The 130,234-nt window shown below is 48.9% G+C and overlaps 5 protein-coding genes across 13 annotated transcripts; 3 read left to right on the plus strand and 2 right to left on the minus strand.

Annotated features, from left to right (window-relative positions):
• Positions 1-6,379: 6,379 nt before the first annotated feature.
• Positions 6,380-12,599, minus strand: Ubald1 (UBA like domain containing 1). The gene is made up of 3 exons (XM_041676326.1): positions 11,773-12,599; positions 7,950-8,009; positions 6,380-7,457 (listed from the first exon to the last, which is right to left on the minus strand). The coding sequence occupies exons 1-3, from the start codon at positions 11,890-11,892 to the stop codon at positions 7,107-7,109; spliced, it is 531 nt and encodes a 176-aa protein (XP_041532260.1). The 5' UTR covers positions 11,893-12,599; the 3' UTR covers positions 6,380-7,106.
• A 5,325-nt stretch (positions 12,600-17,924) lies between these two features.
• Positions 17,925-70,932, plus strand: Mgrn1 (mahogunin ring finger 1). 5 transcript variants are annotated; one of them, XM_041675828.1, is made up of 18 exons: positions 17,926-18,200; positions 40,255-40,373; positions 41,410-41,498; positions 42,410-42,556; positions 44,800-44,917; positions 49,487-49,553; positions 49,882-49,931; positions 52,562-52,609; positions 53,887-53,955; positions 55,500-55,659; positions 57,929-58,038; positions 59,695-59,760; positions 61,184-61,410; positions 63,126-63,249; positions 63,522-63,564; positions 64,838-64,936; positions 67,091-67,135; positions 69,573-70,932. In XM_041675828.1, exons 1-17 carry the CDS (start codon positions 18,113-18,115, stop codon positions 67,129-67,131), a joined length of 1,665 nt encoding a protein of 554 aa, XP_041531762.1. In that variant the 5' UTR covers positions 17,926-18,112; the 3' UTR covers positions 67,132-67,135; positions 69,573-70,932. The 5 variants fall into 5 exon arrangements, with proteins under 5 accessions (XP_041531760.1, XP_041531764.1, XP_041531762.1 ...); XM_041675826.1 differs by lacking the exon at positions 67,091-67,135 and having other exon boundaries at positions 17,925-18,200; XM_041675829.1 differs by lacking the exon at positions 59,695-59,760 and having other exon boundaries at positions 17,927-18,200.
• Positions 70,933-71,311: 379 nt separating this feature from the next.
• On the plus strand, positions 71,312-73,472 carry Nudt16l1 (nudix hydrolase 16 like 1). Its single transcript, XM_041675832.1, has 3 exons — positions 71,312-71,834; positions 71,918-72,178; positions 72,660-73,472. The coding sequence occupies exons 1-3, from the start codon at positions 71,604-71,606 to the stop codon at positions 72,879-72,881; spliced, it is 714 nt and encodes a 237-aa protein (XP_041531766.1). The 5' UTR covers positions 71,312-71,603; the 3' UTR covers positions 72,882-73,472.
• Positions 73,473-73,879: 407 nt separating this feature from the next.
• Anks3 (ankyrin repeat and sterile alpha motif domain containing 3) lies at positions 73,880-98,313 on the minus strand. Of its 4 annotated transcripts, XM_041676218.1 has the most exons (17): positions 98,235-98,313; positions 94,984-95,155; positions 92,346-92,544; positions 92,025-92,146; positions 89,975-90,056; positions 86,668-86,803; positions 81,975-82,130; positions 80,201-80,341; positions 79,687-79,796; positions 79,301-79,468; positions 78,042-78,166; positions 75,946-76,087; positions 75,453-75,625; positions 75,066-75,151; positions 74,617-74,700; positions 74,332-74,420; positions 73,880-74,224 (listed from the first exon to the last, which is right to left on the minus strand). In XM_041676218.1, the coding sequence occupies exons 2-16, from the start codon at positions 95,151-95,153 to the stop codon at positions 74,344-74,346; spliced, it is 1,971 nt and encodes a 656-aa protein (XP_041532152.1). In that variant the 5' UTR covers positions 95,154-95,155; positions 98,235-98,313; the 3' UTR covers positions 73,880-74,224; positions 74,332-74,343. The 4 variants fall into 4 exon arrangements, with proteins under 4 accessions (XP_041532152.1, XP_041532153.1, XP_041532154.1 ...); XM_041676219.1 differs by lacking the exon at positions 74,332-74,420; XM_041676220.1 differs by lacking the exon at positions 98,235-98,313 and having other exon boundaries at positions 92,346-92,813; positions 94,984-95,068.
• Positions 98,314-98,453: 140 nt separating this feature from the next.
• Dnaaf8 (dynein axonemal assembly factor 8) lies at positions 98,454-114,668 on the plus strand. 2 transcript variants are annotated; one of them, XM_041676469.1, is made up of 10 exons: positions 98,454-98,558; positions 100,463-100,622; positions 101,973-102,110; positions 103,701-104,168; positions 106,488-106,605; positions 108,750-108,891; positions 110,247-110,393; positions 110,627-110,710; positions 113,083-113,347; positions 113,765-114,668. In XM_041676469.1, exons 2-10 carry the CDS (start codon positions 100,515-100,517, stop codon positions 113,780-113,782), a joined length of 1,488 nt encoding a protein of 495 aa, XP_041532403.1. In that variant the 5' UTR covers positions 98,454-98,558; positions 100,463-100,514; the 3' UTR covers positions 113,783-114,668. The 2 variants fall into 2 exon arrangements, with proteins under 2 accessions (XP_041532403.1, XP_041532402.1); XM_041676468.1 differs by having other exon boundaries at positions 98,462-98,839.
• The last annotated feature ends 15,566 nt before the right edge of the window (positions 114,669-130,234 follow it).

The following is a 130,234-nucleotide window of genomic DNA, read 5'->3' on the forward strand; positions in this document are numbered from 1 at the left end:
TGGGGTTACAGATATGTGCAAGGCCACACCCAGCTTTTTACATGGGCTCTAGGGATTTGAACTCAGGTCCTCATGCTTATGCAGCAAACACTCTTGTTGAGCATCTCTTCGATCTGTTTATTTTTGAGACAGGGTCTCACGTATCCTAGGCCGGCTTTGCCTTTACTCTGTAGCTGAGGATGACCTTGATCTTCTGAGCCTCTACCACCTGAGTGTTGGATTACAGGAATGTGCTACTACCCAGTTTCTGCAGTACTGGGAATCAAACCAAGGACTTTGGCATGTACTCTAGCAACTGAGCTACATCTCCAGCCCTTGAATTAATTAACTATTTACTTACTTTTTTTTTTTTTTGAGACAGGGTTTCTCTGTGTAGCCCATGCCCAGCTCACTTATATTTTTTAACTAATCCACAGAGACTGGAATACCACCCTTGGAGTAGTCCAGGACTGTGAAGTACCTTCCAAGGCTGGAGTACTGCAAACCTATTCTGAGCCTAGCAGGTTCACAGCCCATGTACTTGGTGGAAGAACAGCATACCCTGAGGTCCCATCTTCCTGTGGCGATAGTGACAAGTCTTGGGGCATAAAGTGTAGGGTGCAAGTGCAGGCCCCCCCCCCCCCACTCTCAAACTGGGTTATTCCTTCTACCGTTTCTCTCTTCAGGGCCTTGTGTCCTTTCTCTGTTCTACTGCTGAGAGTTCCACCTCACTTCACAGAGGCAGACAACTTTCCTGAACACATGGGGGCAGGCTCCTCCCCTATGAGGGCACCAGTCGGTGGGTTGAGTGGGGAGCCGAGTGGGGAGCCGGGACAAGCTGGGAGGGCACATTTTCCAGGAGAGCTGGGGGAGGGGACCTGGAAAGGAGAGCTCCAAATGCTGCCTAGGGCTGGCTGGTGTGCTAGAAGAAACCCTTGGTTTAGGCCATTGGTATGTGGGGGTGTTGTGTGCTTGTCTGTTTCCCATGCTCCCTGAGGCCAGTTTGTGGCCCCAGGTCACCCATAGCCAACTCCTTTTCTTTTTGGAAAGATGTCCAAATGAGGCTGGGGCAGTCCTAACCTAGGTAACCCACTTATCTATTCCTCCCTGGAGACCCCACCCCCATGACATAGATAGGTATTTTGGCCATTTTCTGCCCAGAATAAAATCTTACTCTACCAAGCAGTGGTGGTGGCCACCTTTAATCCCAGCATTTGGGAGGCAGAGGCAAGCAGATCTCTGAGTTTGAGCCAGCCTGCTCTACAGAGTGAGTTCCAGGACAGCCAAGGCTACATAGAGAAAGCCTGTCTCAAAAAAAAAAAAAAAGAAAGAAAAAGATAAAAGAAAGACGGGGAGACTGGAAGGGGGAGAAAGACAGACTTAATCCTTTCAACTGGTAGATGTGGAACTAGGTCTGGAGCCCTCTGTAGTCAGCAGCCTTGTCAATTTTCCTCATGGGTGGGCCTTGCTGGCCCCTTCTGGCCACTGAGGCTAGCCTTCAGTGTCTCTATCCAGAATACTCGAGGTCTGCAGAGACTCAAGCTGTTGAGCACCATGGCAGCACATCCCCTGAGCCGCTTCAATCGTGGGATGGACATGTTATGTGGCTCACAGACACAGGGTTACACAGCTCTCTGACTCATCTAGGAGGTACCACCCCCTCCTCCGCTGCAGGTTGTTGCTGGGGAAGTGGGATCTGGGCTGTGCCAACGCATGTGTCCCTGGCAAGTGGACACTTTGGAGCTTCACCTGGTCCTCAAAGAGGGCACTACTTCCCCTCACAAACTCATGTCTAGCCCAGCTGGTCATTTCAAAGTGGCCTTCTGAGACTCTCCTGAAGGTTTAGACCCTTAGTGGTCAGAAGTCGAGCTCGTTCCTGCAGTCTTGGAGAGAGGGCAAGTCCTCAATTCTGCAGGTCAGTGGCCATCCTTTTACTTTGGAACATGTTGTTGGGAACTCAACTTCAAAGACAAGCTTGACCCTAGAGTGGAGGACTTGTAGCTTGGAGACTGGGCATAGGTAGTTGCCAGGAATGTGGTCGACTCCACAACAGGGGAAGGCACTCAGAGCAGAGCCCCATCTCAAGCCTGTCTCAGCCTTTTCCTCCACATGGGGCTCACCATACCTGGACTGGGAGTGCTGTAAGACCAGACTGAATGGAGGGGTGGGGACCAACTGTCTCGGTTTGTCCGATTGGCGTAGGGCATCTCAGGATGTCAGCCTTTGAGCTTTAAGAATGAGGCGACGGCTGTGCACACCTTCATCACTGGCATTCAGGAGGTAGAGGCAGAGATGCAAGGTCAAGGCCATCCTCAGCTACTTAGAATTCAAGGTCAGCCTGGGCTGACCAACTCAAAAAAACAACAAACAAGGGACTGGAGAAGTGCTCAGTGGCTGAGAGCACTGGCTGTTCCAAATGATTCAGGTTTGATTCCCAGAATCCACATGGTGGTTCGCAGCCATCTGTAACTCCAGTTCCGGGGGATCTGAAGCCCTCTGCTAGCCTCAAGGCCTGCATGTGGTGTACATGCAGGCAAAACATGCAACCAAAAAAATAAATATTTTTTTTTTAAAGGCTGAGGCGGCTGGCATGGTGAGGGAGGGTATGCAGCTGCAGGGGGCCAGGCAGCACAAAGCGGGAGGTGTCTGCAGAGAACAGGGCCACCTGGATGTGCTGGTGAAGGGCAGGTGTTGCTCGGTGTTCCACACTGCTGGTAATGGTCACAAATATTTTCTCCATGTCAAAGATCACAAACTCATTAACCTAAGGCATAAACTACTGACAAGGTAAAAGTCTATCCTGGGGAGAGCCAGTGTTTACTAAGGCTAAGCTCTGGTGCTGGACAGAAGAGCCTTTCCAGCCCAACTCCTAGCACACAGGCTCCGCAGTGACTCCCCCAGTTCACCATACCCTAGAGGCTTTTCCTCTTCTCAACAACCTTGCCTTATCCGGTCTGTACAAGGATGACTGCAGCAGGGGTGCAGCTCTGGTGAGCAAAGCAGGACTTTTGCCACTGGTCCTCCAGCACCTTGCTTGGGGTCAGACATGGCTCTGCCATCCTGAGCCAGCTCCACCCCTCAAAAGAGCTGTTGAGATATACATTGTACCTAAACCTATGCAATAGCTACAAACGGAGGCCTTTCCAGATACAGGAACTGGAAATGGCATCCCAGTAAAAGAGCTTTGTGTTAGTCAACCAAGGAGGCCTCACCACACGAGGAGACCCCACTCAAAGGGCTCATCTGTCCTCTGCTGGGCAGGGACTGCTGTGAAAAGCCCCTTAGAGACCTCTAGGACCATAGCCAGCATTGGGTTGTTGGTGGTGTATACTCAGAGAACTGGACAGACTCTGGGGACGCTGAGCAGCCCTGGGTGCGGCCCCACCTTCAGACTCCCCGAGAAGAACAAGTCCGCTCTTCAAGGCTGTCTGAAGTCACCATGACAGCTACAGACAGCAGCGTAGACCAGCGTTCACAGCCAGTGCCCTTTGCCTCTCAGTGTCGGCTTTTCCTTCTGCAGTTGCTCTGAGTGAAAAGCAAGGTCCCTGTCAGAGGCTGGCTGATTTCAAAACAACAGCTGGAAATGGAGTTCACAGCTACTTGTGTAGCCAATGAAATGGAGGGGACCAATCCAGCAGATGTGGGCCAGGCTGTGTTCCTAGAGTGATGGCCAGTTCCCGCCACTTGTGGCCTTGAAGTAATCTAGGCCACAAATTCCAGTTTTCCAAGGTAAGTCAGAAGTGAGGCTTTTTACATGAAACCTCTTGACTTTAAAATGTTGGCATGGTTAACAAAACAGGCAACAGTGCGAGTCCATCACAAGGTTTATAAGCCGGAGATAACTGTCCTCCAGTCTCACACAAAGAGGACAGCACCTGGCAAAGCTGAGTTTTCCATCATTCCTGTGTGTTGAAGTGTCTTCTGGGAATCACACATACAGAGCTTGAAACACACTCTGTAAATGGCTTTTTGCTTTGTTTTGTTTTGAAGACAGTCTATGTAGCCCTGGCTGTCCTGGGTCTACAGAACTCACTCTGTAGACCAGGCTGGCCTCGAATTCACAGCGAGCCACCTGCCTCTGCCACCCGAGTGTTGGGATTAAAGGCGTGCGCCAGCACCCCCTACCTGCAAATGTCATCTTTAAAGAGTGGAAGAGAACTCCAATCATGGGCAAGCGGGACACGATCAGCTTTAACAGGGGCTTTTGTGGCTATTGTGAGATAGGGTCTCCTGCATACCAGGCTTGCTTTCAGAGTTTCTGACCCTCCTGTTATGCATCCTAGAGCTGGAAGATTACAGGCGTGTGCTATCACACTTGAGAGTTTAGGCAGTGTCAGGGACCACCAGCAGGGCTTCATGTGTGCCAGGCAAGGGTAAGCCCACAGCTGGTGCTCAGGCTGCTCCTAGGAAGGCTTGAGGAAGCACTGCCAAGGACGGCTTAAACCTCTGAACACACAGATTGTTGTTGTTCTTCTTCTGCCTCTCAGCTTCCTGGTGAGGGTCCTGGGGTTGTGTTAGGAGGTATCATCAGCCACACCTGGCTCTCTCAGGTTAGTGGTAACCACTGTGAGTTTTCATCAGCACTAGGAAATGAATTCCTAGGTCCCACCTGCAGGAGGGCTCCAGCATACAAATTCAAGTAGCAGTCTAGGACCCTCATCCAGGGCAGTTCTAGGAAGCCTGGAACCTAGGCTGTTTAGCAAACACTTAAAATGGATTTTTAAAAAAATGGTTCACATCTGTAATATCAGCATTTAGGTGAATTTGAGGCTAGCTTGAACCACACAATAAGACCCTCTCTCAAAACAAAACGACACGCAAGTTCTCAAAAAATTCAAGCACTCAAACTACCCTCATCCTTCAAGTTTGGAGCTCAGGAGTCAGATGGCTGTGTGCTTTAGCTGCTGCATCAGAACCACCTGGTAGAGGGAGCTGTGTATTTTTAGTAACAGCTTTGAAGTATAGCTAGCACACCAGAGAGCTCACCTTTTCCAAGTGTAAACTAAATGGCTTTAAGTGTAAGCAGAGGGATGGATCACTGTCTGCCTGCTACTCTTTCTCCCCAGCACTGATGCAGATGGGTGGGGAAAGCTGGGGTCTGTCTAGGCAGCCAGGCATGTGAACCATGTGACCAGCAGCCGCCATCCCCGGAGAGGGCACCAGCGGTGTCTACAGAGGGCTTTGATCACAACAGTTGGGATGGGCGCTACTCTATCTAGTGGGCAGGCTTCCAGAATGCTGGGCATCGTGGGGACACTGTCTGCCCAGACGCTAACAGTGCTGAGGCTAGAAAATCCCTTCTGCTTTAGTGGGTGTAACCACTTGAGATGCCCAGCTCCAACTCTCAGCAGCCTCCCCAAACTGCTAGACCATGTCAGCTTCAGGTCCAGTTTATTGGATGTCTTATGGGGTACTTCTTAAAACTTCAGCGTCAGCCAGGTGGTGGCGGCGGCATACACCTTGGTGGAGTTTGAGGTCTGGTCCACATACAGAGTGAGCTCCAGGACAGCCAGGGCTACAGAGAAACCCTGTCTTGAAAAGCAAAACCAAACCGAACTACTTCTCAGGGTCTATTTAGTAACAGGAGGACCTGTTAGAATCTGACTTGGGGTGTGGGCTGGACACTAAGGCCCTATGTAGCCAACAAGATCCAGGGTGATACTGCTGCCCACTTTGCATGAAACACTATTTTAAGCAGGGTGGGTATGGTCCATCGCAAGCCACCCAGGGGCGGCTGAGCATTAAAAAACTGACACTAGGCTGGGCGATGCGCCTTTAATCCCAGCACTCAGGAGGCAGAGGCAGGTAGATCTCGGAGTTTGAGGCCAGCATGGTCTACAATCGCTAGTTAGTTCCAGGACAAGCTCAAAAAGAAAAACCCACAAAACAAAAACCTCACACTAGACCATACATGACAGGTGACCCCCAAAGAGATCCTCTAGAAACAATCACCCACCATCCCTGGATGGAGGAACTGTAGAGTAAAACTCACTTTCCTTTCCCTCCCGCTTCAATTCTCTCCCTCCAGATAAGCATCCAGGTTGGGATGGAAGACCCACCAAGCCCTGGAGTTGGCAGCTAGGCTAAAGGTCCAAGAAGATCCATGTGAAGCCCCAGCAGACAGGTATAAATAAGCCCTGCTCAAAGCAGAGCTGAGATCCACCATTTCATCAGGAAAAGGGATACAGAAGAGGTGAGAGTCTGGGAATAAAGGCTAAGAAACTTAACAGAGTTAGCCTCTGATAGGCTAGATGACTTCTGAACATGTAGACAGGACAGCAAGATCCAACAGCGTGGAGCTAGGCGAGAATGGGTGGCTTTTGTTCACCATAGCATCTCTTTTCAGAGGCAGTCAGCAACACCCAGGATACACATGAGGCAAGACTACAGAGCCTTGTAATAGGTTGAAATTCTTTTCTCTTTTGTTAAAAGGGGGATAGGAAATGGGGATCAGGTACCCCTGGGCTCTGGGGAAGGGGCATGCAGGGAACCCCAGCAGGCAGCCGCTGAGGGATGGGCAGAAGAGTCCTGGAGTTTCCCATAATCCTTTGCAGGAAACAGCAATGCTGGCAGATGAGGTGGAGCATGGCAGGGCCCTTGGGAAGAAGGGGTGGTGGGCCAAGGGACTTGGGGCTCACTCTAACATGCAAAGTCCAGCTGCCCCGTAACTAGGTTGCTTTTGAAGAGCGACACACATATAAATACACAGACACAGCTACACGCACACATGCGGAGAAGGCTCTGCATTCCCAAGGGTGGGGATCTAGGCCTCAAGACAGGAGTCAGCCACATCTCCGCCACCAAGTGGTTCTCTGAAACACTCCAGGTGGTGGGGCCAGGCAGGTGAGTCTTCGTTGGGATGGCTGCTTGGTCTCCAAGGCGCTGCCCACCAGGCACCCAAGCCACTTTTGAGTCAAATCCATGCGAGCTGGGGGTTCCTGTGCTGTGAACTTGCGTGTGTGCAGCTGTGCATGCTGGCACAAGACTGCCTGGCTAGAGTCCAGTCTCTCCCCTCCAGGGCTCTGGGGTATGTGGGTACAGACAGAGGAGGGGTGAAGGGGCCCACAGAGACATCCTCTCCCCCACCCCACGGGGCCCTGGCCTCCGGGAGGGGGGAGGGGCCTCCCTTATCTCTCTGCCTCCATGGCAGGGTGGGCCCTTGGTTCTGAGGTGGCCTGTTGGGGGGCCAGAGGAGGCCAGTCTGAAGCTGGGGAAGGGGGTGCCGGAGTCCACAGGGGCGGCTGCGACTGGTGGTGCTGTGGGCCTCCTGGGGGCGAGGCTGCAGTTGGCCAGCTGGGTGTTGCAAAGCTGCCAGTGGCATGGGGGAAGTGCGGTGGGGGTGACGTGGCCGACGTGGCCATTGGGCTGCCGCTGCTGCCACCACTATGGAAGCTTTCAGAGGCCTTGAGACGGGAGAACATGGTGAGGGCATCAGGGAAGTTGGGGGGCGTGGCAGGGGTGTTGGCGGGAGTGCACATCTGTGGGGGAATAAAGGACAGACGGAGGACTGAGCATCCCTATCTAATAGGGCCTCTGCTGCCTCTAAAAAGGAGACACATACCCAGGAGTTATTGGGAGTCACATGAGCTGCTTGCAGCCCCAGCTGGCCCACCACCCAGGGAATAGATCACAGGAAAAGGCATCAAGATGGGTTGGCCTGGCTTCATGGAGATCATACCACCTGGCACAATGCCTCCTGCCTTGGGCATGAGGCTTTCCAGCTTGTGGTCAGCACGGCAGCCCTGGGAGACTGCCTGGCAGGAGCTGAGCTCCAAGGGCCAGTGTTCTTGGGTTCTGAAGGGCCCAGGCTGTCCACACTCCTGTAGACACACCTCATGCAAGGCCTACCCTCCCAGTGCACCACCCTCCTCCACCTAAGGTCTCCCTAGGTGGAGCCAGTAAGTTCACCCCCCCCCCCCAGACTAGGAGTCGCCAGGGTGGCCATTTTTGTGTCTCCAGGGGACACTTACCATCTGGTGGTGGTGGCTGTAAGGGATGTTGGTCTCCTGGAAAAAGGCGCTGAGAGCTGTCTGCAGGGAGAAAGACTGTGTTTACCCTTCAACCATACCAGCGGGACAGGGTGAGCTAATATCCAGCAGTGTGCCTGTGACTACCACCTGGAGAGGTGTCATGGAACTCACAGCAGGCTGGACAGATAGTGAAGACCTGTATAACATCTTTTTGCCACCAGTCAGGTGTCTGTGGCTTACTGAAGCCCTGTCCCCTACCCCAGCACTGTCTGGACTCTATCATGGCCTGGGTCTGTCACCAATGGGTGGCAAATCCTCATTTGAGCCTCTGTTTCCTCATATGTGAGCCAGGGACTCTTTTCACTTTTTAAAAATTATTTTATTATTATTATTTGTTGTTTCTTTGAGGGCGGGATTAGACAGGGTTTCTCTGTGTAGCTTTGGAGCCTGTCCTGGAACTTGCTCTGTAGACCAGGCTAGCCCCGAACTCAGAGATCCACCTGCCTGTCTACTGAGTGATGGGATTAAAGGTGTACACCATGACCGTCTGGTTTAAATGATTTTATTTTTATTTTATGTACTACACTGGTGTTTTGCCTGCACATGTGTCTGTTGGGTCCCTTGGAACTAGAGTTACAGACAGTTGTGAGCCGTGGTTTGGTTGCTGGGATCTGAACCTGGGTCCTCTGGAAGGGCAACCACAGCTCTTAACCATCTCTCCAGTCTGAGGCATGGGACCCTTAAGGAATTAGTCTTAGCCTACAGGGTAGAGACCTGCTTCTCTCCAGAGGGATGGCCCTCACGTGGAAAGCTAGACAGTGACCCAGAAACTGAACCCACCACAAACTGAAAACAACTCCACAGCCACCTGTAGTTGGCTGGTTCCAAGCAACAGCCTCTCCCATCAGGGCTCTATCAAAACAGGAACACTTTTGGCGGACTGTGGTGTACACCTTTTATACCAGCACTCAGGAGGCAGACGCAGGCAGATTTCTGAGTTCAAGGCCAGCCTGGTCTACAATGTGAGTTCCGGGACAGCCTAGTCTACAGCACAAAAAACAAAAACAACCTGCCTCAAAATAAATAAAATAAAATAAAAATATAGGGACGCATCAACCCCAGAGGCCAGAAATGATAGCATCCATTTTACAGACAGGAAAACTGAAGGTAAAGTAACTTTTTTTTTTTAAAGCTCTTGGCTGGCATGAGGTAGTGATGGGGGCAGAATCCTGGACTGAGATTCTAGGCAAACTCTCAAAACTGGCCAGAGTGCAGTGAAAAAGGGATCCGGGAAAGGGAACTCCAAAGTGGCTTCAGGAAACCTAAAGGGTGATGTTTGTATTGACCATGCCCTGTTTGGGCCCCTTCAGGAAAAGAGGGAACTGGCTGCTCTTGTGCTGGGTTAGGAAGGCTGTCAGTGGGTAAGGAGTCCTGAGGAGCCTGCCAAGTCCCAGTCTTTTTTTTTTTTAAACATTTTATTTTTTATTTATTTATTTAACTTTATTATGTTCGTTGGTGTGAAGGTGTCAGATCTCGTGGAACTACATTTTCAGACAGTTGTGAGCTGCCATGTGGGTGCTGGGAATCGAACCCGGGTCCTCTGGAAGAGCAGTCAGTGCTCTTAACCGCTGAGCCATCTCTCCAGCCCCCAAGTCCCAGTCTTGAAGCATTATTACTCCTCAGACGGGCAAGCCAGCCCAAAGCCAGCGGGACTCCAGGCCTCAGGCCTCACCAACACATCCAGAAACCCAGTCTGACTCCCAGGGCTCGCTCTTTTTCCGCCCCAAATATATTCAAATATATTCAAATGAACTATCCTGGGCATCTCCTGCTGGAGACACCCTACACCAGGGTTCCCAAGCATTGAGTGGGGATGAACCTGGTGACACCCAAGACTCCATGGCAGGGTCAGCTGCTCCCCCACGCACCCATCCACCCAGGACTCCAACATGACAAACCTGGTACTGTCCTCTAAAGGCCACTGAGAAACTGCTCAGCTACACAGAGGTCCCCTCCCCCACAGCCTCTGCCCCCATTAGCACCTGAGTCTGAGAATGTGACCCAGAAACACTGCCTGGAGTATATTGTCAATCAAGAGAGAGAGGGAGGGCTAACCATGATGAACCCCTCATTCCTAGGCAGATGCCTCAGGTCAGGGGTGGTGGTGGTCCACAGCCTACTCTTAAATTATCTATGGTGACAGGGGTGGGGGGATGGACTGTGCAAAGCCAATAGCACAGAGACCCTAGCTGTGTCAGTCAGACTGTTTCCGGGCTGCAGGAAGCCCCTAATCTTCATGGGGACAGTTTTCCCTAAACTTTACAGCCATATTTTTCAGTCCATTCCTTCAAGCCTGAGGGACACACTGTCCCAAACTGACGGGTGGGCTGAGAGTCCTCCCCACAGCCGGCTTCCCGTGGGACACCTGCCTGCCCAGCCTCAGGCAAGGAGGGAGCCTGCGAGCACAGCCACTGGGCTCCAGCGACTGCCATGAATGTGGTTTTACAAGTTTTACCACATCCAGCCCCAGAGACTGGGCAGATTAGGATTGTGGCAGAGGTGGGGAGTAGGGCACTTCCCTGGGGTGGGGCTGCAGGGGGGAGGGGAGATGGCGACCATTCAGGTCTTAGAGGATGATTCAAACCCTGCTACCCCCAGGGGTGTGGAAACTGAGGCTGAAGAATGAAGCCTCCCCTCCTGTCTCCTGCACAGGCCCAATGGCCTGAAAGTTTGGTGGGAAGGAGGGAAGCAGAGCAAAGGCTTGGTTTACAGAGGTGGGACGGAGGGCACGTTTTTGATCCCACCCCTGCACCAGAAAGCTAAGCCTAAATCTCTTCCCAGAGACTTCTGTGGGATGGCTCCCACTGGGAAACCACGTTCTGGGGTTCCCAACTGGACACACACTACTAGACTGGCTCTCGCTGTGACCTCACACCTGTGAGGAACACGGCTTCAAGCCCTCTGGCCTCATCTCTAGATGCTAACAAGGAGAGAAGCTGGGGATTTGAGTTAGAGGATAAGAGGCATCTCAGTAACGCAAAAGACTGAGCACAGTACTTTACAGGCCAAGAGAAACCTGGGAGTAGCTGGGAGCCAGACTGCCATTACCCGCTCCTGTCTAGAATGACCTAAAATTAGTGAACCGTGTGCAGTACACTATCCCAAGGTACAGGTTCGTCTGTCAGGCCTGAGGACACCCGGGCCTTCATAAGGATCCCGCCCCAGTCACACCTTCGTCCTGGGGTACACATATACACATCCTAACAATTTAGTTTGAGGATCCTGCACACCACTTATACACTCCATGCCGTATGTGTGTACACACACCGCACCGTACCCAGCAAGGCCACCATTCGCAAACCGCCACCTACGTACGCGCTGCACACACACCGAACATGACACACGTTATCCCTACATCAGACACGGTCTCGGGCTGGACTTCGTGTCCACACAAGCGCCCACATGCTCACAACCTTCGCTCTGCCCTGCTGACGCCCAAGCGCGGTGCGTGCGTAAATACAAATGCACATGTACGTGTGCGCACACGCCGCAAGACGCCCACCGGGCACACCGACCCTGGGACCGTTCGCTCGGAGCGACTCCGCCTCCGGTCCGGCCCTGGGCGTCCTCCAGGCGGCCGTCTGTTTCGCCCTCGGCCGTTACCGGGACAAAGGTGGGGGGGGGGGGGGAATCCCTGTCCTGATCGCCGGGTCCCGGGGCAGCCCCGATTTCGGGGCTCGGGCCTGGCCGTCGGTGAAGCCCGCAGTCCGCACCCCGGCACGTGCCCACACCGCCCGCGCCTGCCGCCGGTCCCCCTACGCACCTCGAACTGCCAGTGGGCCGCCTGCAGCAGTTGCTTCGCCTGGTCGGCCGCACAGCCCGCCGTCAGCACGAACTGGTTGATCATCACCTGGTGTTTGAGCTCGTCCATGTTCACGGACATGGCGCCGCCGCGCAGCCCGCTCCGGCCTCCCTGCGCGCTCGCGCCTCGCCTCACGCGTCCACCATTAGCGAGCCGGCCCCGGCTAATACAAATATTTACTGTGCGCTCTGACTCACAGCGCCTCGCTGCCCGGCGGCCGGCGGAGCATGCTGGGATGTGTAGTCCGCGACGCCCCCGCCGAACGGACCGGGGAGGAGAGGGGACGCCCTTTCCCTAGTGGATCTCCGTAGGGCGCGCAGCTCCCGCTCCAGGCTGTGATGCCAAGTCTGGGACCCGGACCACAACACAGGCTTGTCACGTCCTGCAGCCTGCCATGCTTAGCATCACAGCGTTAGCAGGCACTCTCTTTGGAGGCTCTCCGAAAGCTATGACCAAACTCCACTGCCTTAGGCTGCAAGGCTCCGAAAGTCCCGAGACTTAGAAGACACTCGGTGAACCACAGCATCTGCCTTTTCCAGGCGCTGCTTGAAGTCACCACCTCCACGAAGCCTTCCTGCGCAAGCAAGGCATCGTCGCCTAAGTCTCGGCCAGTTGCGCAGGAGGAGCGTCCACAGAAAAGAAAGCTCCTGTGAAACTCTGGCCAGGCCAGTGGTCTCTGGAACCTTGGAGTCCCTGTCCCTTCAGTTCCCACTTTCCCACGCAAAAGCAGAAAAGCCTCCGCAATCTTGCGGGCGCCAGGACCGCGCGGAGCTCTTACGAGAGCGGCCACGAACTGCCATTCCCAGAATGCCACGGTTTATTTGCATCTTTCTGTGTCGGGTGACGTCACCTGAGTGAGGCCGCGACTGTACCAATGGGCGGCCGCGGGGTGTTAGGACCTGGCCATATAAGGTAAACAAAGCTGGCCGTCCAATCAGGCGGCGGCGGGGGCGGGCGCGTCACGTGGCGTGGAGGCGGGGTCGGGATCGGAGGGGTGGGGTGTTGCAAACCGTGTTTACAGCCCCGCACATGCCGTTTCCGGTTGGTGTTGTGGGTGGGAGAGCGGCGAGCCGGAAGCGGGGACCGCCACCGGTGGCTGGGGGCGAGAGCTGGCGTTGTTCCCTGGCCTTAGTGACGGTGGCTGGGTTCTTTGCTCTCCCTGGCCCCCTGCCACAGTAGAACCGACCCGGATGGGGGCGTTAGGTCAGACACCCCGTGAACAAATGGGCACTCATAACACGGACACTGCCCCAAGGAAGTAAGCGCAGACCCTGGGAGCAGACTATGGGTTTCTGAGGCGTTTTAATACACCTGATCCTTTGTTTCCTAGTAGGACTGCCGTGGCCGTGAAGGAGTGGAACCCGGTTGATAGCTGGGGAAGTCTCTGTGCTCTTCCTGGTTCCTCACTCCTAGGGACTCTCCGATTGGGTGGTTAGAGGAAGGTGGGCAGGGACAGAAAGGTCTCTAGGCTCTGCAATACTGAAGGGAGGCTGGGAGGACTCCTGGGATTTAGAGCTGGGAGATTAGTTTATGAGTAGGTGCGGGACAAGCGAGTGTCTCCTTTTCTTAGTCATCTTTTCCATCTGTCCACAGGAAGTAGGATTTCAGCTTTTTTCTGCCTTTTGGGGGGTCACTCAGAGCACTGTTCTTTGCAAAGCAATAGTATCAAAATAGTTTTGCTTTTGCTGAGAGCATGCCTTCGTCTCTAGGAAGCATCTCGCATGTGCATTACCGTAGTCAAAGCCAGCATACTAGGAAATCACACAAGAAGCAGCACTGGCGCTGCTTCCTTTGTTTCCATGGAGACTGCAACAAAGCCTGAAGGAAGGTGGGCAGGTTGGTTGCTAGACAGACCTGGATGGCATTTTTGACTGCTGTTTCCTCAAGTTCCTCTTGTGTGGGAGGGCTCCTAGCTGTGCTGTGTGGGATGATTATGATGGGCCTAGCACAGGGCCGGGTACTCTGTGTACCAGCTCTGTCCTTGGTCATTCTAGGAAGTGCCCCTCCCATTTTTATAGATAAGCAAGCTTAAGACTAGTTCAACCTTACACTTGTGACATTTAGAGCTAGAAGAAAAGAGCAGCATCCATTGGACCAGCAGGATCTTTCTGGCAAAAGAGGGGATCTTTTCCATTTAGGAATGTCGCTCACGCGTGCGTGAACACACACCTACTCTTATGTAGTCATCTCAGTGACTTGATCAGACACCCCCCCCCACACACACACACACCTCTACCCTATCTTGGCACGTGATGACTTGCTTAGCCCAGAAAGATCTACTCCGTGTGGGCCTTATACTTGCAGAACAGAAAGGGCTGACAAGGGGGAAGGTCACCCTACTCCTGAGTTCCGAGTTCCCTCAGCTAGCTTGTTTTTCCCAGGGATGGCAGGGAAAGAAAGCAACACTGTATTCTGCCAGCATTCACCTGGCTGGAGGGGGAACTTTGGATTTTTTAGCAGGCTGGGGTGGGACCTGAGAGCAGGGCCAGAAGAGTATGAGATGAAGAATATGGCATTTGCAGTACCAGCCTTCTCTTACCAGAGGTCAGTTAAGTTGAGAACCTTCTGGGTTCACAGAGCTAGTCAATAAAGGGCGTGTTACTTCCTCAATAGTCCTCTGGTGTTCTACCCTTTGATCTCTGTTGCCTGACTCATCACCTGACACATGGTAGCAAATAAATATTTGTTGAATAAAATTAGTCATTTAATATGTTGATAGTGGAGCTTATATTCCAGCAGCATGTGGATAAACTGCTGGAGGGGCTTTGAAGCACCTGAATTCCAATTCTAAGAATGATGTTTAATAAGCTGGCTACTTGGTGAAATACCTGCCTTGCCCAGGATCTTCATTTCAGCGAGAATATCAGAGCCCTCAGGATTTTCCTTGTCTCTGATCAAAGCAGGCAGTAACCAAATGCAGTATGTGTGCACCACACATGCACATAACATGCAACACATATGAGATTTGCATGCACCTGTTAGGAGATTCACCAGAAGGAACTTTTGTTTTTTGAAGACTACACCAGATTGTCTGTCTTAATCTCACTGATCTAAGAGCTCAAGATATTTAAAGTAGAAAGAGTTTATCCCACCTCACAGTGGCAGGGGATGGTTCACTGTGGCAGAGAAGTCGGGGTGGGAGCTTGAGACAGTTGGTCACATCACATCCACAGTCCAGAAAACATTATCCAGGCTCCCTTCGCCTCCATTTTATTTTATAGTTATTTATTGTGTGATGTGGGACGTCCTTCTGTATATGTGTTGCTTTTATCGGCTAATGAATAAAACCATTTAGCCAATGGCTTAGCAGAGTAAAGCCAGGCAGGAAATCTGAACAGAGATAGAGAGAGTAGGCAGAGTCAAAAGAAACGCGTGTAGTTTCTGAAGGATAAAGACAATAGAATCTTTCTGGTAAACTGTAGCCTCGTGGTGATACACAGATGAATAGAAGCGGGTTAATTTAAGATGTAAGAGCTAACCAGGAATACTCCAAACTACTGGCCAAAACAGCTTTATTCGTTAGCCAATAAAAGTCACACATATACAGAAGGACATCCCACTTCAGTTGTGTGTTTGTGTGGGTGTATGAATGCCATGCTGTAAGTGTGGAGTTCAAAGAAAACTTTGTGGAGTCAGTTCTTGTCTTCTGTGATATGGGATCAGAGTCAGGCCCAGTGGCAAGTACCTTTCCCAGTGGAGCTATCTCAGTGGCCCAGGCTTTTCTATTTTATACAGTCTGGGATCCCACTATCAGCATCTCAAATGATTGATACCGTTTAGGAAATGCTGCCACTCACGGTTAAGATGTGTCGTCCCACATCAGTTAATATAATCAAGACAAACACACAGTCACGTTAGAGGACCGTCTCCTAGGTGATTGGAGATTCCGTTAGACTGACAACACTAGCTATCACTCTATCTCCTGTGTGACTGGAGTAGAGGATTTTACTTGCCTGAGCCTTACTTTTTCCTCTTGGGTAAATTGAGAATGAAAATAGAACTCATGCCAGAGAACTAAAGGAGAGAATATGTGTAGATCCCTCAGGCAAGATGGCAGCGTATAAACAGTGTTTGGTCCTGGAGTTGGGTGTGGTTGTGCATACTTATACTCCCAACACTTAGAATCATGACTTGGAGACCTGCCCTGGATACAGACAGGCACTGTCTGGAAAAAAAGAAGTTTAGCCTGTGTGGATCTCATAGGGTACGCAATGTGCTCAGGCTCCATTAAACACCTGGATTCTCTTCATTGTCATATATGGGGTCATTTCATTTTGGTGTTCAAGATTCCTGGTGAAATTGAAATCCTGAGTAATTGAACTACCCTGGTGCAGTTGCAAATGCGAGCACAGGGACTCGAGTTGTCCGTGAATTCTGGTTCTGCCATGGACGGAATGGGATGCCCGTCAAGAGCGTGTCGCTATGAGCTTTGTGCCTGTGGCACTTGAGCCAGGCAGTCATGGTTCCTCTGCAGCTTAAGGTGGTTGCAGTAGGTGCTGGTCACAGAGAGGGTGGTGGGATGTCGAGGAGCTATGTAGTTCTCAGTGACTGTCTTCAATACAGCCTGTGAGGTAGATGTATTGAAATTGCATCGTTGGTTCAGTTGAATAATCAGGCCTTGCCTCGATTGGGCCAGACACATCTCCACTGTAGTCATTAGTGTGTTAAGCCTTGTGATTCTAAGTGTGTTTACAAAGGTATTGTGGTTTTCTTTCTTTACCGGTCGATAGTGCTAATTTGCTGGTGTATGTTGAGTTTGAAGAAATTTGGAGAGCTCCCATACAATTAATGACTCTGGAGCAGCCTTAGCTGAAGGATAACCAGAAGCGTGACTCTTTGGGGATGGAGGAGGTTGCTGGGGTGGGAGGCAGTCACTTCAGACTATGGAACTTCGGTTCCCACGTGAGAAGAAAAAGAGCTTCCCAGCCAGGAAATGTAGCTTCTTCGGATGCTCATACACACTCCTTAGTTGAAAGGCCCTGGAGGGTCTCTGCTATCTCAACAGCATGGCCTTGAGGGAAATCTCTGGTGAATGGCAACCTTGAGCAAGCCCTCTGGTTGGACAGCCACTCTTCCTCAGCACTGCTTCCAGGGCTAGCCCTTTGTCCTTTGAATGTTATTCAATTATATATATTATATCTGTTATTCCATCGCCCAGCCATTTCGGTCATCTCCTCGGCCTGCTCTCAGTCTGTCTGCTCATAGTATCTGAGTGCTTCGGCTGCATCCCTCCTCTCGCTACAGCTCCCTACCTTCTCCCCCACTTGAGGGTCTCTTGCCTTCACTCCGCTTCCCTGTGCAGCTGACCTTCTCTGCACCCTTGCAGACCCCTTCGTGGGAGGAGCCTAGAGGACTTTGTTCAGGTGTAGTCCATTCTACTTTGGACTATGGTGAATTTGCCATCTGACGCTTCACCTGCTGCTATCCCAAGCTGCTCTGGCACAGCAGGTTCAAGTTGGGAAGCATGTTTAAGAAACTCAGTCCCTTATCTAAAAATCATAAAAACAGATTTCTTGGCATCCTTACTGAAGTGTGAGAGTCAAAGCCAGGGTATAGTTGCAGTGGGTATCCTGATTCTTCTGAACTTTTTTACTTACAGTCTGCCCTGCTTTGTGCCTCAGATTCCCTATGTGTGAAATGGGGAGAAGTCTGTGTTCAGTGGGTGCTCTAAAATTACGTACCCATTGCAAATGTCTTGACCGACAAAGGTGGGTTTCGGCCAAGACCCAACCAAGTTCTGCATTCCTCTAAGAGCTTGGAGGCCACCCAGTTCCAGACAGGTAAAAGGTGTTCCCTTTGCGGCTGGGGGACGGGAGAATAGCTCGGGAAGTGGGGAGAGCCGCTGTGGTATGCAGAGATTTTCAGACTGGGTTGATGTGGGAGACGCTGGAGCTTCCACAAGTGTCTAACTGTGGATAGAAAATGAAGGGACTGAGGCATTCTGGGGTCAACATCCATCTTGGCCTCAGAGGTTAGCATCGTCTGAGGGCGGTACCCCCCTCGCAGCATGGACTTCTTGGTTTGTCCTGTCGTGGCAGCTCACGTGAGGGTCATCTGGGAAGCACAGTGCGCACGCGCTCCGCGGTCCTGCGCGCAGAGCCGGAGCGGACTCCATTTCCCCTGGAGCTGCGGGACGGGGCGGGGCGCCAGGCTAGGCCAGGGCGGCCGGGGGCGGGGGTTGTGGGGAGGTGCTGCCGCGGCGGTGGACGCGCGTCTCTGCGGCCTGCTCTGGGCTATGTCGGTGTGAGGACGCCGCAGCCGTCACCCCTTCCTCTCCGACCGGCCAGCCGAACCGCACAACATGGGCTCCATCCTGAGTCGCCGCATCGCGGGCGTGGAGGACATCGACATTCAGGCCAACTCAGCCTACCGCTATCCCCCGAAGTCGGGTGAGCTTCCGGGGATGCGGGTTGGAGCGGGGGCTGGGGACACCAGGAGGCTTGGGGACCAGACGAGCGAGCGCCCTGTCCTGCGGCGGACCGTCCTCCTGTGCCCCTTCCTGGTACCTGTGGAGTCTGAGGCGTGGCTGCGGCCCTGGCTATCCCAACTGGCCGCTGTCGCACCCTGTGCGGCCCCTTCCTAACTGGTGACCTTGGGCCAGTTACTTTGCACAGCCCTTCACATCCGAGCTTGGCATCTCTGGGTTCAGAGTGCGGTGAGAACTGCCTCACCTCCGGGGTTCGCAGGCTTTGGAGGCATGAAAACCGGCCCCGGATCGTGACAACTCTTTCGGATTTGGACCCAGGCTTTTCTTCCTAGCGTTCGGGTGCGGGACACTAGTATTTGACTCAGAGAGATGATCGATGGGGAGCTACTGGGGTTCCCCTGGAGGACTGGATAGTAGTTGGAGAGGACTATCGAACTCTGCCTTCTTGTTCAGGGCAGACACACTGATAGATTATGGGATCTGGGACCAGCATCAAATATGGGCTCCCAGAGGAGGCTTGCTCCTATCCTATCTGTTTCCTCTTGTGTTTTAATAAATAAATAATAAATAAACAATTATAAGGACAGATCTTCTTATGTAGCCCAGGCTAGTTCAACTCATTATATAGCTGAGAGTAATGTTGAACATCTGGTCCACCTGCCTCTACCCTACAGTCCTGGGGTTACAAGTGTGTACTATTTTGCTCAGTTTTATGAGATGCTGGAGACTTGAATTTAGGGCATTGTGCATGCTAGTCAAGTACTCTATCAACTTAGTCACATTCCTAGACCTGCCTTGTTGTTGTTTTGTTTTGTTGTTATGTAGCTCTGGCTGGCCTGGTACTCACTGTGTAGCTGATCTCAAACTCGAGGTAGTTCTCCAGCCTTAAGCTTCTGGTGCTGAGATTGCTGGTGTGCCCCACCATACCCAGCAATGGGTGTTGCCCTGATAATGGATGCGTGTGGCTGTACAGAACTTTAGCTACATTTATTTCTATACAGTTTCCTGGGGTGGGTGGGTGGGTAGAACACTGAACCTATCGCAGGCCTCCAAACGGGCCTTTAGGTCCAGTCTTTTGGGTGTCCAATGTGATGTTTGCTTTTCAGATGTTTTCAGACCAACTAGACCAGATTTCTTGTGTGGTCCAAAAGTATCTGCCTCCTTCAAACATTTTGGGTGAAACTTCAAGACTTGTTTTGGCCTAGGGCAATGCATTTAAGCCCATTTTTCTCTGGTATGTCTGATGTCCTCTCAAGTTTGAGAGAATACTCTGTTCATGTGAGGTTCTGGGATCTGTCAGGATGTCCTTCGTGAGTCTCCAGTACAGGCTGTGTCTCCAGAGGTTCCCTTAGAGACTTCAAGGACTGATATCTGCATATCAGTTTCCCCTTCTGTAAAATGGGTTGCTAATTTATAGTGCTAGGCACTTAAGGATTCTTCTGCAAATGTTAGCTACTATAACTGCTTCAAAGGTAACTAGATGACTGACCAGACCCTAACAGTATTTGGCAGTGGTGTAACAGATACTGGAAACCTAGCTTACTATGGCACGCCCCCTCACCTGACACCTGAGTAGTCTTAATTTCTCTTTCTCAGGCAGTAGGATAAACAACAATGTGTGGCATATGCGTGCACTACAGATCCACTGTATCAGGCATTCTGATTGCTTACGGTACTCGGCCAACAACCCCAGAATATCTTAGCCAGCTGTGGCACAGCAGCTGAAATCCATTGGCCACCTGGGCTTGACTGGGCTGCCATTCATATCTCTGAGTTCTGGGCCTTGCCCAGTTCAGAGGTTTTCATTTGGTGTACGTTTGGTGCTGGGGCCGGCACCTCGGAGTGCTGGTTTGTTCCATAGCCTTCTAGACAACTATGTAGACATTGTGTCTTTCATTGTTATTCATTTAACATGGGAACCTCAGGATCTTGGTGCATGAACTGGGAATGACAGAAATGTTGAAGAACGTTTGAGGGGTGCTCCTATGAACCAATCGTTCAACTTTATGAAACTGCCTTTTCAGGCTTCTGCTGGTTTCTTGATTATTTTGAGGAGAAGGTGATAGTTTTTGTTTTCTTCCTTCTTCCTTTCCTTTCCTTTTCCTTTTCCTTTTCCTTTCCTTTTTGTTTTTTCGAGACGGGGTTTCTCTGTAGCCCTGACTGTCCTAGTACTCGCTCTGTAGACCAGGCTGGTCTCAAACTCAGAGAGATCCACCTGCCTCTGCTTCTTGCGTGCTGGGACTAAGATGTGTGTCACACCTCCTTGAGTCTTTGTTTTCTTTAAAGCTGTTTAAGTGGTGCAAACTTTTAGTCATAGCTCTATGAGACAGAGGCAGTAGGATCTCTATGTAGACTAGGCCAGCCTGATCTATACGGCAAGTTCCAGGCCAGCCAAGGATACACAGTGAGACCCTGTCTCAAAAACAGTATCGTTTTTATTTTATGTGTGTCTGTGTGCTAAGTGCATGCAGTGTCGGTGAAATTGGCTCCTCTGGACAGATAGTTGCTGTCTACCATGTTGGTCCTGGGAACTGAACTTGGGTCAGTTACCAGAGCAACAAGTACCTCCCCCACTCCATCCCCTCAAGGTAGGGTTTCTCTGTGTGGTCTTTCTTGACTGCCTTCCCACTCACAGAGCTCCTCTGCCTCTGTCTCCTGAGTGCTGGGATTAAAGGCGTGCACCACCACTGCAACAAGTACTCTTAACTGCTGAGCCATCATTTGAGCTCAAGCAATAAAAAAAAAAATTTTTTTTAGATGTATTCATTTTTGATTTTATGTGTGAATGTTTTGTCTGCACCATGTGAATGCATGGTGCCCGAGGAGGCTAAAAGAGAGTGTTGGATATCTTGGAACTGGAGTAAACCACCATGCGGTCCTGGGAATTGAACCCAGATCCTCTGGAAGAGCAACAAGTGTCCATAACCACTCAGCATCTCTGCAACTCCCCAAGTAATGCTTAACATCTCATGTGGTCCAGTTTTTTTCCTTAGGGAGTTTTTCATGTGCTGTCAACAATGCAGAACTTGAATTCAAATATATCTGCTTTGTTTTCATCCTGTTTGTTTCACCCTGAGCAGCTTTGTTGAGGTATAACTTGCGTACCATATAACTGATCCATTGTAAGCATGATAGGATTTCTTTCTTTTTTTTTTTTTTTTTTTTTTTTTTTTTTTTTTCGAGACAAGGGTTCTTTGTAGCTTTGGTTCCTGTCCTGGAACTAGCTCATGTAGACCAGGTTGGCCTCAAACTCACAGAGATCCTCCTGCCTCTGCCTCCCGAGTGCTGGGATTAAAGGCGTGTGCCACCACCGCCACCCGGCCGCATGAAAGGATTTCTAGTAAGTAGGTAGATTGTGCAGCCACCATAACCCATTGTGGCCTTTCCCTCCCCGCAGTTAGTCTGCACCTGTTTGTAGTCAGTCTTAACAGCAGAGTCAGAATTTAGTTTTCTGCCTTTGCATTTTTTCTTTTCTGGACATTTCACATAAATAGAATCATATAATCTAGAGGTATTGTATCTTTGTAACATAATGATGATATCTTCTGGAGACTACCGTTCATTAGGTTGGCTTGGAATTTTCTGTGTAACCTGTGCTGACTAGAACTCAGGATCCTCCTGCCTCAGTTCCAAGTTCTGGAATCCCTTCCCTTGAAGGAACAACTCTGTGTGCTTAACATTCCAGGTTCCCCTAGAGCGTATCTGTGAGCACAAAGATGTCTGTGCCACCCCTATATCCCTCACAGCCTGGAGTTCTCTATGTAGGCCAGGCCTTGGAACTCATGAAGATCTTTACATCCTAGTTGCTGGGATTAATTTAGTTTTATGTTTATTGGTGTTTTGTCTACGTGCATTTTGTTGTTGTTTTGTTTTTTTGAGACAGGTTCTCTGTGGAACAGTCTTGGCTGTCCTGGAACTCACTTTTGTAGACCAGGCTGGTCTCTAATTCACTGAGAGCTGCCTGCTTATGCCTCCCAAGTGCTGGGATTAAAGGTGTGTGCCCCCACTGCATGGCCTACATGCATGTTTGTGTACCACATGCCTGCCTGGTGTCCATGGAGGCCAGAAGAGGGTGGCTGATCTCCTGGAACTGGAGTTATGGACGGTTGTGAGCTACCATAGGAGTGCTAGGGATCCAGGCCAGGTCTTCTAGAAAAGCAGCCAGCTCTTACCTACTTAATTTAAGATTGAGTCATTTATGTTAATGTTTTGCCTATATGTATGTGTGTGTACCACATGTGTGCCTGTGCCCCTGGAAGTCAGAAGATGTGATCGTTTGGAACTGGAGTTAGAGACTGTCATGAGTCATCATTTGGTCCTCTGTAAGAGCAGCAAGTGCTCTTAGCCACTGAGATCTCTAGCTCTTTGGTTTGTTTGATAGATATTTTATTTTTATTTTCTGATAGAGTTTTATTTTGTAGGCCATCTGGCCTGGAACTTAATACATCGCCCATGAGGGCCCCCCCCCCTCTCTCTCTCATGGATATCCTCCTTTTCCAGCTCCTTTCCTACTGGGATTACAGCTAGGATGGCTCAGTTTAGCAGTTTTTAAAAGTGAATAATGCTTTTGGATTAAGTTTCACAGATTCTCTTTATCTTGGTGGAGGGTGGCAGGGAGTTTGTGCATGTCATATGCACGCCTTTAAATGTGTGTGTGGGTTTCTTTCTTTTTTGCTCTCTGCCCTCTATATTGAGGCAGGATCTCTCACTCGAACCCAGAACTGGCCAAATTTGGCTATTCTAGCTGTTCACGTTGCTCTGGGCATACCCAACTCTGCTCCTGTGTTCACCCAGCCTTTACGTGGACACTGATCCAAACTCTGGCCTTCACATTTGCCATGCACCCCCTTGACCCACCGGATTGTTTTCTCAGTCCTCCTAATTTTTTCTAGTTTAAGAAAGAGTGACATCAGAGAATAACTTGCTGGAGTTGGTTCTTATACTACGTGGGACCTGGGGATTGAACTCAGGTCGTCAAACACGGAAGTAAGTTGAGCCATGCTGCCGTGTCTTCATTTCATGTAAAGACCGTCCTCTTTCTGTCAGAGTGCCTCTGCATCTCTGTCCAAACTCGGTTTACTGTAATGCGAAAGGGTTTATTTCTGGACAACATTCTCTCCCTTTCCTTTGTAATTCTTTCCCAGTGTTTCTCAACTGAGACAGTTTTGTCAAGCCCCCTTCCCCAATTCCTGAGGCTTGCCTTTGGCAGTGCATAGAGATAGTTTGGCACAGCCCAGGGTGTGTATGTGTTACTGGCATCTAGTAGGTACAGGCCACAGGACAGCCCTCAGAATAAAGAATTTGGGGGTCCAAAGAGCCCACAGTGGGAAAGCCTGGTCTGCATAATGCTAGTAGCAGCACATGGCTGATTAATGGAGGCCAGCTACAAGAACAAGTTCTCTATAGTGGTTCTTTCTTAAAATGACTTGGGATTCTATATGTGTCCGTAGGAATTGTATAGTTTGTCAATGTCTACAAAAACAATTGAATTGGGTAGAGATTATGCATCCATTTGGGGAGAATGGCCATCCTTTTGCTGACTATTTATACCCATAAGCATAATAAATCATCTCTTGTGTATGTCTTTATAGTTTTATTTTGCCCCTGAGTAGGCCTCTAACACAGGCTGGCCTCAAATTCATTATCCTCCTACCTTAGCCTTCTGGGGGTATAGGTGTATCATGCCATGTCTGGCTCTACGTCTATTTAAATCTTTAAAAATCTTAGTGGCCAGGCGGTGGTGGCACATGCCGTTAATTCCAGCACTTGGGAGGCAGAGGCAGATTCTCTCTGCTTTGGCATTTTATATATATGGAGTTGATCAAGCCACATTTGCAGATCTGTGATCTCACTGAAGAGTCCTGTGTGCCCTGTCTGCCATGGGGTGGAAAGGACAGAGTGACCCAACAGTCCTGCTATGTGTCCCTGAGGGTTTCTTCTCAGGAAGTGAGTCAGACAGGAACTCAGGTGAGGGCACCCAAGTCTGGGAATCTTTATGCTTAAATGAAAAGTGTGAGGTCCTTGGGACACAGGGATGTGGTTCTAACACAGGTTTCCCCTCTGACTTCTGTGAAGTCCCAGTACTCAGGTCAGCATGGTAGCAGCACCTGGAGGACTCTGCAACGAGGTTGTACGCCTGCCTACTTGGAGCTCGCTAGTCAGCTATGTCCTTGAAAATGCAGAGGCTGAGGCACGCCCGTTTCCTCACACAGCTGGAAGGCCTCCAAGCTGAGGACCAAAGCAGGTGTGGTCACTAGAGCCAAACACTTAAATGGCCAGCTTGTGGTGCCCTCTGCCTTGCCCTACTATTTGAAGAAATCACAACATACCAGGTCACTGAAAAGTAGCAATGGAGGAGAGGTGGGGGGCTCAGACCTGTGACCTACCTTCGGGTGGTATGTGAGTTCCATTCATTGCAGTAGCTGAGTAACCTTCCATGGTCTTGGGTAGCCCACATTTCTTTCCCTGTCATCAGCCTGCAGACACTGGGGCAGTTTCTGCAACAGTGTCTCTATTTACCCAGAGGTATTTCTCTTTCCTTAGATGTGTGGCACAGGCCAAGTCCCCTTGCCTTGGGTGGGGCTGAAGCCTCTGTTAGAGGCAAAGTTCCAGGACTCTACCTCATGGACTGGAGGTGTGTACAGTGCAGTGGGAGACCTTTGTCTAGCTCATATGAGGCCCTGGGTTTTAGCCCCAGTTTTTCATATACACCCCCAAAAGTATAAAAGCTGAGGCAAAGTGTAGCCCAGTCCCTTAAGTGGCTGAGGGAGGAGACTTGAGCCTTTAAGTTTGAGACCAGCTTGGGCACCATAACGGGTTAGTTGTGGAGGTGTGCCCTTCTCGCAGTTTGGGAGCCTCTTTGTTTTCAATGCTCCCTGCAACAGATATGCCAAGGAGAGTTGCTGGTCAGTTGTATCTTACTGGGGCTCTGTTCCAATCTCACTTGGTGGGAGCCGCCAGCCAAACTGTCAGGAGAACACTGGGTTAGACATCTGGGAACAGAGGTTTTTATACCTGTGCCCACAACTTACTCTGGTCCTTGAAAGGCTGCTTGCCTCCTGTGGCCCAGCTCCCTGATGGAAACCAGGTGTAGCCTCTAGACCTCATGCCTTGAAAGCCAGCTCTCTTCAAGAGACTAGCCCTGGGCCAGCCAGAGTTTGTTTGGTATGGGTCTTGGAAGTCTTCTGGATGACTCTGAGCATTGCTGGCTCCTGCCTATGCCACCTTCAAATCAAGGGTGGCTGCTGTGTGGGCCTGCCTGGTGTTACTTCAGTCTGGATCCCAAGCACCTGTCTACCTGCTTGCTGGATGAAAGCAAGGACATGATTGCTTCTAGGCAGGGTTGAGGAGCAGGTTTGTATTGTAGACATGAGGGAAAGTACAGACTGAACATGGCCCTGCAGAATAGACTGAGGTGGGAGAGGATGAGAAGAGAGGGACAAGAGAGGGGACCAGGAGTCAAGAGAAGAGGACCAAGAGGGCAACAAGAATGAGTGACTGAGGTGGCCGGTTTTTATAGGAAAGTAAAGCAGGGAGAAGGGAATAGGTTTTCTGCCACCACCACCCCCAAAAGTTTCTTGCCTACACAGTAACAGTAAACCAAATCAAGATGAATTGAAAAAAATACAAGTTTATTTGAGCAGAGCAACTCCCAGGTGGGTTCTCCAGTCACAGAGATTGAGGCCAGTGAAGTTGCACCCCTGAACTAAATAAAGCAGGGAGACTTTATAAGTTGTGGGTGAGGGGTGATGATGTGCCCACCACAGGTGTGGTCAAAAGCTGAACACTTAGCGGGGACTTGGGCTGCCCGTGGCAACAATGGAGGAAGTTGTAACAGTCGCCAAGAATGTGGATCTGAACTTTTTGGTGCCTTGTCTTTGTTCAGAGTCTCTGAGGGGGCGGGGCTTTTTGGATGTGCAGCGGTTGCTGGAGGTTCCAGCTGAACAGAAGGGAAGCGAGCTCGGAGATTGAGGGTTGGGAGTGGGATGAGGAGTGCTGAGAGGACTTAGGCACCGTGCTGCCGAGAGAGCCTGGCCAGCACGTGCTTTGCTGTGTTAAACAGGCATGGCCGTTAGTATTTGTTCTCTGTTGCCTTGGGACCTGAAATCCCAGCCTTTTTGTTGATGAGAAAGGGCAACTTTGTCTCTTCTATAATTGCTTCTCAGCTGAAATTAGAGCTTTGTTGTCAGGGTGCAGGAAGGCTGCAGTGTTGGCCAATGGCTGGGAAGGGAGATGGGAATGCTGTTAGAGGGTCCTGGAGATGTCCCACAAAAGACCACCATCCACGTATGCAATCAGCAAGAGCATTTATTATTTCAAGGTACCAGCATGCCGGGACAGCACATCCAACACAAAGGCAAAAATGGCGAATAGTGACCCCCAAGAAAAGCGTGCATACTCTTTTATACATAATAAAGGAATTCTAAAAGCAGTGTGATTGTTCTGCTTAGGATTGGTTTGTGCAAGACGGCATATTAGTACACTTCTAATTGGTTAGGGCTAGTATGCATGGGCAAATCTGGACAAGTCCCAGGCTTTGTCCTTATTTGGCTATTGCTTTGAGGTACCTGGTGTGTGTATGTGTGTGTGTGGGTGGAGGGGGATTGGCTCTGCCTTAGTGCTTGACATTACCCTTGCACTTACCGTCGGGGCAGTTGGTGATCGATTGCCCCTTACTGTCGGGGCAGTTGGTGATCGATGGCCCTTTGTTGGGTCTTCCTCAGGAACTGACTTGTTCAGTTCCAGGAGGTGGGAACTGAGGCCTAATTCTTAACTGAGTTATTAGGGGCCTGTCATGATATTTGCCTGATCCTCTCAAGTGCGGGCTGGGGGACATCTATTTTACTCACTGCCCAGGTTCTCAAGAACCACCTGGGCTTAGTGAAGTGCAGGCTGCTTTGGAGCAAGCTGGGATGCAGCTTCTGAAGGAACCCTTGGGGCTGCCATGTTGTAGGAGCATTTCACACTCTTCATTTGATTGCAGATCTGTTGAGACGGATATAGACTAGGGACAGAAGATAAAGTTAAGGGGCTGGGAGGAAAATATTTGTCTTGGATGTACAGCTGAAACTTCAGGCCCATGGTCTCCATAGTTAGGGGAGGAGAGGATTTCCAAGACCAGTGAAAGGAGAAGCCCACTCTCAGGACAGGCAGTAGAGGGGAAGCTTAGGCTGTTGATTGATAGGAATACTTATTTGGAGTCAATTTGACCCATGACAGGTGAATCCAAGTCGCAACTTGCTGAACCTTACATGATTTTTTTGTTGTTGTTTGTTTGGGTGGGGTTTTTGTTATTCTTTGCTTTGTTTTGAGACAGAATCTTGCTGTGTACCCCCTGTGATCATAGGTGTGCTCCACCACTGCCTGGTTTGCTTATAAGAATTTTTTAAGTTTACAGAAAAAGATAAAAGTTTTAGATATATTAGCATCACTACTGTTTGTTCTCTGTACGGAATCCACATTGTAGAAAAAGCAGTAGACTCACCCCTTTGAGTCATAGCAAAAGCTATGGTTTTGGGTTTAAAGCATGTCTACTCTCTCCTGTCCACATATAATATAAATTATATATTATATTGTAAATATAGATTGGGTGTGTGGTTTTCAGTGTGTTGAAACACACCTTAAGTCTATACTTAAAAAACAACTGAAGGAAACTTAGAATTTTGAACTTGTGGCTTAGGGCTAGATTAATAGGTTATCAGAACTCCATTGATTTTTGTTTGTTTATTTTTGTTTTTCGAGACAGGGTTTCTCTGTGTAACAGTCCTGGCTGTCCTGGAACTCACTGTAGACAAAATTGGCCTCAAACTCACAAGAGATCCACCTGCATCTGCCTACCGAGTGCTGGGATTAAAGATGCGCCACTACCGTCTGGCTATTTATTATATATATAGTGTTCTGCCTGTATGTCTACTTATAGGCCAGAAGAGCACACCAGATCTCATTATGGATAGTTGTGAGCCATCATATGGTTGCTGGGAATTGAACTCAGGTCCTATGGAAGAGCAGTCAGTGCTCTTACCTGCTGAGCCATCTCTCCAGCCCCTCCTCTTACAGATATTACAGATTTTTTAACCATATCCAATGAATTTACAAATCCTAATAGTTTACAGCATAGTCTTAAGAGATTTTTGGAGAGCAGAGAACAAAGAAATCTTAGAAATAAAAGATTTTTAAGATTGGAAAGTAGAGAAACCTTAGCGATAAGAAGCTTTAAGAAGTATAGAACAGAGAAAGTTGAGATGTCAGTGATTTGGGGATCATTTGTTTATTCAGTGGCAGGAATTGTCACTATATGAGAGAATTTGAAAATTGAGTATGCTAAGTTTTGGCCATTGAGCTGTACTGAGGTCAAGCTGTTTTTAGACAATGAGGCTTTCTAATCTCTGAGTCAGAAGAGGAAGAGAGAAAGGTCATATATAAGGCCCAGGAGGGTGTAGGGATTCAGTGGGACTTCTAGGACAGGAGTTCCATCTGGGGAGGGTTCTGGTGTCTTAGAGGACTTACAGAAGCTATGGGACTGCTGCTCCTGAGGAGGTGAATGTTAATCCAAGTCATCCCCAAGGGGACCAAGAGATTTGTCGAAGGAGAGGTGTCCGTTTTCACATGACAGGCCCAGTAGGCTGAGCGGAGCCTTCTGGCACAGCAGTGTGGCAGAGAGCAGTAGCTCCTCCCAGTAGAGGAGGAAAAGGTGGGGCAGAAAACATCCAAAGGGCTGGAGTGGGGCAGGCTTTGGGGGAAAGGGAGGTTTCCAGCAGTGGGGAGGAGTAAGTATCTTAGAGACATGCCCATGGGGAGAGATCAGGTGATGGGCTCCCAAGGAGGGCATAGCAGGCTTCAGGACCAGAGAAACACTTCCCGAGTAGACAACAAGAGATGGTTGATTAGAACAGGTGGAGGGAAGAAGTGGCTGAAGAGGCAGACACTAGAATTTGGAGTGGATTTGGTGATGGCAGAAACCAGCAGAAACAAATGATCCATACATACCTTGGGAGAGTCAGGTTAGTAGCTTTGTTTAGTTAGGAGAGAGACTAAGCTCCTGGGAATGAAGCTCTTATATGCTTCTCCTGGGTTTCAGCATCAGATAAAGGAAATGAGGGCAGTATGTCTCCAAGGTAGAGTGAGAAAGCTTGTATTGTAGATGTAGGGAGAATTCAGCCAGGGCATCTGGACTGGACTGAGCTGTGAGGGAGGACCAGGAATCAAGAGTGAAGGAGCTAAAGAACCAAGAGATTGTGTGGCCAGAATGGCTGGGTTCTATAGGAATCAGAAGCTGGGTGAAAGGAAACGAAGCTGAGGTGCTGGAGAGGTTTTAGGTTGGAGGTGGGGGTGAGAACCATTTGTTCTCGATTTCTTTGGGACCTGACACTTGTTTCTGGGTTGTTTTGTTACTTGGGAACATTTGGTGTATCCTACTGACTGCTTTTCATAAAGGGCTGTAGAATTATTCCATCTGCCCTGCACGCAGCCACCTCCTGTGGCCAGCAGCTGGGGCCATCCTGGAGGTTGTGGAAACGTACAGAAAATGGCTATAAAGGCTAAGCTTGTGGAGACAGAGGAGCTAGAATCTTTTGTACTCAGTGCTGTGCTTGACTTGATTTGCCATTGTTATCCCTCCTTCATGCTCGGAGTTGGGGAGCCACAGGTATCCTTCAGGCAGAGTGTGGGTAATATTACTAGAAGCGTCTTCACTTGCCAGAGTACCTCTGCATGCTCACTCCTGCCTGTCCTCAGGGTGTCCTGAGTGAGGTAAGGTGATGACTGGGCCTCTTGTCTCTAGTCTGCAGATAAGTCAAGATTCCTTCTAGGGGTGACTTCCCTCGCCTTCCTGTCCTGTCAGCATCTCGTCCCGTGTTAGGTTACATAAAGGTTTGAGCCCTAGAGAGGAGTAGACTGGGAGCTCCTTCTAGAGCAAAGAGAAGTCCTGGTCTTTGTGCACTTATGGATTCAACCCCGGGGCCAGTGAACAGTTCACTGTAGCGGGGTGGATTTGCCCTTGACAACTGGCAATCTGTGGGTCTGCTGCCCTCACTGCCTCCCACTTAGCAGGAGGCCTGGAGCCTGGGTGTGGGGTGGCTTTCCTGACAGCACTGTTCTTCTAGGACCTATGATGTTCTGATCTTGCAGGTTGCCCCAGTTGCATCATGGAGCTGGGTTTAGGGGCAGTGTGTCAGCACTTTGTGAACTGGCAACACCTGTCCTGTGAGGGGTCAAGAAGAATTTTCATCAGGTACAATTAGTATACTTTCTCATGCGTGGCAATGGTCTTTTTTTCTGCCTTTCTTGCTCCCTTACAGGGGTGATGATCAAAACCATCCAGCAAGCTGATGCTTCCTCATTGGGCCCAGGAACTGCTGGGTTTCTTAGAGTATGCACACTAAGAGGCTTTGTCTTGTCACTTTGCTTGAAGGACAAGGGCACAGGGGGACAGTAAGCACATCTCATTGGCTGTATGACCTAAACTCATGACCTCTCTGTGCCTTAGTCTCCTCTGTTGTCAAACATTGATCACAACATCCTCTGCCTTCCCTCATTTGGGGTGTGTTGAACTCTAATTGCATAGGCCATCATAGCAGAGGCATGCTGTAATTCAGGGTTGTTCAGGGAAGATTGGACAGTGAGCAGCCTCTAGGTGGTTGAGGTTGACTTCAGAGTTCAAGGCAGGCACAACCTGTTGGGCTAGAGGGCAGGAGGAAGGCTCAGTAAATAGATGGGAAGGGAGCATAGGGCCTGTGCAGTGACATTTATTCCACTGGGGGTGCCTGGAATATGAGGGGAAGGGACTAAACTGACTGGAACCTTTGGAACCTATGGATCAGGAGTCCACATTCCTGGGATGTGAAGGTCTCAGGCAAGGTGAGAAGCACCCACATCCAGATGCAGAGCCTCTGCCCTCATGTTCAGGGGAGGGTGTGGGATGTTGAGATGCTGATTGAAGGCCTTTCAGAGCAAGTTGCCTTCAGCCCAGGTCTGAGTCAAAGGCTTAGTGGATTTGGTTGCAAATGTTTAAGTAAGGATCTAGCACAACCTGTGGGTCGCAACCCTCTGGGGTCAAAAGACCCTTTCACATGAGTCGCACATCAGATATTTACAGTTCAGTTCATAACAGTAGGAAAATTACAGTTATGAAATAACAAAAATAATTTTATGTTTTGTTTTGGTTCTTTTTGGTGTTTTTTTTTTTTTTTTTTTGAGTCAGGGTTTCCCTGTGTAACAGTCCTAGCTGTCCTGGAACTAGCTCTTGTAGACCAGGCTGGTCTCGAACTCACAGAGATCCACCTGCCTCTGCCTCCCAAGTGCTGGGATTAAAGGCGTGCACCACCACTGCCCGGCGACCAAGAACCTCTTACCTAGTCCCAGATTCTCTCTGATAAATGGGATTAAAACAGCAACAAGAACCTGAATGAATGGGTGAGAATTAGCATTGCTGTTGGTTTTGCAAAGTGTAGTGAAGTTGTTTCCCACTTCCATGTTCTTGTGACTTCCTCTGAGATTTGTCAACAGGGTTTCCTGTGGCTCTTTCCAGATCTTTTTCCTTAGCTCTCTCCAGGTTGCTCTGTGCTTTTCCTTTTTTGTTTTGGAGTTGATGTGTCCCAGATTGCCCTAAATTTCTGGTTGGGATTCCAGGACATGCTTTGTCTTTTCATTCTCTCTTTTTTTCCTTTTAAAAATTTTCATTTTATTAACACATTGCTCTTTCGTTTCCTGGCCACTCGAACCTGCGTAATCACACAGAAACTATGGTCAATGGCTTAAGCATATTTCTAGATAGCTCTTATATCTTAAATTAACATTTCTATTATTTTGTGTATTGCCACGAGGCTGTGGCTTACCGGGTGAAGTTCTGGCACGTCCTCCTTTACCGTCCCTCCTGTACTGTTCTGCCCGTATACCATGGGATGGTTCTCAAGGGGCCTGAGATTGAAACATACCCCCACACAGACAGACATGAGTCATTCTTAAGTAGGAATGTCCCCTTCATTGTGTTCCAGGGCAGCTTATATAGGGCTCCTTGACTAATGGCCACACCCTAGCTCTCAGGATTTTTCAGCTGCAAGCCCACCAGAAACCACTCCCCTGCCATCAGGAACTCATGAGGGTCTTGTGCCCAGAGCAGCTGCAGGCACAGGAAAACAAGTTGTTTACACTGGCAGGCAAGGGGTCACAGAAAATTCAGGGTCTCAGTGTCTGTAGTCTACAACATCCTTATCCTTCGGCAACTACATGGCGCCTTCTTACTCCGCCTACTCTCTCTCTATCTCTGTTCTGATTTCCCACCTGGCTTTACTCTGTTAAGCCATTGGCCAAAAAAACTTTACTCATCAACCAATAAAAGCAACACATATACGGAAGGAAATCCCACATCATCTTCCCTTTTCTGTCTAACCCAAAAGGAATATTTTTAACTTTAACATAATAAAATTACATATACAAAACAGTTGTCAAATAAGAATTATAGTTACAGTATTTAGTCCATTTACATTTGGCAAATTAAGGAAAATACTCTATCATCTAGCCTATCTTTGTGAGTCTTAAGTTTTATATCTAATTTATTCTTTATTATAACTAAGGAAAACTATAACATCTGTCTTCAACTCTTCAAAGACCCCAGAAGGCTATAATATTGACTAAGTAAACAGGAAGTGCATTGTAAGTAACCTCCAAAACTATATAATTTACAAAAGACATCTTGCTGTCTGGACAATCAACCAAAGTTCTTCTGTAATGTTGGGGCATCCATCGTCAGCCTACAGGCCCATAATGTCTGGCAGACTTTTCATGAAGCCGGAAATTTGAAGATCTATGCTGCCTACATTGTAAGTAAACTCACAGAAAGAGTAATGATCTGCAGTCTTCTGCATGTGCAGGGAACTGGAACCGAATCCAGCAGCCAATAGCCCCCCCCCCCCGCACTTTTATGTCTACATTTATAGTACATGAGACCACGCCCAAAGTAGCCCAGTATTTTAAAGGCTATTGGTTGAATAAGTCCTTCAGCAAGTGTGTGTGGTGGCAAGTGGCGTTATCCATTGAGCCATCTTCCCAGTGTCAGGTTCCAAGGAAACTCCTATTTTCCTAAATTCCAAAAGGCAGAAAGGACAAATGGCTATGTGGAATCTATTATCATATTAAAGCTCACACTAGCCTCCAGGCTCCCTCAGTATCTCATTACCTGTTACACATTTCCCAGTACATGCTAGCGTCCTAGCCCCTCTCATCTCCTCCCCTACCTGAAAGTCCCCAGCTCATTGGCTTCCCTCCTCCTCTTTAGAACCCTGTTATTTTGGCTGTGCTCACCCCCTTACTCTCCCCCAGCTCTGTCACACCCCCTCTCTCTATGTCCCTTTTTCTTTCTCTTCTGCTCCTGCTTCTCTCCTGTTCAGGTCCAGTCTGCTGACCATGTTCAGTCTACTTTTTCGGCTCCAGACTTCCTGATGCTTCTAGCTGTTCTCTCTCTCATATCTACAATAAAAACCACAGAACAGTCATTTCCTCAGTTTTGTGTGCATGCACATGCGCATGTGTGTATGTATGTATGTGTGCATATGTATGTGTGTTGGTGCAAAAGATGAGGACATAAACACCGCCCCCCTTGAGTGTGCTAGGCACACAGATTGCTGCTGAGCTTACTGTGCAGCCCAAGAGATAGCATCTATTGCTAGTTACTGTCTTTTTTTTTTAAGTTATTGTCTTCTTAATGGTTTTATTAGGACATTATTCACATACCAAGTTCCTAAATTTAGTTGGTGGTTTCTAGTATATTTAGTTGTATGGTCATCACTATTATCTCACTCTAGATAGGACTTGGGTCATTCTGGGATATTATTATTATTACAGAGTTAGGGTTTCTGTCCTGGAACTCACTCTGTAGACCAGGTTGGCTTCAAACTCAGAGATCCGCCTATCTCTGCCTCCCGAGTACTGGGATTAAAGGCATGCGCCACTACTGCCTGACATTCTGGGACATTATAATCACTGCTGTGACAGATATGTTTTTCCGTATCTTATACCATTTGAAATTTTTGTTTTATAAGTTAGTTACATGTTATTTGTAGAACAGCGATAGAGTATAAATAAAGCAAACTGTTTACTTTATTACCTCTTATCTTTTATTCTTCTTCTTTTTTTTTTTTCAATCCAGGGTTTCTCTGTAGCTTTGGAGCCTGTCCTGGAACTCACTCTGTCGACCAGACTGGCTTTGAATTTAGAGAATCACCTGTCTCTGCTTCACTAGTGCTGGGATTAAAGATGGGCACCACCACTGTCTGGCTAATGTGGTTGTTTCTTAAAGGACCTCTGGAGGAGGTTGGGGCAGATTTCCCAACCAGATACCTATATCCTGCTTGGGGCTCTGAGGCATCTCAGCTTCTGTGTTCATTGTGCCTTCTCTCAAGCCTTCCTTTCAGACCAAGGCTATCCTTGCTGTGGAATGTACCCCAAAGGAATAGATATTCCAAGTGTATTTAAGTGTTGGGCCATAGGTCACGTGTGGTATCAGTGGGCTTCCTTGTGTCTTTCTTGCATCTTCCAGTTGCATCTCTTGCTGCCCACTAGTGCAGTACCAGCCCATCCAAAGGATCTTAGCACAGGTGAGCTTCCTAGCAGCCATTCATTTGATGTGCTGTGTATGTGAGGACAGACATACACAGACTGTTTTACAGCTGCTCCATGGTTCAGATGCACGATTAGGTGTATAGAGGTCAGCCAGAATTGAAGCCAAGGCCAGACATGATCAGACACCGCCTTGAGATTCTCTCCCCAGAGATGCTATTTACCAGCACTTTTTGTTTTTGTTTTTGTTTTTGTTTTTCGAGACAGGGTTTCTCTGTAGCTTTAGAACCTGTCCAAGCCTGTCCTGGAACGAACTCACAGAGATCCCCATGCCTCTGCCTCCTGAGTGCTGGGATTAAAGGCGTGCATCACCACCTGGCTTTACCAGAACTTTTATGGTAGCAGAGCTGTGTGTGGCTGCAGGTGATTTGGAAATATGTTCTTATACTTGCCTTTGTTGCAGTCATTCTCTTTATTGGCAAAGCCACCATGTGAAATGTTTAATGCAAAGATCCATTGCAAAACAGAAAACCTGGGCTTTGGCCCTTTTCTTGGACTCCACATGGCTTTGTCTGGTAGCCTTTCAGCATATCTTGTGAGACCATTCTGTTTATTCTCACAGTTTATGTGTTGTCTGTTGTAATAAGATTGGCGGGCTGGGCTGCGTCCCGCCACCCGGCTAGCTTTACCCGAAATAATTACACGGAAACTGTATTCTTTTAAACATTGCCTGGCCCATTAGTTCCAGCCTCTTATTGGCTAGCTCTTACATATTGACCTAACCCATTTCTAATAATCTGTGTAGCCCACGAGGTAGCTGTGTCGGGAGTGAGAATCATGGCGACTGCCTGACTCAGCTTCTTTCTCCCAGCATTTTGTTCTGTTTACTCCGCCTACCTAATTTTCTGTTCTATTAAAGGGCTAAGGCAGTCTCTTTATTTAACCAATGAAATCAACACAAAACAGAAGACTCCCACATCATTTCCCCTTTTTCTGTTTAAACAAAAAAGAAAGGCTTTAACTTTAACATAGCAAGATTACATATAACAAAACAGTTATCAAGCAAGAATTGCAGTTACAATATTTATATCTACTTTATCTTTTATCATAACTAAGGAAAACTATAACTATCCATTCTTCAACTCCATCAAAGACTCCAGAAGGATATATTACCTAAGCAACCAAGAAATCCAAAACTCTAGAAATGACAGAGACATCTCGCTGCCTGGACAGTCACCCAAAGTTCCTCTGTACCGTTGGGACATCCATCTTCAGCCTTCAGGCCCATAGTATCCAACAGACATTTCCATGAAGCAGGAAATTTCAAAGACAGTTCAGTCACTTTCTTCTGTGTCCTGCAGAATGTCTCGCAGACTCTCATGAATCAGGAACCCTGAAAGACCATCTCACCTTTAGGCAAGTTCAGCAGTCCTCTCTCTGCGGGTTCTCTGTGTCCAGTTTATGCAACAGTCCAGGCAAGAACAGTTTCTTGCCCAAATGGCTATCAAACTCCATAAGGAGCCTCTTCAATGCCCATCTTCCTCTTGAAGTAGCTGGGGCTGCCAGGAGCAGACATGTCTCATTGCCATGAAAAACCATAAGTTATTAAAATATTTTAAATGCCATATTCTGCAGTCTTTGAGAGATATGAAGAATGTCTATCTAACTGAAATATATCTATATATCTAGAAAATCTAACTAACATGACTACAAGCTTTACTATTATCGATGATTATCCATTAACAACCTATATTTCTTATACAGTACATTTTTAATTGAACTACACAATCACAATACCTTAATCAAGATCAAGAAATACATATACATATAACAAAATTGACCTTAAAATCCATACCAATGCAAATTATTCATATCTATATCATATCAATGCAAATTATTCATATCTATATCATATCCCCCTTTAAATGTAAAAGCACATTTATAAACAATATTTGGTAACATGGGCGCAGTTTTTTCTCTTCAAACTGCTTCCTGCTGAATGGGGTCACTGTTATTCAGGTCTTTTATGGGATAACCTGTCTGCTAGGTTCATCTCAGTCGGCAGTTGAGCAAAGTAATTTTTTGAGGGTGTTCACAGCAACCTTTCAGGAGGGCAAGGTCTATCATACCATATTGGAATAGAAGAAATCCACAGGGTCTCATCCTCTGTGAAAACAAAAGAAGACCCTTTCCAAAGCATCATATCCTTAGACCCAAATTCTGAAGTCATACCCTCATGATATCCATTCTGGTTCCACTTGGCAGCCCATATAATGAAATGTCTCTCTGTACTTAGCTCCTTTACAGTCAAAAATTTTAAAGAAAACACAATTTACATAATCCAGACTCTTTGTGAATTTTCCATTTTTACGTGGCTTATTTTTCTTTATTTCTTTTAATCTCTTAACTATCTGTACTCTGTCTCTTTAAAGACTTTCCCCCCTTTTTTTTAAGACATTAACTTTATTCTTTATATTCTTTTTCTTCTCTCTCCCAAGCCTACATACATTCATCCAACAGTGTCTGAATCTGTTCCATTGTGAATCTGTAATTTTTTTTTTTTTTACTATCCAGGAGCATTTCTTTTTTTTTTAATATGTATTTATTTATTATGTATACAATATTCTGTCTGTGCCCAAAAGAGGGCACCAGACCTCATTACAGATGGTTGTGAGCCACCATGTGGTTGCTGGGAATTGAACTCAGGACCTTTGGAAGAGCAGGCAATGCTCTTAACCACTGAGCCATCTCTCCAGCCCTCCAGGAGCATTTCTTAAAATGTTAAGCAGTTCTTAAAAACTTAAGTTGCACCATGTACAGGTAATACAGTACCGCCTGTGTCCTGCCCAGTTGAAACCTTAACTGCGCTGTTTTTACGGTAATTACTGTAGTTCCTGCCTGAGACAAGCACAGTTGAGCATGGCAGAGCTGAGCTGAGCCGCTCCTGCCTCAGAGCCATTTGGTGCCCCTGAGCCAAACACAGTTCCAGGCACACAGCAGTCCACATTGCCATCAAGCAAGCCATAGAGCTTTACTCCAAATGCTCCATTCAAAAGCCCTGTCTCCCGCAGGAGCCAGACAGAGATCACAATGGCGGCACAGCCCAGAAAGCCGGCATTTTAAAACAGCCAGATTTTTCCTGCTGCTGAGTCAGGACAATTTCTTTGCGGCACGCAACCCAGAAACAGCAGAAGGCTGTCTTAAATTCTCTCTTTCTCCTTTTTAAGCCCTCTCAGGTTTTACGTGGAGTTCATTAGCACGTTGGGTGCCACTCTGTTGTAATAAGATTGGCCGGCTGTGTTGCGTCCGCCACCCGGCTAGCTTTACCCGAAATAATTACACGGAAACTGTATTCTTTTAAACACTGCCTGGCCCATTAGTTCCAGCCTCTTATTGGCTAGCTCTTACATATTGACCTAACCCATTTCTAATAATCTGTGTAGCCCTCGAGGTGGCTTACCAGGGAAGATCTTAACCTGTGGCTGTGTCGGGAGTGAGAATCATGGCGACTGCCTGACTCAGCTTCTTTCTCCCAGCATTTTGTTCTGTTTACTCCGCCTACCTAATTTTCTGTTCTATTAAAGGGCTAAGGACCCAGGAGTACATCCAGCTCTTCTGACCTTACTAGCGCACATCATTGTACACGTGTGTGAGTCGTTCTACTCTGTGCCGGGTGTGCAGGTCTTTCATGGAGCGCTGTGAGACAGTCTATAGAACCCAGGCCTTAAGTTTTGAACTAGTTGTCACCTTGTTCTTTTTTGTTCGGCTGCAGTTGACTGCCCAGTACACCTGGTAAGCAAGCACTAGAGTTGAGGTTAGGTCCTGCCTGCTGCTCCCATAGTCAGGGACAGCTGAACTGACTTCATAACTCTGGGCTCCTACCCTGGGTAAGAGCTGCCTGGCCTTATCTCCTGGGCCCTGATCTATGTTATGGCCTTGTCTGTTCCTACAATAGCTGGGATTGTGATTCTTCTTCTTCTTCTTCTTCTTCTTCTTCTTCTTCTTCTTCTTCTTCTTCTTCTTCTTTTTCTTTTGAGACTGGGTTTCTCTGTGTAACAGTGCTAGCTGTGCTGGAACTCGCTCTGAAGACCAGGCTGGCCTCGAACTCACCGAGATCCGCCTGCCTTTGCCTCCTAAGTGCTGGAATTAAAGGCATGTGTCATCATTGCTTACTTGGAGCTGTGGTTCTTAAGTCACAGGCCTGTGTTAGCTGTTCCTGGTTGCCTGAGAGGCCCAGAATTCCCACTGGGACCCTAAGAACTCTCATGGATTTAGGGATCCAGAAGTTCCCGATGTTTGTGAAGTTGAGGAATAATACAGTCTGGACAGCCCTAACATCCATGGGCACACGGTCACCTAGGCTTCTGCTTAGGTCGTCTGTGCTGGAGAGTACTGGAGTAGTGGGCCAGTCTCAGGCTGGATGTTTGGGAGAGGCCTGGCTTCTGGTTTTCTTCAGGGGTATATGTACTCAATTCTTTCAACATCTGAAGCTCTTCATCTTTTTCCTCAGGAGAGAAATGCAAGTTTAACGTTTTTTAAGATATATTTATTCTCTATTATGTATATGAGTATTTTTCCTACATGTATGTATTGCATCATATGCATGCCTGGTTCATACAGGGGTGGTTGTGAGTACTGGAAACCAAACCCACACCTCTTCAAAAGCAGCAAGTGTTCTTAACCACTGTGCCCTGTAAGTTTTAAGTGCTCCAGGGTCTAGGTGGAGCTTCTTAAAGTTTCAGTACTTGTGAGAAAGAATCCAGATCAACATCAAATTTTAAACTTTGATCATCGCTGGGTATTAAGTTCTTGGCGCTCAGATTTGGGAGGCAGGGTACAGACAGTGTGAGGGTAAGAATTACGTGGGATTTCTGGAGAAGCTATGAGAAGCAGGCATCAACACTGCTGTGTGTCCCCTCACAACTCTAGAGGCCAGGAATCAGGAATCAATTTCTTCCAGTGAAGACTTGAAGGAGAATCCTTCCTTGCTCCTCTCTTGGCTTCTGGAGGACCCATTCTACCCCTGAGTGGTAGCTGCTTCCCTTCGGTCTCTGCCCGTATCTTCACCCACTTCCTTCCCTCTGTGTACACGTGTCCAGATCTCCCTCTTTCATACTTTTGTCGACACTGGGTGAGAGTTTTCCTAGTCCACTGGGGTTTCATTGTGACTAGCACACCAACAGCAACCCCACCTGTTTCCAAGGCCGGGGTATGGGGTAGAGCTTGAATGTGCCTTTGCAGTTAGGGTATGACTTACCGGACTCCTGAGGACAGTGATGTTCAAATTCAGAACTTGCTGACATCTGTGAGCAGGGAGAGGCAGGTTGTAGCGGCCAGCTGTTTACAGAAAGCAGAACCAGAACTTGAGCCTCTCAGAATGAAGCCCTGGGGCTTCTTGGTTATTCCCACAGGGTTGTGCTGAACGCCTTGTTCTAGGGACAAACATGTTCCCTTTTTTTAAGCAGGAAACTACTTTGCTTCGCACTTTTTCATGGGAGGCGAGAAATTTGACACCCCGCATCCTGAAGGCTACCTCTTTGGAGAGAACATGGATCTGAACTTCCTGGGCAGTCGTCCAGTCCAGGTGGGTCTCCACAGGGCTGGTGCTCCTGGCTGGGGTGAGTACTGGGACCATTTCAGTTGCGAGGATGAGTAGGCACCAAGTATCCCCAGATGGGGCAGGGCTGGAAGGGAGCATGTGACTTGGAGTGTGACCTGGGGCTGCCTCTGACAGACAGTCAGGATTGGGCCACTAAGGGACAGAATAGCCATTATTGAACTAGTGCATCCAGGCTGCATAGAGTTGGCGACTTCATTCTAAGCCTTTTGTCTGAGCAGAAAGAACAGCCATGTTCTGTGGAATGGTGGAAAGAGCCATGTTCCTACTAATTGCCAAGGAAACACATATTTAAGCGTATTTGTCCACTCCTTCAGTGCCCGTTTGGCAACTGGTATATGTCTAGGGCTCTCGCGTTGGGATGAAGTCAGACCCTTTCCCCATTTCTCAGATAGTGAGGATCATAAAGAAGAAAATAATAGGCAGTTGGGGGGAGGGCAAAGAGGAACAAAGAAAAAGTGAGAGGAAACGATCCTACATCCACTGGGTTGTGATAGAGAATATGGACAATCTCTGTACCTTTACCAAATTTAGTCTCTCCTTTCAAACTCCAGCACAGTGTTGCTGGCAGAAGACATAGACAGAATCAGCCATAGTTTCACGTCACCAGTTACATATATATTTATATAGCATGCACACATGTACACATGTGTTATCTTCCCAAATACTTGGGTTGGTGTTTTGTGCAGACTGTCTTTGTGGGCAGTGAGTTGTGACCTTCCATAGGAGAATGCCTGCAGAGCCTAACTGTGGCCACTTCTGAGGGTCCTGCATAGAGCTGAGAACACTGGCTGAATAACCAAGTGCTTGGTGTGGCCAGTCCCTGCCCATATTCTGGCCAAATGGCCCTGGTCTTCTGAGCAGTATGTCCAGTATCGGTTCAGCACCTCACATGGGGACCAGCGCCCAGGAATACCTGTTGGGGTCTCCCTTGATTTCCGTCTCCTAGTCTCTGCTGCTGCTTAGAGAGTCATCTCCATTGACTTATATTTTTCTCTCCTAGTTTCCCTATGTCACTCCTGCCCCTCATGAGCCAGTAAAGACCCTGAGGAGCCTGGTGAATATCCGCAAAGACTCCCTCCGACTTGTGAGGTAACTCCGCTAGTGCTGCCCTCCTGGGGACCCTGTGTGGCGCAGAGGCTCTGCTTGGTGCTTAGGAAGGGGCAGGGATATCGGGAGGGCCTGGCCTCTGTTCTCACATGCAGTCAGACTCTGTAAACAGGACCCTGAGCCATAAGCTAGAGGTTCTCCCACCCCTTGTGGTTGTGCCTACTGGGTGCCCCTGCATCTGAAGTGTGGGGGCAGGGAACACGCTCAGTTTCCTGCTGTGCATAGGGTACGTAAGGTGGCTACACTTGGGATGAGTTAGTCTGTTGCTAATAGCATGTAAATTGCTTTAAACCTAAGATATCCATACCAAGATATCCCTTATTTCTGGGAGTAGTAAGAAAGGGGAGCAGACTAGAATTGTTGTAGGAAGGTTGCTTGTTCATTTCCTGGCTGCCAGACTCATGAAATAATCACACAGAAACTGTATTATTTAAATCACTGATTGGCCAATCACTTAAGCATATTGCCAGCTAGCTCTTAAATCTAGAATTAACCCATTTCCATTATTTTATGTTTTATCACGAAGTTCGTGGCCTACTGGCAAGGTTTCAAATGACAGCTCACGTCTTTCTCCTCTGATGGCTTCATGGCTTCTCCCGGACTCTGCCTTCTTTCTCTCAAGATTCAGTTTAGTTTCCCCGCCTCGCTCTATTCTGCTAAGCCGCTGGCCGAAACAACTTCTTTATTAACCAGTGACATTCACAGCATACAGAAGGGAATCCCACATCAATGGATTATAGATCTTGTTGTGCCACAGGAACCAGGCCTCCCTCTACCTTTGCTAGCAAAGCAAACATAGCCAAGCAGCTAACTTTATGCCCTGCAGCTGTGTGGGCAGACCAGTTCTTGGTGCTATGGTTCCTGACCTGCCATCTTGTGCCCACTTTTGGTAGGTACAAAGATGATGCAGACAGCCCTACAGAGGACGGTGAGAAGCCCCGTGTGCTCTACAGTCTGGAATTCACCTTTGATGCCGATGCCCGCGTGGCTATCACCATTTATTGCCAGGCAGTAGAGGAGTTCTTGAACGGCATGGCAGTGTGAGTCCCTTGGTGTGGCACTTTGGGCTTTATGCAGGCTTTGCAGTGTCTTATGGGCTTTTCCCTTCCCTGGAGAGGGCAGTGGGCTGACAGGTCCCCAACTGCTAGTGGTGGCTTGGTCTTTCAGGTCATCAGCCTCCTCCAGAAGCCTCCATAGAGTCCCTCCTTTGGATAGAGGGATACCCAGCACCCAGAAAACTTGAAAAGATTGGGAGCTGTATGTCAGGAGTTTGGGTGGATACCACATACATGTATTTTGTTGTGTTACAATTACAGATTTGAACTTTTGGAGATTTTCTTTAAAATGAGTCTTGACAGTTTCAGGAGTTTGCAGCCTGCAACCACAGCCTGACCATAGCAGGGGCTGCCTCAGCAGGAAAGCCAGCCCTGGTCTGAGTGGCCTCACAGACGGGCAGAAAGTGTCTGTGTCCTTGCTGTGATGGAGAGGAACTTGAAAAGGCTCAGATCTAGCCCTGGGGAGTAAGGACCGAGAACGCTAGCTTGGAGTGTTTCTCAGCTCTGTGCCTTCCGATGTGATCAGTACATTCAATTGCTTGTTCCTCAGTTTCCTCAGCTGGAAATGAAGGTTGGGGAGTTAGCTCTTACATTGGTGTCCTTGACCAGCTCCCCATACATCAATGCTAGCTGCTGGTTGAGAAAAGGTTTCCCTCTAGGACTCAGGACTTGGCCCTGAGCAGCCAACAGACTTTCTCCTGAGTGGCAGTGGGCAGTTAGGACATTACTGCCTTTCCACAGTTGGTTCTTTGAGGTTCCACTGTGGCCTACACAGTGAGTTAGTGACTTAGTTACATTTACTAAGTTACTTAACAGTACTCCAGTGTATGTACTTACTGTCAAAAGGGAGTTAAGAGTGGCCAAGCCCTCCTAACAGGCTACAGCCTGAGGCAGCATAACCCACATGGTGTCCTCCTTCCCGGGCCTAGTGTGAGGACAAGTGATAATAGTCCTGTTTCTGAGTTGGCCTTGGGCACACCTGGATTTTGGGCAGGTGCCTTGGAGCTGCTCCAGAGGAAATGAGGGCCACAGTTCAGTGGGCTCCAACCCAGCCCACCCAGTTCAGCCAGTCTCTCTTGTGTCCTGTGAGGTGTGGTGACTCCCACTGCCACCAGATAGATGGACTAGATAGGTGGTCAGCTAGACGTGGCTGCTCAGAGATGCATCCTGGTAGACCTTTTCTGAGACCTGCATGAGGCCTGTTTCCCTCATAGTTTGCTGGCTTGTATATCACCACCAAATCACCAAGACAGAAACAGGAGGCTCCAGGACCCAGCCTGCAGGGATACTGTCCTGAGTTGCAGGCTAGGCAGTCCTCTGTTCCTTTCTTGCCCCATAACATCTTGTCATGAAAATTGAAATAGAGTGGTTCTGGGCTCCCACAGCTTATACCTGAAGGCCCAGGCTGCTGAGACTCTTATCCTGGACTGGCCTTTTTACTGCATCCAGGCTGGACCTCTCTGTGGGGTTCCCTCTCACACTGGCACTGACAGTAAGGACAGCAGGGATATCCCCCAGCTTCCCAGGCTCTGAATGTGGCCTTTGTCTTAGATACCCAGAGAAGCCCTGGGACAGTAAGCAGGGGTGAGGAGTGGGAATAGGATGGGTAATGGCTGCGTTCATGAATGGGGGACATCGGCTCAACTCTTGTTTTCTAATGCTCGCCTGGGGAGTGAGATGAGCTTCTGCATAAATGAAAGGATGGTCCTTGCAGCACTGTGGGGACCAGCAAGGCAGGGAGCTGGCCTGGGTCACTAGAGCAAAGCTGCAGTAGAGCAGCTGTGGGCATGCACGTGCATGGACTCTTAATGCGCAGTGCCAGGCTGGGACTGCAAAGCAGGCAGCTAGGAGCAAGCATTGGCATAGGGAGTTCTGCGCTACGATCATTCTGAAAAAGTAAACGCACTAAATGCCTTGTAGACATGTTCTTCCCATCCAGAGGGCAGCAGAGGTATTGGGCTGGCAGGAATTCTGGAAGAAATGGGCAGGACAGGGCAGCCTTGTGGTGAGCAGAGCTGGTAGTGGGAAGCACCTGTAAGAGCCAGGACCACCTGGCCAAGAGGGTTGCTTCCTATTCCTATATCTGGGATGACTGAGGCTCTCAACCCCTGTAAAACAAATGGCTGCCCGCTCAGCTAGCTATCAGATGAGTAACAGAAGGAGGTGGGAGGCTGGGTGCAGGGACCCATGGTTCCATAGGAGTCAGGTGCTTGCCTTGCTGCCTTCAGGTACAGCTGTAAGAACTCTTCTCTGCAGTCTGAGACCGTTCACTACAAGAGGGGCGTTAGCCAACAGTTCTCGCTGCCTTCTTTCAAGATTGACTTCTCCGAGTGGAAGGATGATGAGGTAACTGGGGGAGCCCCTACTTTCTCTTATTCCTTCTTTGGTTTTTCTGTCTTCTGCCTGGTACATTATACTGGGTGCCAAGGAGATTCCTCCTGGCCCTGGCACCCTGGGAATGGCCAGGTTTTTGTCTTGGGTCAGATATGCAGAGGGACTAAAGAGTAAGATGTGGGCAAGGCTTAGTGGCCACAAGTGTGGTAGTCTTGGAGGCTATAGTGCTGGGTTCTGGAAAGGTTCAGAGAGAGGTTTCCCCGTTGTCATTGTCCCCAGATAGCAGCATGACAGTTTGGAGGCTATAGTGCTGGGTTCTGGAAAGGTTCAGAGAGAGGTTTCCCCGTTGTCATTGTCCCCAGACAGCAGCATGACAGTTTAGCTGCTGTCCCTCATTGTCTTTTCCTTTTGTTTCTGAATCACACGGCGACAGCACAGCCTTTCCTCCCAGGCCTCTTGTGGGTTACAGCTTGAGTAGCTTCTGCTAGTCTTCCCTACTCCCTGCCCTTCTTTGCCTGTGGTGTCTACTTAGTTCTCTCAGAGTCTTTCTCCTCTGTCCTTATTTCTGGCAGCCACTTGCAGAGACCCTTGCCTGGGAGCCCCTTTGTGAAACTCCAAGGCTTGGATTGGTCTCTGAATATAAGAACTTGGGTGTGACTCATGCTGGTGGCAACTGCCTGGGCTCCTCCCTGTCCCAACAACCTCTTTCCATATGAGGCTTTCTTTTGTTCTATCTTAAAAATAAAACAGCCAGGTGGTGGTGCGTGCCTTTAATCCCAGCACTCGGGAGGGAGGCAGAGGCAGGCGGATCCTGTGAATTTGAAGCCAGCCTGGTATATACAGAGTGAGTTCCAGGACAGCCAAGGCTACACAGAGAAACCCTGTCTCAAAAAAAACCAAAGGGGGAAAAAGAAAAGAGTGCTGCCTCCGCTTGTAGAGGATCTGAGTTCAGATTCCTAGATTCCACAGGCCAGCTCAAGAGTCTGGCATTCTAATTCCTCCTCTGGCCTCCTGGGGGACCAGGCACTGAGCTGGTGCACAAACACACCTGCAGATCAAACAAGCAGCTTCCTCAGGCTCCCTCTGGTGGTGGAAGCCTGTCCTCTTCCATTGTCACTCACTTGGTCCAAGGCTTCTGTGTGTGCACCACAGTGCACAGCTGTGTGCAGGTTTCAGGAGGGGGTCTCTGAGGGAGCTGTGCTATGTGCAGTGCTCTGTAAGCCCTGAGATACCACAGGGAGAGGAGGACAGGACCAGATCACTGAGTGTTGTTTTCTGGGCCGAGTTCCCCCAGCACAGCTGCAGAGTACCACTGAGAATAGTACAGACTGCCTGGAGGCTACTCAGAGTGTAGAGGGCCCCATGCACTCAGGCTTCCTGTGAACTTCCAGCGTAGGATGGCGCAGGGCTCTGTTCCTCCTAGCTAGCTCACCTGTACCCAAACAAACGGTTCCTGGGCCTAGTTTATGGACCTTGTAAAGGTGGCATGTGGCCAGCGTCATCATCACCAGGATCACTCTGAATTGTTCTTCTGCAGGGGTGCAGACTCACAAGAGACCTTATCACAGAGCAAGGTGCTAGAAGTCCTAGTTTGTGGGAATTCTGCGTGGGGTAAATGCGCAGGACTTGTCCCCATATTGCTGTTCCACAGTGGCCCTGTCCAGCCTGGTGCTGTGAGCGCCCTGCATGCCACTTGCTGCTATCCCAGTCTATTGCCTGTATCTTCCTTCCGAAGGACCAGAGCAGCTGCTTCCTGCTCACAAGTCTTCCTTGACACTGTAGCCTCAACACAAAAGGAAGTGTGTTGCATTAAGCATGTTGTCCCAGGCATTGTGCTCAGCCTTGCACTAAGACTGGAGATGAGAAACAGGCTCAGGTTGAGGCTTGTTCACAGTGAATGAGCAGAGATTTCTATTGGAAGTCCTGTGTGTGGCTCCATTCCTGCACCGTGATGAAATGCCATAACCAATGACGTGGGTTCTTTTTGTGGAGGGGGGCGGGCGGGGGGTTCGAGACAGGATTTCTCTGCATAAAAGTTCTGGCTGTCCTGGAACCTACTGTGTAGACCAGGTGTGCCTCGAACTCAGAGATCTAGATCTGCCTGCCTCTGCCTCCCGAGTGTTGGGATTAAAGGTGTGCAACACTACTGCCAGGCACCATTGTAACTTTTTTTTTTTTGATTTTTCGAGACAGGGTTTCTCCGTAGCTTTTGGTTCCTGTCCTGGAACTAGCTCTTGTAGACCAGGCTGGCCTCAAACTCCCAGAGATCCGCCTGCCTCTGCCTCCCAAGTGCTGGGATTAAAGGCGTGCGCCACCACCGCCCGGCACCATTGTAACTTTTAAAGAAAGTTGGGGGCTTGCTTGCTTTTCAGCAGGTTAATTTTTGCCCATCGTGGTGGGGAGTGCAGTAACAGGCAGGCATGACACTGGGGCAGAAGCTGAGAGTTAACATCTTACCAGAAGTTTCAGGCAGGGAGGGTATGGACTTTTTAAACTTCAAAGCCCATTCCCCAGTGACATACCTCCTCCAACAACCACACCTCCTATTCCTTCCCAAAGAGTTTCACTAGTGGGACCAAGTATTCGACACTATGAACCCGGGGGAGAGGGTGTGCTCATTCAAATAACCATACCCTCCTGAAAGTTTTTTTGTAGTTTTTTGACTCCTTTTTCATCCATATTTTCAGTGGGAAATTCCCTGTGTTAAGAATTTTTTTTTGAGACAGGGTCTCTCTGTAGCCCTTGCTGTCCTATAACTCGCTCTGTAGACCTGGCTGGCCTCAAACCCACAGAGATCCACCTGCTTTTGTCCCGAGTGCTGGAATTAAAGATGTGTGTGCTTAGACCCCTCAAGCCCGGGCTGTGTGGAAGAAACTTTTCCTGTTTTATAAACAACACTAACATCCACAGCCCGCAGTGACCAGAGCTGGCCTAGGGGAGGACGTCCATGGGAGAAGTCAGTGTCGCTGGTGTAGGAGCAGCCTCATGTGGACACACAGACCTGGCCCTGGGTTTAGGTGGAGATGGTGCCCAAGCTCGTTCCTCCTGCTCACTTCACGAGGGACAGCTTTTCTGATGAGGAGAGACAGGCCTTTTTGTCCTGTGTTCCAGGCTGGTCTAGCCTGACCTTGAGGGAGAAGGGAGCTCTGTGTGCACTGAGAGCTGTGCCTCTGGCCAGTCTCCGTACACTATGTGTGCTTAGTCATCAGCCCAGGGCTCTAGGGCTCTGCTGTGAGGCTGTGGAGGTCCCGGCTAAGGTCTGCTTGAGGAGAGGGCACTGTCCCCGCCCGGATGGACAGGGCCTCGGCTGTGCTTTGTCCTGGCCCTTTCTCTCGTTGCTTCGCTTGCTTGTTCTGTGATTGGTTTGCTTTTAACTTAACTGTGCTGTGATCCACGCGCCACAGCTTGCTCATCCTCAGGATTCCATGCTTTTTAGGATGTTCACAGTTTACAAGGGTTTTTTTTTTTTTTTTAAATTTTGTTTTGGTTTGTTTGTTGGGACAGGGTCAAGTGTGTAGCTCTGACTGTCCTAGAACTCACTGTGCAGACCAGGTTAACCTTGAACTCAGGAGATCCTCCCGCCTGGGATTAATGGTGTGTACCACCAATGTTTGAGACAGGGCCTCACTGCTGAGCTCACTACCCTCTGCCTCCTGAGTAGTGGAATTACAGCTGTGCACTGTCACATCTGGCCCATCCACTTTTCTTTGAGTGACTCCTTAGTGAGAACAATGGAAATGTCTGCTGCTTCCCTGAGACACCAGGAAAGTTCTGAAGACTGCGTAGGCTGGATTAGGCTGGATTTTGTCCTCTACAGCTTCTGTCTATCAGGGAGTTGGGGACAGAGGACAACCTAGTCACAGGACAGGGAGTAGCCCACAGATGTGGATCAGGTGAATCCCAGAGTACTTCTCTGCTAGCAGGGTGCAGGGTATGAGGGCCAGGGGCGTGGGGTGAGGATGGTACCAGTTCTGGGGTTTGTAGTTCATTGGAGGGGGGCAGCTGCTGTCTTGAGAAAGGGAAGGATGAACCAAGTGGTGTCAGTCTGATTCCATCTTTGGTGGGGTTTAAGCCAGATGCTTTTCATCAAACAATTGCATAGCTAAATTTAACCCAAAACTTGGAGCTATGTCTCCAGGGGTCTGGATGACAGACTAAACGGATACATGGTAGCATTGTTCACAGTGATCACAATGTAGAAGCAGCCCACGGTTCTACTGGTGAGTGGGCAAACAATATGGCTTCCCCACCCCCTAGAATGGCTGTACAACCATAAAAAGGATTGGGATTCCAACTGAACTTGGAAAGCATGCCCAGTGAAGAAAAATCTAGTTACAAAAAGATAGACACTGAGTGATCCATTATAGCAACTGTCCAGAGCAGGCACACCCACAGTTGAGCGGTTGTCAAGGACTGAGAGGAGGAAAGTGGAGTTTCTGCTTGGAGAGCCCGTCAGGAACTGTATGGCCCAAGTGATTTAATGTCGCCGTGGCCTTGATTCCGTCTGCTCGCTCCAGTTCAGGTTGACTAATTCACTGCTTGACGTCCATGAGTCTGACCATTTTTGCCTCCTTTCTTCAGCTGAACTTTGACCTGGATCGAGGTGTGTTTCCAGTTGTCATACAGGCTGTGGTGGACGAAGGAGATGGTGAGCATTGTTGGTCTTTCCTCATCCTCTTTTTCAAGTGTGTGGGACCGGTGGGGGAGGAAGTGGGCTCCTTCTTCACGAGTCATCAAAAGGCCTCTTTTGGAAATGGAAGGCGTCTGCCACACCCCACAGAGAGGCTCGTGATGGTGGCATTGCCATGTGGACATCTTCAAAAGAGAAGGGTGAGGTGAGATGAGGGCAAGACAGGAGTGGACTCCGGGCTATGCCACTGGTTGTGACTCCTAGAAATCACTCCTGCAGGGGACAGGCAAGAGTCCCAGTCATGACCTCACTGTGGCTTCTCCTCTCTTGTCTTTCCCTGCTTCAGTTGTGGAAGTGGCTGGACATGCTCATGTGCTCTTGGCTGCCTTTGAGAAGGTAAGTGCCATCCTGGCCACCACCCTGTGGCCTGAGTGTGGGGGTCCGAGCTTGGTGCAGGGCTAAATGACAGATTCTTAGTTCCCAAGGTGCTGGTCCTAAGGCTGACTATCCTCTGGGGTTGTTAAAAGAGTTTTTAGAGTCACAGTGAGGTAGATTGTTTAGACTGAAGGACCCCTAAGAACTCACCAGCACAAGCTAGGATGCCCACAGAGAGACTCATGCCACAGACTAACTTCCCTCTTCCAGCCACCACCTCCACCAGGTTGAGTATCCTCAGGTGCCACCCTGCACTGGCCTTGCCTGGCATGTGTGTCTGCCTCACTTAGGATCTGTTCCTTTTTGCCCTCCTGCTGGCTGCAGCTTGCAGTCCAGATAGGGCTGGGGAGGCTTCCTCCCCACGGGAGGCCTTTCCTGACCCTCTGAGCAGGTATTTACTGTTCTTACTTGTGCCTGGGCAGGAGTGGCCTCTTGTCTGTCATCTCAGAGCTGGCATGGTACCTGATTTGCAGTGTAGATGCTCAGTGAACAGTGGTGGGCTGGATGAGAATCTGCCACCTGCGGTGCAACCCCAGGCACACACACATACATACATGCATACATACATACACACATACATACATACATACATACACACACACACATTCATACATACATACACACCTACATACACACATACATATATATACATACATACACATATACACACATACATACATACACACATATACACATACACACATACATATATACACATACATACATACATACATATACATGTGTGTATGTGTATACACACAAATCAAAGACCCAGATATTAATTCACACATTTTCGACCACCTGATTTTTGACAAAGAAACAAAAAATAACAAATGGAAAAAAAACATATTTAACAAGTGGTGCTTGCATTACTGGATATCAACATGTAGAGGAATGAAAATAGATCCGTATCTATCACCTTGCACAAAACTCAAGTCCAAATGGATCAAAGACCTCAACATAAAGCCAGCCACACTGAACCTCACAGAAGAAGAGAAAGTGGGAAGTACACTTGAAAACATTGGCACAGGAGACCACTTCTTAAATAGAACTCCAGTAGCACAGACTCTGAGAGAAACAATTAATAAATGGGATCTCTTGAAACTGAAAAGCTTCTGTAAAGCAAAGGACACGGTCAACAAGACAAAACGACAGCCTACAGAAGGGGAAAAGATCTTCACTAACCCCACATCAGAGGTCTGATCTCCAAAATATACGAAGAACTCAAGAAATTGGTCATCAAAAGAACAAATAATTCAATAAAAAATGGAGCATATACATATACATACATACATACATACATATATACATACATATATCACCTCACTTGTCAGAGATGTGGGTGTTACATTCCTGCTTGCTAACGCCCCCGAGACCCCACCCTCCTTCAGGCTGTTTACTATTCCTCAGCATGCAGCTAAGACTTAGCTTCAGAGCTTCAGGCTGGAGCCCAGGTCACAAGGACCCCACCAAAAATGGCCTGGGATTACTTATTTCCTATTGTGACCTCGGTCTCTGGGCTCTTCTGGGGCCAGAGGTGCAAGTGACACGAGTGAGCTGGACAGAGGCCAGCCACCTCCTGAGTACCCCATGTTTGGGTCTTGTTGGAAAAAGTGCTCCCAGCAGGATCTGGTGAGGCGGATGGCCTATCACCAACAGACATTCCATTTAGTCCTTGCAGTTTGGAGCTCAGTGAAGAAAGGCTTCTTTTTGTAGTACCACATTCTAGAAATTTCCATAAGTGCCTGTCAACTTTACTGGGCAATCCTGAGTGCTGATCTTGGTTGACTCAAAGTATAGTAACATTAATTATTGCAAAAACATTCAACTCTAAAGCCAGGCATGGTGACACATGCCTTTAATCCCAGCACTTGGGAGGCAGAGGTAGGCAGATCTCTGTGAGTTCGAGGCCAGTCTGATCAACAAGAGCTAGTTCCAGGACAGACTCCAAAGCTACACAGAGAAATCCTGTCTTGAAAATAAAAAACACAAGCCAGGTGATGGTGGCGCAAGCCTTTAATCCCAGCACTCGGGAGGCAGAGGCAGGCGGATCTCTGTGAGTTCGAGGCCAGACTGGGCTATAAGAGCTAGTTCCAGGTCAGGCTCCAAAGCCACAGAGAAACCCTGTCTCGAAAAACCAATCGATCAATCAATCAATAAATAAAGTACACACACACTCACACACAAAAACAAAAACAAAATCTCAACTCTAATACCTTAATAAACCTTTCCAGTTCTGAGCAGTCTGTTTCCATGGATATCATTAAACACGTGGTTCTATTCCATTTTGTTCTTACATTTTAGTTCTGACTGTGCTCTTGTGTCCCCTTCTCAACTGAGCCAAACCTAAGAACTCTTGTTTATTCACTCTTGCTCCATAAATACTGCCTCTGGGTAATGGAATTGGCTAGCCAATATCAGAGTGTGGCTGGGTGGCTTCAGTTTATGCATGTTGGAGACCACTCAGGATAGTTGGGTTCTGCAGGAGTGTTTGAAGAAGATGCTCCAGGTTCTGTAGAAGGCAGGCATGAGGCCATGGGCAAGAGTGCTTGGAGGGACCAATTTGAGATTAACTGTCTCTCTCCCCGCAGCACGTGGATGGCAGCTTCTCTGTGAAGCCGTTAAAGCAGAAGCAAATTGTAAGTGCCAGACATCATGGCCCTTGGGCTGCAGAAAGCACACACGACTCCGTGGGCTGTTCTTTCTGGTCATGCAGGAGCTGCCTGCCTGAGTCTGCCCTGTTGTGCTCTGGGATAATGGGGTCTGTGTTTTGAGTGCATGGGTTGTATAGCTACCCTGTGGTACAGCAACCAGTGCAGGTCCCTCCATCCTGCCCAGTTTGAACCATGGTGCATAGAATGCAGTTAGTTCATTCAGTTAGTATTTGCTAAATGAGTGGGCAGAGGAGATTAGGAAAGACAGGAAACAGAAATGTGGCAGCCGTCTCTTGCTTATACAAATTCCTGGAAATAAAGCAGCATTAGGTGAAGACTCAGTTGACTCTTTCAGCACCGGAAATGGGGAGGAATCCCAGGTACAGGGAGACTGGGAAAACTTCTCTTGGGAATCACACATTCTGTGATCCTACACAGAGCAGTTACTCCTGGTGGCCTACTTGAGCAAAATAAGAATTTAGTGGGATGCCTACTAGAACCATTTGAGACCTCGATCATGAGACTGATTGTCAGGCAGGAGCCTGTGTTCCAAGGCCATGATGAGTAATGGTCTTGTGTGTAACTACCCAAGTGCTAGAGGTCTGCTTAAAGTTAGTGTAGGGTATAGTTTGTTAGCCTTTAAAGGATGAATAGAGGGAACCCTGGCGGGTTCAGACCCTGATGATACATACTAGTGGGGCCAAAGACCCCACTGGGGGTAGGGTTTTGTTTCCTAAAATCCAGCTACCAGGATCCTGGCTTTCTGGATAGGTGCTGTGGCCCATGGAACTTTAGAAACAATTAACTTAGGGGCACTTCAGGACTGAACAGCATGAGGCCTATTGGTCAGAACTAACTGGTTAGATGTGGCTCTCATGTCTTGTGGAAAGCACAGTTGCATGACTTGCTATCTGCTACCTACAGGCAGCAGCTCTGGCCCTCTTGTGGGTGACAGAATGTGTCCAAAGTGTTTTTTCTCTGGTAATGGCAATAATTGTGGGCAGCTTGGGACCTGGCCTTCTGGGATGTATGGATGGGGGACCATTGACTTCATTCCTTGTTCCCTGTGTTGTTTGCTGACTCAGCACAGATCAGGGTTTCCTGCCTCTTTTTCCTGCCCTTCTTCAGGAGGAGGGATTCAACAGGTACCACAGACTTTCAGCCACACTGTCCCTGGAACCTGCGCCTCTGGAGGTGGTCTACGTACAGTGAGCCCACTAGTAGAGACTGACCAAACCCTAGCACATCTTTCTGCTCTCTAGGTGGACCGTGTCAGCTACCTGTTGCAGGAGATCTACGGCATCGAGAATAAGAACAACCAGGAGACCAAGGTGTGTCCTTGTGGGAAGCTAACTGAGCTCCAGGCTGGTAATATGCCTCAGGTTTTTACCTGCCTTTTAGAGGGCACATCATTGGTGATGTGCTGGGATTTCACAGGCCTGACCCAGTTCCCACAAGGTTTGATGGGAAAAATGTCTTTCCCTGGAGGTCCAGAACCCAGAGTCCATCATTTTCCCTTAATCTCCTTTTAGTAGTTAAGCTACCAGGCTTTTGGGCTGGAGAGATGGCTCAGATGTTAAGAGCACTGACTGTTCTTCCGGAGGTCCTGAGTTCAATTCCCAGCAACCACATGGTGGCTTACAACCATCTGTAATGAGGTCTGGTGCCCTCTTCTGGCCTGCAGGCATACATGGAGGCTGAACACTGTGTACATAATAAATAAATATATCTTTAAAAAAAAAAGCTACCAGGCTTTTGTGTGTCTGACTGACTACCCGAGAAACAGCGATTCCAGCAAGAATGATTTATTTCAGCTCACAGTTTTACAAGTATCAGTCCATGGCAGGGAAAGTGAGGTGGAGCAAAGTAGCTCATATCATGGCAGCTAGGAAGCAGAAGAGATGGAGAGGGCTAGACCCAATCTACTTGCCCCCGCAGAACCTGCCATTAGTGACCTACTTCTCCAGGGAGGTCCTCCTTCCCAGAGTTCCTGGAACCTCCTTTAACAGCTGGGTTTCAGATCCTCCAACCCTAAGTCTTTTAGAGGGACACTTCATTACCCCAACCACAGCAGAAGACAGCAGTTTTGGAATGTTTTGTCCTCTCCCGGCAAGTAGGCCAGCATCCTGTTAAGTCACTAAATTGTCAGATCATATTTTTGGCTGTGAGCCATCTGTCATTTATTTGTTTTTTCAAGACTGGTTCTCCCTCACTGTGTAGCGTTAGCCCTGGAACTCACTCTGTAGACCAGGCTGGCCTCAAACTCAAAGACATCCTCCTGCCTCTGCCTCCCAATTGCTAGGATTAAAGGTGCACACCACTGTGCCGCGTTAGCCATCACTGGTTTCTATGGCAGCTACTTGGTGCTGCATCCATAGCTCATAAGTAGCCCCAGACGGTGTAAAGATAATTAAATGTGGCAAATTAAATGTGGCAGTGTTCCAATAAACAAGCAGGTCCGGTTAACCCAGTTATGTTTAAGGCATTTGCTCATTCACTTTTCAGGTCCTGGTGTGCTTTCTGAAAGCTCATATAATGAAAGTATTTCCAAGTTAGAGCTGCTCCATGATTTTGGCTGAACAGACAGCCCCGGCTGTTGTAAAGACGTGTTTCAGTGCAGTCCCTCCTTTCTCTGCTTCTAATAACAGAGTCATCATGTTTGCGGTTGGGAGAGTAGGGTTCTTCCCCTCCACGTGAGCTTGGTGCTTCCCCCTTGGTGTTTGCTCTGCTGTGCCCTGACACCTCCTACTCCCTTTGCCACACAGTCCCTGGGGATGGTGCCACACGGAGACACAGGAGGGCCTGCTCCAGGCAGCATCAGGCCCACCTTCAGGCTCTTGTGAAGCCACTGACACACAGGTCCTTGTCTCCACAGCCTTCCGATGATGAGAACAGTGACAACAGCAGTGAGTGTGTGGTGTGCCTGTCAGACCTGCGGGACACGCTGATCCTGCCCTGCCGCCACCTGTGCCTTTGCACTTCCTGTGCTGACACGCTGCGGTACCAGGCCAACAACTGCCCCATCTGCCGGCTGCGTGAGCATTACCCGGGGCCCTGTTGTGAAAGATGCAGGAGCCAGTTTGGGGACCACCACTCCCTATTGCACGAGAAATAGAAACTCCATGAGTTTTTCATGCAAGGCATGATGTTAATCCTTCTGTCTCCAGGACAGGGAAAGCTAGAAGACACAGAAGTGCTCCAAGGCAGATTCAGCTCTGAACAAAATCTATTGTTAAGGTTTCGTAGGAACTATTTTTGAAAATCTTACAGTGAGTTGAAAGCATAAAATTGTGTTGGGTGGTGGTCAGGTTGTCTGCCAACATTGTGGACTCTGAAGAAACTCACCCAAGCTCATGGCTAGTAAAGTATCAGAAATGGCTTCTTCATTCAGAAATGGTGGGGTTTTGGCTACTGCTCCCGATCCCATTATAGTCATTGTCCCCTAAGAGTTGGGTGTGTGTCCATCTAATGTGTGAGTTTGCACTGTGGCAGTTCCATTGGGTCACAGGACAGGTTGCACATACAGATAAGGACAATATAGTGCCTAGACTGGGTTTCTCAGTGTCCAGGGGAGACCTAGCCTAGGTAGGACAGGGGACCATAGGTGGGACTGGCTTGGGCAGTTCATAGCTCTTTTTTCAAGGGAAGTAGACAGTGTTCCAGCCTAGATTTCTGCAGGTTTGGTAACCACTTGTGACAAAGGAGAGGTCCTTTTCTTTCATAGGTGGTCCCCAGTGAATAGGGAGGTACCCAGTGAACAGGGTGGCCAGGACCTGCATCTTTCTGGAACAATCCTTTCAGCACTACCCCTTTGTGAACCTACCGTCCTGAATACACAGAGCTAGCTGTTTAGGGTGTCCCTTTGTGAACCTACTGTCCTGAATACACAGAGCTGTTTAGGGTGTCCCTTTGTGAACCTACTGTCCTGAATACACAGAGCTGTTTAGGGTGTCCCAAGGCCTCACTACAGGCCTCAGCCTGGGCGAATTTTCCCTGCTAGTGAAGCTGAGCACCTCTACCCAGTTTGCCGTGTCCTGGAGTAGTCTGGGAGTGTTGGTGGGATCCAGAGGTCAGACAGGGCTGGAGCAAGTATGTGCCCTAGGCTAGACTGTATATAGAGAGCATGACTTCAGTTCCACCCCTCAATGCGCAGCATTCCTCACCTAGCTGCTGTGTATCCAAGTATGGATGGTTGTGGAGACATGAGGCTGTTGTAGGAACCCCAGATGAACATACAGACTGTGTGTGTGGGGCATGTTTTTTTTTTTTTTTGTTTGTTTGTTTTTTTGTTTTGTTTTTCAAGACAGGGTTTCTTTGTGTAGCTTTGGAGCCTGCCCTGGAACTTACTTTGTAGACCAGGCTGGCCTCGAGCTCACAGAAATCCGCCTGCCTCTGCCTCCCTAGTGCTGGGATTAAAGGTGTGAGCTACCACTGCCCTGCTAGCTGTGTGTTTTTGTGTCCAGTGCTGGAAGCAGATGGGAAGCTGCAGAACAAACCATAAAAGTGATGGGTTATGGTCAGGATAGCCGCTTTGTGTAAGGCTGAGGTCGGAAGACTGGGAAGAAAGGGCCTTGGTGTAGGACCTAGAATGTACCAGAACTTACTGCAGGAACCAGGACCTGCCACTGGGCCTCTGAAATCTTCATGTGTGCCATGACTTCAAGTTGGGGTCCTCAAATAGGAGGTGGAGACGGAAGCTTCCCATCACAGACCCAGGTGTCACTGGCCTTGTCCTTCAGAGAGAGTGGGAATCGTACTGAAAAATGTAGATGTGGCTAGAAGTGCCAGTGTCCTGTGCCTGCTGATTCCTCAGGGTGCAGGCTGACTTGTGGCACATTTGTCACAGGTTCATGGCTTCACCTTTACTCACTGTGTCTTAGGAATGTAGCCTGGTTTCCTGCTGGGCCACTCTTGTGAGTAGAACTGGCACTAGGAGATGACCTCTGTCCTAATTTGTCAGTTGTCTCTGTGATAGACATTGCACTTCCCTGCCCCTGTTCTGCCTTCTGAAGAACTCACAGGCAGGAGCCTGTAGTCAGGAGATCTCTGTGGTCCGTGAGTGGTGGCCACAGCCACTGTGACTTAAGCAGAGGTCCTTAAACAGCTGTTGATCTTTAGCTGCCCACCCTAGAAGCTGCCCAGGACTCCCATCTGCTAAGGATCCCCTCTGCCTCTGATTTGGAAACATGTTCCTTGTTCCTGGGCACTGTGAGCGGCAGTGTCCACAGTCTAGACTGTCCATCCATGCCTCTGAAGACTCTGTCCTTGTTCTCTTGTCTCTCTCTCTCTCTCTTTCCGCCACAGCATTCCGAGCTCTCCTGCAGATCCGGGCTGTTCGGAAGAAGCCAGGGGCCCTGTCTCCCATCTCCTTCAGCCCTGTCTTGGCCCAGAGTGTGGACCATGATGAGCACTCTGTAAGTGCCTTTCCTCCTCCTTCAGCTTGCCTGCTAGGCAGGCATGGCTCCCACAGCAGCCTATGAGGTATTAATCATGGACCAGGCTCTGCTGGGCAAGGGTGGGACCTCTGAGCTGAATGTTTGCCAGCATTTCCACTGTTGCTTTAGGCGATGCTGTCTGGAGGGCACCTATATGTTACTGCCTGTGGGCTGGCTTCAGCCTCAGTCTGGAGGCTCTCTCCATAGACCCACTGTCTACGTAGATTTTGCTTCAGGCAGACCAGAAAGGTCTTGTCAATTAAAGGGTGGAAAGAGCAAGACATAAATGAAGAGATAAGACTCGGGCAGAAGTGCTCAGAGAGAGGGAGAGATGCCTAGAAATGGGTGGAAGTCTGCAGAAAGCTGCGGCAGTTAGAGAGCGAGGGAGAGCCCAGTCTTGGCCACGGCCTTCTTGGGTTCCCATGTTATCTGTTTCAGGGACCACAGACTTTTGAAGGTCTTGCCTCCACTTTAAGAGGTAAGAGCAATAAGCCCTGTGGCCTGACATCCAGGGGCATAGTCTTTGTTCCTGGAAGGCCTGCTTTATTTATTTACAATTAGCAAGTCCCCAGATGCGATGTACTCTCACAGTGGATTTCTGAAAACTGGGCCAACATGTTTGTTTGATTTATCTTTCTGAGACAGGGTTTCTCTGTGTAGTGCTGAGTGTACCGGAACTTAACTCTGTAGACCAGGATGGCCTTGAACTGTTGATTCTGCGTGTCTCTGGTTGCTAAGTGCTGGGATTAAAGGCGTGTACCACTGTAACTGCCTTATGTCAACATTTAAAAGCCTACAAGGGACCCATGAAATGCAGATTTTTGGCTTTTCTTTCAAAAACTGAGGTTGTGCTCAGACACTTGGACTCGAGGTGTAGAATCCCCACTCCGGTGGGTCGTCCCCTGCCACACACAAGGGCTGCTGAGAGACCTGTGCCTTCTAGTGTACTAGGACACTCGCCAACCATGTGCTTGCTGGCTGCAGGAGAGACGGCCTGAGGTGGGAATGCCCAGTGAAAGCGGGGATCTGAGTGTCGCAGAGACCCCATTCGTGCTCAGCAGTGCAGGGGCTGCTTGTTGCTTTTGTCCTGGTGGTTGAGGGCCAGATAGGTCCCTTCCTGTTGGCCCTCTTATCCTGAGTGAGCCAGTTACTGGGTGGGTGTAATCTTGATTTGTAATTAGCCAGGAACTCTAATCTATCTGGGAACCACCTGCCTTTTGCAGGGTTTGAAGTACTTAAGTTGTTAGTGGGTTCTTGTTCTCTGCCACCTGCCCTGTGAAGTGCCCAAATGTGGTCTCCAGAGAATCTTTAGGGTAATGGCGAGCCTGAGAGCCTAGCCACTCTCAGGTCACCTTGGCTGGAGCCCCAGACCATGAACAGGCTGGGCTGAGGTTAGGCTCCTCTCTGAGTGGGCACACTACAGGGCTCCCAGGAACTGGGTATTGATGTGCAGGCAGCCTGCACAGGGCCTCATGCAGAATTCTTCTTGTGTTGAGTGTGGTCTTAAGGTCAACCATAGTTATAGAATTCCTGGGCGTGCATGGAGGGCAGTAAACCAGAGGCCCGCCTCGCCTCACCAGTCCCCATGCCATGTGGAGGTAGAAGTTGTAAAACATGTGATTTTTATTTTGACAGTGTCCCTTTAAAAAATCAAAGTCGCACCCTGCCTCCCTGGCCAGCAAGAAACCTAAAAGGGAAACAGTAAGTGTGTTTGGTCATATAGCTCTCTTTTTGCCCCAGACCCTGTTTTTTAAACCAACAAGTGTGGGAGGTCATTTTAACCCCGGCTACTCTGTTTAACACACTTTGTCAAATCCGCTCTCCTAGTCCCGGTGCCCCTGCCCAGGAAGGGAGTTTTGTGGACCAAGCAAAGCCGAAGGTCTGTTGGCGCAAAGCCAGTTCTTTGGTGTTGGTGCCAGGTGGTGGCCAACCTCAGGCACTGCCCTTCTCGCCAGCTTTGCTCGCCGTGGCTTCTGAGTGCCCTGTTTCCCTTTTTTTTCTTGCTGGCAGTGGAATGGATGTTGAAGGTGGAACTGGTATTCGCTGCTCCTTTTTGCACATGGCACCCCCCTGCATGCTTGTCCGTCTTGCACCCCTGGCTGGCTGTATCTTCAAGTTTGACTCTTTGGGCCAAGGACTCTGGTTTTCTGACATTTTCCCTGCACCCCCGGGATCAGACAGGGAGATCAAAAGTCAGGTAGCAGCCAGGCTGGACCTCTTCCTGGAGTTTTGCTGGCCTGGCAAGAGCCTGTTGAAAGCTAGTGTAACTATTGTAGCTGAGGGAAGGAGCTTGGCAAGCAGCTGAGTCTGTCCTTTGCGGAGGGTGTGGGGCTGGGGGCCATGGTTCATCTTTAAGTTGAAGGCATGTGGGAATAGGTGAGAGTTAGCCAGAGGACTAAGACCCACCACCAGTCTGGCGCACACCACGTTCCCTAGGGGTGCCGCCCCATCCTGTTATCCACAGCGCCAAGGGCGGGCAGGCCAGAGCTTCCTGTAGGAAGCACTTAGGAGCCCTGCTCCTCTAACTTGGTTTGTGAGAGCCTATGGGAGCAATACAGCACAATCCTACAGCACTCCATGGCCTGACAGTTCTCTGGAAGCTGGGCACGTTCCTTCTCCCTTAACCCCTGTCAAATCCATCTATTCCTGATGTGGGGCTATGGTAGCCACACTCCTACTGACACCCTGCTTGGGGTCCCCGGAGGCCGCATTCCCCTGGCCCAGGGCAGCACTGGTGATGCTCTCCTGCCTCTGGCATGGCTCTGCTCTGCCTGCTCCTGAGTTCTCTTGCTGTCACTAACCCCTCACACTTTGACTTCTGCAAGCTGGGAACAGCAGCTGTGTAAGGGCTTGGCAATGACGGAGACAGTGGCTTTTGTGGGCCTTGCTGATCATCTGGGTATTGGGTGTGTGCTGAAGCTGGTGGCTGAGGGACTCCTCAACAGGATAGCTTCCACTTTGCAAGGTAGCTTTTGACAGGAATTGGGACTTAAGTCCCTGGAAGGTGGCATGAGCAAGACACAGTCAGCAAAGCAGGTCTGGGGGAGAATGCTCCATTTCTGGGGCTTCATGCCTGTGGGCAAGGAGCCTGGCTGGGCCCTCCTCATTGGCTTTGTCCCCACAGAATTCTGACAGTGTCCCACCCGGCTATGAGCCCATCTCCTTACTCGAGGCACTCAATGGTCTACGGGCTGTCTCCCCGGCTATCCCATCAGCTCCCCTCTATGAAGAAATCACCTACTCAGGCATCTCGGATGGTCTGTCCCAGGCCAGCTGTCCTCTCTCTGGACTCGATCGAGTCATAGAAAGCGGCCTACAGAAGGGAAAGCCACAGAGTAAATCTCCGGACAGGTAAGGCCAGTGCCCAGTCTGCCTTGGTGAGGTGTGTTATCACATTGAGTGAAAGGGTGTTTTCTGCTGGCGGTGCGGCTGCTTATGTGTGCGTGTGAGAGAGACTGGTGAGGTTTATTGGTGGTTTTACAGAACTTCATGATGCATGATCACTGGGACTCAAAATGTCCAGCAACAGGTCAGACCCTTCTCTAGTTGATGACAGCCAGCAACACTGAGCAGAACAGTACATCAGACATCAGGAACAGTGCTGGGCTGAGGCTCCTAGTGCCCCCAAGACAACTGTTGAGCCATCTCTCCAGCCCTCCCCACTCCTCTTGCTGGACATGTCGGGTGGTAAGGAGCCCCCAGGCCTCTGCTTAGTCCTTATCATGCCACTGCTGGACAGAAAAGTAAAGCAAGGTTCAGGTCTGACATCTAGGGAATGTCCAAGACCATTGCATACATGTGTGTGTGTGTGTGTGTGTGTGTGTGTGTGTGTGTGCGTGTATTTTATTTAGTTCGTTTATATAAGGCAGGGTTTCTCTGTGTGTCCTTGGATGTCCTGGAACTAGCTCTGTAGCCTCTGCCTCCTGAGTGCTGGGATTAAAGGCACGTGCCACTGTGCCTGGCAGTTTTATTATTTTTGGTTCTTCTGAGATACTCTCATGCAACCTAGACTGGCTGACCTAGAAGCCCTGATCCTCCTGCTTCTACCTCCTTAGTCACCACTATATTTTTTTTTTAATTATTTATTATGTGTATAACATTCTGCTTCCGTGTGTGCCCACACACCAGAAGAGGGCGCCAGATCTCATTACAGATGGTTGTGAGCCATCATCTGGTTGCTGGGAATTGAACTCGGGACCTCTGGAAGAGTAATCAGTGCTCTTAACCTCTGAGCCATCTCTCCAGCCCCTGAGCTATATTTCTTTTGCGAACTTGAATTCTTTTAATGACTGGATGATTTGGTGTTTAGAGTACAACTTTTTGTGCTTTTCTCTGCCCAAGTTATTAATCTGTCAAGAGTTGGGTTTTGTGTATCTGGTTGTTTCTGGAGTTTGTCCGAGGGCCGTGTGCATGCCAGCCCAGTGCTCTGCTGCAGAGCTGAGGGCCGTGTGCATGCCAGCCCCGTGCTCTCTCTGCTGCAGAGCTGAGGGCCGTGTGCATGGCAGCCCAGTGCTCTGCTGCAGAGCTGCACCTTCATCTTTGGCACCACAAGGGTCCTCTCTAGTAGCACGTTCCTCAGGCTGGCCAAGAGTCAGGCTTGCTCACTTGGACACTAGCATGGGGTGGCCAGTCTGACTGTGCTGACTTCCTTAGGAGACAAGTAAAAGAAAGGTATGTGTTCTGCAAGCTGCCCAGGCCCCTATACTATGAGTACATAGCAGAACAACTCCAGAGACATACAGTCCCTTCTGCTGTTTGCCTGGGCTCAATGTGTCCCTTCTAGTATCAGGCTGTTAGGCCTGTGCTGGTATCTGTGGGGGTGGGAGGTTGTTGGGCAGGTCCACTTCTCTGGTTGTTCAGGCCTGTGCTGAAGTTCACCTCTCCTTGGGGAGCCTCTGTTGGTCAGGTCTGTGTTTTTGAATCTGTGCAGAGATGCCACCTCTCCCCAAAGACCTCTTTCACATGTCTCCAAGTATGCATATGCAAAGGCTGCTGGCCCAGTGTGGCTTTGGCAGGATTGTGTTCCTAATGTAGCCGTTCTACAGCACTACCTCCTTCCTCTCCAGCACCCTGCGGTCTCCATCATCCCCCATCCACGAGGAGGATGAGGAGAAGCTTTCAGAGGACTCGGATGCTCCTCTCCCACCGAGCGGTGTGGAACTTGTGCTGAGGGAGAGCAGCTCCCCTGAGGTGAGGCTTGCTTCTGGTGAGGCCCTGGCTGGTCCTCTAAGCACTGCCACAATGTGATGTCACAGCAGACAAGTCAGTGTCCTTGACTATGGTGCCCTGTGGAGGAGTCACTTTGAGGGCTTATAAGCAAGCCCACATGTGATGCCTAGCCCCAGTGACATCCTTGTGTCCTGGGTGGCAGCTGCCGCCCACTGCCCTTAGCCTAGTCTCAGGAATTTGGCCCCTTTGGCCTGAGGATGTTTTCACAAAAGCCTTTCCTCTTTGTCTCCTAGAGTTTCGGAACAGAGGAGGTGGATGAGCCGTCCCTAAAGCAAGGTGAGCCCCTTCTCCCAGGTCTATCCTCACACCCTTGGTAAACTTTGAGTCCTGGCTAGGGACAGTCTCCTGCCCCAGCTCTTTCCTTCAGAGACTTGAACGGTCAGTGTACAGGGGTGGTGGTAAGGGCATTGTGTCACTGGCCAGCACCTCGTGTGTGTTCAGGAAGGGCTGCCCAGGTGTGTGAGTTATTTGCCCTGGTGTGTTTTGAAGTTGCCTTACTATCTCTTTTCCTGATGAATTGAGGACAGCTGGTATCTCCTTACCTCTCTATAGTGGAGGGCTTAATGGCCTAGGCTTCCCCCACTCCTCTTTTTTTTAATATTTATTTATTTATTATGTATACAATATTCTGTCTTTGTGTATGTCTGAAGGCCAGAAGAGGGCACCAGACCTCATTACAGATGGTTGTGAGCCACCATGTGGTTGCTGGGAATTGAACTCAGGACCTTTAGAAGAGCAGGCAATGCTCTTAACCGCTGAGCCATCTCTCCAGCCCCCCTCCCCACTCCTCTTGCTGGACATGTCGGGTGGTAAGGAGCCCCCAGGCCTCTGCTTAGTCCTTATCATGCCACTGCTGGACTTCTGTAAAGTAAAGCAAGGTTCAGGTCTGACATCTAGGGAATGTCCAAGACCACTTGACTAGGACATGGCTCAGCTGACAGTGAGGTCCAGAGAATGGTGATGTCTTTCTCCACCCGTGCAGCTGCTGTGTCGTGCCCTGCTGAGCAGTTCCCCCATGAGGCCCACTTGCAGGGGGCTGGCACCCTGGGAGTGAGGGAAGTGGCCCTTGTGGAGCAGTGTGCTGTGTCTTTAGCCCCTCTAGCCTGACCTTATATTTCTGTCTTCTATCTCAAGCAGGGAGGACCTCAGCTTCCCACCTAGTGCCTAGGCTCCTCCCATCCTCTGAGAGTTCTTTACCTAGGCAGAAGAGTCACCTGTAGGAAACAGGAATCAGGAATGCAGGCTCAAGCTGTTGAGGAATTATGTGGAGCAAAAGTAGCCATGGTTCTCAGGGCTGCTTCAGAAGTCTGCCCTACAGCCCACCACCACTCAGGGTCATGGGGCCACTCCTGACTGCTCAGTTTCAAGGAAAAGCAAAAGAGAGCTACCACCTGGCCCCAGCCAGATTGTTTTTGAAATGAAAGAAAGAAATCTTCCCACCTCATGGATGTGCTCCTCACTGTGGTTCCTGGAGTCCCTGCGGTCAGAGTGGACCATAGGGACCTGGCCCTGCCTGTGCAGCCTCATCTCTCTCCTCTACCTGCTGCAGGGAGCCGAGTGCCCTCTATTGATGATGTCCTGCAGGATGGCAGCCCCCAGCACCATGGTTGCAGCCAACCAGTCCCTCCTGCTGACATTTACCTACCAGGTAATGGCACCAAGTCTCGTATAGACATTTGGGCAGAGCCTACCTCTGTCTCTGAGGGTAGGGGAAGGAAAGGGGAGTCTTGAGTGAGACCTGTTGTGCCCCTTCAGAGTCCAGGGCATCTCTCTGACTCTAAGCTGTACTCTGCTAACCCCGCAGCAGGGCTCAGGCCAGGCTTAGTCTGCCTTCTGCCTTCCTGCAGCCCTAGGGTTCTTTCCCACCCTGAGCTTGGACTGAGGAAGGCAGGACAAGCTATTTGCCAAAATACTAAGTCCTTTCTCTGGCTGCTGCCTGTGGAGGCCCAGGGAGGCCAGTCTTGCTCTGCTGAGGTTGCAGTCTGCCTTCCTCTGTGGACCATGCCTGTGGCTTACCTAGGCCACTGCCCAGGTGTACAGCAGCTCATTCCAGCCAGGACAGAGCACTGGACTTGTGGGGGTCTATTGGTTGGGCCACAGGCAGTGGGCTAGGGACTTACTGCTCTTTTCTAAAGGTTCAGGCACAAGCTATCACTTAGTTCGTCTGCTGTCTGTTCTTTTAGGATGAAGTTCTCAGCTTTACACTTGGGGTTCACACTTGGGGCTCCAAATCTTGGTTATAAGTGGGTCTTTCAAACTTACAACTGCTTTGGTCCTGGGAATCCTGATAAACAGCTGTTGCACCTTCTGAGACTGGTTCTTAGAGCAGCCTTGTAAGGAGATGGGCTACTCCACGTGTCAGGGAAACTCCTTTGCTCCCTGCTTGGCCCTGAGGTCAGTGTTGCTCACTTTTCCAGGGCCACGTGGTACTGGGTGATTGTGACACCCTTTGATGAAAAGGGCCTCTGTCTCCTGAATGTGACGTGACCCATAGATTGGGAACATGGGTCGTGAGGTGTGGGAGAGTAGCTATGGGTCCTTACCGGAAGCATGTTTGGGAGCAGCATATCCTAAAGGGCACAGTTGCAGTATGTTCCTTGGAAGCACCTCAAGTACCCATCTTTATTGTAAACTTGGCTAAGCAGGAATTTGGGGGAGGTCTCTGGGTCTCTTGAGTTACCAGTATGAGCTTTGCTCCTGCAGGTGGACCTGAAAGCACAGAATACTTTATTCCCTCTGTGGCCTGCAGTACATCAGGACTGGTCACAGAGATAACTGTAGGCAAGGGTCTCAGGCCTCGTTTAAGTGTACCAAGTAGGAGGGAGGCAGTCAGCTGGAGAGGGTTCTGCACAGTGACTGCTTCCAGATCCTAGCTGCTCTCCGAGAACCACCCCTGTAAAGGCTTGCCCATGACAGAAGGCCAGCTTGCTGTCCCTGCACATCTTGTTGACGCTACCATTGATGTGTTCAGCGCTGGGGTGTGGGGAAGGAGTTTGTATGGTGGCTTTACACCTGCATGTTTTTCCTTACACAATGGCACCTACCGTCTGTTCTCCTGGCTCTTGTCAGAGGAGGCTGCATATCTTCATCTTGGTGAAGAGCACACATGCAGCACTTCTGACACTGGCACCACCACCTCCTGGTGCAGCTGAAGTCACTGAATCCAGTTCCCCTGGAGATGGGAAAACGAGGCTGGGGAAAGTTCATAAAACAGTGAGAAAGTTAGCTGGGCGGTGGTGGTGCATGCCTTTAACCCTAGCACTTGGGAGGCAGAGGTAGGAGTTCAAGGCCAGCCTGGTCTATAGAGCGAGTTCCAGGATAGCTAGAGCTACATAGAGAAACCCTGTCTCAAAAAAAAACAAAACAAATCAAGTGGTGGTGGCTCATACCTTTAATCCCAGCGCTTGGGAGGCAGAGGCAGGTGGATCTATGTGAGTTTGAGGCCAGCCTGGTCTACAAGAGCTGGTTCCAGGCCAGGCTCTAAAACTACAGCGAAACCCTGTCTCGAGAAACCAAGAAAAAAAAAAAAAAACCTAAAAAAGCAGGTGCCTCTGCCAGCTCCTCTCCATGACCCAGAGGCCTGACTCCATAGCCACAAGAGGACTATGCCTGCTGTCTTCTCACACACACGTCTCTCTCTTTACTAGAAAGCTGTCCAGGATCTGTCCTCGTTGTACTTACTACTTGGTTTCAGCAGGCCATGTGTGGGCAGTCTGTTTCTAGAAAGTTCCTGCCCCTGCCCCTAAAGTCCATGTCTTTCTGCTAACTGAGCTCCATCTGTCTCTCCCTCCTCTCTGCACAGCCCTGGGTCCCGAGTCCTGCTCTGTTGGTATAGAGGAGTAAGCTGGTACGTGACCTTTCCTCCACACTTCTGCTGGCTTGACTGGGTGTATCTGCAGAGAAGAGCCCAATCCCCTGCGAGGTCTTTCTGGATTCAGAGTCCAGAGCCCACTGATGGCTGCTGCACCTTTGTGTCTGAAAGGTGGCTCCTGGGGTCCTGGCTTTGGAACCAGAGGGTCTCCCGTTCAGACAGGTGCCCATCCAGGCTCTTTGAAAGTAATAATGTAGAGTCGTTTGAACAGTGACTCAACTCAGGCTTCTGGAGTTGCTGTCCGTGGTAGGAGGAAGGAGTTGGAGGATCAGGAAGCCTAGGAATATGTGGAACAGCATCCTGGGGGCTGCATACAGTAGTCTCACTGTGGTTTTTAAAAACAAAAATTTCATACTGGGGATTAAACCTAAGTAGGAAGCACTCTACTGCTGAGCTACATCCCCAGCCTTCTTTACAGGTCTCTGTCCTGGAGACAAGGTCTTACTAACTCCCTAGGCTGGCCTTAAACTTGTTCTCTAGCCCAAATAGGCCTTTAATAGTCATTCCTCCTGCCTCAGCTGTGGTTGTGGCTTTAAGCAGTAGTTTAAATTTGTACCAGCCATGGGAGACTCTAGATCACCTATTCCCATCAACACTCCTGTCTGTGGAACATGTGTCCTCCCAGGTCTGTTGTGTCCTGTGGAGCTGGAGAGAAGGTTCAGTGTTTAAGAGCACTGACTGCTCTTCCAGAATACTCTGGTTCAATTCCCAGCACCCACATGGCAGCTCACAATCAACTATAACTCCAGTTTCAAGGGATTGGACACACTCTTCTGGCATCTGTGGGTACCAAGCATGCAACTTCTATTTAGATTTACATGCAGGCAAAACATTCATACTATAAAATGGAAATAAAAGTAAGCATTAAAAAAATAATGCCAGCCGGGTGGTGGTGGCACACGCCTTTAATCCCAGCACTCGGGAGGCATAGGCAGGTGGATCTCTGTGAGTTCGAGGCCAGCCTGGTCTACAAGAGGCCAGGACAGGAACCAGAATGCTACGGAGAAACCCTGTCTCGAAAATAAAAAAAAAAAAATAATAATGCCAAGTGTGATGGCACAAGCCTTTAATCCCAGCACTTGGGAGGCAGAGGCAGGCAGATCTGAGTTCCAAGGCAGCGAGGGCTACACAGAGAAACCCCGTCTCAAGACAAACCCCCTTGCTTCCTGTCCAGAGAGCTTTCTTCATGCCTCTCTTCACTTGTCACTGTGGCCTCTGTCCTCTCTCTGGCATCCAACTCTCTCGTGCCCTGCTGAGCTTTCCTGTCTTGAGACCATTGTTGCCCCTGAGAACCTGTCCATCTTGTCTCTGAAGTAACACACACACACACACACACCCCACTCTTAGTCCTGTCAGATTGCTGGTTACAGAAACATCCCTGAAAACTAGGCCCAAAGGTGGGGACTCTTTCTTCTTAAGGTTCTTTGTTTGTTTGTTTTTCAAGACAGGGTTTATTTTTGGAACCTGTCCTGGAACTAGCTCTTGTAGACCAGACTGGCCTCAAACTCAGATCCACCTGTCTCTGCCTCCCGAGTGCTGGGATTAAAGGCGTGCGCCACCACTGCCTGGCCTTCCTAAGGTTCTTACAGAGAGGCTGGTAGCCTTTCATGTCAGGTTACCTAGAAGAATGGCACCATGGCAGATTCACACAGTCTGTCTGGGAAGTGCCAGGTTGGTGTCCAGACTCTAGGCTGCAGCTAGGGAACCTGGCCTGGTGTGGTTTCTTTCGTTTTGTTTGGGTTCATTGTTTCTCAGAACATTCTTGTGCCCCTTGAGCTCCTGAAATAACAGCGCTGTCCTTATAGCTTCTGTAGGAGGAAGGGACAGCTGTGTTGGAATCCAGGTTGGACTTCAGCAGTTAAACCTTAGGTCACAACTGGGGACTGCACCATAAAAAAAAAAAAAAAAGAGGGTAGGATTGGTTTGTCTGTGTCACCACTGCTTCTACGGACACCGTTTCCCTGGGATAACACCACACAGCATCACAGAGTGGACCCCTGGAAGACAGACAGGCTCTGGGGCCTCTTCTGCTCCAGTGGAGCTGCTTGCTCAGGCAACCCAAGTACCACCTTGCTTTGTTCCCATCTGCTCACTTTCCCTTGCTAGAGCTGCCTGAACTCCAGCTAACCCAGCTGCAAAGCTCTTGGCCAGACTCTGCTGCTGAGGTCCAGGAATGGTAGTCCAGGGCAGCTCTACTGCCTGGTGTTGAAGGGTGCTCTGTCTCAGTGTAGGAGACAGATACAACTCCCTAGCCTTCTGTGAGGTCGCATCTATTCCTGCTAGATGGCATGTACCTGGGTTGCGAGGTAGAGGGCGCTAGGTGGTCTTGCCCCCACGAAGCTCTGGGTTGATGGGAACAGATGTGTGACCAATGGCCCATCATGACCCCTCCTTCCTCTGATCCCCCCTACAGGATGGTCCACCTCCATGGAGACGCCACACAGCCTTGGCACCACCAGCTCCCCCTGGCCTCTGCTGAGTGGCTCTAGTTCTGAGCCTGGAGCTACTGAGCTGACCCCACTCTGAGAGCCTGGCTCAGCTGGTAGCACAGAGCCCTCAGTATCCCCAAAATTGCCAGGAGGCTTCCCTGGAGCCCAATGAGACCCTGGCCTCTCCTGTCTGCACGCCTGATGTGGCCTCTGGGCTTTGAGGGGCCATAGTGAACCTTGATGAAATTGCACAGTGGACTGCTCTTCCACACACCCTCCTTTTCTGTGGTCGATATATTTGTAAATGGTACAAGATGAAGGACAGCAGCTTCCTCCATGGGCCATAGGCCCTAGAGGGTCTTCCAACTGCCAAGGTTGGTGCTCTGAGCACTTAAACCAACAGAAGAGAATCTACCCAAGAAGTGAAGTTCGGGAAGGGTGGGCAACCCAGGTTACTGTTGATGAAGGAAATGGTGCCTGTCTGCCTGTCCCATGTGTGTCCCCCAAGGCAGCCATGCTTCGCTGCTGCTTTCACCTGATATGTATCCTGTTCTCTACTCCCTACTAGTGACCTCTGACAGCTGGGGCAGACCTCAGTGGTCAGAGTGTGTTAACAAGACAGCCATTGCAGTGGTTGGTACCCAGAACCTCTTACAGGCCCCGCTTCACTCCCTCCCTCACAGCCTCCAAGATGAAGATGTTCACACTTGCAGGGCAGCACTGCCCACCACCTGCCAGGGAAGAGCCTGAGCAGCTTCCATAGCAGACATCGGCAGTTACATGTCCTTTTGTGTTTCCCTTTGGTTAATTGTCTTAAGGCTCCTGTCCAAGCCAGCCTAGGAGCAGTGCCCCAGTGATACTTTGTTTCTAAGGTAAAGGGCCTATGGGTGGCCCTAGGACAGAAGTGCCTAGGCAGTGTGGCTGACCTGGTGGGCAGGTATGGAACTGCTCTGCCACTCACCCAGGTGACAACTTGTAGCAATGCTTGGAGCCCCCCTTTAGGCTCAGGGTTGCTTGAGCTCTGGCTCTGCCTCTGCCCCTTTCTAGCAGTGGCTGGCCTGGTCTCTGGTAAGCCTGTGAACAGAGCCTTGTCTGCATATCCATCTGCCCTCTCCTGCTGAACGCACACATAATGCACACGTTGGCATGTGCATGCCCACCCCCACCTGCCAACACCCTGGCCTCTGGCCGTGTACTGGTACCAGCACTTTGGAAGGTGGGAAGCAGACTTCAGACTCACATGTGCTATCATTTGATGGACCCTGATTGGCTAGTTTTGGGGTTGTTTTTACTGTATATTTATAGTAATAAAATCATGCAGCAATATTCTGCGTGTGCCTTTGTTCTGGCACAGTACCGTGGGCAGGTTTGGTCCTTGATGTGGTGGCAGGACACTTAGTGGCTTTTGGTAGCTCCTGACCGATTTTGGTACCACCTTCATTTGCTTGTGTGAGAAGAGCAGTAGTAGTACCCTGTCCAAATACAGGCAAAGGGTTTTTTTTTTGCTATTTGTTTTGTTTCCTCTGCCTGGAGTGAAGCTGGACATGGTATTTAGCCCACCTCTCCTGAGCAATTTGGTGATCTTAGCCTCCAGGTACCAGACAGATTGTCCCAGTTCTTACATCCATCCCCGCACTTCTGATGTCCCGGAGGAGGGCAAAGGGAGTCACTTAGATGCTTAAATCTTTAATGGCATGGTTTCACAGAACAACGGTGGAGCCACAAGCTCGGGGTTGAGGCACAAGGGGAAATCTGCACCCTCAGAGATGAAGTGGATATTAAGATTTGCAGCTGTCCTATCAGGGATGTCTGGGACTCTCTAGATGTTCAGTACATATATATATATACATATCTCACTTGGATGACCTGGCGGTGCATCTTGGGAATTATAGTTTTCTGGTCTGTGGGTGCAGTCATCTGTGCACCTTGGAGGGTGGTAAACGCCACCCTCTTGCCTGGGGCTCCAGCCTTCCTGAGTTCTACCCCAAGCGCTCAGGATTGGTGGGGGCGGGCCAATGCGCGTGGATTGGGTCTGTGTGTCGTGGGCGGAGTCGCGCATGCTCATTTGGGCGGTGGGCCTGGAGCGTATCAAGATGTCGACCACGACGGTTCCGGAGCTGAAGCAGATCAGCCGGGAGGAAGCAATGCGCTTGGGACCCGGCTGGAGCCACTCTTGCCATGCCATGTTGTATGCCGCCAACCCCGGGCAGCTCTTCGGTCGTATTCCCATGCGGTTTTCAGTACTGGTGAGGAGCTGGGTGGGCGAGCGGGCAGACACAGGCTTGGGGCGCCCTGTGGACCCCGCGCCCTGATCTGGCTTACCTTGCAGATGCAGATGCGCTTCGACGGGCTGCTGGGCTTCCCCGGGGGTTTTGTGGACCGGCGCTTCTGGTCACTGGAGGATGGCTTGAACCGTGTGCTGGGCCTGGGCCTGGGCGGCCTGCGCCTTACCGAAGCTGACTACCTGAGCTCACATCTAACTGAGGGTCCACAACGCGTGGTGGCACATCTGTATGCACGGCAGCTGACACTGGAGCAACTGCATGCTGTGGAGATTAGCGCTGTGCACTCGCGGGACCACGGTCTGGAGGTGGGACCACTGCCTGGGGCCCGCCCCCATTCCCACTCCTGAGGTTTGACTCTGGCATCACAGAAGGCAACTGATGGATAACAAGTGTCCCGCAGGGTCCTCACCCTGGCCACGTTGGGTGGGAAGAGAGACTTGGGGCTTGTTTACATTTGCCTTGCTGCCTGCCATTGTCAATCCTGGGAGTGGGGCATGGGATCCCTGGAAAGAAGGGACGGTTAGGGTCTGCTTGGGAAATTGAGGACAGACCAAAAAGGCTAGGTGGTAGGGTTTGGGGTTGTCTCATGAGAGGTTATGTGAAAGCTTTTAGGGTTTGTGGATACTCTGGCGGAAGGGGTTTAGAGTGAGACCAGGGATCATGAGTGCTGGCAGACAGGGTGGGGAGTGCATAGGCTCTTCTGCTCCAGCTGTGCCTGGCCAGACCCTGCCAGGGTCCTACCCCTGTAAGGAGAGCCCAGCCCCACCCATGCCCTCTGTCCCACAGGTGCTGGGCCTTGTACGTGTCCCACTGTACACCCAGAAGGATCGAGTAGGAGGCTTTCCTAACTTCCTGAGCAATGCCTTCGTCAGCACTGCCAAGTACCAGCTCCTATTTGCCCTTAAGGTACTCAACATGATGCCCTCGGAAAAGCTGGCCGAGGCCTTAGCCTCGGCCACAGAGAAACAGAAGAAGGCCCTAGAAAAGCTGCTCCCGGCCTCATCCTGAGGAGTTTCCTGTGTGGGTTCTTGCCCTCCCTTGGCTGTCTCTGCCTACAGGCCCTGGAATTCCCGAGAAGTGTGCCTTCTAGCATGTTTGGCTTTGCACCCCTTCTGACTGCAAGGGACAAGCAGGCAGCTGTTCATCTTTACTGTCCCAAGCAGTCCCTGGGACCTAACTACCCTCTCAGGTTTGTTCAGTGGGGTGGCCTGGGCCTGGCTTTTCAAGCTGAGGATGTTCTCACTCATTCCAAGGCTCAGACTGTCCTGTGAGTCTGTTCATGACAGGTGGAGGCCCAGCTAGAGTCCACTTTTCCGAGGCAACCACTTGGTTGGTACATGGCTCCTGGACTGGTTTTATTCAGTGGAGGTGACCCATGTTAGATCACTCCTTTCCTTAGCCCAGAACCTGATCCAGCTTGCAATAGGCTGTTATTCATTTGGGTTGTTGTTGGGTTTTTCTGTTAGATTTTTCTTTCTTGGTGTGTAAACTGTGGGTTGCTTTCAGAGTGGCTGTGCCACACATGGCTTGGTTCCTCCTCCCCAGAAGGGCTCAGCTCTGCGGAACTGAGGAAACAAGACAATAAAGCCATTCCTCTGATGCTCACATTTGCTTCTGGGTGGCATGGCGACATCTTTCTTTGAGGTGTGTGGAGGTTGGGTTCAAGAACACGATAGGACTCTGAGCCCTGAAGACAACCAGTCTGGCCCTTGTGGTGTGGCGTAGACGGAAGCACAGACTTGATGTGCAGAAGAAAAACAGCACCTCTGTGCCATCGCTGGCTTTCTTATACAGCCTGTCCAAACACTGGTACAATTGGAAAACTCCCACAGCTCAAGAAAGGCTGTCTGCCAGCTTCACTTTAGGGCTTAGAACAGTCACCAAGCAGGGGAGAGATCCTGGAGCAACAGATGGAGAACAGAACTAACTATAGATAGGTTACTAGGGTCTGCTGTTAATAGTCAGAAATACATGTCATATGATCAGAAATGAGCCCCCAATCAACCTGCAGGTAATTTTATTTTCCAACAAGCAGCACATTTTTAGACACCCCAGACCTCACCTCAATGTGGCACCTGCTTGTGTGGGGACACATTCTTCCCACAGCCCTGTCTGGGTCAGAGCTTCCTACCCGCTTGGGGTCTTTTCACCAGGACCTGGATGTCAGGCCATTCATCCTGCCTCAGGGCTGGCCCAAGCTGCCCAAGCAGGGACTGAGTCTTGTCCTCCTGTCCACAAGCTGTTCCCTGGGCTGGTTTTCCACCCCCTAGGCGGCTGTGGACATCTGCTCACTCCCCTGTCTTGCATGACTCATATAACTTCAGGGTGGATCCATCACCCAACGTCAGAATCTGAAAAAAAAATTAACAAAAACAAAAACAAAAACACAACAACCTCGTAAGCAGGGACAGGAAGGTTAGGTGGTCCAGGGTGCCCATGGGCATGTGGGTACTCTCACCATCCCTCCTGGCTACGGTTCCCGCCATTTCTTCCCATTCAGCGTCTGTAGCTTCTCCAGGCTCTGTGTTACAGAGCATAATGCCTGCCCTAAGGATAGGGCCAGTTAGTTAGTGTTCTGTGTGTCAAGTCTCAGCAACAGGGAAGAAGGGGAACTCGGGGCACTAGGAATAGGTGGCCCTGGGGTCTGAGCTGATTGGGTATGGCCAGCTCTCAGCCTCAATCCTTGGAAGAGGATCTGGGGAAGGGTGAGGTTAAAGCCTTGGCTGCCCTCCTAGAGACTTACCCATCTCATGGACACAGTCTTCCAGGGCCCCTGACAACTCAGGGAGGCTCAAGGCCTGCAGGGGAATAGGCCAGCCTTTGGAATCTGTGGTGCAAAAGGGCAGGTTGGCCACAGGTTATGTCTTCACTCATTGCTGATGTATGAGTGACTGCCCCAGGCAGGGATGTACCCGGCTACAAGTTAACAACTGCCATTTAAGGTTCAGGCCTAAGTAGAGCTCAACCCTGGTGATCCCAGCCACCCAACTCCACTAGCAGGCTCAGGGACAGTGTAGTCAGCCATGAAACAAAGGCCCTAACTGTAATAGTGCATCTCTTGTCACAAGTGGACTAGTTCTGGGGACAGGGTTGCCATTGTAACAGTCAGGCAGAGCCCACTGGTTGGAACTTAGCCTAGGGCTTCCTGCCCACCACCCTTGTCCTAGTCCAAAGCCAGGTTATTGTTCTTACCTGCCGAGAGAAAAGGTGGACTTAGGGAAGCTTCAGTAGGGGATTGGTCCTGCCTCACTCGAGCTGACAGCTCAGCCTGACAGGCCCTGCCAGACATATGACCAAGTGTTAGTGTGTAAGAGGCCCTGCTGTCAACCCCAACCCAGACAGAGCAACAAAAACCACCTCAGCCCTGAAGCCAGCCCTGGAAGCCCCATACTGGTGTTGTCATGCTGCTCCCCAGCCTGCTTTTGGTCAAGCCTGGGTCTGCACTGTGGTGGACAGAGCCGCAGGAAAGTAAGGGGCAAGCGCCATGGTTTTCCCCCATTTCCCACCTATTTAGAGGATTAGGAAGGGATGATGACTGAAGTGTGGGGGGTAACTGCCTAAGTGTGTGAACCCACTTACCGAAGCTGGTCCAGGACAAGGGCAGCATCCTTAGCTAGGGTCTGGGCCTCCTGCAGCTGGGCATGGATGTCCTTTCGGGCACTATCCTGCTCCAGGAGGCAGCTCTCCACTACAGCCCGCAATTCCTGCTCTTGGGACACCTGGCCACGAAGGGCCTCTGCCTCCTCACAGCACTGTAGGCAAACACCAGGCCAGAGGGGCTAAGCCAGGAGCCAAGACCCGTGCTTGCTGATTCCCCAAAGGGCAGAGTCTGTTGGACTGCCTGTCTGCTTCTCTGTAGTCCATTCTAGGAATGGCTCCTTTGGCTCCATCCTACAGATCTGAGGCTCTGCGTGGGCTACTTGCTCTTCCCCCCTACATTCAGCTAACTTTTGACCCCTTCAAGTTTCCTGTCTCCAGTCCCCTGCCAACACCATATCCTCTGCTACAAAGGTGTAACTCTAGATGTACTCTGACACCTGTATCCATAGCCCGCCTGGAACTCTCCACTTACTTTGTGCAACTGGATAGCAAGCTCCTGCATTTCAGCCTCTAGTCGGTCAGCATAGGCCAGCTCCAGGGCATCACTAGGGGGGCGGGCACTACTGTGCCAGCGGGCAATGGCAGAGGTCATCTTCCTTTTAGGTCCAAACAACCTGAAAGAGTGAATCAGAGGGTGCATGTCAGCGTCTATCATGTGCATGGGCCTTGGCACCAACCTGTCACCAAGGCCAGTTGCTAGGGAACACCTAACTCTGAAGGAGGAAGGTTTCAGATGATCTTGGGGCTGAGGACAGAAACAAGAATGTCCAAACAGCCTCTATCATCACTGGGTCCAGGTTTGGACAACTACGTCTGTGCTCTCAAGGGAGATCTCCAGGAATCTCTCCCCTCTAGACAGGTGCACAGGCAGAATCTGCAGGAGCTACCTGGGTCACTGCAGGCTGTGACCGAGTACAGCCAGCTTAGGCTAAGCTCAGCTCTGTATAGCAGCAGCCACCCAGACCCAGCATGCAGGAAGCAGGGTAGGCAAGGCAGACCCTGGTTCTCCCAGTATCAAGCACGGAATACAAGTACAGCGATTACTAAGGGCCACTGCTATTAGCCATACTCACTCTCTGGCTAAAAAGATAGGGATAGGGGAATAAGTAGTGGGTCTAAGGGGCAGCACCTTCTCCATTCTCCTGTAAGAGCCAGACAAGACTAGCACACTGAAAAGTACCTGCATGCTCAGAACATTGGTGTACATGGAAGGTGGGCCACCAGAGTTCAGGATCAGCCTTGACTACGTAAAAGCAGCTTGTGTCATAGTAACTACAGAAGGGTGGACAGTTAGCATCACAACATGTGCCTAAGGAAAGGTGAGGCTCTGAGCACACCTACAGGTTTCAGCCTCCAGCTAGTCCTCTGCACAGAGGCTGCAAACAAGAAGCTCAAAACAAAACCTGCAAATCCTAGGGAAAGGGGGAGTCCTGACTTAGATGGTTACTATTTCATGAGACTTAAATATCCATTTTCAGCAATAAAAGTAAAAGACAAGTAGAGTATGAATCATTTAGAGAAAAATAAATCACAGAAGTTCCAAGAAAGTCCTGCAGCAGATCTGCTAGACAAAGGCCAACATCTTAAAGATAATCAAAGACCTAAAAGATGATGTGGAAACACTCAATACAAAATGGAAATACAATGGAGGAAAATGTAAAACAAACAGAGAAGTATGGTAACTGAAATAAAGTCTAAAACAGGCAGATACAGCCCATGGCAGGCAAAGGGGGAGCCAGCAACTGGAACACAATGGAAACTGAGTCTGAGGAATGAGATTAAAAACCTTGGCTAGGCCAAGTCTTTCCCAGGAGACCTTAGGAAGACAGGCAAGGCAGATAACGGTCTCAGGAGCTAGCAGCTGGAAACTTCAACAACTGATCAAAGACACGAACATCTGTGAAGCCAATGAACTCCACAGATGATGCATACCAGGACACACCCAAGTTAAAGACATACAGAGTCCTGGAGCAACAGAAGAAAAGCAGCCTGTCCATGCAGGGACCCTCAGTAAAAGTACCTGCACATTATCCTTCAAAACCCTGGAAGGCTGAGGCAGCCAGAGTGCCAAAGCAAACAGCTGTCACCAAGAATCCTTTACCTGGCAAAGCTGTCCTTCCAAAGTGCAGGAGAGATTCAGACATCCCCAGATAGGCAAACACTGAGGAAGCCCTGCTGAGAACAGGACACCTGCCGCACCAGAGTCACCTAGGGGAGAGCACTTCAAGTGTGAGGGTCACCCATGAAGAGTTACAGCCAAGACACAAACTACAATTTTGTGTATGGAATGTTTTGGGAGAAAAGGCATATTACATTGTTGGGCTTTATATTAAAAGACTTTATATCCAAGCTTTTAGGAAATAAGAAACCTGTGCTACCGTTATGAAAAAAATTAAAAATCACAAGAAAGTGAACTGACAAAAACAAAGGCAAAAGGTCCAGCATATAGCAGCAAGGCCACCTGGGAGCTGTGTGGGCACAAAGGCCAGCCTGGAAGAAAGCCTCTGTCTAGACAGGCTGGAAGGAAGCTGAGATGACTGGGGTGGGAAGCAGCACTAGGGGACTCACGTAATGCCGATTTCCTTCAGGTCACTTTCAGTGAGGGTCAGGAAGATACGAAGATCCACATCCTGTTCCTCAAACACGTGCAGGTACTTCAGACACCCAATCTGCTCCAGCAGTGTGGCAAGGTCCTGAAGGGAAGAGACAACTGGGAAGCCTGGGGCCAGAAATGGAGAGCTGATCTTCTCCCATCTGACCCCAAGCCTGACTAGAGCCCCTAAACTGCCCTTTTCTTGGGCATAGTGCCTCCAGCAGAGGAGAATGAGTGCTGATATAGCTAAAGGCTTAAGAATTCAGGAGGGAGCTCAGAGACTCCCTAATATTCTGCCTCCTGGTCTTAAGGTCTGTGTCCAGAGACATTTGATCCCCTCTGAAAGGCTCTATTCAGCCCCTTATCCTGCTGAACTTGGGGCCAGTTTGATCCCATGTCTGTGTGGCCATCGTTGTGCTTATCCTGACTCCACCAGGCCCACAGCACTCCTCCTTCCAAAACATCATGTGTGTGTCAGGGGGTGCTTAGTGATGGCACAAACTTTTCATTTTTCAGACTAAATGGTTACTGACAGCACAGGCTGCCTGTTGACCCTGTCAGCTACTGCTAAGTTCAATTGCTTAGCCTCTTGACTAGCTTTCAACACCAATATCCATTTCTGCCCATGATTACTTGCTAAGGATGAAGAAAAAAAAATGTCCCAAGGTTGCTCCTCTACCACTTTTCTCAGAGAAACAGCTTTGAGATCCCAGCACAGCTGGTAACATGCCTGTACAACTGAGAGGTGCACCTGTGTTCCAGGCCTAAGATCCTGGAAAGGGCTGCAGGTAAAACCCAGCCCAGTTTACAAGCTGTTAGAGAGCAGCAGAGCTGGGACTTGGGGCACGTGTGCATCACACCCTGAGCTGACAGTGCTCCACCAGGGTGCTCCACAGTGGGGGGATGGCTGCATTTTTGCTATGTACAAACCACATGCCATTACTCTGTCCCCAGCTCATAAGCATCCTATTACTATCTCCCTGATCTTGGGGAGGCCCAGAGAGTAGGACACCAAGGGAGTAGGCAGTCCTTGCTCCTGGAAAGAAAAAGACACCAAGCCCACTGCTGGCCTGCTGCTCATCAGGAATCCTCTGAGCCCTGTGGGGAGAACTCCTTTCAAAAGTGCCTGGCCTGTCATGAATACACAATAAATGACCCCAACCCCCACCCTGCAGCAGTCATAGATGTGCCACCTCCCTAAGCATTCAGCCATCGGGTTCTCAAATGATCTCACCTGAGGTCCTGAGTAGGGGGACTTTTCAGCTTGAGGTTCAGAGCCTGGAGTGCATACAGTCCCAGTGCTGGAAGGCCACTGACTGTCACTGTTGCTGTAACGATTCTTATTCTTCAAATAATTCTTGGTTTGTTTGCGGACTGAGCTTTTGCGGGTATGATCAGAATCCTGTGGTGAAAGGGGTGTGTTGGAGCAGCCTTGCCTGGCTTTAAACCTCTGGCCTCCTCACTAATGGCAGGGGTAAGATGTAAAATCTATCATGATTTACTTGCAGCATGGACCCCCATACTTAAGGTTAGGAGTCCTCCAGGCATGGTGTGGACACACATTAAATATTCACCTGTCTCCTACAACACCAAGAGAGGAAGGAGGGGAGGGAACTTTACCTCATTGCTTTCTATGGAAGCTTCACTGCTGAGCCCCTGGGCTCTTGTTAGGCCATCGCTGCTGCTGCTCCTCCACACAGGCCCAAGACTGGTACAGAAAGTGGGTTCCTCTAGTAACAGAAACACCTGTCTCACCAGTGAGGCTCCTGTGTCCTATTAGCTTATTCTCAACTGGCTCTTGCACAACTCAGCACTGCTTGTCTGGCCTGGCTGCCTATCACAACCCCACACTAAAGGTCAGCAGAGCTTGTCGTTTTTAACTGTGTGCTCATAAATCTCACGCACCTACAACAGAGCTTGGCATGAAGTAGGAACTTGGTAAAGCACTGCCAGGTCATAGCACCCTCCTGCTGGGAAGACTTCCAGGAAGCCCTTGGACTGACCCCGTGAGTACGGAATGCTTCTTTGGCCTGTGGGAACCCTCACCTGCCCATGGCCAACTCTGGCTTACCTCACAAGAACTGGGGCCTTCTCTATCTCCTCTATGGGAACCCAACAGGTTGGGGGTGCATACCCCGGCTGCTGCTACTGCTGCTGCTCTCCACATCCCGCTCATTAATGGGGGAGGTGACATCTCGGTAGCAGAGGCCCTCAACTTCCAAGGTGTTCTCATCACTGCTGGTGAAGGTCACATAGCCCCGTGGAGGAACTTGCTCTGTGTACGGAATGGACATGTAAGCCCTCAGACATGAGTGAAGGCATCACCCCTCTAGGGCTCTTAGGATGAGGGAGCCCCACAGCTGCCACCTCATTTCCTTGTACAGCAACTTGGTCCTGCTTCAAGAGCGATTAGTTTGCCCATCACAGGAAATGAGCTTGGTGTAGTCAAGGCTAGCACCCAGGGCAAGGTCAGTCCCCATAAGCACCTGCTAACGTTTTTCTAAGGGCAGAGCAGACAGTTGTTGTGCAATATTTCTTTACACTGTATAATGATTTGTTTAATAAAAAGCTGAACAGCCAAACTGGGCGGTGGTGGCGCACGCCTTTAATCCCAGCATTCGGGAGGCAGAGGCAGGTGGATCTCTGTGAGTTCGAGGCCAGCCTGGTCTACAAGAGCTAGTTCCAGGACAGACAGGCACCAAAGCTACAGGGAAACCTTGCTTCAAAAGAAAAAAAAAAAAAAAGAAAAAAGAAAAAAATCTAAACAGCCAATAGCTAGGTCAGATTTTGGGGACAGAGAGAAGGCTGGGAAAAAAAGGAGTTGAGTCTTGAGGAGCCAGCCAGATACAGAGGAAGCAGGAAAGCAACATGGCCAGAGTAAAGGTAATAAAGCCATGAGCCAGAAAGTAAGTTAATAGGAATGGGTTAATTTAAGTTATAAGAGCTACTACTAGTTAGAAACAAGCTTAAGCTATCGGCCAAGCTTTCATAATTAATAAGAAGTCTCTGTGTGGTTATTTGGGAGCTGGCAGGTAGGACAAAAAATCCTCCTACAGACAGTAGAATGCTCAATCTACAGACTTCTCAACTAAAAGGTTATCTGGGTACATTTAGTAAAACCCCCCAAAGTTACATGCATATATCCATCTACTAGATGTCTATGTAACTATGGAATTCTTTCTTCTTCTTTTTCTTTTTGGATGTTGCTGGGGATGGAATCTGAAGCCTTATGTGCTGGACAAGTACAGTTTCAGAACTCCAACCCCGACCAAAGAAAGTCCCTTTCTAGGTCAGAGGAAGAACTCTGACCTAGAAAGGGACAATGCTATAGAGATTCATATAGTTCCTGAATATAGCTGCCATAGAAAGCAAAAAGATGGATGTGGCTCCATGATGCAGTACTTCCCTAGCATTCACAGGGCCTTGGGCTTTCTTTCCAGCATTGCAAACAACAAACTCCAAATCCACCAAGCATGACAGCACACACCTGTAATCCCAACACTCAGGAGGTGGAACAGGAGGATGGCACGTCTAAGACCAGCCCAGGCTGAGAGGTGAAATCCAGAAGGGAAGGGAAGGGATGTAGAAGCAAAGAAGTGACCCATGTTTGCAATCCAGCTACTCAGGATCAGAATGTGGGCACAGCCAGGGCAGTGGGACTAAAATCCTTATACGTCACAATTGCTATGCCATCTATGTAAATTGGACAGCCAACAAAAAGGGAGATCCCCAGAATGAAACGAAGTGTCAGGATTAGCAGTGACTCACTAGGTCAGTTCTGAGTCTCGCTCTTATAGTACTTATTACTGTAGCCTGAGGCCAGGGGCCATGTTCCAGAACAGTCCTGTACCCTTCCAAGACAGTCTTGGGAAATGATACCAAAGAGCTTTGGGAACTGTGGCTCTTACCATAGCTGGTCTGGGTCTTGCCTCCAAGTCCAATAGCTGTGATCCTGGCCAGAGCACGTGGCCCCTCATGGATGCTGAGGCCCTTCTTTCGACAGGGCCTCTGGCGCTGAGGAATAGGCCAGGACTCATCTGAAGAGCTCAGATCTTCATATTTTTCTGTAAGTCAGACATGAAAATTAAGATTGTTGATTCAATGATAAGCTCATTTGCCAACACTACAGTCTAACAGACTGTGTCTGTGTGCTTTCGAGACAGTGACTCACTTGCTGTAATCCACACACAAACAAAACTGAAGATAAAATCTTAGAGAATATTAAGCAGAGTATGGTGGTATTACACATAACCTCAGTATTAGGGACAGAGCAGGAGGATTGCAGCAGGTTCAAGGCCAGTCTGAGGCTACATAGACATGGTTTCTCTGTGTGGCCCTGGCTGTCCTGGAATTTCTGTAGACCAGGCTGGCCTCAAACTCACAGAGATCCCCCTGCCTCCAGCTCCCGAATGCTGAGATGAAAGGTGTGCACTACCACACCTGGCTCTATTTATTGCTCTTGCAGAGGACCCAAGTTCAACCTCTAGCTGGTCCCCACATTAGCAACTCACAAACACCTGAAATCCTAGCTCCAAGGATTTTGGCCTCCTTGTGTACCTGTCTCAAAAAAACAAACAAAACAAAACAAAAAAAAACCAACTTAAAGGTATTTGGGCTGGGCATAGTGGTGCACACGTACACTTAATCCAGGCACCTGGGAGGTAGACCCTGTCTTAAGAAAAAAGAAATGCTCACCAGGACTGTTTTTGGATATTGGAGACATCACAACTAGCAAGCCGCTGTTCTACAATGGGGAGCTGAAACCATTAGTTCTTCCTCTTTACCTAGCGTCAAGAAATGCTTCTTGTAAGCCCATAATGTTTATAATCAGAAGTCTTCTTTTAAGTTCAAGGGATAAATTGATGGCATCAGAAAAATAATAATATTAATCACAACTTGTTAAATAGACAATTTCCTATTTCCAATTTGAATGACTTCTAAGAAAGTAAATGACATCTGTTTGCTATTTGCAAAGCCACCCAGATTGACCAGCTCAGCATGCCCATATCCTTCACTACGTAAGAGCTCTCAAAATGGGCCATCCAGTGGTGTGTGTGTGTGCAAGTGCCTGTGTGTTTAATTTTGTGGGCATGCGTGTGCAGGCATGAGGGTACCCACAGAGGCCAGTAGGAGGCACTGGGTCCCCTGGAGCTCCAGGTTCCTGAACCAAATGTGCACTCTAGGAACCAAGTTCTAGTCCTCTATAGTTGAGCCATCTCTCCAGCCCCTAGGGGTCAATTTCTCAAGGCTTCCAGAAACTACAGCAAATGTAAGGAAAAAGAAATACAATCAGCAGATAAGAGAACACATATGGAAGCCGGGCGTTGGTGGCACACGCCTTTAATCCCAGCACTCGGGAGGCAGAGGCAGGAGGATCTCTGTGAGTTCGAGGCCAGCCTGGTCTACAAGAGCTAGTTCCAGGACAGGAACCAAAAGCTACGGAGAAACCCTGTCTCGAAAAATCAAAAAAAAAAAAAAAAAAAAAAAAAAAAAAGAGAACATATATGGAATATTAAAAAATCACTGACTAGTAGGTGACAAAGAAGGCATCAGTGGGTTCCATAAAGTGGAAAGCGTAATTACTCTCTAGACGAATAAATTAGGAAAAAATGAATAGGATAAAATGAGACATTAAACAATTTAAAAAGGACTTTCAATCTAAAAATTTTAAAAAACTACCAAAAATATAGCAAAACCTCTATTAAACAACTTTTAAATAGAAGGGAAAATACAAATCAAAATTACAGAATTCCTAGAGAATTAACAACTATGTTCCAAGCTCCTGCCATGTGACTATAGAAAATGAAATCTACTGCCTATTGTCACAGGCAAAGGCAAACAGTAGAAATGAGCTGGCTAGGGAGACGGCTCAGTGTGTAAGGTGCTCGCTATTCAAGAATGAAGACCTGGGTTAAAATCTTGTCTCAAAGAATATCAGAATCTTATTTTTTTAATATGTGGTTGCCGGGAATTGAACTTGGGACCTTTGGAAGAGCAGGCAATGCTCTTAACCACCGAGCCATCTCTCTAGCCCCATTTTTTTTTTTTTTTGTGGCGCACTCGAGGCTGTATCAAGAGGAAGCTGAGTACCTCCTTCCCAGCCACTAGCAATCAGAAACCCACTGAAGTGGACCACGAAAGCTTCATACTTTAGATGAGCATGACTCCATCAGCAGCTGCTGATGCTGTGGGGGAAGAGTGGAAGAGTTATACCGTCCAGTCAGTGGTGGGAGTGACATACAAGGTTTTCCCATTAAGTAAGGTGCTTTGACTCCCAGCACAGTACGACTGCCGCTCAATGAGGGGTATTCCTGTTGTCGAACCAAGGAGAACTGGAGAAAGGAAGCTTAAGTCTATCAGGGGATGTACTGTGCATACCAATCTGAGCATTCAACTTGGTTACTGTTTTAAAAAAAAGGAAAGGAAAAAAAAAACCAAGAGAAGGATATTACTGGCCTGACAGACAGCACTATGCTTTGTCGGCTGGGGCCCAAAGAGCTAGCAGAATCTGAAAACTTTTCAGGCCCTCTAAAGATGATGGTGTCTGCCAGTATTTTGTCAGAAAGCCCTTAAAAAAAAAAAAAAGTAAGAAGCCCAGGACCAAAGCACCTGAGATTCAGTGTCTTATTCCTGCAAATGTCTTTTTTTCTTTTTTAATATTTATTTATTATGTATACAATATTCTGTCTGTGTGTATGCCTGCAGGCCAGAAGAGGGCACCAGACCCCATTACAGATGGTTGTGATCCACCATGTGGTCGCTGGGAATTGAACTCAGAACCTTTGGAAGATCAGGCAATGTTCTTAACCACTGAGCCATCTCTCCAATCCTCCTGCAAATGTCTTGCAACATAAATGCAGATGTACTGCTCTGAAGGAACAATACACTACAAAAAATGAGAAGGCTCAAGAATGTGCTAAACTTCTGGGCAAGAGAATGAAAGAAGCGAAAGAAAAATGCCAGGAACAGACTGACAGAGATGCAGACTGTCCTGAGAGCTTCTACTTCTTCTTTTTTTTTTTTTAAATTTAATTTTTTTTTTGAGAGCTTCTACTTCTAAGCATGAGGCCAGTTAAAAATAAATTTTATGTGTAATGAATGCTCAGACCTTAAATAAATAAATAAATAAATAAATAAATAAGAATTTCAGAATCAATGGAGAACTTAACTTTCCCAATATGGTGAAAGGTACATACACCTTCCCAGAGCCAACGACCCTACAAAAGGATGTGCATTATCTCCAGTGTGTAGAATGAAATCTGGCACAAAAGCATGACAGGCAGAGAGTGAGCTCTGCCTGCAGACTAACAGCACACCTGGAAACTCCTGGAGATGTGGAACTGATACTAACTTGATTAAGATCAGTTGTAAAAGTCAACTGCCTCATACATGGAAATACCAAAAAGATGCTGCAGCAATACCATCAACCCATCAGACAAGATGATAAATACTTTAGAATAAACTTAGTTACAGAAAAATAGACATTAGGAAAAATTTAAGCCTTCCTTAAAAAAAAAAAAGTACACCAAAAACAAAAACACAACCTGTGTTTTTAGATGGGACAAGCTGACACCATAAAACTAGTGAATTTACAGATTTCCTATAGTCTCTTTGACATATGTGAGCTCTTGTTTTGAGATCAGGTCTGTGTTGCCCACTGGTTTTGAACTTGCATCCCCCTACCTTTGCCTCTCAATCCAAAATTCTGGGATTGCAGCTGTACACCATAACATATGCCTTTTCTACCATATTAATTAAAATATTAACACTTTTTAAGGCGGAAGACAAGTTGACACTCAAGTTCATACAGAATGGTAAATAATAACCGAGGAAACTCCGACAAGTTCTAATCAACAGTAAAACACACTATAGAATGTCTCTGGTTACTGAGTGGTGGTGGCGCACATCTTTAATCCCAGCACTCAGTAGGCAGAAGCAGGCAGATCTCTGTGGGTTCGCGGCCAGCCTGGTCTACAGAGTGAGTTCCAGGACAGCCATGGCTACACAGAGAAATTCTATCTCAAAAAACAAAAAAAAACAAAAAAGCCTCTGATAAAACTGTATTTGGGTGCATGGATACAGAGACCACCAGAATCTAACTCTGGGGAGAGACCCTAATAAGATGGAGACCACCAGAATCTAACTCTGGGGAGAGACCCTAATAAGATGGAAAGTCAATGTGTGATAGAGGTGCTGTATCTAACCCCCATGTAAACCATACCACACAAGAGATACAAAACAGTGGGTCAGACATCTAAATGTAAAAAATTAAAACATACAAATGCTAGAAGGGGCATGACCATCATGACTATTGGGGCTCTGAGAAAAAAATGGTTATGATTCAACATCCAGAGGCAACAAAGGACACCTGATTATACACTGGTAAAGTATGCATAACACAAGATTGTCAAAACCAAGAACTAGAAGCCAGGAGCCTCTCTGTGAGGCTTCCTCCTCCCCTTATCCTTAGGCTGCACAGGCTGTTTTAGGTAGAATCCAGCCTGAGCAAAGCAGGGGATCTAGGGAGGGGCTCCGTCTCTCCTAGTATCCTGGATGCTCAGGGCAGCCCTGATCCCATCAGGACAGAGGCAAATCAGGTACCTGGGCTCCGGTAAAGGCTCTTAGGCAGTGCAGGCGAGTGAGTATCCATCAAGGCCACTATCTTCATGTGACCATACTGCTTGGCCAGCATGCGGGCTGTGGCTCCACTGTGGTCTCTTATGTCTACTTTGACTCCCTAAGAAGGTTCAGGAAAGAAGAGTCAGAAACTCCTCACCAAGTTCCCCAGTTCAGCGGACTGCAGGCCCAAAGGGATGAGAAGACAAAGTAGGTTTATGATCACTTCCCCTGGTTTGAGATACCACTGGGGTGGAGGTAGGGATGAGGGGGCTAGTGACTTTCTGTCTCCTTCACAACAAGGAAGAGGGCCAGAAAGCCCATCATGAAGAGCATTCACCAACCCTTCCAAACATCTGCAGCCATTCTCCCTCCTGAGTACTGCCTGCCAGGTACCAATGGTTCTGGCAAGAAGAAAAAGAAGCTGGGACCTGTAGGCAGAGGCCCACCCTCACCCTTCACACCCCTATGTCTATCTCTAATAGAGAACCTGTCATTCAACACATCCTCCCGAACTCAACATGACGTCTCTTATCCTTTGATTTTGTGAGACTGGCTGCAGACAAGGATGGCCTTGACTTTTTCATCTTGCCTCCACCTCCCAAATTTTGGTATTCCAGGTGTGCAGCGCCACACTTGCTTTGTTCAAACAGGGTCTCACTATGTATCTAGGCTGGCCTTGAACTCACAATCCTCTTGCCTTAATCTTCCAAGTGCTAGGATAGCCTAGCTGAGATTACAGCCTAGGTTAACTGAAGACCCACACTGAATATGGGTAGCAATATTGTATCAGCTGGAGGTTCATACACATAAAATGGAAAAAGAAAGCTAAAATTTGCATTCATCTCTCTCTAGGGTTTTTTGTTTGTTTGTTTGTTTGTTTGTTTTTTGAGACAGAGTTTCTCTGTGTAGTCCTGGCTGTCCTGGAACTCACTCTGTAAACCAGGTCTTGAACTCACAAGATTTGTCTGTCTCTGCTCTCGAGTCTTAGGATTAAAGGCCTGTGCTACAAATGCCCAGAATACTACTAGAAGTCTTATGCTGTGGAATAATTCTCTTGTACACTGTAAAGATTTGTCACTCAAATTGGTTTAATAAAATGCTGACTGGCCAGTAGCCAGGCAGGAAATATTGGTAGGGTGACCAAACTAAGGATGATGGGAAGGAAAAGGGTGGAGTCAGAGGGTCACCAGCCAGATACAGAGGGTGTGGCCCAGGAGGCAAAACATGCTAGAGGATAGGTAAAGCCATGAGCTACGTGGCAATATATAGATTAATAGAAGTGGGTTAATTTAAATGTAAGAGTTAGCTAGTAACATGCCTGAGCTATCAGCCAAGCATTTGTAATTAATATAAGCCTTTGTGTAGTAATTTGGAAAGTGGCTGCCAGGTATTTGAGAAAAGGCAGTTGGGACAGGAACTCCATTTACAGAATTACTCTGAAACTAAAGAAGCCAAAGTAAATTTTCTTCCTTAAAAGCTTTAGCCATACAGTCTAATACCATGGTGGTAAGTTGGCTTACCAAGGCTCTGGAGGACAAATCAGAAGGAATTTAAAACATAAAAAGTGACTCTTAAGATTCTTCCAGGAGCCGGGTGGTGGTGGCGCACGCCTTTAATCCCAGCACTTGGGAGGCAGAGGCAGGCGGACCTCTGGGAGTTCGAGGCCAGCCTGGTCTACAAGAGCTAGTTCCGGGACAGGCACCAAAGCTACAGAGAAACTCTGTCCCGAAAAAAAAAAAAAAAAAAAAAAAAAAAGATTATTTATATAACTCCACGCAACACTCTGTGATCCAGAGGAACTTGCAGTAGAGGTCAACAAGCTAGGTGGAAGTAGGGAGGAGTGGGGACAGTGCAGGGACAGGGCACCCAAAATCCATGCAGGGACGAAAAGTACATCATGGGACAGTGGCTAATGTCTATAATCCTAGCACTTGGGCAGTGGAGGCAAGAATATCAGAGGTCAAGGCCAGCTTTTCAACTAGATAGCTCTGAGGCCTGCCTGGGCTACATCAGATGCTAACTTCACAGACCAAACAACAAAAGTAAAAAAACATGCACGCTGTTTCCCCTCTTAGGAAGACTCCTGCTGTGAACTGTTCTGTGTGGACACAGGTTCTCAGTTCTCTTGGGTACACACCTGGGAAAACTGTGATAATTCTATGTATGTTCTATGATAATTACCAGATTGTTTCCTAAGATGCTGTGCCACTTTGAAGTCCTTTGAGGTTTACATTGGACACTGTCACTGACACTTGATTCCTTCCTTCCTATCCCAGTCATTTGGCTTGGCTGCCAGAGGCCTATAATCCAGCTACTCAGAACACTGAAGCAGGAGAATCAGAAATTCAAAGTCCTCTTAGACTAAAGGGTGAGGTTAAACCAGTTTGAACAACTCGGTAAGATCCTGTCTCAAAAGAAAACAGTTTAAAAAGGGCAGAGGCTCTAACTTAGTGATGAAGAGCTTGCATAGCAGTGCAAGGTCAGGTCTCACTCTCCTGCACCAGGATTAAAAGTTTCTCATAGTTTCTAAAAATGTGTCTTCAGCCAGGCGGCAGCAGTGTAGATCTTTCATCCAAGCACTCTGGAAGCAGGGGCTGGCAGCTCTCTTGTGAGTTCCAGGCCAGCCTGGTCTACAAAGTGAGTTTCAGGACAACCAAGGCTACACAGAGAAACCCTATCATGAAAAACTAAAAATCAAAACAACAACAACAAAGTGTGTTCACATCATTATGAATAACACTGTAAAGTCTCAATGAACATGCACTGCCTACAGGTCAGCAAGATAGCCCAGTGGGTAAAGGCTCCTGCCGCAAAGCCCAAGACCTGAGTTCTGCTGTGTGAGCTTCTTCAGCCAATAACCTTTAAATTACCAGCACACGTGGGCGTGATCTCTAATACTATAAATGCAGCTGTAAAGCATGGCTTCTGGCTCTCACTTCTGGCTTCTAGATTCGGTTCCTGTTCTCCATTCGTGCAGAGGACTTTGATCTAGGACAGTGATCTGTGAGCCTCCCCTAAATAAATAACATTTTATTATACGTAATTCTGAACTAGTGTGGGATTATTTTGTAACTTCCATCATCAGAGTTCAGTTCCCAGAATCTATTTTACAGAAGGAGGAGAAAACAAGACTCCCACAAATGTTCTATTCCATAGGTATATATGTATGTACACACACATGTGCTGACTATATAGGTTTCCATGTAAAAGAAATCCCGGTTAGAGTCTATAGTTTCATCAGTGAGTCCCATTTGCTGTGACTAAATTACAAGGTAATATAGTTACTTACATGATTCAGAAAATACTGCACAATTATCTCATGGCCAGAGGCAGCTGCTTCCATCAAAGGAGTGAATCCATATACAGGCTCTCTGCAAGATGAGATTAGACAGATGGTTAACAGAGAGGAGTGAGGCAATGAAGGAACTCTCCTGCCAAAGGCAAAATCAAGCCAAGACCCCTACATGCAGAGCAGGGGTACAGGCTCAGGCCTAGGCTCTCATGCAATTAGAACTGCTGGGGTGTTAGGATTAAGGAGGCAGTTTTGTTGGTCAAGTACTTGCCACATAAGCATCTGGACCTGACTTGATTCCCCAGCACCAGGTAAAATGGTCGGTGTGGTTGTATGTGCTTGTAATTAAAGAGCTGGGAGGAAAAACAAGCGGATCCCAGGCTGGGTAAGTAGTCCGAATTGTGAACCCTAAGTCCTAGTAAGAGACCCAGTCTCAATTTAAAAAGGTGGGTGATTCCCAAGAAACACCATTTCTAGCTTCTGCACACACACACACACACACACACACACACACACACGCCCACACACACTTGCCTCAATTGCACACAAAGAAACTAATGAGGTGAGATGGGAACAGACAAGACCACACAAGCTTTACTAACTCCCTCTGGTTCATTAACAGTCCCAAAGACCAAGCTCTCCTACCTTCCTTCTCTCAAATCCATTCCTACCTCATTCTAAATCCCCACTTTAATCACACTCAAAAAGCAACTACTGCCAGACCTGGTGGAATGCACCCTTAATCCCAGCAAATAGAAAGTAAAAGTAGCCAGCCTGGTCTGCATAGTGAGTTCCAGGACATCCAAGGCTACCTGAAGAGACCGTCTCTCACAAAACTAAGTAAGCAAACAAACACTGAAGCAGCTACTGCTCACTTCTCACAGGTGCTAATGTCTCCCCCACCTACTCAAGCCTCATCGTTTGAGTTCAACAGCCCATGAGTTATTGTTTCTGCTAAGTCCATACACTAACATCCTCATTCCCTGCTAGACTAGAAGCCAGGAGTCATACTAAACCTGGCTCTCAACTATAGGATGACACATACTCTTCACATCTTAATGTCACTCAAGTCAAAATATATCTTAAAATCATTTTAAGATGTTGAATTTTAATTAGTAGCTCTATTTTTCTTCCTTAGAGTCAGCAACTCAGAATTAATTATATCTTCCAATGGGCACCAAGAGCCAGAGTTGCCATGCCAACATCAGGTGGGGGCTCAGTTGGTACTTGCTGTGAAGGGATTCTTACATAATATGTGTCAAACCACAGTAACTCCATCTTATAAAGATAATAATGGAGACTGGCAAGATGACTCAGTGGGTACAAGCACTTGCTATGCAAGCCTGACAACTGTTAAAAGTAAGAAAAAGTCTGCAAGTGTCTGCAATCCCAGCACACCAACAAGAAATGTGTGTGTAGGAGCGGAGAGGCAGAAGTTCACAGGCCAGCTAGCCTGGGAGTACCCAACTTGTCTCTAGCAAGGTGGAAAGGAAAGGCCCAAAACCTGAAAGTTGTCTGACCTCCAGACATGTGCCATGGCACACATGCTTCTGCACCCTGAACTATGAACAGGTGCACACTCTCATATATGATAAAAAAATAGAAAGGCAAGTAGATGGGTTGGTTGGTCATGATGGCACTGGGTTATGATTCAGTGACAGGATGCCTGCTTAGCAAACATGGTTCAGGGTTTTGTTACCATTAAGACAGACAGACACACACACACACACACACAACTATTTTCAAAGCCTTATCTTCATGATGATAATCAAAACAACAAGAAAAAGGAATTAGCATCTAATGTATATCACCCAAATACCATTTTTCAATGCTCTGACCTGGACCTTGCTAACCTCAGTTTTCAGATAAAACAAGGTTCGAGGCCCAGGAGTATGATGATGACTGACAGATACGCACTAAGTCCCACGGTCTATCTATCCCACTCCTTCATCTTACCTCTCAAACTGGGGCAAGAAGACCCTGCCTCCTTGCTTAGAGTTGGATGAAACCCAGCCCACTCCTGTGACCACTTAGCTGCAACAATCACCTCACGTTGGCATTGGCTCCACTGTCCAAGAGGAACTTGACCATCTGCTGGTGGCCGGCACTGGTGCAGTGGAAGAGTGCAGTCCAGCCCTGGATGTCTTTCATTTCAAGCTCTGCACCTTGCTTCAAGAGAATGGTATGTTGTTATGCCCCATGTCTCCAGGAAAGGTGGGTGGGTGGGAGGCACCCACCAGGCCTTCAGCTGAAAGAATCTTAAGTGATTACATGTGTACATACGCACACTGTGGTGTGTAGCACCTCATGTCCTGTCAGGGCAGCCAGGGAGCCCCTAGGTCTGGGCCTGTGCCCACTCGTAGCTCACCTGGAGCAGAAAGTAGGCGATGCTCTCGTTGCCACAGCTGGAGGCCAGCATCAGTGGAGTCTGCCCTTCTGGGGTCGGCACATTCACACTCACCCCTGCCTCGAGCAGCAGGTGGACAATGGTATCGTGTCCAATGTAGGAGGCATACATCAGCGGGGTCCAACCACCACCATTCTTCTTATTCAAATCTAACTCTCTCCTAAACAAACGCAAGATATGCTAGATATTCCCAGCATCCCACATGTGGGCTTCCATCAGAGCCAGGTGCCAGGCCTAGTGGGACAAGCTGACTTTCCAGAAGGCAGTAATCACCTGTCCCAGTAGAGAGAAGGCAAGCGGGTGTTTCCATCCTCTGCCTTAAACTCTTTTAAGGGTTAATCTTGACTTTGACAGGATCTGAAATCGACTAAGAGATAAACCTCCGGGCGGGTCTGAGGAATTTTCTAGATTGACATGGGAAAAGCCACCCTAAAAATATAAACAGCATCATTCCACGGGCCATGCTTACAGGCTAAATAAAAAGGAGGAAGAGCGGAGCACTAGCCTTCACCTCTCCCTGCTTCCTGATGCACTGTGACCAGCCGTCCCACTCACCATGCCTCCCTGCCATAGGACTGAACCCTCAAACCAGTAAAGACAACTCTACCCGCCTTAAGCTGCTTCTGTCAGTATTGCCATAGCAACAAGAGGTGACTATGTGGTGTGCTGATACACACTTTTACTGTCAGTATTGCCATAGCAACAAGAGGTGACTGTGGTATGCTGATACACACTTTTACTCGCAGCACTTGGGGACAGAGGCAGGTGGATTTCTTTGAGTTCAAGGCCAGCCTGGTCTACAAAGTGAGTCCCAGGCCAGACAGGGCTGTATTAGTAAGACTCCCACCTAAAAAAACAAAACAAACAAACAAACAAACAAACAAAAAGTGACTAATATAACCGTCTATATTTTAATACTCGCATCTTTCTTACCATTCTCCTGGCAAGGTCAACAACTCACCATTTTTGTGCCTATAGCAATATCCACCATGCTTAAGCTAGGAGTTAGGCAAGGTCTGGTCATTCCTTACAGTTACCACATCTGGGAGTAGCTAGCTGTTGGCACACAGCAGGTTAGGGCTATGTGTGAAGGACCCACCACAGATAAGACTAACTGCCTAGTTTATCAGTGAGGCTGAGACACCCTAACCACCAGCCACCAAAACAGTAACTAATATGTCAGCAGAGCTGTGCAGAGGGCTCGGGGAAGAGAAAGAAATTGAGAACAAGAAACCCACTGCCACTGACTTCTTTGTCACCTCACCCCTGAGTATCCCACTTTCCTCACTGGTTTCCATCATGCTTTTGGAAATGCACTTACATTCAGGAAAGCAGAGTGGAGGCTCCAGACTTTAAGACTTGGGGATGGGAGTTCTGTTCTAGAATAACACCCACCCCAGGCCTTCCCCCTCACAGTTCTGGCCTCCAGTGGTGGCTGACAACAACTGACAATCTGCTGTATGATCAGTACCTTGTGGGGTTCACACTAAGCTAAGTCAGGCAACTACTTCCCACACACTAGCAGCTCCTGCTGACTCTGGTATATGCCATCTGTCCATTCTGGAATGGACTGAAGCCCTGCCTGGAGAGCTACATGCAGATACCTCTGGAATCACTGCAATGACTTGACATCCAGCACTACCTCCCTTCATGAGTGGCAATTCCACAAAGGAAGCAGTGGCGAGTGCCTCAGCAAAGCTAACACTTACCCTTCAGCCAGTTCACTGAGACCTCCAGTTTCCCTCAGTCCCAGCCTGGACTTCATGAGCAAAGCCTGCTTCTCAACTGGGCCTGAACTCCAGAGAGAGCACAGAGCTCCTCCTAGTCTCTTTTTTGGGCTGCTCTGGGACCATGCTGTTTAACAGGGCACTCAACATATAAGAACCTGAGACTCCAAAGAATGACAGCAGGATTCCTGTGATCCTATGAGGACATGTGCTGACTACACGCCTAGCTGCCCATCCCTGAGGCCATTAGGTAAAGCAGTCCTAGACTGAGAGCTCTTATACTCTACTGGCAAGGACAACAGATGGCTCTGATTTGCAACCAGAGACCTATGGCTTTGAGGCTTTCTTCTGGCTCATCAGGAATTGAAAAGGCACAGAGAGTTCTGGGAGATAGCATCTCACCGAGGTACCAAATGAACACTTAAGGCCTTCTACACACCCTTCAGACCATACGGACTAACAGGCAGGCGCTGGGACTAAATCCGCATATGCAGGTTGGTAAAGCTGGTAGGTGGGCAGTGAGGACAGGAGGCCAGCCTCTCACCTCTGTGCCAGAGGGGACAAGCACTGGAGGAACCACAACAAACCTGTAGTCAAAGAGCCAAAATGCTGGCTTTCCATCCCTATTTTTGTTTTCTCTGGGTCTTTCTCTGGTAAACTATACATTGATGTTTATAACGTAGGCCACTTGTTAAGTTTTAAGCAAGTTTTTCTCCTCAGAATCAAAGTTCTTTTTTCTAAGAGTCTACCACGAGCCATCAACATCTGCGACAAGCAGGAGGGCCTGAACCATGTGTAATAAAGGGCTCGAGCTCTGCAAGTCTCGTCTGATTAAAACGTGAGGTGAAGGGATGCTCCCCAAGACCTCTTACCGCTGCACACACTCCTTCACCACCTCGTACTGGCCAATGGAGGCAGCTGTGTGAAGATCCAAGGGGACGTCCAGCTCCTCTCGGCTGACCTGGGCACCGAGCCCATACCACATGGACAAGCTGCGGTTCAGGAGCTCCGGCTCGCTGGCTTCATCGCTGAGCTCAGACATGGCTGCGGAGGGAGGCCCAGGGGTTAGGTTTTACTCCCTGGATGTTACAAAGATGATATACTCCTACCAATGACAGGCTATCATCTCATTCCTAAACTAAAGCCACCGAGGCTGACTTAGCTTTCTTCAAACAGCAGTACCATCACAGGGCCACACTGGGGAGCTTGCCACCAGACGGACGATGGGAGCATCTGCTTCACACAACAGGTTCCACTATCAGATTTTCCAGGAACCTGATAACCTCCTCACTGTTGGTAAAACAGTGCAAGTTGAGTTATTTAGCACTATTTGCTAATTTGGGTGTGCAGCAAAATTTAGCTCCAGGGGATACAACACTCATATGCACATGCCCATCCACACACACAAACAACCCACACATGTGCACATATGATTTAAAAAATATATAAAATTTCAAAGTTAAAAAAAATATAAGGAAGCCGGGCGGTGGTGGCGCACGCCTTTAATCCCAGCACTCGGGAGGCAGAGGCAGGCGGATCTCTGTGAGTTCGAGACCAGCCTGGTCTACAAGAGCTAGTTCCAGGACAGGCTCCAAAACCACAGAGAAACCCTGTCTCGAAAAAACAAAAAACAAACAAACAAAAAAAAAAATATATATATATAAGGACTAGAGATGCAGTGACCGAGCACTCGCATATCCACAAGCCACACGGAAGGCCATGCACAGAGATGCCCAACTTAATTATGGCATTTAGGAAGTGGAGACAGGATTATGAGTTTAAGACCAACCTGGAATACATAGTAAGAACTTATCTCCAAAAAAAGAAAAGAGAGGAAGAAAAATAGGACAAGGAAGGAGATGAGGAAGCAAGCTCCTAGACTATAGAAGGTGATCCCTAATGTTCAGCAAATGTTACATGAGCAGGAATCTATCTCTGCAACCCTCTTAAGTAGGAGAGATGGACCACCACAACGATAAGTGTACAATGAGTGGTGTTTGAGTCCTTTATTCTGGGGAACCCTACTCAAACCAAAGCCAAGCCATTAACTTCCTAGTAGATTCCTAAGTCTAGGAGCAAAAGGAAGCTAGTACAGAAAAGGGAGAGAATTCTGGGACATAGTTCGAGTCCTGAATCTAATCCCCAGCATGGTAACAAAAGGGGCTGAGGAGAAAGGGAGAAGATATGGCAGTTTACAGTGAGTAGGGCCTCGGATTTTTATTTTACCTGTGTAAATGGTCACTATTTTGTTTTGAGACAAGGTCCCACTGTGTAACCCAGGCTGGCTTGGAACTCAATTTGTAGACCAAGCTGGACTTGATCTCACAAAGATAAACTTGTCTTTGCTGAGATTAAAAGTGTCTGCCATCATACCCAGCTAAATGGCCACTGGTACTAAGGATCCTTGGGGGCCACCTCAGTGATCCCAAACTACTTCAAGTGGCAGAATCCCTCCGGGGCCATACGTCACGGTGACCTGGCAAGGTGGTTCCTCTCAGAGGCTGGCACTGGCCCTGACCTGAGCGGAGAGTTCAGAGTAGCACAACAGTGACCTTGAGGATACAGAACAGCAATACCCTTACTCAAGAGTTCTGGCAAACCCCAAAGGAAGCCTGAAGGAAGTGTGGCCCCAAAAGTACTAATTCCCTGTTCCTCAACACCCTAGGATTCTTCAGTGTTGGTGATTGTCAAAACATACAAAAGTTGGGCCTGGTAGCACACTTCCAGATGGAGGCAGAAGGGTCAAAATCCCAAGCGGGCCTGGGCAACTTAATGAGGTCAAAATATTTAAAACAAGTTGAAAGATGGCAGAGAATCAATCTCAGTGATAAGAATCACATATAAGCTGGGTGATGGTGGCGCACACCTTTAATCCCAGCACTCTGGAGGCAGAGGCAGATGGATCTCTGTGAGTTCGAGACCAGCCTGGTCTACAGAGCTAGTTCCAGGATAGGCTCCAAAGCCACAGAGAAACCCCGTCTCGAAAAAACAAAAAAAAAAACAAACAACAACAACAAAAAAAAAATCACATATAAATAGCTTGCAAGGCTGTATTTTTGTGTTTTTGTTTTTAAGGACAACACATATAGACCACCATTTTGGGGAACAGTCTTCAGGCTTCTTGATGAGCGGTGTGTGTGTGTGTGTGTGCTGGTGAAGTAAAAAACAGGCCTGCTTTTTTTTTCGTAAACCACTTAGCTTCTCAAGCTGCACAGCCTGCGCTCAAGTTGTACCTCAGGCTCATAGGTCAGACTCCTGAGCCTGAACCAAGAGACACATGCTCCTCTAATGGGGAGACAATAGCAGAATCCTGGAAGGGCTCACACCTGTAACCCCAGCTATTGGGACGCTGAGATAGGACAACCTTGGAGTTCAAGGCCAACCTGGGATGCATAAGATGCTTACTCAAAAAACGTACAACCTGTCAGGCATAGTGACACACGCCCAGCACTTGGGGACAGATCTCTGTCAGTTCCAGGACAGCCTGGTCTACACGGAACCCCACCCGCCCAATCACAAAAAAAAAAAAAAGTCCCCCAAAATCGATTCGAGCAAAACAAATGTTTCTGTCTTCTGCACCTCACTACCAGAACTTCAGGCAGCATTGATACATGGTACTCTTTTTTTTAAAAAAAAAAAAAAAAACTATCTTCTTAGGGCTGGAGAGATGGCTCAGTGGTTAAGAGCATTGCCTGCTCTTCCAAAGGTCCTGAGTTCAATTCCCAGCAACCACATGGTGGCTCACAACCATCTGTAGTGAGGTCTGGTGCCCTCTTCTGGCCTGCATACACACAGAATATTGTATACATAATAAATAAATAAATATTTTTAAAAAATTATCTTCTTAAAAAAAAATCCCATCCTGGTGGCAACTGTCACTCCACTCCTTTTAGAGATCCGTCAAGACCTCGAGGGAGGAGGCCCTGCAGCCCAGAAGCGCATCCCGGAGAACGTGTGCGACACAGGCTCCCGCGTGGCTGGACCCTGGCAGGGACCTAGCGTGATCCCTCAGCGCAGCACCAGGAGCCGGGTCCGCGACCGCGAGCGCCAGGGCTGGCAGCCGGAGCGGACTCAGGGCGCCTCAGGCACCGCCTCTCAGAGAGCCCCGCCGGGGCCGGCCTACCTGCAAGGCCTCAGGTCCCCGTGCCACCCTCCAGATGCAGCCACACCTTCCCTCACCGGCCAGGAGCCCTGCGCCCGACCCACCCCGGAAGTGATTGGAGTCGCGCGCAGAGCACTCCGGGAAGATGGCGAGCGTGCTATTATTGGCCCACCACAGCAGCCAATGAGATGACAGATACGAGGAGCCGCTCCTGAGGCGGAGAGGAGGGCGGCGCCCGGAGAAGAAGAGAACGGCCGGTGGCCTCGTGCAGCCGGGAACAGGGCAAGTGGACGAGCGGAGCGACCCGAGGCCAGTGGCTGTACCCGGGGTTGGTCCCGGCTGCAGGTGGCCGGCAGTGCGACCCTCCCCTCTGCTTTAGCACTAGCACGGTTGTCCTGCTGCCTCCCCGTCCCCTAGGCAACGACGCCTGGCGTGGGGCGGGGCGGGGCGAGGCGGAGCCAACCGGTTTCTAGGAGAAACAGTGAACTTCTCTGTCCTCTAAGCCATGCCATGCTCTTTCCTCCGCGGTCTACCCTTCTTTCAACCCGGCCACAGCTTTGTGCACCTAAAGGACGATCAGTCTTGGGTGCCCCACTACCAGAGCCCCTGCTATGGGACATCCGCTGGTGGGTATACCAAAAGCGTCCCCACCTGCGGCTGTCGGTGCAGGACCGCCAAGCATCTGTGCTTGCCTACAAGCTTCAGAGGCTTAAAGACGCGACTCACTCCCTGCTGCCGCCCTGATTCGGCACCACTAGCTGATCAGCCTGGTCCGTTAGGCCTTCACCCCACAATCCTAAAGTTCCTTTGTCCACTGAGGTCCAAGGAAATTTTTTTAGGGTGAGATACAAAGGGTGGGGTTGAGCCAACGACTCATTTGAGTATGACTAGCAAAATCTTGTGGATAATGGATCTTTTTTATTTATTTATTTATTTAATATGTATACAATATTCTGTCTGTGTGTATGCCTGCAGGCCAGAAGAGGGCACCAGACCTCATTACAGATGGTTTTGAGCCACCATGTGGTTGCTGGGAATTGAACTCAGGACCTTTGGAAGAGCAGGCAATGCTCTCAACCTCTGAGCCATCTCTCCAGCCCCCATGGATAATGGATCTTAAACCCCAAACTTTTAAAGATTTATTTTATTTTTAATTATGTGTATGTATGTGAAGGCTGGGATGTGCACTCGAGTGTGAATACCAGTGGACACCAGAGACATAGGATCTCCCAAGGGTTAAAGTTAAAAGTAGTTGTGATTTGGTGAACCCAATTCCGGTACTCTACAAGAGCAGAAGAGGACCCTCTTAACTGCTGGGTCGTCTCTCCAAACCCTAAACCCCTTTCTCAGTGCTGGCGATTGGATTCATGTCCTGTCCATTATATATGCCAGCAAATGCTCTACCAAAGAGGCCCATCCCCAGACCTTAACTGTGATTCAACCTCTCTCTGCTACTTATCAACCTCTCCATATCCTATAGGACATACACACATACATATGCATGTGTGTATGTCCTATAGGGTTTCTATTGCTGTGAAGAGACACCACGACCACAGCAACTCTTATAAAGGAAAACATTTAATTGGAGTGACTTACAGTGTCAGAGGTTTAGTCCATTGTCATCATGGTGGGACATGGTGGTATGCAGGCAGATATGGTGCTGGAGAAGGAGCTGAGAGATCTACATCTGAGAGATCCACAGGCAACAGGAAGTGCACTCCACTGGGTGTAGCTTGAGCATAGGAGACCTCAAAGCCCAACCCCCCAGTGACATACTTCCTCCAACAAGGTCACACCTACTCCAGCAAAGTCACACCTCCTAATAGTGCCATTCCCTACGGGGACCATTTTCTTTCAAACCACCACAAATATACATATTTATATATATATATATGATATATAACATATATGTCCATGTCATGTATATCTGTCTATCTATCTATCTATCTATCTATCTATCTATCTATCATTTTATCAGTATATGCACCTCTGCTTTCACACACACCTATCAGTAAGCATCACATACCTACATGTACAAACACCGTGTGCTCCTGTGCACTCATCACTGCACACACACACACACAGAGTCCTGTTACCTGGTAACATAAACTTCCAGAACTGGAAGGAAATTGGTGGAAAATGGAAATTTGCAGGTGTGTTTTCACCATGATCAAGGCTTTTGAAAGGCTGCCCATGCTAGTTTGTTTTTGGACGCCTAGACACTGCTGTCTACCCCATGTGCTCCACAGGGCTCCTCTGATGATGGTATATAATGAGATGATTGTTTGAGCCTGGGTCCCCATGACATCCAAAGATAAAGACGTGGTGTCCTGGCCAGTTTCTCCCTGGGATGCCATCCTTAAGGCTGCCAAAGACCAGCTGCCATGCCTGGATTCAGACTCCTCCCTGGTGAGCAAGAGCTTCTTCCTGGATATCAGCTGTCCAGCTGGGGCAAGGACAGTTTTGGGTACTCCTCTCTACAGACCCCTCTGATCTATAGGGTTTATTTTTCTCATCAATCCCTGAGTTTACTTCTGGGTACCTACGCCCTTTAGGATTCTTTCTGGGTTTGCCAGAACTCTTGAGTATGGGTATTGGTGTTCCATGTACTCTCCTGCAGTGGTCTTGACCCCCAGGTGGTCTTTGCAACTTGCTGCTCTCAACTCTTGGGTCAGGTCAGAGCCAGTGCCAACCTCTGAGAGCAATAACCTTTTCAGGACACCATGATATGGTCCTGGAGGGATTCTGCTACTTAAAGTGGTTTGGGGTCACTGACAGTACCAGTGGTCATTTATACAGATGATCCACTGGTCAGAGACTCAGCACTCAGGTTGGCATAGGACACTTAGAGTGAAAAACAAGGGTTCTGAAGCAAAACAGCTGATTGTGCCTGACCTGAGCATTTGCAAAGATGAACATAACCAAGCTAAGACTCGGGCATTATCCAGTGCATGGTGTGGCAAAAGAAGTAGACGATGACAGTACCTCGGTGCCCTAGTGCTGTCTTTGCTTTGCCAAGAAGTCTCTGTAAGGTGGCAGGCCAGTGTCAGCCTCTCTCCTCTCTGGTTAGAGACAGCTAACCAAAGCTCTTGTGTTAAATGATAAGTCAGTATGAAAATGAGCTGGCCTCCCCTTTAGCTACCCCTTCACTACCATTACTCACTGCCAGCATTAATGCAAAATCTTGAGCATAGCCTGTGAAAAGGGAAGTATAGTGATATTTCATTTATGTTTTAATAAATAAAACTTGCCTGAAGATCAGAGTATAAAACAGCCCTGCTGGTCAGCCTTATAGACCAGGCAGTGGTAACACACACCTTTAATCTCAGTAGCACACTAGTTGCCATAGAAACCGGGCTGTGCATGCCTTTAATCCTAGCCCTAGAGAGGATTATTAAATGGGAGGAGACAGCTCTCAGATACAGTCTCATTCTGAGATTCCTGAAGGCAGGATCACCATTTAGGCAGGATCACCATTTTAGACTGAGGTCGAGATAAAAGCCAGTGACTGGCTATTTTGCTTTTTGGACCTTAAGGTTGAACCCCAGCAGTTTCTGTCTCTGAGTTTTTATTAATCGTGCATAGGGAAGCTCACATCTCACCAGTATGAGGTGGTGCTGCTGAGCCTGTTTTGGGGTTGGCTGCAGAAAGCAGCACAGGACGTGGCCCTTTGAAGAGAACTGATCTTTCCAGATGCTCCTGGGTGGTTGGGCAAAGCAGGGCTGCCTTCTCCTCTGAACCACCCTGGTCTGTCTGCAGTCTGACTGTGAGGAAGAAGAACCCTTCATCTTTCAGCGAAACCAGCCCGTCCTGATTCCAGACCTGGCTGAGGAGCTGGCTGAAGATCCTCTTGAGTCTGGGATCTGGATTGCTGTAGGGAGGAGTTCTTCACCTGAGGTCTGTGGGACACAGGCTTGGGGGACCTGCTAAGTACCCTGGAGGGGTCATGGGGTTGGTGATTGCAAGTCTCGCAAGGATTCCACCAACAGTGTAGGTCTAAATGCTTAAAACCACTGGTTTTGCCTCTTCCTCCCGCAAGGACAGCCTAGCACTTGGGTGTTCAACATATAAGCATGGCAACTCCCAACACTGTAAGTACATTGGGGTTTCTATTTGATTTTTGCTGCCTGCTGCCTTTTTTGTTTTCTTCCAAGACACTCTGTACTGTCTGGCCATTGTCACAGCTGCCTGTCTCAAATATCTCTCCCTAACCAAACTAATTCATAGCCACTCAAGCTTGCTGAATGTTCATGACTAAGTGCTCCCCCAGGAAGCCTAAGGGAGGTGTCTGAGTGTCGTTACAGTAGTGCTCAATGCTGGCTACCCTGGTAGGAAATCAGGGGAGGAGGGGGAAGCTCAGGCTTGGGCTTCCAGACTGTGGAACTGCCCATACCCCCCTCCCTCCCTCCCCTCTCTCGGCCCAGAGAGAGACCAAGACCTCTACCTAAACTCAATGATTACTCCAGACCTGATGGTATAAGCATGTAATCTGAGCTACTTGGAAGGTGAGGCAGGAGCATCAAAAGTTCAAGAAGGGGGCTGGAGAGGAAGGCTCAGTAATTAAGAGAGCTTGTTGCTCTTGCAGACGACCCAGGTTTGGCTTCCAGCACCTGCATGGTAGCTCACAACCAACTGTAACTCTGTTTCCAGCCCCACTTTTGGCCTCTATGGACTCCTGCACACACATGGTGCACATAAACATGCATGCATACATATAAAATCATAAATAAACCAAAACTCCATCAGTGGCTTGATAATAAAAATGAATTGCTATCCCAGTAGATCCCATCTGCAGCTTTTATTCTTAGCTACCCAGGCCTGTCAGACCTGTTAACTCTTCTGATGTGGCTGTGACTGACATACTTTCCAAAGAAAACACTGGCAGGCCAAAGCATCTCTACAGGCCAGACTGGGCTCTAGGAGCCCCTCAGCTCTGGGTAACCGCCCTCTGCTCAGTTCTTCCTAGTATCGTTGAGGCAAACTGGGTGTGCTAAAGAAGTCCACCTGACCCATCTCCACCAAAACACTGTGTGAAGCCCAGCCCTCATAGACGCTGATATAAAACAGCACCCCCCGTCCTCCCCAGGAGAATCTGAAAGACAACTAGGACTCTGGTCAGTTTAGGTGACACGATTTTCATGAACTGATTTCTTATTTTCTGTAAGGACTACCAACTCCTTTGGGAGAGGGGCAATAGGGGGTGGAATCGTTTTGGAAACAGTGGCAATGTCCATATGACATGACAAGTTGTTGAACTAAAAGGGCTCAAAATGGAGCCCATGAGGTGCCTTGATGGGCAAAGGCACTTGCTGCTCAGCCTGATATGACACTCTTGAGTTCTATACCCAGGGCCCATGGTGGAAGGAAAAACTGATTCTTGGCTACCTCCACCTTATCGTGGTTACCCTGTGTGTGTGCCTGCATGTGTGTGCGTGTCTGTAAAGTATGTCTTTGCAGGTGTTCACCAATGATGCCTTTTTTGTCTAGCCAATTCTGGTTCCTGGAAGACTAGCCGTAGAATCTAGAAGTGGACAGATGGTCAGACAGATGGACTTGGCCCCTCAGGAAAGAAAAGGCCCTGGCTGGTCTTGCCAGAGCTGTGTTGAGATCAGCCCTATTCTTCTGGAGGCTGAGGAGGACCCACCCTGGCTGGAAGGCAACCTTAGAAGCCTGTCTAACCCCAAAGGATCCCAGAGTCCCCCATGGACTTCCCAGGGAGAAGAAGCCACTTTTCCTTTGGAAGGAGAGCTGAAGACAGAGCCCTCCGATACTGATGAGTGCAGAACCCTCCGCAGGGAGAGGAGGAGGATGATAGAGAAGGATATCCTTCAGAAAGTGACCCAGGCTTCCAAGAACCCAGCCTGTGGTGACCACGGCCAGGCTGCAGTCTCAGGACCCTGGCCAGAAGTATCCTCGGAGCAGTCTCGGGAAGGGTGTCCGGTGCTCTCACTCAAGGTAAGTGTGTCCACTGCCTAGCCTGCCTTCAGGCCAGTCCCCCACAACATGGCCACAACCCTGCCACTCTGTTGAGGCTGGGACCAGCTGTCCTCTAAGACCTTAGGCCCAAATCTCAGGTCCACTGGCCAGCAAGTATGTGGAAAGGCTGGCACAGAACTCACCCTCAGTGAGAACTAGTGATAACGGCAGAGAAGACAAGTCCAGCTTTCTTTAGGGAGAACACAGAGATGACCTCAAGCATGAATGCTGAGTATAGTCATGCATAAGACAGAAGCAGGCGCTGCTGAAGTGAAGTCCTCACAGTGGGCAGACCCCACACGCTAGGAACAGCTGTCCAAGTCAGACTAAGTACATTAGTGAGAACTGGCGACAGACGGAGAGTCAGGGAGACAAAGACTGGAGTTGGGAGAGGTGATTCTGTGAGAGACTGCAGAAGAGGAAGGAGTGAAGGCTGCTGGGAGTGTCGATATGCAACCACAGCAGTGACTCCCTATTCCTTGCTGGTGAGTCTGTTTCCCACTATAGTGGGTGGGCAGCCTTGGGCAGCACAGCTGTGCTCTGTGATTGACCACTGACCAGCAAAGAAACCTGTCAATCATACTTGTTGAATTTTCAAAGACTATGAAGAATACCCTGGTTAGCTGTGCAAACTCAGTTCCTTCCAGGTGGAGGTGGACATATTGGAAGACTCTCCAGCCTAGCATGGAAAGGTTATAAACCCCTGCACCACTTTCTTTAACAGCTTACAGAATGTGAGCACACAGACATGCAAAGAATTTTTATTGCTGTTTACATAAGCCAGCAGTTTCATTCTGTCTCTCTTTGTGTCTTTAATTCTTCCTCACCTATATGACCGCAGAAATTTGAAAGGGTTCACTCAAGCATTCATCGTAGATCCATGCTCCCGCCCTCCTGCTATGCCTACAGAGCCATCTGGGCCAAGCTCTCCAGTTTGAGCACCTACTAGAACCACAAGGTTCTTAAAGTTGCAAAAAAAAAAATTGGTATGAACCTAGACAGTTCAGACAGAGGAGATGTGCATTGTTTGGTAGAGTGCTTGTCTTGCGTGCATAAAGTGTATGTGGTTATATAGGCCAGTAATCCCAGGCCTTGGGAGGTGAAGGTAGGAGGGTCAGGCATTCAGGGTCATCCCTGGCTACCTTGTGAGTTCAAGGCCAGCTATAATGAGATCCTCCAGGTTATCCATCTTTGCACCCAAAAGTATTGACCCAAAACAAGTTTAAGGAAGGAGGTGTCAAGAAATGCAGGTCTGGCTGGGTGGTAGTGCACGCCTTTAATTCCAGCAATCAGGAGGCAGAGGCAGCCTGTTCTTCAGAGCGAGTTCCAGAACAGCCAAGGCTACACAAACCCTGTGTGTTGGTGGCAAAGTGGGGGAGAATGCAGGTCTCACCTTAAAGGAAGGGCTTAGTGTGTAATCATTTACAAAAGATAGTACATTCAAGTATGTTAGATACACCCAAACTCCAGCACCACTCCATTGGTGTTTGGAGTCTGGGGTGGGTGCTTCCAGGCTCTTGGCCACTTATCCAAAGAATTTAAAATAAGGCTCACACAGATATGCCAAAGAAGCAAAATAACTTTATTGGAGCTAGGTGACAACAAATTAAATAGTCCTGTCAAGATCAACAGGACTTCATTTTATGAGGTCTAAAGGAAGGAGGGGCTGGCTACTAAGGGGACATAATTTAGATGGTTCTCTATTTTGATTGATTAGATCATATATTTTTCCTACTGCACATGTCCCTTTCCCATAATCATTGGATTTTAATCATCTGAATGCCTAGTTACGCACAGTTATAAGATTGCAGTAAATAGGGAGTTTTCCCTAAAAGATTAGTAGAGCACAGTTCTCCCTTACTGCCTAAACACCCAAGACCAGCTCAGGCAAGATAATCCCTATCTTCTCCATACCTAGATATACTGAGAATACACTTGAATGGAAACTGTCTAAATTTGATTGTTACAGAGTTGAGCGGGGAAGATTTATACCGTAGTGCAGAGATGCAGGTGGGGATGGCAGGGAGTTCTGATGTTGCTAGTGCAGTGTTTGAAGAGGTGTGCATCTGTTTAGTACACTGCAGGTGAAGGAACTACACTGTCAAATGAGTTATTGCAGTGGGGATGCGGACAACCAAAACTAAATGGGGTTGTCCCAAGCTAAATGGTTTCCTATGTTTGCCTGCCTCACTACGATGGATGACTCATGATACTCTGCTGGCTGCAGCTGTTGTAAAGTGGGAGTTCCTACTGCAGAACCTCTCTGCAGTCTTGTAACCACCAGCTTTATCATTTCAGCAACTTGAAGGCTGGGATTTGGATTACATCCTTCAGAGTCTGCCAGGGCGAAAAGACAGCCAGGGTGACAATGCTCCCAGAACTGCGTGGTGGTTAGCTGACCGCTGCCAAAACCAAGGTCTGACCTTCACCACAGAAGTCCGAGTGAATCTCCATAAGTACTTCCTTCCAAGCCTCTCAGTGGCCGGGGTAGGGAATGGGCAGGGCTCTCACCCCTTACTGTCCTCAGCACACTCACTGCCCAGTCTTACAAAAGACTTCATTCATCATACATACGGATGCCTGCTCAGCCAGGCATGTTCAGGCCTTCAAACTTACCTGCCCTGTGGTCCACCCTTTTTCTTTCTCCAGCCTCCTTCGTTCCTCTTCCTCTTCTGCGGGAAAGCAGAACCTGTCTCTTGCTCCCTTTGAGGCAGCTGAAACGCTCATTCTATTTGAAAGCATCATACTCTCACTGTGCTCATGGCCTTGCTATGAACAGTCTCTTTGTTTTTCAAGACAGGAGCAGAGTTTCTCTGTGTAGCCCTGGCTGTCCTGGAACTCTCTCTATAGCCTGGACTGGTCTCAAACTCAGAGTGCTGGGATTAAAGGCGTGTGTCACCACCGCCTGATTTATGAGCAGCTCTGTAAAAGGCTCCACACTTTCTCTCCACTCATGCAGGCCCCAAGAGCAGGTGGATGCACATCTGAGCTGGGGAGCAAGGACAGGGCCTAGGTGTCCAGTTCCAGACCAAAGACTCCACTACACTAACAGCCACTGGGATGTTTGAAGCAAGAAGGTTTTTTTTAAGTTCATTTTTTTTCTTTATAATTGTTTTGCCTGTAGGCATGTAAATGCTACCACATGGTCATCTGTGCATGCACCAGGAAAGGGCAGCAGATCCCCTGGAACTGGAATTACAGATGTGAGCCACTGTGTGGGTGCTGGGAATTGAACCCAGGTCCTCTGCAAGAGCAGCAAATGCTCTTAATCACTGGTCTATCTCTCTCCAGCCCTACCTGTTTTGTTTTTGAGATGCCATCTTACTGTTTAGCCCTGGTTGACCTGGAACTTGGAACATGATATGTCGGGCAGATCTGTTGAACTTGCATCTGCCTGTGTCTGCCTCCTGAGTGCTGATATAAAGGTGTGCATCACCTTGACTTTTGTTTTGAGACAAGGTCTACATGGTAGTCTGGACTGGCCTGAAAGTCTTGGCAATTCTCCTGCTTCAAACTTCAAAGTGGTGCCACTAATGAGCATGTGACAGCATTCCTGCTTCAGCAGAGTTTCCGGGTGTGGTGGAGTGGGTTCTCTGCAAGGTTGGCAGAAATGTATCATGAGCACCTCTCTGGAGGGTGCTACAGCAGGACCTAGTCTCTATTTTAAATGCTCATGACTCTCAGATGAAGCTATTCCTTTTTGTTTAGTTTTATTTTGTTGAGACATATAGTCCAAGGTGGCTCAAACTCATTATGTAGCTGAAACTGGCCTTGAACTCCTGATCTTTCTTCTACCTTCCAAGTGGTGAGATTTCCACTCCCACCAGAGAAGCTATTCTATTTGGAAAATCTCTTGTTTAAACACATACCCCAGGATGTTCACTGCTGTGCACTGTAAGACAACAAAAAATTGCCAGGCGGCGGTGGCACATGTCTGTATCCCAACACTCGGGAGGCAGAGGCAAGTGGATCTCTGTGATTTCAAGGCCAGCTTGGTCTACAGAGTGAGTTCCAGGGCAGTCAAGGCTATACAGTAAAACCCTGTCTCAAGAGAAAAAAAAAAAGAAGCTTTGAAAACTTGGAAACAGCTCCTATTCAATAAGGATCTTGCTCTAGCTAAATCAAGCTCATCAGAGAGTGCACTCAGTTCAGTGAACAAAGTCTACTCATAGAAAGGTGTAAAAAGATGAATGCGGTTGCTGGGGTTATAGCTCTGTGACAGAATGCTTGATAGCATGCACAAAGCCCTGGGTTCACTCCCAAGTGCCCCCATCCCTGAGACACACACACACACACACACACACACACACACACACACATCTATATAAGCCTGTTTGCTACTTTTTAGAAAGTACAAACATCTGTTCACTGTGGTCACCTGAGACCCTATGTCACAAGGCTCAAGTGTAGCAGCCTCTCTTGAAGATGTGACAATCCCTTGACTTTGCCAAGAGTTGCTGAAGCCTCAGAGAGGTCTGAGGTGGGGCACATTAGAGCCTGAAGCTCAACCACTGAGAGGCAGACCTGAGCTAAGCAACCTCCTCTCCTGGCAACCCCCAGGGCACACCACTGGACTCCCTCAGGACATACTGCTGGAGCAGCTGGCCCTCCTGTGTGCCACTCAGTCCAGAGTCTGCAACCCTACCCAGAAGGTATCTGCTGACAACCCCCAAAGCACTGAAGAACCGGAAGCCAGAAGCAGGTGGGACTTCCACCAGCCACACCCACAGCCATTGCTTTAGAACCAGCCTGCCTCTAGGCAGTGTCATTTGGGCCTACTGGTGGGGCACTCCGCATGTACTTTCTCTTTAAATAAGGACTCATGTAGGCAAATGCTCCATTATCTTTATTTTTACTGATGGGGAAGCTGGGGTTCAGATTGCCATGCCTCTCCCAGGTCATCAGAGGCAGAGCTGCGTACTGAGCCCCAGAGCTGTCTCGCTCCCTAACACAATAGGTACTTTCTCTTGGCACCAACATGACTTCCCTGGGAACAGCAGAATTATCACATTACCCTGCTCCTCTGACCAGATTGATTGGTCTAGCCTTGAACCCAGCCAGGCCAATGGGAACCTTTCCCTGGACTTTTGTAGTTTGGCTTGGGTCGGAAGATGGAAGGGCTGTGGGCAGCCACCTGTCCTGGACAAGCAGGGAAGCAAACTGGGACAGAGTGAAGCTGGAGATGGGGTCACCTGAGGCCCAGTGTTCTGTCTTTCCCAGATGCAACCATTTTCAGAGGTCTGGGGACTTTCCCCCCTGAAGTTGTCGTGGATTCTGCCTGGCTAGCTAAAGGGGCAGAGCCTGTGCTTTTCAGTGTGGAAGCCACCAGCTCCACACAACTCCCAAGCACTGGAAACATGGCTAATGGGATGGAAACAGTTTCATTTTATGGATCTATTTGAGTGACTTAGCTTGTGCTAAGTGGTTCCCAACTGAGTGGAACAGACTGAGGGTTTATTTATCATATGAGGACTGAACTCAGGGCCACACACATGCTAGGCCCATCTTCTGCCACTGCGTGGCATCCCAAGTCACCTTTTTACTTTTTCTCTTTAAAGTCTTGCTAAGAGTCTGGAGAGATGTGTCAGTGGTTAGGGGTATTGGTTGTTCTTCCAGAGGACACAGGTTTGATTGCCAGCACTCACACAGTGATTCACAACTGTCTGCAACTCCAGTTCCAGGGGATCAGATGCCTTTTCTGGCCTCCATGAACACCAGTCATACCAGTGGATAAACATGCATGCAGGCAAAACACTCATACACAAAAAGTATATGTATAAAGTCTTGCTAAGTTGCCTAGGCTGGCCTTGAACTTTCTATCCTGCCTCAGCCTCCTGAACACTTCAACAGGCCTGCCCAACAGCTGAGCTGATACACAGCATATCAGACTTGCCCAGTTCTGTGGGGGTAGTGGTGCCCTAGAGAACAGATGGGTTCCAAGTGCCCACCCGCACACCACAGACATACCTTCAGTAGCTGCTGTGAGCACAGTGATTAGACCTGCCCAGCAGGTGGCAGGAATCACATAGAAGGGCCACCTCACCCCTTCCATTGCAGAAGTGCTTTAGCAGAGCCTGGCTTTCAAACTGAGCCAGCGCAGAAGCTGGCAGAGAGTAGGAGGCTGAAGACAGAGCCTCCCACCATCTTCATTGACCTGCGTCAGACGGAGCCATCGGAACCACAAGAGCACCAGTCCCAGGAGAGGTACGGAACAATGCTAAGAACGGTGTCTGCAGGAAGGAAGGAGGGACACAAAGCAAAGCTCATCTGGGTTGAGCACCTTGTACCTTCCCTTCAGAAATGGCAGGAAGCCCAGTGGCCCCTTAGCTTTGGCTGGCTGTCACTCTTCTTGGATTCCCAGGGAGGTCCGTAGGTGAGAGGCAGGCCTGGCAAGGTGGCTGAAGCACATCCTGAGAACCCATTTCTTCTACTTCCAGCTCTGAATATAGTTCCTCTGACAGTGAGGAGGAAGGCATGGAGACAGCAGACCCAGGACAGGGGGCATCCTCCTGGGAATGGAGGTAACCTGAGAGTCTATCCCTCTCCATTGGGAAGCTCCCTCCCTGTGCCCTGGGCCCCCTAGACATGTGGGTCAGCATTTGGTGTGATGGGAGTGGGTATTGTGCTTTATGACCTGGCATAGGGAAGCCTGTGTGGCCAAGCCTACTATACCTAGGCATCATGAGTGACATCAAGCTTCCCACTCCAGGGCAGCTTAGTCCAGCCTCTGAAAACAGTTCCCCAGCTTGATCTTGCTCCTGCTGCTGGTAAAGAAAACGTGGAGGGCCAGCTGTTAGCCAGATGTGAAAAAGAGCTGGTAGATTAAAGAGCAGTGTCCAGCCGGGTGGTGTTGGTACACGCCTTTAACCCCAATGCTTGGGAGGCAGAGGCAGGCAGATCTCTGAGTATGGCACGAATTCCAGTACAGCCAGAACTGTTACACAGAGAGGCCCTGTCTCGAAAAACAAACAAAGAGCAGTGTCCTATCAGAGACGTGCCCGAGGCCCCCGACTGTGGCCACAGGATGAATGAGAAATGGGGGTCATAGCTGCCTGCAGCACTGGGAATGTCAGAGCTCAGGTGTAGAATGGGACATCCCAGGAAGATGGGGTGGGAAGTGTTGGGAGGTTCCCCTCCAGAGCCTGTGGTACAGCAGCACCCCAGGAAAGCTGCAGCTACACAAAGTCTTGGCTTTTCCTTTGTACCTTCCCATAGACATCTCTTTTCTCCTCCCACAACACCCTTGGGCAAGGCCTTGCTCATTCAAGGAAAGGGAGTCAAGGCTGGGATGCCCCTCAGCCCTGCTTTGAGGCGCTAGTTGGCTCACTGCCAGGCACCAGACCTAGGTCCTCTTATGAAGGCTGTAGCTCCAGGCAGTAGGCAGCTCCAGGCAGTAGACCTGGGCACACTCAGACTGGCCCTTCAGCTTATCGCTTCATCCCTTCAGAACCTGATGCCTTCCTTTAAATATAGGAGAAAACTGCCGTTCCTACCTCGCAGGACTCCAAGGCAGTGTGCATGGGAAATGCTGTTGATGGCAGCTACGGGGTGGCCCAGGATTTGGATGTTAAAAATATTCCCTCTGGCCGGGCGGTGGTGGCGCATGCCTTTAATCCCAGCACTCGGGAGGCAGAGGCAGGTGGATCTCTGTGAGTTCGAGACCAGCCTGGTCTACAAGAGCTAGTTCCAGGACAGGCTCCAAAACCACAGAGAAACCCTGTCTCGAAAAAACCAAAAAAAAAAAAAAATATTCCCTCTGTGTAGATGGGAAATTAGCCATACATCTGTGGAGGATGTTTATCCTAAAACATCTCTGTCAATAGCTTTGTTTTTCCCTTTCAAGACAAGAGTCTCACTCAGTAGCTAGTCTGGCCTCAGACTCATGGCAGTCCCGTCTCACTGTGTCAGCCCGCATGCTTTCCAGACCTTTCCCTCTGTCGGATTTAGCCTTCTTAGAACATTTGTTCTGTTGCTTCTCCTGTTGGGTGGGGAGTCACTGTGTTCGTGCAGCTGCTTCTGGCAAAGGCTCGATGCCTGGCTTAGTCAGGGCAACTGCTGCTCTGCTGACAACCATGACCAAAGCAGTGAGGGCAGGAACTCACGCAAAATTGATGTAGAGGCCGTGGAGTGGGCTGCTTAGCGGCTTGCTCCTCACACTTGCTCAGCCTGCTTTTTTACAGACCCTAGGACCACCAGTCCAGGGATGGCACCACCTGCAATGGGCTGGGCCCTCCCCCATCAGTCACTAAGAAAATGCCCCCCAGTGTTAACTGACTTTTCTGTCCTGCTCCGTTCCCACAGTCATTAGGTCCCAAAGAAATCACACAGAGGTCTACATTAATTATAAACTCAGTATCTCAGGCTTTTTATTAACTCTTATAATTTATTTTAGCCCATAATTATTGTCTGTGTTAGCCACGTGGCTTGTTGAGGCACCTTTTTCAGCAAGGCATCCTCTGCTTCTGGGTCACAACTGCAGACTGAAACTTCTCTCTTCCCAGAATTCTCGTTGCCCTGCCTCTACTTCCTGCCTGCCTACTGGCCAGTCAGCATTTATTTAAAATACAAGTGACAGGGTACACCATTGTCCCATAGCTCCCCAGCTGGATTTTAGGGAGGCTTTTTCTTAATTGCAGTTCCGTCCTTTCAGGTGACTTTAGCTTGTGTCAAGTTGACAAACTAGCCAGGACAGTGCCCATTGCTAAGGGAAAGATCCACAAGGATTGTCATCTCAACATTCTTCCTAACCGAATTGCAGAGGCTGCCAGACAGCAGGAAGCCAGCCCTTGCTTTGGAACGGGAGCTGAAACTACATAAGGCTCTCCTCCTTTCTCAGTGTTGGGAGGTCTGGCCTTCAGGCACCAGGCCTTAGGTTGGTTTTCCTGCGTCACAGGGACTGTACTGGGAAGAGCCAGCTTCTCCAACAGCTAAGAGCATTTCGGAAGGGGGCTGGTCCATCCCACCTGTCTACCAGTGACCGTCCTGGAGGCCAGAAGGCCCAGGCCCCGGAAGATACAGCTGAAACACAAACTGGGAGGAAGAAACACATGAAACTCTGGGCTGAGAAGCAGAATGCCCTGGATCTAGGGGACCCTCTTGGGACACAGCCAGCCAGAAAGGTGCTGCTACCTGCTATGGGCCAGCTATACCCAACTCAGGTAAAGGACCCGAAAAGAAGGTAGGGGTGGCAGATTTCTATCTACACAGCCCTCATGGTCCCTCTACAGTCTGCCTTTTTTTTTTAATAGCATGGGCCTCAGGGGGCTGAGACACTCACTCTGGACCCGACCCAGCCAGTTTAAGCATATTTAAACTTTTTGTTGTGGTGGTGTTGGGAGCTGTATCCAGGGCCTCATGCATATTAAGCAATTACTCCTAACACTGGGCTGACATCTCCAGTTCCCATATTTAAATGCATTTATAGTTTCCTAAAGAAATGGTCCCCGGGTTCCTGGATCTCTGGTATTTTGTGTACGTAAGTTAACACACACATGTCCACACTCATGCAGACTTAATGTACTTTTTGAAAAAAGGGGAAACAACTGAAATTTGCTTTCTCTGTCTTTTTACCCCAGATACAAAAGCACACATAGGCTCCAGGTCATTCCAAGTTGAAGGTGACACTCATCTTTGCTAGTCTGGATGGAACACCGCACCTACCAGGAGTTCCAACACCAGGAGTCACGCTGTGTGAAATGCAGTGGAACCCATTCTCCCTCCTTGGTATCAATGAAAGCTGTGTGACCAGCTGAGGCCTGGACCCCAGGGGGGACACCTGAGCTTCCTCCACCTGGTTACTTTGCAAAACTTGTCTCCCCTCCCCCCATCCACTCCACCCCAGCCTCCATCTTTCGGGTCTGTTGTACCTGCTTTCTCAGCCCCTCTGATTTTCTGCCAACCAGAGTCTTCCCCTGTCTCCTCCCTCCATGGAAGAACAGAGAAACCACTACCAAGGTAGGGTTTGGGTGGCAGAGAAAGCTACTTGGCATCTGACAAATGTTTTAGCACTCAGCTGTGGTGTGGGGGCGTTATTACTGCCAGCTGTCCTGCTGCTAGGCAAGGATCTCAGTGCCAAGTCCTGAGCCACACAAGACAGGTCCTGTGACAGGATCACAGACAGATCACTGTTGTCACTGGCAGCCAGCATCACACCCAGAATCCTGATCCAAAAACCCTGTCTGATACAGTCACAGGGACTGCCATTAATCCCAACACCGAGATATATTCTTTAGATGCCACATGCAAGACAGGCCCCTACCAAGGCCACAGGCAGCCTCCCTGTAAGGCGGCCAGGCTGCCCTGCCCAAGGGCAGAGATCCCTTGCTTGAACTCCAGGGCAGCCTGGCTCCACCCTCTGCCTAGCAGCTTCCACTTAGCCATCAAGAGCAAAAGCACCTCATTGTTCCTAAATGTTCTTTCTCTCAACCCCACCCCACTAATGGTAGAAAACCTGTTGAGAATGCCTCATGTGATAGGAAATAAATTCTGCTGCAATTTCAATGTGCCTGTCAATCACTGGCTTTAAGAGAAGGCAGGAGGGTGGTAGTGGGCAAGCAGACCTGGGTCCAAAGCTAGATCTACCACCTGGGCAACATCATCATGTTTCAGAAGAGCATGCAGACCAGAGGGGCTGAGAAGACAAGTACAAAAGGACTCTAAAGGTGGGGTCTTGGGGGTTATAAAACTGACGGTCCCAAGGTTAAGTGCCATCATGGTAAACATCTAGCACCAGAAACCCTTGGGTTTCCTCATCAAGAATGACAAGGCCACAAGGTGAAGACAGGACCCCAAACAGAAGGGCCCCAGTAGGTGGGGGGATCTCCATATGAGAAGTCCAAAAATGCACATGCCCGTCAGACTGTTGTTCCCTGTGGCATCAGCAGAGACAGGAACCTAGGGTGGGACTGCACAGCTTTGCTAGCTTATGGCCGGGGGCCTCTGCTGTTTCCATGTGTCCCCTGAGTGATCTTGAGGCTGGTTTAGGAGACAAATGCCATACAAAGCTCTATTCTCCAGAGAACAGGTAGAGCTCATGGGTTCAAGACAAGTTCTAGGATTTATTATGTGAGCGAAGAAAGACCAGATGACAGCCCTGGGTCCTGATGGTGAGAACACAAGCGTGGTTCAGCAGGCAAAGGCACTAGCTGCTAAGTCTGGTAGCCTGTGTTTGCTGCCTGAGACAACCAACCAGCTGTCCTGACCTCACATACACACGGTGGAACACCCCTCCTGCACATGCACACACATAAATGGTTTTTAAATAAGATTTATGTATGTGGATGCTTTGTCTGCACAAAGATGGATCTGCACATCAGAAAACGCCATCTGATCCCATGAGCCACCATGTCCCAGATAATGACAGTAAGACTTTTTTTTTATTTTTATTTTTTAAAGATTTATTTATTATGTATACATTCTGCCTTCATGTGTGCCTGCATGCCAGAAGAGGGCGCCAGATCTCATTGCAGATGGTTGTGAGCTACCATGTGGTTGCTGGGAATTGAACTCAGGTCCTCTGGAAGAACAGTCAATGCTCTTAATCACCGAGCAATCTCTCCAACCCGAATACTTTTATTAATTACAAAATGCTCGGCCTATAGCTTAGACTTGTTTTTATAGCTTAGACTTATTCCTAACAAGCGCTTATAACTTCCTTAACCCATTTATTTTAATCTACATTCTGTGGTGTGGCTCATACGTCATCTCTCCTACTGCCAGTGTTGTTTCCTTTGCCTCTGGCTGGTGACCCTGCCTTTTTTTCCCCCAGAGTCCTCTCTGTCCCTAGAAGTCCTTCCTGACTTATTTTCCGCCTAGCTATGGGCCATTCAGATCTTTTTTTCTTTTAGTGTCTGGAACCCAGGTGTGAGGCCATTCAGATCTTTATTAAACCAAAGACACATCTTCACAGTGTAAACAAATATTCTGCAACAACCATATGGGTGCTGGGAATTGAACTCTGGACCTCTAAAAGAGCAGCAGTCAATGCTCTTAACCACTGAGCCATCTCTCCAGTTTCACTAAATGTGTTGTTTTAAAATTTTATGTCCATTGGTATTTTGCATATATGTATGTGTCTATGTGTCTGGAACTAGAGTTATACTTGCAAGCTGCCATGTGGGTGCTGGGAATGGAAGTCCCTTTGCAATGTTTTAAAAAATGTATTCAGCCATGAGGAATAGACATACCACCTGGATGGAACATCCCAGAATTCCACAGCTTCAAAAGTTGCCTCTTAACTTCAGTAACTACTACCACGTGTCTGTATCAGCTCTCAGTCACTCACCCAAGCATGGGTGTGGACTGATCACAGAAGTTCACCTTACAGGCCAATGAGGCTTAGAGAAGAGGATAATGAGGGTCAAGGCAACCCAGGCTCCCCACTCCAGGGACAGGTGCTCAATCCCCAGGCTTCCCAGGAGGTTGAGATCTTGGGAAAGTATTTCTACCCAGGCAACCCCTTTTACATAGCAGCTCCAAATCTGCAAAGGGGACCCCAAATTCACCTAATTCCTCACTGGCTCCTGAACAAGTCCCACGTTTTCTTTCTGTAATGTTGGGAAGGAGGGGATTCTGGCTAGAGAGTGCTGGTGGGCAGCAGTCATGGGCCAGCTACACAAACCCCATAGTATAAGCACCCACGTCTCTTACTGTGCGGTAGTGAGCAGCGCCAAGAATCCCCCCAAAATTCATGTCCCCTCGAACCTCAGAACACAACTTAAAAGCTGGGTGTGGTGGCGCACACATTTGATCCTAGCACTTGGGAGACAGATGGGTGGAGCCCGGAGTTCAAGGCCAGCCTGGTCTACAGAGCAAGTTCCAGAACAGAGAAACCCTGTCTCGAAAAACCAGAAGAAATAAAAAAGGGAGAGGGAGCAGGAAGGAGGGAAAGTGTCATGGGGCTCAATTAATGGGGCATTAGCAGCCACTTTAAGCTGGAAGTGTGAATGGATTCTCCACCAGGTCCTCCATCCCTCCCAACATCTTGACTCTATAGAGGTTTCTGTTACAGAAGCCACTAGGCTATGGGGTCTGCAACACAGGAGACACATGCATCCTCCTTCCTACTCTATACCCTGGGTACAGTGGAAGTACTTGTGCAATGTCCTCATGGTGGCCACAGGACACAGAGTCAGTCCAAAGATATTCTCAGGTCAGGTTTGCTGCACTGACTCTGGCAGCATCAGAAGTTTTGGCCTGGTGGCTTCTGGAGAAGTTCTAGCTGTGGAGTGCTTCATGTATTGTTCATCAGGCTCTCGCCTCAGGGCAGCCTGGCCCATACACTGGGGCTGTACTGCAGAATGAATGAGACACAGTGGCTGGCATGGGACCCATCATCCCTGCACAGCCATATCAGGTGAATCAAGAGTGGGAAAGATATCACCTTCAGCAGCTGACTCAGCCAACATGAGAACTACCTGCCCATAATGCCCGTCACAGACTGGCTCCAGAGGCCTCAGTTCTCGACCTCAGGCTGCGAGAAGAGGACTACATTGCCTGCAATACACCGAGTGGCTGTTAGGCTTCGTTTTACAGGCTAATCTGCAGTATGTACTGTGGGTAACATAGTTCAGTTGCTAAGTCACTCACTGAATCTCCAGTTCACCATTCCTGAGTGTAGGTAGGAAAATTTGTTATTTATTTGGAGACAGGGTCTTTCTGTTTAACTCTGGCTGTCCTGGAACTCATTATGTAGAACAAGCTGGTCTCTAACTCACAAAGATACTCCTGCCTCTGCTTCCTCAGTGCTGGGATTAAAGGCATGCGTGTAGATTTTTTTTTCTCCAAAGACAGTCTCGTAACCCAGGCAGGCCTCAAATTGGCTATGTTGTCAATAAAGCCTTGAATTTCTGATCCTCCAGCTTCGACCTCACAAGTGCCAATCTTACCTGCATTCTCTATCATACCTGGTCGGTAGGGTGCTGGGGATCTAACCCAGACCTTTGTGTATGCTAGGTAGGCACCCTACCTACTGAGTTACAGCTCTAATCCCATTTCAAATTTCTTTCGCGAGTCTCTGCTATTTTAGACATCCATTTTTTAAGTCTTATACACAGCGGTACACTTGAAACTTGTGTTTACATATACAAATGAGCATGTGCACATGCAACTCGTGTTTACATATACAAATGAGCATGTGCACATGCAACTCGTGTTTACATATACAAATGAGCATGTGCACATGCAACTCTGTTTGTTTACATATACAAATGAGCATGTGCACATGCAACTCTGTTTGTTTACATATACAAATGAGCATGTGCACATGCAACTCGTGTTTACATATACAAATGAGCATGTGCACATGCAACTCTGTTTGTTTACATATACAAATGAGCATGTGCACATGCAACTCTGTTTGTTTACATATACAAATGAGCATGTGCACATGCAACTCGTGTTTACATATACAAATGAGCATGTGCACATGCAACTCTGTTTGTTTACATATACAAATGAGCATGTGCACATGCAACTCGTGTTTACATATACAAATGAGCATGTGCACATGCAACTCGTGTTTACATATACAAATGAGCATGTGCACATGCAACTCGTGTTTACATATACAAATGAGCATGTGCACATGAGCATATGAAATGATGTTGACAGGGATGGCACTGGGAATAAAGGACAGCAGACTGAGAGAAGGAAAGGATGCTGTCAGGAGAGACAATACTAACAAAAAGGTGTTGTGGAATATTTGTTAAATTATGTAAAGATGTGTTGCATTTGTTTACTTTGTTTGCCTACGGTACCTGATTGGTCTAAATAAAGGCTAACATGCCAATAGCTAGGCAGGAGGTATAGGCGGGACTTCCGGGCAGAGAGAGTGAGTAGGGGGAAGATCTAGGCTTAACAGGGACCAGAAGAAGACAGAGGAAATATAAGAAAGAAAAGGAGACTCAGGGAGATGCCAGGAGCAGCCAGTCATTCATGGAGGAGGCAGGAAAGTAGGACATACAGAACGAAAGGTTGAAAGCCCTGAGGCAAAACAGATGAGTAGAAATAGGTTAAATTTAAGTTAAAAGAGCAGTGAGAGAAGCCTAAACTAAGGCTGAGGATTCATAATTAATAATAAATCTCCATGGCTTTATTTAGAAAGCTGGTTGGTGGCCTAAAGAAAAATCCAACTACAAAAAGGCCCCTAACTCACTTCAACTCTACTTCAAGGCTTCCTTAGAAAGGACGGATGTCGAGACTAAGAGAAAAACAACTCTGCAGAGCCTAGGAGGCTGTGTATACCCGAGGGAAGCATACCTAGGGCCAGTGAGTGTTTCCTTCTCCCAGCAGGCATGTAGACTGTTCTCAACAAGTAGGAAATGCCCCTTTGAGGGTTTCATTTCCAAAAAGTAAAACTTCAGAATAAACTGGGAGTGATGTTACACACCCGTGTTCCAGCTACTCCTGAGGATGAGGCAGGACGGTGGCTGAGCAGCCTGTTTAATGTGGAGAACCAGTTGGCAGCAAAGCAAAGGTGGGAAATGGGCCTGGTGGTGGTGGCGCACGCCTTTAATCCCAGAACTTGGGCAGCAGAGGCAGGTGGACCTCTGTGAGTTCAAGGCCAGCCTGGTCTACACAGTGAGTTCCAGGACAGGCTCCAAAGCTACAAAGAAACCCTGTCTTGAAAAAAACCAACCAACAAACAAAAAAGTGGGAAACATATGCTAAATCCCTTTGCCAACATCTGCCCAGAGCCAGTGGTCTCTCGGGTCAATTCCCATGACTCAGTGAGTTCGACCATGACTGTCCCTTCCCAGATCAGCTCAGCCTCTTTCTGCTTTCCTTTCCTGAGCTAGCTGGAAGCCCAGGGTCTATGCACTCAGAAACAGAGGAGGGGACCCAGCTCAATTTTAAAAAATGCTGTGAACCCAGCACTCGGGAGGCAGAGGCAGGCAGATCTCTGTGAGTTCGAGATCAGCCTGGTCTACAAGAGCTAGTTCCGGGACGGGCACCAAAGCTACAGAGAAACCCTGTCTCGAAAAACCAAAAAAAAAAAAAAAACCCAAAAAAACAAAAAACGCTGTGAAGATCACCTACATGAAGACAATATTCCTGGGGGCTGGAGAGATAACTCAGCAGTTAAGAGCATTGCCTGCTCTTCCAAAGGTCCTGAGTTCAATTCCCAGCAACCACATGGTGGCTCACAACCATCTGTAATAAGGTCTGTTGCCTGAAAGACCCTCGGAGAGGACCTTCCCTCCAGTGAAGACCCCGGGACCCAGAAAACACTCCGAGACCACAGCTGCAATCAGCAAGAGGTTTATTAGGTAAACACAGGTACCTGCGGGCGGCAAAGTCTTTCGGAGGACTTGTGCACCCGCAGACTGGGAGAAGGTCTTTTTATAGGAAAAAGGGCGGCAAAAACGGGTTTACAGAAGCAGAAGCGTGGTTATTGGCCGGTTGAAATGAGGCGAGGGGCATAAATGGTCTCCGTGGTAACTGCTGCCCCTGCTCTCCGTTCCCCATTTTTCAGGAAGCTGTTACCGTCGGTGTACCAGGTGTAGTTAGCGTCCTGAAGAGGGCGATCCGTCAGGTCCGGTCTGGTCCCGTGCATTTCCACAAGAATCTGGAGGCAATCATGCTGCTCTGCTTCCCCCAGCAAGGGGAGCAGGGTTGCGGAGTTGAGAGCAACCACAGGTCCAAACTGTACTTGGTCTGCGTCCAGGAGCATGGCTTGGTAATGAGTCATGCAGGCATTGGAAAGCCATCGGTCCGGAGGCTGTGTGACCAAGGCCTCCATTGCATGGGGTGCCAGGATGGTCAATGGCTGGCCCAGAGTCAGTTTACTTGCGTCCTTGGTAAGGACTGCAATAGCTGCCACCATCCGTAGACAGGGTGGCCATCCAGATGCGACTGGGTCGAGTTTCTTGGATAGATAGGCCACAGGACGCCTCCATGGGCCTAGTTTCTGAGTTAGGAGCCCTTTCGCATAGCCCTGTCTCTCATCTACAAACAGTTCAAAGGGCTTGGTGATGTCGGGGAGGCCCAATGCTGGGGAGGTCAGCAGGACCTTTTTAATGTCCTCAAAAGCCTCCTGCTGTTCTCTTTCCCATCTGAACATTACCCCTTGTTTGTTTAGGGGGTATAGGGGTGCAGCTATTTCTGCAAACCCTGGAATCCAGAGGTGGCAGAATCCTGCTGTCCCCAGAAATTCCCACAGCTGGCGGGGGTTCTTAGGGGCAGGGATGTTAGTAATGGTCTGCTTGCGCGCCTCGGTCAGCCATCTCTGTCCATCTCTCAATTGATAGCCTAGGTAAATGACTTGTTTTTGACATATTTGGGCCTTTTGGGCTGAAGCCCGATATCCTAATTGTTTTTGTGCCCTCCTGACATTCCTTTTCTGAGGCAGCCGCCAGGAGGAGGTCATCAATGTATTGGAGCAATATCAGGGCAGGGTGCTGAACTCGAAAGTCTGCAAAGTCCCGGTGTAGGGCCTCATTAAAGAGGTTGGGGCTATTCTTGAATCCTTGGGGGAGCCTGGTCCAGGTCAATTGACCCGGGAGTCCAAGACCTGGGTCCTTCCATTCAAAGGCAAAAAGGGACTGGCTTTCAGGATGTAAGCGCAAGCAGAAGAAAGCATCCTTCAAGTCAGCACAGTATACCAGACATGGGATGGTGGCAGGGTACTTAATAAATTGTAGGGATTGGGGACTGTGGGGTGTATGTTCTCCATCCATTTGTTAATCTCCCTCAGATCCTGCACTGGCCGGTAGTCCCCAGGCCCTGGCTTCTTTACCAGTAAGAGGGGGGTGTTCCATGGTAACCGGCAGGGGGTAAGGATGCCCTGGTCCAAGAGCCTTTTGATATGGGGTTGTATACCTTGATATGCCTCATGGGACATGGGGTATTGTTTAATCGAACGGGGGTAGCTGTTGCCTTTAATTGGATGACAAGTGCGGGCTGCTGCAGGGCCAGCCCCATTCCCCTGGTCTCTGCCCATGCCAACGGGAACTCATCAAGCCAGGGGGCCATGTCAGGCCCCTGGGGTTCCTGAGGTTCATAAAGTCTGTATTCGTCTTCCAGATGTAGCATAAGAATCTGGAAAGGGCCACCATTAGGGCCAGTTATGCTAGCCCCTTTTTCCTCGAAGTGAATCTGAGCTTTTAGTTTGGTGAGGAGGTCCCTACCCAATTAGGGATAGGGACAGTCCGGAACATGCAGGAAAGAATGTGTCACCTTACCGGTGGCCAGCTGAACCTTCCGATCAGTTGTCCATCGGTATCTTTTGCTACCGGTTGCTCCTTGGACCCAGGCAGATCATTTGCTGAGCGGCCCCGGTGTCTGGGTCAGGACTGAATGCTGGACCCCGGTATCTACCAGGAAGGTGACTGGTTGCCCCCCGACTTGAAGTGTTACCCTGGGCTCGGGGGGGCGCTCCTGGCCCTGGCCTCCCTAATCTTCATCCAGGGCCAGTAGGGAGGTCTGATGTTTAGGCTTTCGGGGTCCTTTAGGGTTCTTAGGACAATTCCTGACCCAATGCCCTCTCTCCTTGCAATAGGCGCATTGGTCCCTGTCCACTTTGGCCCCCTTCCATTCTCCTGTCCTACCTTCTTTTCGATCTGGTCCCTGCACTACTTAATTACTTATTTTTTTTTCTTATCTCTCTCTTCCTGATCCTTTTTCATTCTCTGCCATAGCCTTTCTTCTTTTTCCTCTGGTGTCTCTCTCTTATTAAAAATTCTCTCTGCCTCCTTCAGCAGATCCTGTATTGCATATCCCTGCAGACCTTCCAGCCTCTGTAGCTTACTTCTGATATCCGGGCTGGACTGCCAAATGAAGGACACTGAAACGCTGGTGGCCTGCCCTGGTTCCTCCGGGTCATAGGGGGTATACATCCTATAAGCCTCCTTAAGTCTCTCTAAGAATGCTGAAGGAGTTTCCTCATTCCCTTCTATCACCTGCCTCACCTGGGCCAAATTAATAGGCCAACGTGCTGCCCCTTGGAGACCCGCTATGAGCAACTGGCGATAAAGACGTAGGTGTCCCCTACCTGCATGGGTGGTAAAGTCCCAATCAGGGCGTGTCAAGGGAAAAGCTGCGTCAATCTCATTCGGCAGTTGGGTCGGGCGTCCATTGTGGCCCGGGACGTTCTTCTGTGCCTCCAAAAGACTCTCTGCTTTTCCTCCAAGGTCAGCAGAGCTGCAAGAGCTGTTGGCAATCGTCCCAGGTGGGCTGATGCGTTATTAGGATAGACTCTATTAAATTAGTCAGCGCCATTGGATCATTGGAGAAAGGGGGGTTGTGTTGCTTCCAGTTATAGAGATCAGAAGCTGAGAATGGCCAGTACTGTGGCTGGCCATTCGGACCTGCTCGTAGGGGAAGAGCATGGGAAGTGGAATCAGGTGGTGGCTCTAGTTTGCCCCTCAGTCGACCGGCCATAGGCGAGGGGGGCGGGGATTCTTGCGGGAGTGGCTCGGCCGCTGCCGCCTCCTGTCCCCCTGGACCTGCATAAGGGGGAGGTTCCTCTGAGAGGAGATCTGTGAGGGGTGATTCAGGGTTCGGGGGAAGAACAGGTGGGGGTGAAGTGGGTTTTGGGAGTTCCTTCTTGAGGATAGCAGGGTATAAGGAGGAAGAGGGGGAATTATGGGAAAGGGTAGAGAGAAGAGGAGGAGTGAGCGGTGTCCCTCCTGGGAGAGGGAATACCTTAGGGGCAGTGGGAGTAAGAGGGGATGGAGGCCTGGCAGAGGAGACAAAAAGTTTGACCAAGGGGGAGGGTCGCAGGCCAGACTTTCCCAAGTGACAATATAAGCCGGTTGGTCTCTGTGTCCTTGCAGCCCCGTATCGAACACCCGTTTCTTTACCTGGGAAATGATATTAAGGTCAAAAGTGCCACCTTGTCGCCATCCCACGTTAAATGTGGGCCACTCGGATGAACAGAGAGTTATCCATTTCTTTTTTCTTACTTTGACCGACCGATTACTCACTCGGTCCCGGACGTCAGGCCAGTGACCGAGAGTGAGACTTAAGGGGGTGGTTAGAGATTGTCCCCTAACTTCAAAGAGAAGTATTAAACACAAAAATCCAATGATTAGACACAGACAAGACAGACGCACAGCGCGGCTTTGGCGTAAAACCGAAAGCAAAGTTTCAGACGGAGACTGTGGGGATCCAGACTCCCCTCCTCCAACCAAAACCACGTATCCTTCCGATACAGGTTGAGCCCCGAAAAATTGGGTACCAAACACCCTTGGAACGTCTTCCAGGGCTGGGGGGGGGGAGTCCAAGCTCGTCAGCTCCTTCCTGGCCCACCAAATACAGAGCACTCAGATCTGAGCGTACAAAGTTAACAGAAACGAACACAGACAAACACAGACATAGACTAACGAATCGGCGCTGGCCAGCTTACTTCCCGGTGGTGGGTCAGTAGTTCCTGGGTGGGGGGTCTTCAATTCCCAGCCAACACACCAAATGAAAGACCCTCGGAGAGGACCTTCCCTCCAGTGAAGACCCCGGGACCCAGAAAACACTCCGAGACCACAGCTGCAATCAGCAAGAGGTTTATTAGGTAAACACAGGTACCTGCGGGCGGCAAAGTCTTTCGGAGGACTTGTGCGCCCGCAGACTGGGAGAAGATCTTTTTATAGGAAAGAGGGCAGCAAAAGCGGGTTTACAGAAGCAGAAGCGTGGTTATTGGTTGGTTGAAATGAGGCGAGGGGCATAAATGGTTTTTCCTCTCCCACCACAGATGTATGGCAACAGATATCCTGTTCTTATTTTACAGATATCCTGTTTTGTAGACATCCTATTTCACAGATATCCTGTTTTGTAGATGTCCTATTTTACAGATATCCTGCTTCACAGATATCCTATTTTACAGATATCCTGTTTGCAGAATGGTGTAACAGCAGCTAAGCTGGGGTCTTTCATAGGGGCAACTATTCCCTTTGTAAACTGCTAATATTCCAAGTTTGGCACATGTGCTGACTACAGGTATCCTGTTATCCTAAGCAAACGGGATGTTCTCATGAGAGCAGGCTAGCTGCAGGTCCTGAGGGTCTCAAGCAAACAGGATGTTCTCATGGGAACAGCCGACTGTAGGTCCTGATAACCTTTCAAACAGACAGGACGTTCCCACAGGAGCATGCTAACTGCGGGTTCTGAGAGGGGGTCTGTAGGGTCTTTCATTGCCCTCTTCCGCCTCTTCCAGCCTTCAGGCATACATGTAGACAGAATATTGTATACATAATAAATAAATAAATATTTTTTAAAAAGACAATATTCCTTCCACATAGACATTTCAAACCAAAATGCTGAAAGGGAAAAGCACCCTGCTTGACGCCTAAGCACATACAGCAAAGTGCATCCCTTTCCCCAGCTATAACCACGCAATTTTCTAAGGCCACTCCATTTACAGGAAGAGATGTCTTAAGTCCCTGTAGCCTTGTGACCCACAGTTTTTCCTTACTAGGTCACAGTCCTATTCAAGGCCTATCCACCTCAAGAACCACTCTATGATTTCATTCCCTCCCCCTCCCCCAAAAACCCTCCTTTAGAATGACTGTGGACAGCACAATTTCAGAAGCCACTGAGACTGTCTATGGTTATTGCTAAGACACTTAAGTATGACTGTACCGTGAGACTCCCACACCCATGCTTGGGTGTGTGCCCTCCCTGAGTGCCTATTAACATCTGTGCTTAAATCTACGTTCAAAAGTGTTTTCTCAAACAGGGTCCCACTACGTAGCCCTAGCATGTGGGCTCTATGTGTTGAGCAGGTTGTCCTTGAACTCAGAGATCCCCCCCCTGTCTCTGCCTCCTGAGTGCTGGGATTAAAGTCGCCTGCCACCACCGCCCGGCTGTAAAGTCTCCTCATTTTTAAAAACATTTTATTTATTTATTTATTTATTTTGGTTTTTCGAGACAGGGTTTCTCTGTAGCTTTGGTGCCCGTCCCCGAACTAGCTCTTGTAGACCAGGCTGGCCTCGAACTCCCAGAGATCCGCCTGCCTCTGCCTCCCGAGTGCTGGGATTAAAGGCGTGCGCCACCACCGCCCGGCCATTTTATTTATTTTTATGTACATTGGTGTTTTGCCTGCATGCCTGTCAGTGAGGATACCAGATCCCCCGAAACTGGAGTTACAGAGAGTTGTGAGTTGTCATATGGTTCTGGGAATTGAACCCAGGTCCCCTGGAAGTTTTTTTAACCACTGAGCCATTCTCCAACTCCGTAAATGCTCTTCTTAATAAACTCTAACCTAGCCAGGCAGTGGTGGCGCACGCCTTTAATCTCAGCACTTTGGAGGCAGAGGCAGGAGGATCTCTGTGAGTTTGAGGCCAGCTTGGTCTACAAGAGCTAGTTCCAGGACAAGCTCCAAAGCTACAGAGAAACCCTGTCTCGGGAAAGAAATGAAAGAGAAAGAGAGGCCTATCTTGCAATCCCAGCACTAGTGGGGCAGAGACAGGCGGATGCCTGAGGCTCCACGTCCAGCTTTCCTAGTCTTGACAAGTACCAGGACAAGGCACAAAAACAAGGTGGATTGCTCCTGAGGAACACCACCAAAGAAACAAACACTGGCCACACACACACACACACACACACACACACACACACACACACGTCAATCCATGCTGGGTGGCGGTGGTTTAAGCCTTTAATCCCAGCACTCACTAGGGAGGCAGAGGCAGGTGGGTCTCTACAAGTTCGAGGCCAGCGTGGTCTGCAAAACAGATCAGCCAAAGCTACACAGAGAAACCCTGTCTCGAGCTCTCTTATCCCCCCAAAAAGAAAATCCATTCGTCTAATTTAGTAAAACTGTAGTTACCTCTACAGGTAAAGAACAGCTACAACGCCGAGTTTTAGGCACTCAAGTAGGAACCGGCACTCAGATTTCTTGGCCCAGGTTAGTTTAGTTCCCAGTACTAACCCAGAGGTCCAGTCTCCTGCCTTTGAGAATCAGCAGAGTGGCTCACAAGGCAGACAGGGTTCCTGGACCTGGCCTCAGGCAACAGGTCTGCCCAGGTTCCGCCTCTTCCTCCCTCGGCAACCACAGGTTCTCGGCCTTGATCTCCTCCCAAGCTGTCAGTCTTGCGCCCCGTAAGGGGCTCCGGAAGCGGAAGTGACGGGTTAGGCTGACCCTGCAACCGGACTACGTTTCCCAGACCACCGCGCGCCGATGCCGGCTGGAGGAGGCTCCGCGAGCTCTTTGGGTTGGGCGGTGCTGCTTTGAGTCTTGTCTGGAGCCTAGACTGAGAGAATTGTGCGCCGCTACAGACTTTTGCGCACTCTTAGCCTCGTTCAGGTTGATGAACGGGGACGTTCACTCTGAACTGTCTAACAATCATCCGTTGACCTATTTGTTTAGAAGCTGCACACTGAGCCGGGTGGTGATGACGCACGCCTTTTAATCACAACACTCAGGAGTCAGAGGCAGGCAGATTCTGTGTGTTTGAGGCTAGCCAGGGCTACCCAAAGAAATCCTGTCTCGAAAATGAACAAGCAAAACTACACATTGGTCGATCTGAGCGCCTCATTCCTCTCATGTCAGGTTTTCTGCCATCTTAAAACCACCCTGCAAAACCCAAAATAGCAGAAATGCAAGCTGCAGACTGAGTCGGGCTTCACCTACTTCCAGCTGAAACCTTAGTTTTGGGCCAGCGACTGTTAAGTTATTTTTGCTAAGAAACCTCCTGTTTGTGATAATTGCTCAGATAGCCATGGTTGTTTATCCTCATGACATTGCTGTGCTTAGATAGACTGTTTCCCACCCTTTATGACACTGGATAGCCATGGAGGACACTCTTTACACACTTGTGTTCCTCTAGGGAACGTGTGGGAATGTCCTGGTTAACAACAGGGAAGTTAGTACTGACATCCAGCCGGTGAAAGACTGGAAGAGTACAGGCTAGCTCCTTTGAGGCCAAGACTGATGGATCAGCCCTGAAGCTATGACCAGCAGTGTTGTGTGTAATCCCGTTCCTCGAAACGCAACTGCTGAGCCAAAGGGCATGTGTTCTTGAAATACCATGGGCTTTGCCAAGTTGCCCGAAGCTCATCTGAAACTTCACAGCTTATTGTTTCATGAGTAATGTCTCAACCTCTGTGTGGCAATATGCTGCCTCTGAGACGGTGGTTACGAGTTGTGTGTCCCCACTGAGCCCTGGGGATAGGAGTTCCTTAAGCCTAGAGTCAGCCGAGAGCAGGCTTGTGAATTCACTAAGTAGGCAGAGAAACAGCAGCATAGGGTCCATCCTTTGCTGAGCGCTAGCTATGGTGATAGACACTGGGATGAAGCGGAGGGATTTTTGTCCTCTCACAGTGTAGTGGTTGGAAAGAAAATGGCCCTCAAAGGGAATGATGACACTACTAGGAGGTGTGGCTTGCTGGAGGAAGTGTGTCACTGTCGGGGTGGGCTTCAATGTCTCCTATGCTCAAGCTATGCCCAGTGTCATAGTTCACTTTCTGTTGCCTTCTGATCAAGATGTAAAACTTTCAACTCCTTCTCCAGCACCATGTCTGTGAGCATGCCACCATGTCCTGCCATGATGATAATGGACTAAACCTCTAAAATGGCAAGCCACCTCAATGAAATGTTTTCTTTCATAGGAGTTGCCAAGGTCATGATGTCTCTTCACATAGAAAACCTGACTAAAACACATAGCTCCCTAGCGCAGGAGACTTATGAGATAATAAACCATGGAGAACATGCATAACAAGGCCCGAGGACAGTAAGCAGAAATCCTGGGAATGCAGTTCTCTTGGCAGAGTGATTACCCAGCATGCACAAAGCCCTGGGTTTGATCCCCAGTACAGAAAACTCAGAGAGATTCTCCTGCCTCTGACTCTGCCTCCAGAGTTCCGGGGTTAAAGGTGTGTGCCACCATGCCCAGTTCAGCTTTTTTTTTTTTTAAGTAAAGGAGGATGTCCTAGTTAGGGTTTCTATTGTTGAGATGAAACACTGTGATCAAAAGTAGCTTGGGGAGGAAAGGGTTTATTTCACTTACATATCTGGACACAGAGTTGTTATAGGAGGTCCTTCTGTATTTGTGTTGCTTTCATTGGTTGAATAAAGAAACTGCCTTGGCCTTTTGATAGGGCAGAGCTGAGGTAGGCGGGGAGGACAGAACTGAATGCTGGGAGGAAAAAGACAGACAGAGAGTCGCCATAAAGCTACAAGGTCCGACATGCTAAATATTTCCCGGTAACCCACGACCTCATGGTAAACACAGATTAATAAAAATGGGTTAATTAAGATGTGAGAGTTAGCCAATAAGAGGCTAGGGCTAATGGACAAGGCAGTAATTTAATTAATACAATTTCTGTGTGGTTATTTCGGGGGTTAAGCTAGCTGGGCCGCAGGACTGGCACTCCTCCTACTACACAGAGCCCATTGAGGGAATCCAGGGAAGAAATTTGGTGGCAGGAGCTGATAGAGAGGTATTACTTACTGGCTTGCTCCTCATGGCTTGTTCAGCCTGCTTTCTTTTTTCTTTTCTTTCTTTCTTTTCTTTTTCTTTTCTTTTTTTTTCAAGACAGGGTTTTTCTGTGACTTTGGAGCCTATCCTGGAACTAGTTCTTGTAGACCAAGCTGGCCTCAAACTCACAGAGATCCCCCTGCCTCTGCCTCCTGAGTGCTGGGAATAAAGGAATGCAGCACCGTTGCTCAGTTCAGTCTATTTACTAATAGAACCCCGGACTATTATCCCAGGGCTTGATATGGGATTCCCTTCTGTATGCTAGAAATATGTTTTATTACCATTGGTTAATAAAGAAGCTGCATCTATGGCAGGTCAGAATATAGCTAGGCATGAAAACTAATAAAAAGAAGGCAGAGTCAGAGAGACGCCATGTAGCTGCTGAAGGAGAAAGATGCCAGAACATTACCAGTAGGCCAAAGCCTCAAGGCAATAAATAGAATAATAGAAATGGGTTCATTTAAGTTGTAAGAGCTAGCTAGGAATATGCCTAAGCCATTGGCCAAGGAGTGTTGCAATTAATATCGTTTCTGTGTGATTACTTGGGTCTGGGAAGCTGGTAAACAAAAGCAGTGATGTGGGATTCCCCTCTGTATGCTATGAATGTGTTTTATTACCATTGGTTGATAAAGA

This window comes from Microtus oregoni, unplaced genomic scaffold (assembly GCF_018167655.1).
Source record: "Microtus oregoni isolate MIOR12 unplaced genomic scaffold, Mior012 000027F_ref0000203, whole genome shotgun sequence".
NCBI lineage: Eukaryota > Metazoa > Chordata > Mammalia > Rodentia > Cricetidae > Microtus > Microtus oregoni.

What these genes read in the sequence shown, in the direction of transcription:
- Ubald1 (XM_041676326.1), bottom strand. Translation starts at nt 11,892, where the DNA reads ATGTCCGTGAACATGGACGAGCTCAAACACCAGGTGATGATCAACCAG. An exon ending in CGGCCCACTGGCAGTTCGAG is followed by an intron (nt 8,010 to 11,772) that starts GTGCGTAGGGGG and finishes TTCTCCCTGCAG; the next exon opens with ACAGCTCTCAGCGCCTTTTT. An exon ending in ACAGCCACCACCACCAGATG is followed by an intron (nt 7,458 to 7,949) that starts GTAAGTGTCCCC and finishes ATTCCCCCACAG; the next exon opens with ATGTGCACTCCCGCCAACAC.
- Mgrn1 (XM_041675826.1), top strand. Translation starts at nt 18,113, where the DNA reads ATGGGCTCCATCCTGAGTCGCCGCATCGCGGGCGTGGAGGACATCGAC. An exon ending in CCGAGTGGAAGGATGATGAG is followed by an intron (nt 44,918 to 49,486) that starts GTAACTGGGGGA and finishes TCCTTTCTTCAG; the next exon opens with CTGAACTTTGACCTGGATCG. An exon ending in CGTTAAAGCAGAAGCAAATT is followed by an intron (nt 52,610 to 53,886) that starts GTAAGTGCCAGA and finishes TCTGCTCTCTAG; the next exon opens with GTGGACCGTGTCAGCTACCT.
- Nudt16l1 (XM_041675832.1), top strand. Translation starts at nt 71,604, where the DNA reads ATGCGCGTGGATTGGGTCTGTGTGTCGTGGGCGGAGTCGCGCATGCTC. An exon ending in CCATGCGGTTTTCAGTACTG is followed by an intron (nt 71,835 to 71,917) that starts GTGAGGAGCTGG and finishes CTTACCTTGCAG; the next exon opens with ATGCAGATGCGCTTCGACGG. An exon ending in CGCGGGACCACGGTCTGGAG is followed by an intron (nt 72,179 to 72,659) that starts GTGGGACCACTG and finishes TCTGTCCCACAG; the next exon opens with GTGCTGGGCCTTGTACGTGT.
- Anks3 (XM_041676218.1), bottom strand. Translation starts at nt 95,153, where the DNA reads ATGTCTGAGCTCAGCGATGAAGCCAGCGAGCCGGAGCTCCTGAACCGC. An exon ending in GTGAAGGAGTGTGTGCAGCG is followed by an intron (nt 92,545 to 94,983) that starts GTAAGAGGTCTT and finishes GCGTTTGTTTAG; the next exon opens with GAGAGAGTTAGATTTGAATA. An exon ending in GAGCCTTTACCGGAGCCCAG is followed by an intron (nt 82,131 to 86,667) that starts GTACCTGATTTG and finishes TCTGACTTACAG; the next exon opens with AAAAATATGAAGATCTGAGC.
- Dnaaf8 (XM_041676469.1), top strand. Translation starts at nt 100,515, where the DNA reads ATGACATCCAAAGATAAAGACGTGGTGTCCTGGCCAGTTTCTCCCTGG. An exon ending in GGAGGAGTTCTTCACCTGAG is followed by an intron (nt 102,111 to 103,700) that starts GTCTGTGGGACA and finishes TTTTTTGTCTAG; the next exon opens with CCAATTCTGGTTCCTGGAAG. An exon ending in GCATCCTCCTGGGAATGGAG is followed by an intron (nt 110,711 to 113,082) that starts GTAACCTGAGAG and finishes CCTGCGTCACAG; the next exon opens with GGACTGTACTGGGAAGAGCC.